The sequence below is a fragment of the Monodelphis domestica genome, chromosome 2 (assembly GCF_027887165.1).
Source record: "Monodelphis domestica isolate mMonDom1 chromosome 2, mMonDom1.pri, whole genome shotgun sequence".
NCBI lineage: Eukaryota > Metazoa > Chordata > Mammalia > Didelphimorphia > Didelphidae > Monodelphis > Monodelphis domestica.
This window is the reverse complement of record NC_077228.1, coordinates 480,997,544-481,118,569: the sequence shown is the minus strand read 5'-3', so window position 1 is coordinate 481,118,569 and position 121,026 is coordinate 480,997,544. Positions and strand designations below refer to the sequence as shown.

Sequence of the window (121,026 nt, the reverse complement as noted above, 5' to 3'; positions counted from 1 at the left end):
AAAGGAGGCTTTGGGATCTAAGGACATGGGTTCAAACCCTTCCTTAGTTACTCTGTATGACTTTGAGCAAGTTGGTTTTTGGGCTTCATTGCCCTCATCTGTAAAATGGGGGTTGGGGAGGTAGGAGATGTTGGAATGGGCAAACTCTGGTACGTTTTTAAATCTATGATACTTTGAACAGAGCTGGCTCAAGTCTGTAGGACCCAGACTTTAGTGGGGTGCTCCCCAACAATGGTGGGCTCTAGTATGGACCCCTGGGGGATGGCAAGGAAGGGACTGTTTATTTAAGATGCTTTCCCCATCATTAATGGTAGCCCAAAGTCCATGAGAATGCCAAACACTCTGCTTTGCTCTTGTGCTCAATTACCAGTTTTAATGAGATAGTGGAAGTCAGAGAAAGCTGAGGGCAAGGTACCTTAAAAAAATAACAGTGAGCATTCATGGAAAACAAGGAAATAGAAGGGAGATAAGGCCAACATTCACTTTCATTGGGTTGGGGAAGGAATAACAGTGAACATTTATGGAAAACAAGACAATAGAAGGGAGATAAGGCCAACATTCACTTTCATTGGGTTGGGGAAGGAATAACAGTGAACATTCTGGAAAAAAAGACAATAGAAGGGAGATAAGGCCAACATTCACTTTCATTGGGTTGGGGAAGGGGTAAGCTATTATCCCATTTCTCCATCAATCAGCCAACCTCCATTTTTGGACACTATCTTGGGATCAACCTGAAACAAGCCCAGTTCAACACTTATTAAATGTCTACTATGGCACTGTACCAATCACTAGTCAGGATACAAAGAAAGAGAAAAGCCAGACCCTTATTCTCAGGGAGCTCAGAATCTAAAGGAAGAATAAGTTAGAAAGAGGAGATATTAGAGATAATAAAGAGAAGGAAGGCACAAGAATTAAGAGGAACCCTCAGGCTATGCTTACTAGAGAAGGTAGGATTTTAGCAAGAATTGAAGGAAATCTAGGAAATCAGAAAGTAAAGAAGAGGAGGGACAACCTTCTAGGAAGGGAGGGCAACCAGGGAAAATGCTTGGAGTCGAGGAATGGAGATTTTTGTCCCAGGAATAGCAAGGAGTCAGTGTCACTAGATGGAAAAGGGGGAAGCAGTAAGGGATAAAAATGTCAGAAAGGCTATGAAGGTGTCTGAATGCCCAACAGAAGATTTCCTTTTTTGTTTCTGGAGGTGATAGGGAGCCACTGGACTTTATTGAGTAGGGGGAATGACAAAAGTCACACCTACACTTTAGGAAGGTCACTTAGGTGGCTGAGTGGAGGATGGACTAGAGTGAGGAGAGACTTGTGTTGATGAGGCCAACCAAAAGTCGATTTCAGCCATGAGGTCATAAGGGCCTGTACTAGGTGGGTGGTAGGTGTCAGAGGAGAGAACTAGATGTCTGTGATATGCCATGAAAACAAAATTGAAAGGCAACAGAATAGATAAAGGGGGAAAGGAATTCACAAGGACACCTAGAGGTTGTGGGCCTGGGAGAATGGAAGGAAGGTGACACTTGACAGTACTAGGGAAATTCAAATCAGTGGTTTGGGGGAAAAGATACTAGTTTTGGATATTCTGAGTTTAATATATCTAAAGGGCATCTAGTTTTGCAAAAATCTATAGAACACAGTACTGTGAAGTGGGTGAATGACAATGTCAAACAAGGATAAGGAATGAGAAAAGGTCATTGGATTTGGTGACTGAGACCATTAGTAACCTGGAGAGAGCAGCTTGGTTTGGATGTTGATATCAGAAGCCAGATTTTAGAGTGAAGAAGAGAGGAAAGAGATAGAGGCATCATTTGTAGAGTCTTCTCAAGTATAGCCACACAGGAGAAAAGAGATATGTGATGAGTTAATAGGGATGGATGGACCAAGTGAGAGTTGTTTGGTTTTTTTAAGGCTAGGGAAAACAAGGGCATGTTTGTGGTAGTCATTAGGGGAGCAGATGGTAGATAGATAGGAAAGATTGAAGTGAGAGGTTGAGATGATCTAGAGGGCCATCTGCTGGAGAGAAAGGGATGGAAGGGATCTCTAGTGCACGTAGGGGGGTTGGCTTTGGCAAAAAGAAGGGCCATCTCTTCAGGTCAAATAGGAGTGAAGGTTGGAGACAGCGACTAAAGGCATCTGGGAGAGGTGAACTGAGAAGGGGAAAAAGAAAGTTCTCAGTAAATGACCTTAATTTTTTCCCCTATGAAATGTGAAGCAAAGTTCTCAGCTGAGAATGAGGACTCAGAGAGTTAACTAAGGAAGGATTGAGGATGGATGAAAAGAGCCACTGTGATGAGAGAAAAAAAAATTGTCTTGATGCTGTGGGGTTCCAGTTAAGATTACAGAACAATTTCGTAGCGAATCCAATTAGCATGGCATTGTGATTTTTCTCTAGCTTTGTTTGGAAGCATTTGAGAGAAGCAAAGTTGGAAATAATTTGAGGCTATGGCCTGGTAGGGAAAAACATCAATGATAGGATAAGAGGGAAGGAATTCAAAAGAAGGGTGGAACTGAACTGATTCACTAAGGGGATGAAGAATAAGAGTTTGAGGTTATTAGGCAGAGGGAGAAGTAGAATGAAAGTAGATAGTGATTGGATAAAAGAATTTAAGAATTCACGAACATTTCAGAGCATTTGTGGGCAATGACAAGATCAAGGGTACAATCATCTCTGTATGTCTGTGGTGGGATGGAAAGTCATGGGAAATGAGCAAGTTGAGAACTTAGGGGGTAAAAGGGTTTTAGGGAATATCAATGTGTGTTGAAGCCCTACCATGAGGACAGGAGCTGGGGAGGAAAGACTGTGAGCCAGAGGTACAGAATAGTTCCTCTGGGCAATTGGTATGAATGGTGATATCTTCCAAAGATCTTGCTCTAGGACTCAGGAAACCTATTAAACCTTTCTGGACCTCATCTGTAAGTGGAAGCATAATAATACCTCCCACTGATATACCATTATATACCACTACTAAAGCATCTTCCTCACAACTACCCCATGAGTATTGTTCTTGTCGCTATTATATACATGAACTAACTACCCTATTTACCCCACGAGGGCTTTGAAAAGCAAATGTAACTACTGATCATCTAAGAGGATGGATAACACAGATCCCATGAACAAATGAAATTCACGGATAAGGCAAAAATTGCAGTTCAGTCAATTGTTTAAATCTTTTCTGTGAAAGGGCATTGTACTAGTCTTTCATCTCCTCCCAAAGCGGTGACAACTCTTCTCATAAGACCACTGGATCAGGGATACAATAAAGCTTCAGATTTTTAACCGTATCTTGGGTATTTAAGTAACCAGAAAAGCACGTAACCCCACTGGTTATTTATAGAGGGCTTTGGTACCTACTCAACCTTGAAACTTGAAAGGATAACAAAGATGTTTTTATAAACACACAAAAAGCTTCAATTCTCCCCTCACAACACAGCAAAATGTTTAGGGTCACAACACAGATGAGGACAACACAACTCATAGAATTTCCTTATTTATTAAAGAGCAGAAATAAATTTTGCTTAAATTTCATACAAAAAAAACAAACATTAAAACTTAGTTTTTAAAGTCTTTCCACTGGAATAAAATTGAGAAATAAGTTGGCTTTTAGGTAATATATTTATTTAAAAAAATAAAAGTAATTGACAAAAGATACCACATTATGCTTCATGCTGAGAGGCTCTGCCCCAGGCCCAGAGGCCATCATTCGTTCTTCATTAGTAACACTTGGCCTTCTTCTGTAATGTAAACACAGGAATCCCTTAAACCCAGACTACCAGTGACTGGCACTAGCTCAGCCACAGTAGCCAGTGGGATAACTCTGTGCCATGAGCTGAGCTCCTTAGTAAAGAAAATTTGAGTGAACACTAAACAAGTATTTCACTAAAAGATGATGATTTATTAAAATTATAAAGTAGCAGTCTTGTGGTCTGTAAATAGTATACATTAGACATTTTCCATTTTTGCAGCTCTGCTCCCCAGGACAAGTTTATTCAGTATTCAAAGGTAATGACAAAGACAAGGCATTATTTCCTGCATGCTTTCTTGGGCCAAAACCAGTAAGACTACATGTATGTTTTACAGGATAGGACTTGGAATTCCCCTTTCTCACAGAGGCTAGTTAAGGAGTGTTACCAAGAACGAAGAAGTTATACAACATTGATTATTATAAATTAGATTTGTTCTTATCAACACCCATTCTCCTCAATATTTTCATTTTTTTTGTGCAGAAAAATCTGCTTCCTATTTCTCATTACAACAATTAAGTCACTAATGATGATTAGAATGTGCTATGGAGGCCTTGATTCTGAAGACATGTATGCGCAGGTGGGAAGCAATCTGATTGCAGACACTGACACAGTAGCGAATCAAATCAAATAAGGAGAAGACCTGTAAGGAAAAGAACCTTTTAGTCTTACAAAGTATTTGGACCCTCTCTGATCCATATGGAAAAAACCCCAAAAACCAAAGCATCTTTCTCTTAGCCCCTGAAAAGCCAAATAAATATAATTTCTGCATATTCCATTCATTTAACTAGGCAGAGTTAGTATCTGCAAGCCATTTTATTAGTTAGGGTTAGCAGTTACTAAATGTAGGGTTCAACTATGACTATTGCATAATCATTAAACTAAGAAATAAATGAGATTTTCAAAAGCCCTAGAGGCATCATTATTTTCTGATGGCCTCAATTTAATTTACACTCATCACAAATTCAATCAACAAGAAATCCATGTGCTTCATTATCTGAATTATTAGAAACCTAATAAAACTTAGGATTCTGTAAGAAGTTATAGACTGGTCTCTCGAAATGACTAGTTTACTTAATGAGGCAAACAAGTGTATCACTTACCAGAGCAATCCAAAGTACAATATATTCATCAATAAAGCTGTTAAAGTACTGGTCCAGAAACAAAAGGGCAGGACCTATGAAGGCTGTGTCATGCAGACACATTTCACTCTTGGTCATATGCGCAACCTGTGAGCAAAAGAGAATTTGGCAGTAAATCTTCACCCTGGCTAATAGTGTGGTGCTACAGTTTGGTTTCAGAGAATATTCAGCTGCATACAAAAACCAAAACCCATTATAAAGGAAATTAGCTTCACTATTTCAATAATCGGTTATTTTCCATAGCTTCTCTATGACTTAGTGAGTCTTTGATATTTGTTGTGTACTCAAAAACTCCCCCAGGTGGATTGAGCCTCTCCAAGGCTAGACTATTTCTCAGACAACAGACCTTCACAGTCTACCTTCAAAACCTTTCACAACATGGTGCCTTGGCCATCGCCTCTTACAGCCTGCAGTCACAACCAAACTGTGATGAGACAGTGGTAGAAAGCCTCTAAGGGATGGCTATCTCAGGTGAGACAATGGATTTCCCCAATTCCCACCACCCTGAGAATCCTCAAAGAAGATTAGAAAAGCCACTTGTGAGATACTTTATAGAAGGGATTCTTCCTTAGGTGTTGGTTGGTTTGGGCCTCCAAGATCCTTTCCAACTCTGAAGTTCTTCAATTATATGTAATGATCTAATTATGTCACTCCCCTGCTCAGTGAATGCCAATGACCCCCTATTACTTCAGGATCAAAGATAAAGGTCTCTAATAGGCATTTAAAGCTCTATGTAGCTTTGACCCTTTTCCCCTTCCCAGATCTCTTACACTTCACTCTCCTCCACTAACTCCACCATCTATTAGACAGTGGTCTACTTGCTATTCCCTGAAGATGACACCCCTGCTGTGGTCCTGGCTGTCCCTTCAGGCCGGGCTCCTTCCCAGACTCAGTTCTCATCCCACTTCCTGCAGGTGGTCTTTCCTTGTCATGTCATACACATCTGCATGCACCTGGGTGCTAAATAGTGTCTTCTCCGTTAGATATATACTCCCTGGGGGCAGGGGTTGTTCTTGGCCTTTCTTTGGATCCATAGTACCTGGCACGTAGTAGGCATTTAATAAATGCTTGCTGACTGTTTTGAGACCAATTTGCAAGGAAGGCAGTAATAATAATGGCTGACACTGATTCAGTGTTTTGCAGTTTATGAGCTGTTTTTTCCCTCAACAACTTGAAGGTAGATAATTAAGTGTCACTGTCCCCATGAGACAGAGAAGTCAGATGATTTTCAAAGAGATGAAGGGATTTGCCTGAAGTCACAAATCAAATGACCAAAATGGAACTCAAATCCAGTAGAGGGTGCAAAATGAATTACTTGGGAAAATAGAGATTGTCTCTCAGTCACATACATGGAAAGAAAAACTGGCTTTTGTCCAAGGAAGTCTTCTGCCCCAGTGACAGGCAGGGGTAGCCACTGAATGAAGCTGTGATTCTTTGCTTCCTTCCTCCTGGCTTGGCCTATGGCTAATTAGTGTCATGTTGGACAGGGAGAGTCCAAGGCTTGTAGTATAAAGACAAAGGATAAGATTGCAAGCTGGCATCCTACACCAAGGGGTGGCACAGGTAGGTCACTATATGTGACAGAGGACTCTTACCTGGCTTGGGAAAGCTAATATATATGTGAAGAGGAGCAAAGGCAGGCTCCTCATTCTTCTATATGCAACTCGGCTGCCTGCAGATGGCACCCTGGAAATTCTAACTCAGGGCCCAGGTCCAGGCCCACTAGGGCTTTGAGTCTTCTCTAAGGGTGAAATGAGGTATTGTCCAAATCCATAATTCTTAAACTAGAGGACACTGTGACATTCTAGCAAATGAGAGGGAGGATAGAGAGGAGAAAATGTAGAGCTGTAACTGTAAGAAAGTGGTAAAATATTAAACTACACAACATCAAAAGTGAACTCGACTCCTCCTGGTCCTTCTTCATCAACAAGCATTTATTAAGGACCTAATTTGTCCCAGGCTTTGCTCAAGGTGCTAGAGATACAAAGAATGACAAAAGATAGACCTTGACCTCAAGGAGTTCACAGTCAAACAGGTGGAGACATGCCTTTAAGATACACTTTGATACTAATAAGATGTGGAGGAAAGGGGTAACGACCCTTCAAGGCAGACCCAGGGAATTGCAGGCTGAAAAAGCTTAAGAATTACAGACAGAAAACTGAAACAAAAATGAGATGTCGTATTTTAGTGCTTACCACAAGCTTGTTAGTGATTTTAGCAGCTACAAAACCAAATGTCAGTATATAAAGACAGGGATGTTTTTCAAAGAGTTGAACAGCTGACTTCTTATAGATCATTGCAGCTAAGGTAATCACTGATCCAATATGGAGGAAAGGAGAAAGGACACTTGTTCCCTAGATAGAATCAAGAGAAGAAAAAGAGTTAACACAGTGAACCCCCAATGATACCAAATGGATTTGCTGAGAAGTCTGAGTAGGCTGGAGATTCTCCTCTAACTCCAAATTTGTGGAATTTGTGGAAGCTGTGCCTGACAGCTGTTTCTTCAGCTGAACAAAGAACCAGCTGACCAAAGTAGTGACAGCATGGATTGATTAAGAAAAAAACAAAAACAGAGGGATTCTTCTGTGAGTTCAAATCTACTAAACATAAATTGGAATATTTTTATAAGAAGGTTAACTTTAGTTAATATAAGAAGCTGTGCGCCCTTAAAGTTACTGTATATTTGTTTTTAAGGCTAATAGGGAAAACCAAATTAATATAATTGTGGCCATTTTTTCTTAAAGAAAAAAATTTAAAAGGAAAAAAAAAAGTGTTTCTTAAGGTTCAAACTGGAACCAGAAATAGCAAGTGAGGGTACACTTACTGCTATGGTTGATCCATTTTTGCCAACACCACCTGTGAAGATTACACGGAAGTAATTTGTACAGGAGAATATGGTCCCTGCTACAGTACAAAGTGCTGGAAAAATTTTCATTTGAATATTCAGCACTGGAATCTTTAATGGGAGAAAGAGAACATAATTAAAACAGGTATAATATGAAATAAACCCATATATTTATTCAGAAAATTCAGTACTTTAAAACCATGTTCCTAAATTTGTAAGCATCCTCTCCCCTATCCCTGTGGTCCCATTTTTGGAAAACAATAATAAAGTATGCTTTCCTGTTCTCTCCTATTAGAGACAATGCTGTCACATTTAAGAGAACGAGACTTAACAGCATTAATTTTCATCTGTCTTGACATCCTACTTTGGCAAAGTAAGATAACAGTACAAGCTCTTTCAAGAGTGAGTAGCACAACATAGGTTTCCATGTGTAAGTCAAAACTACCCTGGAGTGAGGAACACAAAGAGCTCTCTTTAGACCTTTCCAATACATACCCTGTTCCTCTTGACCTCTATTCTCCGATCACTTATTGTTATTTAATAGCAGTGGAAGAAAACATTTCAAACAGGAGAGAACAAAGTCTTGGACTGGATTTAAAACATAATGGCACAAGGGAGAAGTTTCCTAACCCTACAGAATTAAAGTTGTTAGTACAAGCCAAAGGTCCCTGAGGAAGAAACTTCAAAGCAGGCAAGAAGGCCCCCAACCCAAGGGTACCTCACTTTGGTATGAGCCTACACACAAAAACATTTTTATAAAATGGGATTATTTGCTTTACTCAAGGATTCACCACATAGTTCCTTTGACCAGTGAGTTCTCTCCAATTATAGTTGTTTATTGCTTTTTAATTCTTTAATAACTACAGGAAAGACACTAATAAACCTCTAGAGGAAGATACCAAGGATGGTTCATAGAACTGGGGATTATGCCACACAAGTATCAGTTCAAGAAATTGGGGACTTTTAGCTTGGAGAAGATTTAGGATGGACCTGACAGCAGTCTTAAAATGGGAATGGCTGTCATGTAGAAGAAAGATTAGGACTGTTCTTTACCTGGGTCTCAAAAGGGAGAACTAAAGGAAATGGAGAGAAGATATAAAGTATGTTTTAGTAGCTATAAAGAAGAGCTTCCTAATAACTAGGGCTATACCAAGGTAGAATGGGTTGCCTTGTAAAGCATCAACAAAGGTCTTTATGCAGAGACTGAATGACCACTTGTCATGGACATTACAGTACAGTCTCTTGCTAAGGAGAAATAGGCTGGGTTAGATGACCCTTGAGGTGCCTTTTCAGCTCTGAGATTTTTGTGTCCCTAATATATAGCCTGTCAGACATGTAACTATCATATAAAGTGAGGTATACTTGCAGTGTGTTTTTAAAGTCCATATTTCATTAAAAATTAGTCCTCTCCACAAATAAATCTCTTCTCCCACCAAAGTTTAGCTTTTGTCCACGTATTATATATATATATATGCATATATATATACACATATATATACATATATACACACACACACACACACACACACACACACATACACACACACACACGAGTTTTGGGGGTATTATGTCCAATTTTAAAAGCACATGGTGACAGTAAAATGGAAATAGAAACATTCTAGTAGTTAATTGCATTTGCAGAAGAATATAGTTGCAAGATTAAAAGCTCACCAATGAATTAAGGTATAATGTTTTAGCCTTTTCTTATAGTATAAAGGAAGTAACTGTGAGTTTATGAAATGGAACTCTAAAGAAATCATTTCATTATAAATCTCAATTCAAAAGGGAAAATAATGTAGACAAAAGCTAAGTTGTGACTAGGGAACTGTCATTGTTTCACAAATGTATCATCTTACACTATTCCTTCAAAACACTGCAGAACTCAGTTTATTTACAGAACTCTATGACCTCTTGCAAAATTGTACTGCAAAACTGTTTTTTCAAAGCATCTGTTGATGTTTTATGTTGTTCTGTGGAAGATTTTAATTTCATGAATTCCACATACTGATCCAGATTAAAAATGAGAACATTTCCTAAAATTCTATCTGGCACATGTTGGAACACACTGAACTGCTCCCTTCACCTTCCCCGCTCCCAATTAAAAATTCATTTTCAATAAAGGAGGAACAGTACTGCAGCTTGGAGCTCCAAAAACATTCTCTGCTCCAGCTCAGAAAATCACAAAATCATCTCAATTCAGCTATACCTCGCTAAAATTCAATTTACCTCTAGTAATTTCTTTTATCACTGTGTTTTCCTACACAGGGACAAAGAAAACCTTTGGCAAAGATAAAAAAGCCATCTTCCCCCATTCTGAAATGAGCACTAAATAAAGGGAAACCCCTACACCACACTGGTGCTAACACCCATGGTATAGGCTAACCTTGATATAACAGGCTTTTACTGTACGTAGTTTTTATGTTTTGGGGGACACGATTTGACCCATGGTATACATCCAAATCTGTGTAATAAAGATCTGTGCCATAACAGAGTTCTACTGTATTTAAAATTTGATGAAATCACTTTAGGGTCATGGAAGCTCATATTGGTGCCCTATGAAAGAAGAAAAAAAAAGAATATAGAGCATTAGTACAGCCGGGCAATTAGTACATGGCCTGGGCCACAAAGCAGAGAAATGGGCAGCAGGCCTAGAGGGAAAATATAAGCTGTTTTCCTCCTTTCTCTTACCTTCTCTGTAGAAGAACCCCTATACAGGAGTCCAGGTACCCTGCCCTTGCATGAGGAAGGCAAGAAGTCAGCTTCAGGGTTGCAGGGGAAGAAGGACTAGGGTCAAGTGAATTTCCAGTGTCAGAATATCACCCTTAGAGCCTACACTGGGATATAACACTTAGGCACCACTATTTAATCCACATTCTCCCTTCCCCTTAAGACTAGGGGTTGGGGGTGGGGGGGTGTCACACTGACAGTAGTGATCACCTACAACTTTTCTTTGCCTCATTTTCTGTAACAATGTTCTTTTGCATCTCAGAAGCAATGAGCTATTGGTCTGTCATTTCAGAAAACTTGCCAACAATGAGAGCTGCACTGACCACATATTACTTCTAGCCTAGCAGAGGACCTGAGTTCCTTTTATGTGGAAAGAGGTATCCTTTTAGGCAGTTTGGATAGAGTAGGGTAGGTAGCCTACATCAAAAGAGACCTCTTGGACACATTTAGATTATAATATAGTTGAATTTATGCATCAAAATGATACCTATCACCAAGAATGAGTCAAGGGCTGTGAAAAATCATAAAATCTCTCTGGCTCATTTTAGATTACAATTATTCTTGAATCTTTGAAGAGGAAAACCAGTTTGCTAAATTTTACCAATAAGTGCGCTATAGTGGCTCAAAACTTCTACTTTAGTTAATTCAAGAATAAATAGATACTATCATCAATATTAGGCTTAGCTATCATCTCTCCCAAAGAATTTAGGAATTATAAATATTAAGTTGAATATATAATATATGTAAATTATAATTATATAAATTATTGCTGCAATGTAAATGCAACCATTAATGTTTCTTAAGGCAATACCAGACATTGTTATAGGCTGAATAACCAACATTATGTTCACATTGTTTAAGTGATTAGTATTTCTAAAACTAGTTTAATCTGTGCTCTTCACCTCATCAATATAATAAATGAATTTGAGGCACACTAGGCTCTAAGACTTGAACCTAATTTTAACTGTTAGTAGAATTTTACCCACAGAAATATTCATCTACATACATGGAGTTCTAGGACATATTATTGCAGAATTGAAGAGTTCTTTGGAAACCTTAAAATGCAACATAACTTGTCTGCTGTTATTAACTGGAAAAGCAATATGACTTAAAAAGGGGGATGGATTAGAAATCCAATAGAGGAATGACTAAATAACATTATCCCAATATAATAAAGGCCTTGATTTTTTTTTTTATCAAACTGGAATATCTGAAGATAGTTCTGAGGAGTGCTAACAAAATATGTTTTTTAGTAACAATATACTTTTCTTCAGTACTGTAAGGATCACATTTCTTCAGTTGTGGGGATTCCCTCCACTAATGCCTATACAGCAATTCCTCTACAACTTCTTAAAGGGTTTTTAAGAGTTGCTGTGCCTGAAAAATTCATAGCCAACCTGTTATAGCGAAGCTAATCCTTAGGCAAGACAGGTACAATCAATCCCTACACTCTTATTCAAATTCTTCCAGTTTGGTTGGACCTATCAGAACTGGCACTCCATTGGTGTGTGCAGCCTTCAAGAATTCTCAGGATCACCACCATGTGTTAAGGTGGCACTGGAGAAGAATTTTAGGGAAAGATAACAAATCCAGATCTTTAAAAAATATGTTTTTGTCTTCTTTTGGTCAATAATACAAAGACATCTGTGCATGAAAAATATTTTTTTTTACATTTGACAAACAAAATCCCAGAATATAAGGGCATTGTGACCATTATATTAATCTTAGTGAAACTCTATCTCTAACTAAAAAAGGAGTAAGAAATTGAGTCTTCTCAAATTCAGAAGGGCAGATATAATTAAAAACAAAACAAAACAAAACAAATTCCAGCTAATCCTCTGAAAACAGCTCATTATGCAATGGACTGCTCATCTGGGCAAATAGCTTAAGTATAGATTTCCTGTGTTTAAAGTATTAGACTACTCATTTTACCATAAACCTACTTTCTTTAATACTAGAGTAATAGGAACCACTTCAAATAACTTTAATTTCACATGGATCTAGAAAATAACATATTTTTTTTTACTCCTCAAATATTTCTTTGATTCTGAAGTAGCTAAGTAATTTGTCAGTTGTAGCTACTATCAAAAACTATAAAAAAAACATATCTCTATGTTCTATATCACCTTCTACTCCTAGCACATATAAATTTCTATATTGCCAGTACATCTTTTTCCTGAATTAGCATAGGGTCAAGTTCTGAAGTAACAGTATCTTTGCCACTATTCAGTAATAAACCACAAACCTGAAAAATCCCCAAATGACTCCTTCAATGTTAATTATAAGAACATATGCTGGGCACTGATCTACAGAGGCATCAAACATGGCCACAATGGGCCTGTAACACTGTTGAGGATTGTTCAGAACCAGATTAAAATGTAATTTGGAAATATTTAGTGAACTAATAAAAATACAATATAATCAATAATATTAATATCTTGTTTTGTAAGTCAATATGCTTCTGTAAGAGATCTTCATTTATGGTTTAGTGGTCTATTTTTATTGGAGTTTGAAAAACTGATCTACATCCTTTATGCATTTTACTTTAAAGTCTCAGCACAGAAATCCAGCCCAATATCCTAACAGTATGAAGAAACTGAGGGAAATGATTTCCAGGAATCCAGTTTCCACTTTTAAATGTAAAATTAAGTAGTAGTAGAATCTACTTAAGGACTTAAAGCAATAAAAATCAACTTCTAAGACATTATTTGGGATACTATGTACATGATGTGAAGAAATGGCTTTAGCTAGATTCTACTCAGAGAATATATTGTATTTTGTTGTAAAAATATGCTGTAGGTCTTACTGCCTTTCCTCCACCTTTTTCTGACTTTTACTTATTCTTGGTAGTAAATGCACAGAGTAGTAGTATATTAGGGGCATACGCCCTTAAGCAAATTAATCAAAATTTTATAAAAAGAAAATTTATAGCTTAAGAACTTGCTTTTAAGATACTTATCATATAACTTTGGATGAGAGAAAAAAACCACAACAATATTTACAAATCTGATGATCAGAAAGCAGAAATTACTTTGCCCAAACCTCTGTGGACTACAGGTCCACAGGTATGCAGAGGTATGCTATTCTATAGAGACTGCCTAAATTTAAGGTAAGGTGGAAGAACCAAAGTCCTCACACTTGCTACAAAAAAAAGACTCTTGGCATTGCTTTCAAGGGGAATGTTCATTACATTCTGGGCAAAAACATATTCTGTCTATTATATTGTTTGTAGTTTTAAACGATTAAAGGGAGAGTTTGATGGATTCCATTAGGATTTGGAATCCATCATGGATTATGAATTCCATTCAGAAAAGGAAATAAAAGTCTGAATCAATCTTGTCACTTTGGAAGCTGCATGATGCACCTCCTGCATCCACTGCATCTACTCCTTCATTTGTAAAGGTCATCATCATAACTCAAAATATTCTCAGAGGTCGTCAAGGTTGCCATCTCTGCAATGAGCCAAATGCCAGGGTGACATTCACCAAATACTAAAGAAACACCTTTGTCCTATATTTAATGAGATTCTTCTTAACAAAGAGGATGAAATAACTTTATATGTTTCTGTTTAATTGGATTACACAGTATTTTAAAACACAAGCAGGATACATAACATGCATTACATGGGATATACAATGTGAACAAAATTACCATAGATTGCCAAAAAGGTGGTCCTCCAATCACTGCCAGCAAATGCATGATTATTATGAAGATTTGCACTTCAGTCACATCAATTCTAATTAGGTACAAAAAGCCAAAAAAGCAGAATTACTCAAAACAATTTCAAGTTAATTATCTGCAAAGCTTAGCAGCTCTCCTCTATCATGCACAATTGAAAAGCTCCAAAATACTGGGGAAGAAAAAAATGGAGAAGATATCAATAATTTTTAAAGGAAAATGCAAGTAAAAACCCATAAAAACCTTTAATCTAATTTAATAAATTTCACAGAGCAATAAAAACCTCACCTTTTGTGAAAGGGACTTTAATTCATTTTAGTTGGTATGAAATAGGTGGAAAAAAACCCCACCAACCAAACAAAAAAAGTCCTGTCAAAGTTTAACCTTTCTCACCAAAAAAGGGAACATTTTTTGAGTGTTGATTGGGAAAAAAAAAAGGTATTCATATGCCATAAATAATGACATACTTTGAAACAACAAAAAAAGAACAATTGCAAGTTTCAATTAAATATAATAAATAAAACATTATATTAAATCCTGCAAAACTTGCTCCCTTTTAATGAATGAAATTGTCTGCTATAGTAGAAGTTGGGGGAAAAAAAAAGCAACCCATCCATCATGTTGTTACTGCATTTCTTGTTCTCACTGATCCTCTACCTAAGTAAGATGTCTTGCTTTGAAAGCAACTATGATTTAGCTTTGGGGATACTTCAAATGGTCTCGGCTAAGAAGAAATTATCAGAAAAATTAGGACAATAAAAGTTAAAGCCAGAGAAACTATAAGACACTACAGGAAAAGACTACAAGGACAAAAACTATTCAGAGAGAGAGAGAAGCAAAGTCCATGATTCACTTCCTTCTGAAAGTGTGTTATATAATATGAAAGGGAATACCATGAACCCACAGCTCTCATGAGGTTAACTGTGAAAGAAGTAACAGGTCTGAGACAAGCAAGCATCAAATAGCAGCAAAGGACCTCAAAGTTTATAATGTGGAATTAAATGACTTAAACTCGTCTTTTGTACATAACAGTTCAAGCCATCCTCCTCTACAATTCTCAGCTTAAAATCATTCCTGCTCAAAGGAGAATGATTTTTGGCAGGGACTAGCTACAGAGTAGCTCATAGTACATACATATTTAGTGAAAAATGGGTTGAATGAGGCTAAACAGAATCTGAAGAGCTGACCTGGCTCATGGTGTAGTTATGAGCAATAGACTGGAAAACTAAACAGGGGTCAAAGATGAGCTTCCCTGAGGGGAATATATATATATATATATATATATATATATATATATATATATATATATATTATATACATAATATATATATCAAGTACTACTGCATATACATACCAAGTACGCTTTTGGAAGGGGAAGGGTCAAAAAATATAGAATTATAGAATAAAAATGGAGGGAATAGCATATAATAAGCTGTATGTCCTGGTTGGACATAAAACAGTGAATGCAATATACAAAATGGTATCACCGTAAAACCCTGAAGAGAAATGCCTAAGAAAATTTCTGGATTGTCCCTTTTATAATTGCTTATATTTGAATTTTTAAAAAGTATTCAGGCTATTGTCCTGAAATTTAGATCACCAATACCTTAACATAAGGGAGTAGTAGTGGGAACCTGCATACTAGGTAGTTATAGATTGTTTTTCCGGATCTTTTATTTAAGTAAAAATCCCTCACTTGAGGTCAATTGCTCTCTTGCTGTCTCGAGAGCTGAAATCTTTGGAACAGGCCATTACTCTCTTGACCAGTAGTGAAAAGACTTTCTAATTTCCAAGGATATGAATTCAAGTTAAGAGGGATTCTACTGAAAATGTAAATGAACAAATATTTAGAGTAGTAGTCATAGTTACAAAACAGTGAATATCTCCCCCTTTCCCATGAATAAAAATCTATGAGCTGATTCATTAGAGCTGCTATTAGGAAGTAGGTCACCTTAATCTACTTCAAGCCACAAAGGAAAGGAATTGTGCTCTAGAAGGAAGAAAACAGCCAGAAGTTTAGCATGCTAGATCCTATTTCTGCTCTGGCAATCATTCAATGGGTATCTTTAAACAAGTTCTGACATTACTACTTTTTTTTTTTTATTATTAAAGAGGAATTGTAGGATGATGTGTCAACATCTTAAGGCAGTAAGCTCAGTTCCAACAAAATATACCTTTTAAAAAAGGAGGTTGCACAGCACCTAAGAACTTTTAGTTCTCTACTAAAAAGAAAAAAATGGTCCTAATACCTTCCATGTGAGACTGTCATAATTTCAATGTCTGGATAAAAACTTTCTGGGAGAAAACAAGGCACATCTTAGTTTGACTATGGCTACAATTGAATTAGGAAGAGTTCTGGAATCAGAAGGAAGCTTAACTATTTATGGCCACAGGCATTGCTCTCTGATACCTTTGAGATGTTACAGTCTGAATTCTGTCTGTGTAGCAAAGGAATAAAAGGGTGCAAGCTTCATCTAAAAGTTCTGGATGTCTTTATAATGTCGGTACAATTATGCTCACATTAAAAAGGTAATGCCACCCAAACCTTCTATTGGTTGTGAATGAAATGGAATCTCAACTTCTGTTTGAGGATGTCCACATGATACTTTGGGTCAAATCAATAAATCTTTGAATGCCTGACCTGTCCTGGGCACTGTATAGAAGCTGGGACAAGGCATTTACATTAGAACATAACATATTTACAGAGACAAAAAATATACCAAGTGATACAGAAGGGTAGAGTACTAGCTGGGAGAATTGGCACAGTCTCTTGGAGGTGGCACTTGCACTGAGCTTTGAAGGGAACTAAAGGTTCCAAGAGGTGGAGATAAAGGAAAAGAGGACTATAGGGTCTGGGTCAATCTGGGCAAAGGTAGGGGGTCAAGTGAGAAAATGTCATGTACAGGGCACAGCAAGTAGGCTACTTTGACTAAGCTCAGAGTGGAAGAGGAGTAATATGTAATTAGCCTAAAAGGACAAACTGCAGTGACAGAGTCAGATTGTAAAGGCTATAAGAACAGATATTTTAGAGCCCACCAAACTGCTATGATTGAGTCAGACTTGTACTAGGAATGTCAATCTGATAACAGGGTGTTCTCTCAACCAAATGTTGAAATAACAGCTCAAAGTCATTGTTAAATTACTTAAATTAAACTTCTTTGATAAAAGGCAAAAAAGGAAGCTTCCTAAATTACTGGGGTACTTTTACTCCTAAGGGTTAAGGTCTCTGAGATTGGTGGGAATGAGCTATGCCCTTCTATAATCAAGGGAAGAAAGTGTAGCTAAAGCTACAAATGGTAAGATAGCTACCAAATTGGAAATACAAGGAACAACTTTGAATAGGGATAAAGGAATGTAAGAATTCCACAAGATTGTGATTCAGAGGAATGATTTCATCAGACTCATCTACAGACAAATTAGCAATTTATAGCCTTAAGAGAACTGCCTGGAGCACCTGGAAATGACAAGACTAGTCAATAAAACCAGAGGTAATAAAGTACACAGAGCACAGGGTCTGGAGTCAGAAGACTCATCTTGAGTTCAAATCTGGCCTCAGACACTTACTAGCTATATGACTCTGGGAAAGTCACTAAATCTTGTTTGCTTCAGTTCTTCACAAATGAGTTAGAGAAAGAAATGTCAAAGCACTCTAGTATCTTTGCCAAGAAAATGCCAAAATGGGATTATGAAGGGTCAGATATAGGACTGTAACTACTTAATAAATAAAATGTCAGAGGCAGAATTTGAACTCATATTTTCATTTTCTAAGGACAGCCCTCTATACAGTATAGTCTTCTGCCTTCCTAACAATTCATAGGAATAAAAAATGACTGAGGGAAGATTTCTGACTGCTATAAAAGGAAATAAAAATAAAACCAAACATTAATTTTTAATGAAAGATAACTTTTGTTTCTGAGTTAAGTTGCAATTAACTAGTATATTGGATTTGAGTTCCCAACTAAGCAACTTGCAGGTATGAAAGTTAACAAGATTTAAGGTAAGCTTGTCTACTTGAATATGCTCCTAACTATTAAAGCACTTGCTAATCAAGTGATATATATGTATATACATGATATATATTTGTAAATACATGCATATATATACACATAAGATAAGTGCATATGTGAACAGATCTATCAATATTATATGCTTATTTAAAATAATTTAAAGTGACATGCAAAAACTGTCTTTTGCTTTAAAAAAAAAAACAACCCTCTTCTCTTAGCACAATACCTGGGGCACATGAATGTATACAGACTGACAAAAAGAAATATGCAAATTTGCATCCTGGTTTCTAAAAGTAAGCAAGTTTGTCCATTTGAAAATGTTGCTTTGACTATTAATGCACTAGCTAACCAAATATTAAAAGTCCTGAAGGACTAGAAAAGTAACAAAAAATTAGAAAATAGCAGTGTCCTTATTACCAACTAGAGGATGAACCCTATAAAACTCTTCATGTTATCTAATCTTTAATCTACTTTGTTTTATGAAAGCTAGAGTTGAAATTGGGCATGGTAAACTTCAGAATAATATTAGGTAGTCATATGGCTGATTGGGTAATATAGATGAATACAGGATTTCAACTCAAATGTTTTACCCATAGAAAAACCCTTAAGATATGATAAATGATTTCTAATAATTACTACCCCACATGTAACTGGAAATGAGCACCTTATTTTGAGTATCTGACGAAACAGACTTGAAATACCAAAGGTACTTCCCTAGAAGTTATTCCTGAATGCTGCTAAATATGGGAGTCTGAGGCAAATTTTAAAATCTCTCTTCACATGATGATAATACCAGCATAAATTTAAAAAACAAATTGCTGTGAGTGATCATTTAACTACAGGAAGAAATTATTGGAAAAAAGAACAGAAATTTTTGAATACTAACTGCATTAGTTGCTAGAAACACTTCAACAGACCATACTTCATAAAGAATGTACTATTATCTTTGAAAAAAGTACTCCAGTAATCATTCCTTTTTTCTCCACTCATTGCGAATAGTAATATGGAAAATAAAAAACATGGGTGCTAAAAACATACTTCTATTTCTCTTCTCCATTATTACAGGAAAATGTGGAAGGTCTAAGGCTGACGGTAATGAAAGAAACTACCAAGAAAATAGCAGAACATTTTAGATTGGAATGATAATTGGATAAAAGACATATTTATACCAGTTAACCACATGAATTCATGTGCAAAATGTTTTTTTAAACTGTAGTTAGCTGCTTTCCAAATGCTACTGGAATTTCGAATTTAGATTAAGGATGATGGCTTAGCCATTTTCCTACCCAAAGTCCATGCTTTTTAATAAGTAGATTTAAAACTCTTCAGCTGACACAAGACATCACTCTTCTTATTATGGAAACAATATCAAAAGCTATACATTCCCAATTTCATCATATTTACTGTGGGAAAACTAATGGAAGCACCTAGATAGCCAACTGACTCATCTAGCTATAGTAGACTCAGCTATCACATTGCATTCAGAACACTTTTCCCACTGTTAAATTATGGAAATGAAGCACTGCTATTCCTGTGGCAAAAAAAAGATGATGATTAAGAAACTATCACTGAAAAATGAATTTTCCTAATGAACACAGGTTTTTAAAGTTCCAGGCTATACTTAATTCTGAGCTGTGGGGCTATATGAAATATTCATTCTTTTTACTTTTATTACATCAAGGAGATTTGGTCTCTATTAAAAAAAAAAGTCCTAAAAAAAGGAGAGTGATGAAAAAATAACTAAAAAGATCTGAAAACTTGATTAACATTCAGTTGAGTTTAAAGCACTAAAGAGAAAAATGTCAACACAATTTCATCAGAGAAAAAGACAGAAGAAAATTACATTGGAACACAGTGTATAGCATGTGAAAGAGAGCTGAAAATGAAGATGTCCTTTCATTTTAAGGAAGTGCTGAAAACAAACTTCTTACTTAGAAACTTATGAAACCAACAGTGGGCTCTGAATAGAGAAGGTAAAAGAAACTGGGGGCAAAAAGCAGAATCTTCCCTGAATTACTTATCTAAGGCATATCCTGCTGGCAATTTTCCAGTCTCCCAAATAAAAACACCCAAATGATTCTATTTAATGGTGGAAAGGTTTTGTTTAAAATAGTGTTGGATACACCAAAAAACCCTAAACATTAAAACAAAGATCCAGGATATAGTGATGTATTTGCTTGTTTTACAAAAAATATGATTTTAAAAATCTGTGTTCAAAAGGTTGGATTTTTATTGCCCTATTTTGCAGTAAGACTGCTTTTCCTTTTTTGAAAAGTCAATGTGTTTGAGGCTTTAATTTGCAGGGTCACTCTGTGCATGACAAAGGGGCTGTCTTTTGCAGGGTCTATGCCATTCTCCAATGAGCAGCATTAATACTAGCAGTTACCGTGAAGTTCCAGAACCAGGGCCCCAGGGTTCCTGTGAGAAGCTGGCATGTTATAATTAAGGCCTGGGACTCTGTAACATCGAATCTATGTGTGAGGGAAAAAACATTTTGAAATAATTTTATTCAGAGCTTTCACCAAACAGCCAGTGAAGTTTCCAAAACAAGGGCCCCATGGTTCCTGTGAGAAGGTAATATGTCATAATTATGGTCTGGTACTCTGTAACATCAAATCTATGTGAGGGAAAAAAACATTTTGAAATAACTTTATTCAGAGCTTCCACCAAGCAAAGCCACTAAAACAAGTAACAGATTTTGCTTAAAAGGAACACTTTCTGTATGATGGCAGTTAGACACTAGACAATATGCTTTACATAGTAAACTTTTTATTGTCCTAGGGAATAAATGTATATTTCTTGGCTATATTAGAGGTACAGCAGTGAAATAAACAGGAATACAATTTTTAAAGTTGATTTGGAAAGAGGACTATGAAAACATCCAGATAAGATACATATTATCAGTTCTCAAGTACCTGTGAGTGAACTATACAGTTAGAAAATAACCTTGCTCTTTGTCTTCTAGCCTTTTAGATTCTGCACTGACATCTAACCTGGAATCTCTTTGGCGTATTATTTCTGGGGTAGCAACAGGACAATATATCTATATGATGCCTAAAGAATCCCTTATTATCTTATTCAAGTTCCCAAGGTTCCCAACATAGCCCACTTTTTTTTCAGATTTTACAACAGGCATCCAAAAGGGAAGGGGCAGAAATCAGACGGAAGAGCTAATGACTGTGAAACAGTGAGAAGAAATCTTAAATGTCAAAAGAACACATTCCTCTCTGGGTCTGATCACAACAAAAATCAAAGTGGCTGTGCCATGGTCCTAAGACCTGTTTCCTTTTGAATTCTAGCTCAAATTCTTTTCTTTCTTCCCTAATTAGCACTTTACTGTCTTTGTTTCAAAGTAAAACTACTTTCTTAACATAAAAGGTTAGGGGCTACATTTGTATATGTCTTTTAATCCCTTTGGTTTCATTTCTTCATCTGTAAAATGGGGAGAGTAATATTTCACTATCTGCTTCATAAGGTTTGTTGTAAGGGAAATGTTTTGTAAGCCTTAAACTGATATATAAACATGAGTAGATATGATCTTTATCAAGGAAGATAGGTGGCAGAGGAAAAAAAAAAGCACAGAACTTGAAGTCAAGTAGAAATGGGTCTGGTGTGTGATATCGGACAAATTTTTTAACCTTTTCACATTTTCTTTCCTTATCTTCAAAATAGGAATAAGGAGGGTGGGAGAACATTTTGCAAACTTTAAAGAACTATATAAATGTTACCTAGATTATTATTGTTGTTATTGTTCTAACAGATGAGGAACATGGGACTGAAAGAGGCCAAGGGTTTGGTCAAAGTTCACAAAGTAGCTTGATAGCACAGATGGGACTAGAGCCCAGATATTCTGACTCCTAACTTCTTCCCTCATGTCTCTGCTCAGTAGTTTGGGAGGTAAAGGGGGTAAAAAATTATCAGATTAGCAGAAGCTATCAACTAGAGTAAAGCACAATTACAATAAGCCGAACATGGGATTTTACTTGGGTTACTACACCCACTTTATCCCAAAAAACTCAGAGCAGGTTGTGTTTGGGGATATTACATATTGCAAATCAAATTAATTTAAGAGTATATAATGCATAGGATAACTGAGCAATGTAAAGGTTTGTTGGAATTGTTGAAGAGGAAATGTATGAATAAAATAACACCTTTAATGTACAATGATATCAAATTAGGATCATTAAATGTTTTAATACATGTAAGAACTTTATATTCATTCAATAGCAACACTTTGTCTATTTTTGGTCTAGACCTATGATTTTACAAGATATGGGGAAGCCAGGTAAGGAAAATGCTTTCTACCAAGGCAGATCAGCAACTATTCTATAATTTACTAATGAAGATATAATCATTCCTGATAGACTTAAGAAAAATTTGTACCTCCTGTCTTAGAATCAATACTGTACATTGATTCCAAGGCAGAAGAGCAGTAAAGGCTAGGCAATGGAGGTTAAGTGATTTGCCCAGGGACAAGCAGCTAGGAAGTGTCTGAAGCCAGATCTAAACCTAGGATCTCCCATCTCTAGGCTTAGCTCTCAAATCCACTAAGCTATCTAGCTACTCTGGTTAACATAATTTTTAATTAATTTCAGTCTTTAGAAATACAAACTGTACAAATCATAATAAATGTGAAAATCCTCTTCTGTAATTTGCTCTTTTGTAAGAGGCACTCATAGGAAATACAATATAACAGAACAACTTTGAATAACTTTTAACTTTTCAATCTAATTTTAAAAACAGAAATCCTGGCTTTTAGTTAGAAAGAAACTTTAAGGTCAACTAACTTCATTTTACAGCTCAGGAATGGCTGAGGTCATACAGTATATATACTGAGTCATAATTATAAGCAATAAAATTTAGAGAAAAACCAAAGCAATACTTGAGATAGGATATTGCTGGTCTGATTTCAATTTTAAAGTATAAGTATATATATATGTATATATGTGTGTGTGTGTGTGTGTGTGTGTGTGTGTGTATATAGATATTATGTATGTCTGTATGTTTTTGCTAAACAGATTTACCAAGAGCCATAAAGCCAAGAGCACCGAGCCATAAATGAAAATTGTGGATTTTTAAAGCCTGATTTTTGCATAAATCAGTGTTGTTGAGTAAATACTTTTTAGGAATGAATGCATATGCTATCATTTAAATATTTTGTCTAAAAGGTAACAATTTGTAACCCACATACAGAAAGGTTTCAGGGGAGTGGAACTAAATTTTTCTATTTAGCATATTCCATAAATGCACTTTCAAATTATTGCCACATAACATAAAAATTCTAGTCTAGAATATAGACTCTAGGTTGGTGTCTTTCTTCTCCATTATTCTATTTAGCCTCCAGTCTCTTTGGCCATTGGATGTCATATCCAGGCTTCTTTTATTCCCCCAAAGATGTGGCAGTTGAAATGGAGCTGGAACTACATGGAGTGGTCCCAGGAACTACACAGAATGAATGGTCCCACTGAACATTTGTGGCTATACAGTCTTTTTAAAAGTTCTTCCCCATAGAGCAATGCTGGGTCTGTTTATGAAAAACCAGGTACTAATGCTCTCTGATTAAGGAAGTTTTTTGTTTGAAGTAGAAAGCTGAAATTCTGACCCAAAACCTTAGGGAGATTACACATATTTGAGGCAATAGAGTAAAATGGCATGCATCCTTGGAGTAAGACTATCAGGCAGAAATCCCAACTTCACTATTTACAAGCTTTGTGATGTTTGGCAAATTACCTAACCTGATAACCTGAAGCTTAGTTTTCTCCTCTTAAAATATGTAAATGATTATTGTTGAACATCATTACTGACTCAGAATTCTAGGCTTGTGTTATAATGTAAGACTTGTAGTCAATGATAAAGTTACAATAATATAATTCTTCAGAGCTTATAGCAGGTATAACAAATTTTTAAATGCTGCTTTTATAAGGTGGTGGCTAACAGGCAGTTAGATGGCTCAGTGGATAGAAATGAGAAGATCTGGGTTCAAATCTGAACCCAGAGACATCCTGGTTGTGTGATATTGGACAAGTTACTTAACCTAAACTGCTTAGCTCTTACTACTCTTCTGTCTTGAAACCAATACTTAGTACTGATTCTAAGAGAAAAAGAAATGTTTTTGTTTTTTTTTAATGGTGGTAACAAATCTTTTATATTTTACAAAGACTGTATATTTTAAATTTCTAAATGACAAAAAATCTTCACAAATGAAAGCTATTCATAGTATGTATAAAAGGAAATGTGATTGTTAAATCACATATATGGGAAACTGCTTCATAAAACAAATTTTAAAAAAATCAAGCTTATTTAAGTACTTCCCCAAGAGGCTGCCACTCTGAGAAAAAGAGAATTTTCTAAATCCTTATTCTTTTTTTCTTAAGTAATAGACTTCACCTCATTACTGAAATTCCAGTTCAATGCTTCTTTCCCCCTACCATACAAAACAGAAATTGAACTTTCTCCTTCTCTAATGAACAATGTCAACTATTCACATGTTCTAGTTGCTATCTTTGTGAGCAATATGTGAAATAAGGGCAAGCCCTTAATGGAAATTTTTCTAGAGGAAGAGGTACTTTAAATGGCATCTCTAAGTATTATTTTATGTCCCCTTTGCAACAAAGAAACTAAAAGGAGAAAAGCTTTCAATAAGATTAAAAAGTCAGTTTCTGAATGTTCAGAGCCACTCTTGACCATGTAAATTTCTGATTAAACTTATTCATGTAGATCTACAATACGTCATATAGGACAGACCGAATGCCAGGCTGGATTCCTGTCCAAAATGATAACTACATTTTTAAAATACCTAAATCATTACACCTCTCTGAACCTAAAAATTTTACATCATCTTTACCATGAATATTATAGCTCTGTATTTTTTGATATTTCAATATCAAAAGGCAATCTTTGAAAAATTCAGGTTATTTATGGCAATAAATATTGTGGCTTATGGCTTATTTATCCTACTTAAAATAAAAGATTGTTATACCACATGAGTTCCCTTCCTTTTCACTTGATGTCGACATATCTGTTTTCTGGGGGAGGGGAAGAGAAGGGGGACAATCTTTATTTGTGAAATCCTTTCCAGAAATTCTCCTTTTTTCTACTTCATTATCTTCTTCATCTTATTCGATAGCAGGGCTCTGTGACCTAAGCACAGCAGCTTGCAACATCTTTTACACATTTCCTCCATCTCCATGATCTGTCTTCTTATTCTCAACAACTCAGCTAGAAATTGCTACCCAAAAAATGTTGAGTTAAGGCCCAAGCCAACCAGTGGAACAGGAAATTCCTATCATTGATTTCCATTACTCTATGTCTCACACCAAAAAATATTGGGTATCAATCTACAAGGGAAGTATGACACAAGACCTGAAAAATGACCTAAGAAATTAAAAACTGATAAATAGGGAACTATAGTATTAAATTCTGCTTTCAAAACACTGAGTATCTAATTGGTTCAATATTCTCTCTTTCTTCCTCTTTTCTGACTTTTCTATGAGTAGTATCTCTTCCCAAGGAAATAAAAAATAAAGAGTATTTTTGTCACGTACTTTTTTTTTTTAAAGAAACAGAGGTGATAAAAATTTGTGGAACAAAATTATCCACAAAAATGAAGGTGAGTTTCAGATAATATAACATCTAAATTGTGATATTCATAACAATTGAGTCATAATTTCCAAATACAGATATGCAAATAATGAAAAAATGGATCAAGAAAAGCATGCAGTCTCAGAGGGGTCTACTACTATGAGTTTTGATTCCCACAATTGGAAGAAATATTCAGTCTTTAATGATGTTTTTAATAATGCTGAGAATGGTTATCACAATATATAGTATGAAATACTTCAAGTTGAGTTTTTTTCCTAATTACTAGAAATCTTGAATCTTTTCTGGTTTCATACTTAGATTTTAATAATAACTAAACAAGTTATAAATTGCTTAATGAATGTGTAACATAAACTGATACCACCTTGTATCCCTTCATCTAAAAAATATCTCATATGTGAAGTCCACTTTAATAATTTCTCATTTGAAATGTTCAAGTACTATTACTGCTACTAAGTATAGCAACAAAATTTCTGTGTGAAAATTCAAGCAAACTAATGATTTTAATTTTTGCATTAGGTTTATCTAATGCCTAGCAAAAAGTGTGCTTATTTGAGATTCTAATTTAAGACCTTAAGTGAGTCTCCTTTATTGAACATTATTTGACAGACTTCCCTGTCAAATGTCATTATGAATCATTTTGAGATCTTTAATTTCTTAAAGTTTGCAAGAGCATACAAGGTTTTCTTTCAGAATCTCACAAAAGAGTATAATGATCATAAACACCTGGATCTATTTTACAGTAATAAGTACTAGTATAACAGTCTAATTGTTTTTAAAATTTAATAAAGATGCTGTTAAATACTAGTAAAACCATTTTTTTCTCATGTTTATGTCTAAAAATTCTTGCTCTCATGTTTATGATTATAATTCTTATATCGGCAGTAATAATCAATATGGTGTGCTCCCTACCAACAGGAAACTCATGGACCTGACTATTGCACATTGGTAAATATGTGTAAGAAATAAATTTCTATAAGCCCTAAGTGTTTAGAGAAATATAAGTTGCCTGCCCTTTGTTATCCATTCTTATTTAATATTTATTGAATACCAATTATTACCAGGCCCCAAACTGGAATAGATGAGGAAATTCAGCTTTGTTTAGCCCAAAGGAATGTCTTTTCTTGTAACTGAAATTTTTTTTTATGTTTACTTTTTTACAAAGGATGTGAAAGCAGAGATGACAGAAATCATCAGGTCAAAGTTAAAAGAATAATAGTCTGGGGATGCTTTTATTTGGTGAATGTAGTAATGTTACAGCTTGCTAAAAAACACACAAATCCAAACCACATACTCAATCAGAGTTTTTAAAATGTCGTTTTTGGTACTTACATTCCAAATCGCAATGTTCCAGAAACATAAGTTTGCCAGTGTGCACAGTAAAACATGAAAGTCCCAGCAAAACAACAGAAGAACATCCAGTCAGGGTTGGTTCCCAGCTGTACTGCAATGCAGGTTCCTAGAACCACAAAGACTACAAGAGAAACAGGTCACAATTAATCGAACATTTTAGAAGAACTTTTACTATACAAGAAGAAAATAAAGAAGAGAAGTTAGGAAAGTTTTATTATGACTATGTGGGCAGCTTTCAGTAATCCATGATAAAGAAAAAAGGGCTAACAGAAAAAATCCAAGGATAATCTCTACTCTGTTAGCTCACAGCTTTAATTTCCTAATACAACAAAACTCTGACCAGAATCAGTATTACAGACATGTTGAAGTTGCCTTTCTTAATATTTCTCCTATCCACTGCTATGAGTGGTATTAATAATTCATGAAAAGATGTAAATAAAAGCAGTTATTACTATGCTAAATGCTTTACTTATATTATCTCATTTGATCCTCACAACAACTCTGAGAGGTATTTTATTATCTTCATTTTATGATTAAGAAAACAGAGGCAAACAGAAGTTACGTGACTTGCTCAGGATCACATAGTTGCTTAGTGTCTGAGGCCAAATTTGAACTCAGGTCTTCTTAACTCCAAGTCCAGTGCTCTATCCACTGCACTAATTTGTACAAAGGCAAAGAGTGAGAAAGAGAATCAAATTTTCTGGATAATCCACAAACAATAATTTACTCCTAAATAACAAAGAACTAGTTGTTATCCTTTAATAGATTATATTTCAGAAATACAGACACATCAAGAGATTATCAGGAAAAGTATCAAACTATGTAACTATAGCTCAAACACTTCATCTCACTGGGGACAAAAATAGAATCACATATTAGCACACAGCAAGTTACACTGTGGTTATGTCCTAAACTTTTAGAGACATCTAATCAGTATTTTTTTTATTCAGGTTTCTCCCTTTTCTTGATTTGCTTTATACTTCTTTTTAAAGGCTCAGTAATTTCTAAGAATTTTGAACTCCTATGTAGATAAAGTCACTTAACTATGAACATATAACTACACGATACAGAGAAATAAATATACACATTTTGACTCTAAAGTGATGGGTTTTTTTTATTGTTGCAATTTGTCAAGTGATTCATTACTTTATAATGAGGTTGTACAGTCAGACAGTTTAGGTGTTCAAGTCCTCCTTCTGCCATATCCTAGTTGTGTGACCAATTGTAACTAAGTCATTTGATTTCTTAGTACCCCAAACTACTTTCTAACACTGTAAGTTCCAGAGCAGTTGCTGATCTACATTAGTAGAGGAGGGTTACCACTAAGAATGCCCCACACCAACAAAATCACAGGTTTAGCTCCCTCAAAAGATCCTGTTTCCCGAACTTTATCACTCTGAGATGATGGGAAATCTGTTTAAAATGTAGTATAGTTACAAGAAAAAGGGGGAACTGAGTACTTGTTAAAAGGCCTGATTTGATAGACTGTAGCTTCAGGTCAACTACTTAATCTTTAGAATTTTAAAAACCAATAATTAATAAAAACATTTAGAATTGTAATCATTTAAAAAACAATCAAATTTAAAATTATTTTCTATTGCATTTCAAAACTCCTTAATTCAATTAATAACCAAGAACACTAAGTCAAATATAAAACCACTTGGTTTGGCATGTAGCAAAATACTTATGCTGCAGTGTTGATTCTGAACTTTGCTTATCACATGCCTCTAATGTGTCATCCTTACAGTGTGACAGTACACTAAGAATGAATATTATACAACACCTGTAGAAAGTGAATCACAGCCATGGTCAAAAAGTTCCCCCAAAGGAGAGCTACTGTTGGTTCTTCTTGCTTGTTTTCCATCTATAGCATCCAAAGACTGATAAATGAAAAGGCCACATGCACAGGCAATATATGCCCACAGAGGTGCCTATGAGAGAAAACAAAGTAATAAAAGTTTATTAAAAATGTGAAGCAATAGTTAGATGTACTTTATTCTCACCATCCTAATTATTAACAAATAACCTAGAAAGAAGAGCATCAAGTTCTAAATATTTAAAAGCACACTTTTGAAGGAACCACTTCCTTTTTTTCCAAAGCAAAAAAATCACAGCAGCTGGTCATAACATTTTTTTTAGGATGGTTTGTATTTTCTAAACAGCGTGTGTGTGTGTGTGTGTGTGTGTGTGTGTGTGTGTGTGTGTGTGTGTGTGAGAGAGAGAGAGAGAGAGAAGAGAGTGAGAGTGAGGGGGAGGTATTTTAAAGGGATGTTGGTATTTATGGCTTTCTTTAGAGCCAATTTCTTATGCTTGAGGCTGATTTTTTAAAAAATCACAAATCAGTTCAACAAACATTTAAGTGACAAAGCAACAATACTTGATATTTTCTCAGATATTGCCAAACTAAAACATGGTGATTCTCCTGTTTATAAATAGAAATAAAACCAAAGCTACTAGAAAATAACTTTACTTCCCTAGATTAAAATCAGTTACCTTTGGAAGAGGCAACTGTGATCATATATGAAGATACTAGTCTTGACAACTGAACAAGTTGTATAACTGTGGTCCCAGTTAAACCACTCTTATGAGAAATATCAGATCAGGATGGAAATGGTGGGAGTTGCCTTTTCTATTTTTTGAAGAAAAAAAATCTATATAGTATCAGTGAAAATTCCAATTAGCAATCATTTATACCATAGATGTAGTATGTCTCTTATAAACTTTAATATTTTACCAAGCATAATATTGTCACTATCAATCTAGGCAGTTGTAGGATATGAAACTCTAGTTATGAGCATAGGAAAAAATAAGTTGATGAAATAGAATTCTCTCAAAGCTTATTTTTCCTTCTACCAATCTTCACAGTGGTACATTTGGATATATTCTCTTTTATGTCTGTTTGACATTACTCTCTCTCAAGTCACAAAGTTAATAGTTTTCTCTCAAACCATCTACCATTGAGTTGTATTTTCTAGATCTGCTATTTTTTTTTAATTCTAAAAAGAACTGATACCAATAACAATTTCTTATTGTTTTATGAACTATTTGATGGTCTAAACTTTCCTCTATAACAAAGAATGTTTGGTATTAGTTTTAAGATGGGTCTATATTACAAAATAATAGTAGAATTAGCCAAAATTAAGACTCCAGCAAGTGATCAGAAGGATCATTCACCATGATCAAGTAGGATTCATACCAGGGATGCAGGGCTGGTACAACATTAGGAAAACCATCCACATAATTGACCACATCAACAAGCAAACTAGCAAGAACCACATGATCATCTCAATAGATGCAGAAAAAGCCTTTGATAAAATACAACACCCATTCCTATTAAAAACACTAGAAAGCATAGGAATAGAAGGGTCATTCCTAAAAATAATAAACAGTATATATCTAAAACCATCAGCTAATATCATCTGCAATGGGGATAAACTAGATGCATTCCCAATAAGATCAGGAGTGAAACAAGGATGCCCATTATCACCTCTACTATTTGACATTTTGTACTAGAAACACTAGCAGTAGCAATTAGAGAAGATAAAGGAATTGAAGGCATCAAAATAGGCAAGGAGGAGACCAAGTTATCACTCTTTGCGGATGACATGATGGTCTACTTAAAGAATCCTAGAGATTCAACCAAAAAGCTAATTGAAATAATCAACAACTTTAGCAAAGTTGCAGGATACAAAATAAACCCACATAAATCATCAGCTTTTCTATATATCTCCAACACAGCTCAGCAGCAAGAACTAGAAAGAGAAATCCCATTCAAAATCACCTTAGATAAATAAAATACCTAGGAATCTACCTCCCAAGACAAACACAGGAACTATATGAACACAACTACAAAACACTCGCCACACAACTAAAACTAGACCTGAACAAATGGAAAAACATTAACTGCTCATGGATAGGACGAGCCAATATAATAAAAATGACCATCCTACCCAAACTTATTTATCTATTTAGTGCCATACCCATTGAACTACCAAAATACTTCTTCACTGATTTAGAAAAAAACATAACAAAGTTCATTTGGAAGAACAAAAGATCAAGGATATCCAGGGAAATAATGAAAAAAAACACATATGATGGGGGCCTTGCAGTCCCTGACCTAAAACTATATTACAAAGCAGCAGTCATCAAAACAATTTGGTACTGGCTAAGAAACAGAAAGGAAGATCAGTGGAATAGACTGGGGGAAAGCGACCTCAGCAAGACAGTATACGATAAACCCAAAGATCCCAGCTTTTGGGACAAAAATCCACTATTCGATAAAAACTGTTGGGAAAATTGGAAGAAAGTGTGGGAGAGACTAGGAATAGATCAACACCTCACACCCTACACCAAGATAAATTCAAAATGGGTGAGTGACTTAAACATAAAGAAGGAAACCATAAGTAAATTGGGTAAACACAGAATAGTATACATGTCAGACCTTTGGGAGGGGAAAGGCTTTAAAACCAAGCAAGACATAGAAAGAATCACAAAACGTAAAATAAATAATTTTGACTACATCAAACTAAAAAGCTTTTGTACAAACAAAACCAATGTAACTAAAATCAGAAGGGAAACAACAAATTGGGAAAAAATCTTCATAGAAACCTCTGACAAAGGTTTAATTACTCATATTTATAAAGAGCTAAATCAATTGTACAAAAAATCAAGCCATTCTCCAATTGATAAATGGGCAAGGGACATGGATAGGCAGTTCTCAGATAAAGAAATCAAAACTATTAACAAGCACATGAAGAAGTGTTCTAAATCTCTCATAATAAGAGAGATGCAAATAAAAACAACTCTGAGGTATCACCTCACACCTAGCAGATTGGCTAACATAACAGCAAAGGAAAGTAATGAATGCTGGAGGGGATGTGGCAAAGTAGGGACATTAATTCATTGCTGGTGGAGTTGTGAACTGATCCAACCATTCTGGAGGGCAATTTGGAACTATGCCCAAAGGGCGACAAAAGAATATCTACCCTTTGACCCAGCCATAGCACTGCTGGGTCTGTACCCCAAAGAGATAATGGACCAAAAGACTTGTACAAAAATATTCATAGCTGCGCTCTTTGTGGTGGCCAAAAACTGGAAAACGAGGGGATGCCCATCAATTGGGGAATGGCTGAACAAACTGTGGTATATGTTGGTGATGGAATACTATTGTGCTAAAAGGAATAATAAAGTGGAGGAGTTCCATGGAGACTGGAACAACCTCCAGGAAGTGATGCAGAGCGAGAGGAGCAGAACCAGGAGAACATTGTACACAGAGACTAATACACTGTGGTATAATCGAACGTAATGGACTTCTCCATAAATGGTGGTGTAATGTCCCTGAACAATTTGCAGGGATCCAGGAGAAAAAAACATTATTCATAAGCAAAGGATAAACTATGGGAGTGGAAACACTGAGGAAAAGCAACTGCCTGAATACAGAGGTTGAGGGGACATGACAGAGGAGAGACTCTAAATGAACACTCTAATGCAAATATTGACAACATAGCAATGGGTTCAAATCAAGAAAACATCTAATGCCCAGTGGACTTTCGGCTATGGGGGGTGGGGGGGAGGAAAAGAAAATGATCTATGTCTTTAACGAATAATGCTTGGAAATGATCAAATAAAATATATTAAAAAAAAAAGAATTAGCCAAAATTACTTTGATGCTAATTAATACTCCTTCATGCACCTAAGAATATAGTATTTCAATAGCTTTTAGTAATATTTTTTCACAAAATGTTAATTCAATGAGCACCGCATTATTAAAAGTTGGATTTGGAGTAGGACTTTGCCTCATGTTTTATATGTTATCTGATGGATTCTTTTTGTTGATAGGTATTATGTTTATAATATTTAAACATTTAATGTTAATTAACAAGTATAGCTATGTAGCTATAATGGGGGGGGGGGGGTTATTTCACCAGAATTCACATTTACTTAAAAAAATGTCTGTTGGCTATACATACACAATGAAACAATAAGATAATACTGATAACAGCACTTTAAATGGATGGGATTATCAGAGGAATTACTACCATAAATTACTACCTCTGAGCTCTGAAGACAAAATATTTGGTTCTTTGATCTTTTAAAATTTAGCCTTCAAAAGATATTCAATGCCATTATCCTCTTACTGTCACATAAAACTATATTAACAACAAATTGATGCAATTTGACATGCTAAGAAAAAAAAACAAAACAGCTTTAGGTATAATAAAGCAGGAGCTAGTGTAAGAGCATCTGGCTACTACTGATAACTTTAAGTTACAACCTCCTTAATAAGAAAAAGATGGGTAGGCAGGCATATTGAGAGGCACTGTCAGTTATCTTTGTAAGACCATTAAGAATGAGGAAACACTGGCAAAGGACAAATATGGTCTTGATTTTCACAAAAGGAAATAGTCTGTAAACTATAGCATAGTGAGTCTAATACTACTTTCTTGAAAAAATTTTAGAACTTTAATGAGTGTCTAGAAATGGAAATAGCCATTCCAAAGAACCAGTAAGGTCATAGCAAGAATAAATTATACCCAAGGACTTTAACTGCCCTTTCTGCAAAATCACTATCAGGTTTATATCCCAAAGAGATTTAAAAAAAATGGGAAAGGTTGTTTGTTCAAAAATATTTATAGCTGCACTTTTTGTGGTAGCAAAAATTGGGAAATGAGGGGATGTCCCTCAACTGGAGAATGGTTGAATAAATTGTATATGATGGTGATGATTACTGTTGTGCTATAAGTAATGATTAATCAATAGATTTCTATAAGGACTGGAAAGACCTACACAAACTGAAACATTATGGGACAATCAAATGCAATTTACTTTGCTACTAGCAGCAATGCAATGATTCAGGACAATTCTAAGGGACTTATGAGAAAGAATGTTATCTATAGCCAGAGACAGAACTGTAGGAGTAGGAATCCAGAAGAAAACATTATTTATTACTAGTTTATATGGGTATATGATTTGGGGTTTTGGTTTTAAAAGATTACTTCGTTACAAAAATGAATAATATGGAAAGAGGTTTTGAGTGATAACATATGTATAACCCAGTGAAATTGCTTGTCAACTCAAGGGGGAAGGAAGAGGGGACGGAAACAACAAGAATTATTTAACTATGGAAGAAGTTAAATTGAAAAACCAAAAAATGCCAATGCCATCATATTTCCAGTTATCCAAGTTCATTCTCAGATTTCTCCTAAACCAGTGATGGTGAACCTTTTAGAAACTAAATGCCCAAAGTGCAACCCTCATGCTGCATGTGAGCCACTCCACTCCCCCCATTCCAACCCCCACCTTACCCCAGACAGCAGAGGGAGAAAGTACTCCCCACTGGGCTTTGGGCAGAGGGAAGGGTGATGTGAGAAATGTCCCAGGGGCACATGGAGAGGGGAAGGATACAGTTCCCTCTGGCATGCATGCCATAAGTTTGCCAAAAATGGTCTGAGACTCTTTACTCTCCCTCACCTTCCATATCTAATCAACTGCCAAGTCTTTCCAATTCTACCATTCCATCTCCTAAATCCATACTGTTCCCTTTACTCTTGACAGTTATCATTCTAGTTCAGGCCCTCATAACCTACCTCCTGCCTGGACTAATTGCAAAAGTCTCCTAATTCTTTAGTCTCTCTACACTCAGTTTCTGCCCTCTCCAAAAAGTTACAAAACTGACAAACCTCCAATGCAGGTCTGACCACATTACTCTCCTGTTCAAGAAGAGTCTCTAGGCTTAACTACAAATACTTCTGTTTGGCATTTAAAGCCCTTCACAATCTGGCTCTAATCAAATCATTACCCTTCACAAACTGTTTTCTAGCCAAAGTGGCCTGCTTTCTCCTAGTGCATGCAATTCCATCTCCACCACTATACATGAAATATGTTCTTTCTTCACTTCAGTCTTGGAATCCTAAGCTCTTTTCAAGGTTCAAAAAGAGGCCTCTGGTGATCCTTCAAGATGTCAGGGCTCTTCTTGTCTCCTCAAGATTACTTTATATGCACTTTGTAAATATGTTACGCTTACTCCTCTATGTATAGGTTGTTTTTTTGTTTTCTCAGTAGAATGTAAGCTTCTCAAGACCAGGCATTCTTTCATTAATTTGGCTCTGGGCAGGTGAATCTTATTCAAAAGTAACAGTACAGATAAAAAGGCAATATGTGGCTCTGAATATCAGGAAGCTTTTTCATGCATAAGGAAATCCAGGAACTACAGAAGAATAAAAAGTAGATGGCATCTGAGTAAAGATCAAAGAAGACAGGGACAGCTAGGTGGTGCAATGCATAGAGTGCTGGGACTAGAACCAGGAAAACATTTCTTCCTGAGTTCATATCTAGCCTCAGATATCTGTTAGTTGTGTGCCCCTGGGCAAGTCACTTGCCTCAGTTTTTCATCTATAAAATGAACTGGAGCAGGAAATGGCAAACCACTCCACTATCTTTGCCAAAAAAACAAACCCCCCCCAAAAAAACACCAAAAAACCCCAAAAAAGTGATGAAGAGTCAGATGAAACCCAAATGAATGAACAACAAGGAAGGCAGATAAAGAAGTGATACTGTTATACTGTTGAGACTATTAGGACAGAAGAAATAAGAGAAGTTCAGGTAGCAGATCACAAGCCTACCACAGAAAAATTATATAATGGAGGCAGAGGACTTCTATGATATGAACATCTGCCAGGAGAAAAAGCACTTAACTATTTCTTGACCTGCCATGATGGCAATTTTCTTTCTCAAATAGTAAAAGAACTATTAGGATAAAATTCTATTGAGGATCCAATTCTCATGAACAGGATATTATGGGTAAAAAAAAGGTGGAAATCATAAGAATCTTGGTAGGAAGTGGCATCTGATCAAGTTGCTGATAAAGGGGTGGCATAAAATCAGAATGCTAATATGTACCCTAGATTTTGAGAGAAATATTTCAAAGGTACACAGAAAGGATCCCATAGCTTAAATTCTACAGGGAAAGTCAGTTAGGAGGTATAGCAAGTTCTTAAAAATAAAATTCCAAGGACAAAAAGAGAAACAATTCTGACAAAGAAAAAAGGAAAGCTGTATAAAGAGACAGATGCACAGAGAATTTGCCCACCCACTTACAGATTAAAAAAAGAACATACAGAGAAGATGAAAGCAAGGTCAATAACTGAGGATGACTATCTGTGTGACTTTAAGTAAGTCATTAAATCTCCCTTAAGTTCAGTTCTCTCCTGAGAGGGGGCTAGACTAGATAACATCTGAGGTCAATTCCAGCTCTAACTCTATGATCTTTGATAACCTACTATCTTCTAAGAAATATCAATTGTGTCATTCTTGACTCCTCAATTTTCCTCACTCCACCCAGTCTTGACATTCTTCTTTACTCATACAGCCACCATCTTTTTCTTTGCTAAGAAAACCCCAAATGGAGTTATAAAGAGTCAGATATGACCGAAACGACTCAACAACACATATCACCTCTCATCTAGACAACCAGAATAGCTTATTAATTGTCCTCCTTGCCTCAAAAGTCTTTCCCCACATTTATCCATCTTCCACAGGGCTGCCAAAATGTATTTCCTACAATCCAGGTGTGACTATGTCATCTCATAACCCAATAAATTCCAGGGGCTGACAATGTGTCTGGGAGATAGGGAGGGGGAAGAAAAGCAACAAGTATTTATAAAGTCTTTACTATGTATCAGACACTGCTAAGTGGTTATTTTTAAATAAATATTAATTTGATACTCACAAATAAAGTGCTATTATTATCCCTATTTTACAGCTGAGGAAACTGAGGCAGAGGCAAGTCACTTGCCTCGGTTTTTCACCTATAAAATGAACTAGAGCAGGAAATGGCAAACCACTTCAGTATTTCTTCTATCTGTCTTAATATTCTCAACAGTATAACATCACTTCTTTTTCTGCCTTCTTTGTTGTTCATTCATTTGGGTTTCATATGATTCTTTATCACTCTCTGATGTGATTTGCCCAGGTTCACACACCTAATGAGTATGATGAGACTGGATCTGAACTCAGGTTTTGTGATTCTGGGTTCAGTGCTCTGTGCACTATGGTATCCCCTTACTTACCCTCATGGGATCAACTCTAAGTTCGTCTAGCATATGGGTCTATCCCATCTTTATTTTCCTGGCTCACTACACATCACTTCTGCTCAAGAACTTTTTGCTTCCTTCAAGATTCAGCTGGGTGTCATCAGCTACTAGTGTCTTCTTGAAAGTCACTCTGTATTCATTTTGTATCTATCTATACAGAGTGCTCATCCCAAGGGTCATACATTACTTGAGGGCAAGGACTGTCTTACTGTTGTCTTTGTATCCTTAGCACCTAAGGATAGTCCCTGGCACAAGGGCTTAATGTTTGCTGATAATATTATTTAGGAAACCTAAAGCTGGCAAGGAAATTCAGTATCACAAAAAGGGTTTCTTGGTTTGTCTGCTTTTTAAATATTTCCTGGGAAAGACAGGATCAAAAAAGGAACAGGACTGCTGCTCTGGGAGGATGGGACAAAAATTGACCACAGAGTAGACAGAAATGCTCAATTCCCATTTTGTTCCTGAGTAGTAGGATTTTTGGACTGAAAGGACAGTAATATGCCAGACCTCCAAGATAAGTAATGAGACAGAAAAAGATCTTGAGAATTGAGCTTGATCAATACAAGTCTCTGCTGGCCCAAATGAACACCCTAACCTTGAGTATTTTAATATCTGATTGATGTGATTGCTGAGCAAGTCAGTGGTCTTTAAACAAGTATAGAGAAGAAAAAAGGGACCACAAAACTGGGAAAGGCCAAATGCTGCCATGATTATCACAGAAGGGAGGTAACGAAGTGTAATAGTCACACAGTATAATAGATCAATGAACTTGACTTTGATTCTTCACAAAATTCTAGAACATATTAAATAGGCAGTTAGAGAATATCTAGAAAAATAAGTGACATATCTAGCATAGTTTGGTCAAAAACAGGTTATATCAGCCAAACCTTATTTCTTTTTTTAAAAACATGAGCTTACTAGACTAGTAATCAGGGCAATTCTATACATAGAATTTAACTCTGTTTTAGAATAAAGTATCTCATGCTGTTCTCATGGAAAAGATGAGAGAGATGTTGGACAATTCATAGTAGTTTGATGGGTTTGGTACTGATAGTGATGATAAATTGCCAGAGCCCCAAAACAGACAGTTGACAGTTTGCTATCAACTCAGAAGGAGGTCTCTAATGAAGTGTTTGAGGAATCTGTGCTTTGTCCTATGTTGTTTAGTGTTTATATTAATGACAACAATAAAAGTAAAGAGGTTTTGCTTACCAAATCTTCAAGTGACACACTTAAAATACTGGATGATAAATTTTAAAAAGGAGTTTCACACATTAGAACATAAAACAACTGAAGATAAATCAATGCCTATTTTAAAAAGGTTTGTCATGTGCTAGGCACTATGCTAGTTACTGGGGATGCAAAGACAAAAAGAAATAGTTCTGGAATTTACATTCAATCAGAAGTGAAATTTAATAGGTATAAATGCAAAACCTTTCCTTTGAATTGAAAAAGTTAATTTCACAAATACAAGAGCAGGGAAACATATTTGGGCAGCAGCTCATCTGGTATCAATCTGGGATTTAATGACCTGCAAATTATGGAAGTCATGTGTGGCATAGCATTTCATACCAATATGTCCTTAAGGCTGCCTAGAGGACAGTTTTGAGGAATAAGAAAGCAATTGTCTTCTATCTTGCAGTATGATGCTCTGATCTGACCAGATCAGAGTGGTTCTCAGTTCAGGTGTCACATTTTAGGAAGGTCACCTACAAGCCTGAGAGTATCCAAAAGACAAGGGCAGTGAAAGGCATCAAGTTTATGCCATATATATAGGTGAATGAAGTGGTGATGTTTAGCCTAGAGAATAGAAGGCTCCAGAATGGGAGGGAAAGTGGCAGACATGAACAGCCTTGAAATACGTGAAGGTCTGTCAAATGGAAAAGTGATCAGGCTTGTTCATTCTGGACCCAAAAGGTGGAAGTTAGAGAAATGGGGGAAAAGTACAAGGCAAATTTAGGTTTGAAGAAAATCTTCCTAATGACAAGAGACCCAAAAGAGGAGCATCCTGCCTCAGGAAATAAAGGTCCCATCATACAGCCCTAAGCAAAGGCTAGAAATGAGCTTTTTGGATATACTGTAGGGGATATCATTTTTTCAGTTTAGGGTTGAACTGGATGGCCACTAAATCCCTTTCACCATTCTGAAATTCTTACTACAAAGTAGTGTGCTAGGTACTCTAAAGACAAACATAAATAGGATGTTTGTATAGGTGTAAGGACAAGGAAGAGAAGAAAAAAATCTAACAAAGAAGCCCAGGTAAGTCCAAAGCTCTCATTCTTTATATACAGGATTTGTCTCTCTGTTCTTTCCTAAAATGAAATCTTCAGGTCTTCCTGAATTTCAGAGATGCCATGAGAAAGGGGGAGGGGGGAGCAGGTATCTCCCAGGCAAGCCCTCATTCAAAACTTGGGAGTGGGCAACTATTTCGTCTAAGAATGAGGGTCAAACTGTTTCACAGAGAATAATCCTGGGAATTATTTTGGGAATAAATGATTTTATGAAAATATAGAGTGTAAATATAAAATTTCATTTCTTCTCACTGAAAAGAAGTCAGAATCTTGTCACCTTAATTATACCATGGGATTCAATAACTCTGTGTGCCAATTGAAGGCACTGCTATATACCATAGTTAGCAAGGGCTGTGCTCAGAACAATCTTTTTGCTTATGCCAAGCACAATATTATCAAATTCTTTCTTCATCTAAAGCATCCCTGGTTCCCATCAACCAGAAAACAAAATAAACTTACTATCATTAATAAAGCTATAAACCAATTAAGTTTACCTGCTCAGGCTAGCTTCTACCTTTTGCTTTTCCCCTCAAAAAGGATGTTAGTGACAATGGGACCAAGTAGGACAGAATCATTAGTGCATAGAACTAGGAGGGGGGCTACGAAGATTACTTATGTGCAGGGTGCCATGTCTGCCTTAGCAAGATCTCCACTTATTTCTTTCTACTTCCTTTGGCCTGCCAGAATCAAAGCAACAGACCAAGGGAGAGTCATCTATGGGTATAGTCAGAGCAGCAGTAAGATATACAAAGGTACCCTCACCTTCAGAGTAAAAGCAAAAGATTGGTTAACAACCATGCTACTAGAATTCATTAACTCCTATGTCCTCCAGGATAAAATACAAATTCCTCTATTTAGCTTAAAGCTTGGGATCACTTGGGTCCACCCATGCGCTGCGGTCCAGTCAAATTGACCATTTCTCTGTTTATTGTACATAACATTCCATTCCCCATTTTCTTGACTTTGCTTATAGGCTATCCCCCATGCTTGGAATTCATCTTTCCTTGCCTCTACATAATAGAATTCCTCCCTTCCCTCAAAATCCAGATTAAATACCATCTTCAAAATGTAACCTTTCCTAATTCCCCCAACTGCTAGTGCTCTCCCTCCAAACTATTTTGTATTTATTCTCTTTATATTTATGCTGTACACATTTATATATGTACTTGTTCTTTATTCTATTAGAATTCGAATTCTTTGGGAGTAGGGATTATTTCATTATTCCCAAACTTAATAATGCCCATCCCAGAGTAGACAATAAATGCTTTTGAATGATGCCACCACAAATACAGCCAAATCATTCACCTCAATACTTGTCTCTTGCAAAATATTAAATTTCTTATATATTTCTAGCAGTTTATCTTAGTAATTTATTCAGCAATCTTTATATTAGAGATAAAGGAGTCATTAGAAAATTTTTAGATTCTGTGATACAAAACTAAATTTATTTTTTGCACATTAGTTTCCTAACCAAAAAAATGTTATGTTTAACCCCAACTATACTGTTTCTTTTTCATCTGTAACAAATGTAACATCTGATGCTATTAAGACACCGCTCTTACCTGTTCTGTAGCTGTGGGACAATAGTATATTAACAAAACTGTTGTACAGATGTTTATTGATAGTCCAATGATGGTGATGAGATTTGGGGCAATCCAGGATGGAACTCTTCCAACTAGCCATTCCCAGTAACCTTGCATTAAGGGTTCAAGCAAGGATCGTCCAGCACTTTGGTATCTGTGTTCTTCTAGGCGCTTTAGCTGGTGTTTTGACAATGGTGGGGTAGGCAACTGAAGCAACTTACTTAATACACATCCTGTAGCATTCACATGCCCGAAGCCCACAGGGGACTCCGGGTGAGGGTCCCCACATCGTTTTCTTGTTGATCGATGTCCACTCATGGATCTTTAACTCCTGTCTTCTGTTATCTGCTTGTTTTTCTAATCGAAGAAAAAACCCAATTATGTATATTACTGCTCTGTATCTTAAATGCAACTTCAAGGTGTTTGCTTAAAAAAAATCAATACTGCCATAAAGGTCCCATATAGAACAAAACTTTCATAGCAAAACTCTATAGTTTAAAATAAGATGGAAACAAAATGGGTGCCTATCACTTGTGATATATGAATGAAATGTACTATGACTACTATAAGAAATTATGAGTATAATTCAGAGACACATGGGAGAACTTGTATGAATAAATGCAGCATTAAGCAAGCAGGGCCATGACAATACCTACAATGACAGTAAATGAAAACCTGAAGATAAAGGACTCAGGTTAACTGACCAATCTTGGTTCTAGAGCAAAGTTCACAGTCCACAACCATTACCCCTCCCTCCTTTCAAAAGAGATAAAGTATTCTGAGTAAGGTCATTGTTTTCACTTAGTTATACTTTGTAAATCAAGGGGTCAATGGCATGGGTGGTGGTGTTAAAAGGTATATGAAGAAATAATGTAAAATAACTACCAAAAGAATCAATAATTAAAATTTTATGGTAAATTAATCAGACAGGGAATGAAAAGACATAAGTTCCATCCCTTGTTCCACCACTAATTTGAGGTGCTATCCAAGAGAACCAACTTAACCCTATTTTTCAGGCAAAAAGACCAAACGAACAAAATTGTTAGTTTGGAGGAAAGCTTCCCAGTTAATTTCCCTCAATTTTTGTTGTTTAAAATTCTTCCCTTGGGCTTCTGTCTCATTCATTATGCCTTTAATAAACATTAATAACATTTATTATGTGCTCCAAACTGCACTGGGTGTCATGAAAGACAGGAGTAACAGTAGATGGCATAGTCTTATTCCTTAAGAAAGAATATGTAAACCACCTAGAGAATACAAGGCATTCACACAAACAAGGTTTTGCAGTAGACTGCAAATTCTCCACAAACAGAGAAGAATCCTGAGCTGAAGTTATTTAGGCAAAGACTTCTTGGAGGAGGTAGGTCTTAAAAGTAGACATGCAGGAAATACAAGATTTACAAGAGTAGAGAGGTGGGGCATAACCGTTCTAGATAGGAATGAAAGGGACAAAAAGTTTATCAGGAAGATACACAGTATGTATGAATAGATCTGAAAAATTAAATGGGAAGAAAATGATAAATAGGTGGGATCTCTGAAAGAAGGCCTTAATGCCAGGAAGAAACAGTAAAGAAAAAGCAATTATTAAAATAACACCTCAGCAACTGGGGAGCAAAATCAGAGCCAATACTTACCAGTTTAGTGTTAAGACAATCCTACATACATAATTGGCATATCACAACTCACTTTAGGCTATGTCTATGGTCCCTTTAGACCAACTGGCTAATCTAGTAATTCTGAGTTGACATATACTTTAATTCAAAAAAGAATTCTTAAGCATATGCATGCAAAGCACTCTGTGAACAGCCACTACTCCCCCCCCCCAACACCAGAACATAAAACAGTCCTCACCCACAAGAAACTTAAATTCTATAGGGAGTGGGGAGAATATACAAGGTAATTTGAGGAGGAATTTAGTACTTAAAATTAGAAAGATCAAAGGAGTAAGATGCTAGACTAATTACTTAATTTACATAGTAGATGAGGGGCATGCTAACAGCTTTTAAAGAAATTAGAGTGAAAATGTGGCTTGGTAAATTGATATCATATTTTATTATTGTTCCCTTTCTCTTACTGCTGAAAGAGGTAAAAACAGAAGCAGCTGGCCTGTTTTTTGGCCCTTACACTATTAGGAGAGCAACTGATCCGAATGGCTTTAAGTTTGTGCATTTGGCGGGACAATCTGATAAACAGATACTTTCCTTCTGTGTTTTTCTGACCTAGATTTTTATCTGTTAGAAACTGTGCTTTGAGAAACTTTTCTAGGAAAATAAATGTAAACTGTGATCACATAATTTATAATAAATTAGGTCCAATTACTTCTCAAGGCTTTCATTACCAATGTGTCCACAAAACCAATTAGCAATTGGTAAAAACAAAACTCTCCAATTTAACTTCAGGATTCACAAGTCTTTATATTAAAAGACTGAATAATTTAAAATTCAGTCCCAAATTTCATGTCACCTACAAATTTTAGGTGAATAAAACAAGTGGCAGTTGAAAATAATGGGATGTTAGATACTTACAACTAAACTTCAAGATTTTAATCTTTAGAACACTTGAAATATCTCAAATGATTACAACCAGGAAAAAAACTTTTAAGTGCTTATTAAACCATAAAGCAGGCCAGCATAGTATTCAACCTGTGGCATGTCATTTCAGTATCCCCATCCCCCTAGGCCTGGATGCCAGGGATCTGGACTCCTCCTCCTCCAAACAGGCAGACCTCCAACAACTGTATTTATGAGCTGCATTGACTTAGTTAGCACTATGCTGTAGAGAATTTACAAAGAGGGTTAGCGAATTAGTAGATCTCTAGCTTTTGAGAGATTGCTAAAAGAAGTCATTAATCACCAAAAGCTATCAGATATAATAAAAATGACAGACAAATTTTTAAAAATAGAGAAATGAAATTTAATTTTAGTATTACTTGGAAAACCCCACAAATAAAAATTAAAGGGTTTTCAACAAGCTAACATTATAAGTACCACAATTTAAATCTTGGGTTTTTAAGCATCTATCTAGTGCTTGGCACATAGTTGGTGCTTAGTAAATGTTTACTGACTCAAAATATTTAATAGTGTGCAAGATAGCATATGGAAGCAAACAAAAAAACACCACCCTTAATTGACAATCCCTAAAAAAATTTGGCAAAATCTAGCCTGATTTAATTTGGCCTGATCTAGCATAAAGAAAAGTCAGAGAATCTTTAAAGCTATAATGTATTTTAATGATTATAGAGAATCTAAAGCCTTTGTTTTTATATATGAAGAAAACTGAAGCCCAGAGAGTTATATGATTTGCCTGAGAACACATACAACTGATACAAGTGGGAGAGCTGGTATTAGATGCTCTTCTGATGTCCAGTGCTCATTCCACTTCATCACTACCTAAAAATACTTAGCTCTAACACAGGCACTTAGGTTATAAAAATCAGCTACACTTTAACTGATAATAGGAGAGCAAGAGAAGTGAATAAACTATTAATGATTAATTATTTCATAAGAACTTTAAATTTCACAAAATCTTGGGAGCTGGTAGGAAATTGAAACTAGACCTCACACCTAGCCCTGTGGTTTTCCACCAAGTCATCCTTCTTTCCTCTTTAAATGGGTCTGAAGTGAGAAAAAGAGAAATGGGTGTATGAAATTATAGTCATATCATTTGGAAGAATGCAAAGAGATTCAGCCTCGAACTAAATAGTAGACATGTATTTTAATTCATAATAATTTTAATAACATTTTATTTCAGGTGCTAAACATAAGCATTGTGTTCAAAAAAGTTCAATGTGAGTTGCAACAAATTCACAACATGGAAAGAAAATGTGGCAAAATCATTTTTGATCATTTTTGAACTTTTACAATTTTAAGTGATTTCTCTTATAATACTCTTAAAGTACTTGTTATATACCATCTGGCATTGTAACTTGTGTGCAGCCTTTTTTTTTTTTAAACAAAACTCCTAGACATTTGAGACTGTACTTTAGAATTTCTTCTAATTCTCCTATAACCCTAAGCAAAGGCTCTATGATAAAGTAATAATAGCTAATATTTGTATTTCATGTATTACCTCGTTTGATTTGTAGAACAACCCAATGAGGTAAGTGCTATTATCACTTTCATTTTACAGAGAAAGAAACTGAGGCTGAGAGGTTGAAGTGATTTGTCCAGGGTCACAAAGTTGATAAGTCTAACCTCAAGACCTCCTACTCCAAATGTAGTTCTCTAAATTCACTGCACCACTTAACTGCTTTGATAAGGCCGTCTACCAAAGCACTTTATAAACCTTAAAGCCTCTATAATATATAAGCCATTATTATAACAGTAAAGATCTGTTGAAAGAAATGTTATGAGAATGCCACAACAAAGGTGACAGCAATGTGGATTTATTCATGAGCAAGAGTTTTCAAGTAGAATCCCAGAAGACCTTAAAGTTATCAGTTAGTGGCAGAATCTGTTGGAGATTCTGTTGGAGAGAATCTGTATAAATACAAAAAGCCAAGCCTAGGTATGACACAAATTCAAAGCTCCACTTGTTCAGGGATCCCAGGAACATTAGCCAACTTTGGCAGTCAACTTTGGTCCCTTCTTTCCAAGAAGATCGGTGAAGCTGAACTCAATTGGCATGCAATCCATCAATCACAATTCCCTCAAAACTGACCGAATTTCTTTAAAAAAAAAAAAAAAGGTGGTATGGAGGGAGAGAGGAGAGAGGGAGAGGGAGAGGAAGAGGAAGAGGGAGAGGGAGAGAAAATAGAGGGAGAGGGAGAGGGAGAGAAAATAGAGGGAGAGGGAGAGGAGAAAGAAAAGAGGAAGAAAAATGCGAGGAGATAGAAGACCCAGAGACAGAGAGGAGGCAAAAGAGACGGAGACCTAAGAAACAGTGGCAGTAGAGACAGAGGAGATACACAAAAAAAAAAAGAGAAGAGACAGTGAGAAGAGACAGAGAGAGAAACGAGGCATAGAGAGGAACCAGAAAAGACAGAGAAGAGACAGTGGGCAGAGACACAGAGAGAATGGAGACAGAGATGAGGCAAAGAAAAGAGAGACAAGACAGAGAAGGGGCAGAGATAATGAAGAGAGAAGAGACCCAGAACCCTCGCCCGGCCGCCGGGGCCGCCTTTCCGCAGACGTGCAAAGGACAAGGTCGCCTCCCCACAGGCGGGCGGCTGACACGGAAGCATGGCCTGGTAGGCCCCCGCGGGGTCCCTCCTCTCCCAGGCTTGTCGGCCGCGCCTGCCCCCTCAGGCCCGGCCTGGAGTCCCCGGACCTCCCTTTATGCCCCCCCCGCCTTGCCCCGGGCCGCCCCTCGCGGCGGGGCCCCCCTCGCGCTACCTCCCCTCCCTTGGATCTTGCTACTCCGAGGAATTCCCCCGTCTCCTCCCCACCCTTCAGACCCCCTGCTCCAGAAGCAGCGACCCCTCCTCTTCGCCTCACCCCACCCTTCCCCGCGCAAGACCGCGCTCCCCTCACAGATCTGCACCTTCCACTTGGGCCGTCTGGGTGACTCTGCTCGGCGGCAGTGGCGCGTTCGCGACACTTTCGCAGTTGCCGTAAAGACCGACGCGGCTAGAGGGGGCGGCGGCGGGGGCGGCGGCGGGGGCGCGGACGCACTCGCCGCCGTGGGGGCGGTGGAGGGGGTGGGGCGGTCCCTCAGGGCGCGCTCCCGGAGGAGGAGCCTCGGCCATGCTTGCGGGCGCGTGTCCCGAGCCCCGCCCCGAACTCCGCCCCGAGATCCATTTTGCGGGCTGGAGGAGGAGAGTAGGCCCGAACTCGGGCTTAAGTGGCGTGTGCTGTGGGTGCTGCTGGGCACGGTAGGCCGGGTAGGGGGACGGGGAACCGGGGGACTGGGGACTGGGGACCAGGTACCGGGGCTTGACGGAAACAAGGGTCGTCCGGAGTCGCTGCTGCCCCGCCACTCTTCTGGGGCCGGGGGAGCCAAGAGAGGGTCCCAGGGCGGCTCGAGCCCCGCCCTTGGCCGTGACCGCTTCCCGGATTGCACCTTCCTGGAAACACTCCAGTGGGAATCATTCTCTCCTTCCTTGTTTTATTTGCGGGCGCTCGTGGTCCAATGACCTTGCTCTTGCTAAACGGAAAATTGTCGCATCTGCGGGACGCTTAGAGTCAGCCGGTAGCCGGGTGTCGGGGCTCCTGTCTGAGAAGGCAAAGGCCGGTATAAGTAAATTGCAGTCTCTATGCGGCCGGGTTAGGACGGTGGAGGGAGCCGAGAGCCTTTGGAGTAGGAGGAGTCAGAAACTGACTACACTTCAGAGAAATTAAATTGTGATACCCCTGGTCCTCATTTGTTTGTTGTGAAAGAAATACCCAGCATCATTTATCTCATTGGCATTTTGATGCCACCCCTCTTCATCTCTCTTAGCATCCGAATTCCATCCGACTTTCTTTAATATTATTTAACCTTCTAAACACATTGACTTTAGTCAGAACGAGATAGAAAATGTTACTTCTGTGTAAGGACATCTAGGCGTCCAGAACACTTTGCAAAACTATCTCTTTGTGCCTTAGCACAGCTAAGTACTTTAACAAGCTGACGGTTAATGCGATTTTCAAAAGCCAGGCCGGAAACTTTCCTTGTTTACTAGAACTGTCAAAATCTATTTCACACGAAATGGCCCTTTTTTTTTTTAACCAAAGTGAACTGTTCTACATATACCATGATCCCATTACATCCTGTAGATTCCAGCAGATTACTTATCTATCATCTTCACTCCCTCCCTAATACTCAATCTCTCCCTATCTACCTGTTGCTTCCCTGCTGCCTACAAAAATGCCCATTCCAATTCCATTCTTAAAAAGTCCTTTTATAATCTGATCATCATGGCTAGCTATCTGCTGTAATCTTGCCCATGCATTAGACTTCGAGCAACAGAGCTTAATAGCTTGGAGCAAATCTTCCCTACATTTCCTCTAGTAGGTCATGCTTGTGGGATTTGCAAAATCAAGGTCTTCCCTTTGCTCCTCTGTGGGCCAACTAGTCAGGTTGTTTTCTGACCTGGTTTTCTCAATGAATTGGTGATGCTCATGGGGACTACACAGTTCAGACAAGAGAAATTCTACATCTTGGAAATATGGATCAAAGATCCTGAAAGCACGTTTCAGTTCTTTCTGTGTTTTAAAGGGTTGATCAATAAATTTTGGAACCCGTTTTTTCAGGGAATCAAGCTCCTGGGTTGTAAACTTTTGATTGTAACACACCAGCTGTACTTGATAATTTAGTGCCATCCTTTAGTGGAAAATTTTTTTCAGGTTTACTATCAGACTTAGTGTCCTTGTCACTGTCATTTCCCTTTTGATTAACTTTTGATTTCTTTGCCTTTCTTTCTTTTTCTTTGGGTGCACTATCTGCCTGACCTTTGTTCTTGTCCTTAATCTGGTCTAGCCCTTTAGCCTTGATAAATTCCTCAAACATGTTCTTAATAACATTTTCCAAGTTAGCATCCACCACCATTAACTTGCTGCCTTTTTGGGGATTACAAATCTATAGATATTCTTCAAATAGGTCAGAGTCTGTAAAGCTGCCATAGAAATGATGTAAACTTGAATCAAAATCTGCCAGAGTATAGTTTCAGTTTGAAATGGCAACTGGAGTATAAACATGATGGTGTTGCCAAGGTAATCCAGAGAATCAAAAATCATGCTGGTCATTTTGCTATAGAGAATGTTATATATCCAATAAGCCATAATGGCTGCCTGTACAACTACAGAGTATTTGCTTAAACATTTTTTCTGCTGTTTCTTAGGGATTGTAAAGTTCAGTCTTTTGGAGGTGTCAATCTGTAATAGATGATATTTGAGGGTATATTTTGATGGATACTAGCTAACTAATGGATCAGGTAGTTATCTTCTTTTTGCCTACCCTCCTACCTCTATACCTCCCTTCCTCCCTCTTTTAGTCTCCTTTCCTTTCCTCTTCTTCCCTTCAGTTTCCCCTTCCCCCTTCTTCTTCAGCCTCCTTCTAAGTCACTCAGGATGAGCTATGATGCATTAGAGGAAATACTCTTTTCTCTTCTTTATCTCAAGTAAGGGTTTATTGGGGAAAACAAGGAAAGATGGAGGATAGGGTAAGAGGGATAAGGTTTTCCCTATTATCTACAGTGAGTCTTGGATTGGAGGATATTGAGAGAAATGGCAATTCAGTCACTAGCATGAAACAGCCAGTCAGAGAGAGATATAAGGACTATTGTCCTTTTCTTCTGCCTTCAAATCAGCTAGGTCATCTCCAATTTGATTATCTCAAGTCTCAGAGATAAACTCAGCTTCTTCCTTCACATCAGCCAGAAGCCCAAAGACCAGAAAAAGTCCAGCAGTTGGCTTGGCTCCAAACTGCTTTTCCCGGTCACATTCCAAAAGGAATCTTCATTTGACTGACAGCTGACCCATCTCCAGCTTCTGTCCTTTGCATGCATTTTCTTATAATTTCTCTCATCTTCACTAGCTATCTGCTGTATTTTTCCTCTTATGTGACTAAAAACTTCTTGAGATAGCCATCTGTAATCACTATCTTACTTTCTTCTCAGGGACTTCTAAACCCCCTCCAGGCTGGCTTTGAGTCTCATCTTTCTACTGAAATTGCTGTCTTCCTAGTTACCAATGATCTCTTAACTGCCAAACCCAGTGGCCTTTTCTTAACCCTTATCCTTTTAAACTTCTTGGTAGTCTTTAACACTGTCAGTCACCATCTTCTCCTGGATACCCAGTTCTCTGGGTTTTTATGAAACTGTTCTATCCTAGTTCTCTTCCAATCTGTCAAGAGCTAGACTACTCCTTCCTCAATCTCTTTTGCTGAATCTTCATCTAGTTCATGCCCATTAACTATGGGTGTCCCCCAAGAGTTGATCCTTAGCCCTTTTCTCTTCTATACTATCTCATTTGGGGAAATCTTAGCTCCCATCCATCTAATGATTACTTTTATACAGATGATTCTCAGATCTTTTTTATCCAACCATTCTCCTTACCTCCATTACCATGTACCTTGTTTTGGAAGTACCATAAACATCTCAAATGTAACATGTCTGAAATATAACTCGTCTTCCCCTGCCAAATGTTTCCCTCTTCTGAACTTCCTTATTTCTGTTAAGGGCACCACCATTTTTTTCTCAGTCACCAAGGCTCACAGTCCTTTTCTTCCTTGACTCCTCACCCACATTCATTCCACATCTTGAAACTATTGTCTGATCCTGTCATTTCTATTTTTAGAATATCTATTTCATATGTTCCCTTTCATTCTACTTGGCGAGCTATAACTCTCATGGCTAGATGAGTCCAGTAGCCTTCTTCTGGGTGACCTTACCTCAAGTCTGTTCCCACTCCAGTCCATCCTCTACTCAGATTCCAAAATGATCTTCTTAAAGTGCTGATCTGTTTGCATCCTACACCTACCCCATCACCAAAATGAATTGCATTTGCCTTCTTATTACACACACACATCATCAGTTATAAAATCTTCTATTTGGCTTATGCCATGATTCAGCAACACTGAAACTGTCCTTGCTGTTCTCTTCACTCTGTTTATATTTGACTTTCTCCCATGCCTAGAATATTCTTTCTTCTTACCTCCACTCCCACCCCCTTCCTAGGCTTTTACACTCAACTCAAATCCCACCTTCTTCACAAGGGAGACTTTTCCTTCTTTCTCTCTTTCACAACACTCCTACACTGGCTCTTAATGCTAGTCTTCCCTCTGAGATTACCTCCCTATTTATACATATATATATATATATGTTTTATACACTTAGTTGCTTCCTTGTTATCTCCCTTATTAGAATGTAAACTCCTTGAAGGCAGGGACCTTGTTTTTGCCTTTCATTAGGTAGTGCTTGCCCACAACGCAGTTACTAAATAATGTTAGTTGATAATGATTTTCTTAATGCTTCTTAATTTAAAAGCTTAGAAAATTGACAAGATAAAAAATTCATATTATTTTAGTTGCTTTTATGAGTATTAGAAAACATTATTGGAGTTTAGAGTTATAGAATTGTATAGTAACATAAAGAGATAGATTAACAACATGTAAACATTATTTACGTGATACATTTGCCTTGTCCCAGTTAGCTCATTCTCTTGCATCATAATAACCTTAAAATTTTTTACTTTATTTCCTTGACTGGTAATGTGTCAGCAAAATTTCCAATATACATATGTGAAAATAACTGTGTAAGAAGAGTCTTCTTTAGCCAGTGGGGCCAAATTTGCAGTCAAAAGTAACCACCTGGTAACTATAATTTGTTTTACTTTATTTATTTATTTATTTGTTTGTTTTTAAAGCCCTTACCTTCCGTCTTGGAGTCAATACTGTGTATTGGCTCCAAGGCAGAAGAGTGGTAAGGGCTAGGCAATGGGGGTCAAGTGACTTGCCCAGGTTCACACAGCTGGGAAGTGTCTGAGGCCAGATTTGAACCTAGGACCTCCCATCTCTAGGCCTGGCTCTCAATCCACTGAGCCACCCAGCTGCCCCCTCTACTTTATTTTTTAATTAAGGAAGTACTCAATGGAGTCCATTTCCCAATGCTTCATTGTAGTATGGAGGTAACTCTATTATCCTCTGAAGACTATACAAGTGGAGCATAAGTATGCCCTGAGCAAAAAGGCCAAATCTTTTCTGAGGACTGACCTAGCTAAGAATGTAGAGGTACATTATCAGCAAGCTGATAATTTGGCAATGAATTTTTGGCTGTTGTAACCTTAAGACAAAGAAAAATATAGTATGACCTTTAGTCTTTTATAGCTTGGTTCTCCTGCAGTGATAGTGGCCATGTGAGAAAGGGGGCAGAGTGCTAAGCATATGTAGTTTTGGGGTTATCTTTAAACTTACTGTTGGTGCTATATCTATGAGATCCTTGGTCAGTCCCCAAAGAGCATAGATGTTGCTAGAGGAGCCCTATCATACCAATCTTGATATTCTTGCTATAAATATAAAGAAAGACATCTCCCAGGTGCTTCTACAAGTGACCAAAATAGAAGGCAGCAGACTGTGTTTTCTTAAATACCCACAAGCAATAATAAATGTGATTTCATGGAATTCTTTGATCATTGCATATTTCAGTACCAGTGATAAGTATTTGTTCAAAGACCACTGTGAAAGAAATTGCAACTCATACTGAAGATGAGGAGAAAGAAAAATTCCCCCAAGAGCTTGATATGTGACTCTAAATTAAGTCGGCATGTACATGATATTTGGTGAAATCAATGCAAAAGTAGAAAAAGGTGAGTACAAGAAGACATATAGAAAAGCATGGTTTTGGAAGCGGAAATTGGAAAGGTAGTAGATGGTCAATTAAACTGAAGCTTTGTGACTTTTTATTATGAACACTTCCTTTAAGAAAAGAATTGTTAGGTGCTAAACATAATGACTAGCATCACATAGCAAAAAATAAAAGGACTTAGATTTTAACATCCAGGAAAAAAACTTATTACTAATAAGATTTATACCTGAATCACCTATCTATATACAACCACCCAATTTATCAGAGTTTTAACCAAAATTAGTGAAACATAGGTAGAATGAAAGAAAAAAAGTATAGTGTGTAATTGAAACAATTCAATTCTGAACTATTTATTTCTTTCTTTTTAAAAACCCTTACCTTCTGCTTTGGAATCAATGCTGTGTATTGGTTCCAAGGCAGAAGAGTGGTAAGGGCTAGGCAATGGGAGTTAAGTGACTTGCCCAAGGTCACACAGCTGGGAAGTGGCTGAGGCCAGATGTGAACCTAGGAGCTCCCATCTCTAGGTCTGGCTCTCAATCCACTGAGCCATCCAGCTGCCCCCAATTCTGAACTATTTAAACAAGTAATTGACATTTGAAAATGGACATGGACTACTTATAATCATTTTTTTCTTTTTAAATATATTTTTTTCCAATTACATTTAAAAACAATCTGTAAAACATTGAGTTCTTAATTTTCACTCTCCTTACCCACCTTCCCCCTGCCCTGACTGCACATTTTGATAAAGGTTATACACATAGGTTATACATGTGTATTCATGCAAAATATATTTCATTATTAGTCATATTGTGAAAAAAAAACAGAACAAAAAACTTCCCAGTAAAATAAAGTTTAAAATAGTGTGCTGTAATCCACTCTCAGATTTTATCCATTGTTTCTTTGGAAGTGGGTAGCATTTTTCATTATAAATCTTTTGGAAATGTCTTGAATCTTTGTATTGCTGAGAATCGTTCACAGTTGATCATATCATGCAATCATTACTGTTGCTTGAGTATACTGTTCTCCTGGTTCTGCTCACTTCATTTTTGTATCAATTCATATAATTCTTCTCAGGTTTTTCTGAAATCATCCTGCTCATCATTTTTTATAGCATAATAGTATTCCATCAATCATAAACCACAGTTTGCTCAGCCATTTCCCAATTGATGGGCATCCCCTCAATATCCAATTCTTTGCTACCACAAAAAGAGCAGCAATAAATATTTTTGCAGATGTTTTCCTTTGCCTTTTTAAAAAATTCTTTGGGATACAGACCTATCAGTGGTATTGCTGGATCAAAGGGCATATAGTTTCATAACCTTTTGAGCATATTTCCAAATTGTTCTCCAGAATTGTTGGATGAGTTCAACCAACAGTGCATTGCTGTTGAGTTTTTTCATTTGTGTTCATCTCTTCATGACCCCATTTGGAGTTTTCTTGGCAAAGATACTAGAGTTGTTTACCATTTCTATAAAATGAACTGGAGGAGGAAATGGTAAACAACTCTAGTATCTTTGCCAAGAAAACTCCAAATGGGGTCATGTAATATAATCAAAACAATCCATTTTGCATCTTTGTTATGTTCTCTAACTCTTGTTTGGCCAAAATTCTTCCATTATCCATAGATTTAATAGGTAAACTATTCCATGCTCACCCATTTTGTTTATGGTCTCACCCTTTATGTTTAAATTATGTTCCCATTTTGACTTTATATTGCTATTCAATGTAAAATATCGGTCTATGCCTAGTTTCTACCAAATTGCTTTCCAGTTTTCCTAGCAGTTTTGTCAAAAAATAAATTTTTTCCAAAAGCTGAGATCTTTGGGTTTATCAAACATTAGATTATAATGGTCATAACCAACTGCCTTATTGTATACTGTAAACCTCAAAATTTCTTAGACTTATAAATGTTGGAAATTTCACCATTGGGAAATTTCATACTTGAAAAATTCCCTATTGATAGTGGGTCTTGACTATTGGAATGTGAACCCCATTGGCATGAGAGTTTCCCCCTCCTACCTTCTTAAGATTACTTTAGGACAGAAACCTTTTGCTGAACAATGGAAAGGACTTTGACCTATGCTTAAGCATAGAACAGGAATTTCTTTGAGTCATGATTGATTTTAGAATTGATACAATGGAGATACTTGGAATCAATCTCCACCCTATTCAGTCCTAACAGGATTGAGTAAGGGCTGCAGCCTAGATCAAAATTTAATTATTCCAACCTCTACCCTACTCAGGTTAACAGGATTTAGAAAGGGCTGTAGCAAAGGATCAAAGATTTAATTATTTGAAAATATGACCTTCAACAGACATGTGCAAAAGCCAGAGACCTCTGGGCGGTCCTGGGTTTAAGCTAGAGCCTCCATTGGCACAGGGAAATTGATGGACAGGTGATTGGTAGATGTAAGGACTGAGGGGAGGGAACTTGGATGGTTTCCTTAAGGATAGGGGGGTCTGAAGACTCGAGGTGGTGGTTGAGGAGTTTGTCTGAGTGGTGGGAGTGTGCTCTGAGAAGCTTGCTCTGAAGGAAGCTGAAGGTGGGGGCCTCTGAGACTGTTTCTCCATTTTGGTCACGTGAGTAATAGGGACTGATCTCTTTTCTTTGCCCCAGCTATCTAAGGGCTTGGGCCTTTTGGCCCAGCCTAAACAGAAGGGGTATTTAAGCCCTATTCCCTTCTCTCCCTTTTTCTCTCTCTCTATCTCTAATTCCTTTCTTCCTCCTATTGTAATTAAACTCCATAAAAGATTGACTGCTGACTTGAGTTTTCATTTAGGAATTACATAGCTGAATTCCTTGGCGACCTTAAATTAATATATATCAGTCTTTTAAAGTGATTTCCTTGTCACAATACCTAATCTATTCCCCAGATCCACAGCTCTATTTCTTAGCCAATATCAGATGATTTTGATTACTGTTTTATAATACAGTTTGAGATCTTGTTCTATTTGATGACTTTCCTTCACAATTTTTTTTTCTTTAAATTTTTTACCAATTACATGTAATAACAAATTTCCACATGCATTTTCTGAAGTTATGTTATTGAACTTGCCTCCTTTCCTCCCTACCCTTCCCCCTCCTGGAGCTGGCAAGTGATTCGATCTGCGTTATAAATGTATTATCATGCAAAAATATTTCTATATCATTTATTTTTGTAAGTTAATAATCATATAAAGTTTGTAAGTTATAAATCATATAAAACCAAAATCCCAAAATATAAACCGAAAGTGAGAAATCTTATGTGTCAGTCTGCAATCTGACTCTAACAATTCTTTCTCTGGAGGTGGATAGCATTTTAGTCATAAGTCCCTCAGATTTGTACTGGATCATTGTATTACTAATAGTAGCTAAGTCTGTCACAGTTGATCATTCCACAGTATTGCTGTTACTGGGCACAGTGTTTTTCTTGTTCTGTTTATTTCAGTCTGCATCAGTTCATGAAGAACTTTACAGTTATTTCTGAAATCATCCTGTTCATCATTCCTTATAGTACAATAGTTTTCCATTACCATCATATGCCACGATTTGTTCAGCCATTCCTCAATTGATGGCATCCCTTTAATTTCCAATTCTTTGCTACTACAAAAAGAACAGCTATCAATATTTTTGTTTAAGTAGATCCTCCCCCCCCCCCTTTTAAATCTCTTCTTTCACAATTAAATTAATTCCTTTGAGATCTATATCTCAAAGGAATTTATATTTAAACCCTTGCCTTCCATCTTAAAATTAATACTGGGTATTGGTTCTAAGGCAGAAGAGTGGTAAAGGCTAGGCAATGGGGGTTAAGTAACTTGCCCAGGGTCACACAGCTAGGGAGTATCGGAGGTCAAATTTGAACTCTCAATCTACTGAGCCACCCAGTGTTAGGGATAAAAGTTAGTGTTGGACTGAATATGTTTTTAGTTGGTCCCTGGGGATTTGAATTCTAAATTCCAATGAAATACTAAAGTCAGAATGGAAATTTATGATGGTTTATTTACAATAGAAGGAATAAATTAAGAAGTGAGAGAGAGGGGGGGGGGAGAGAGGGAGAGAGGGGGAGAGAGAGAGGGAGAGAGGAAAAGGGAAGGATAGCTGCCCCAGTCTGGTCTGAACCAGGCAGGAGTTCAGAGACCTCAGCCAAGGATCTCTCCAGAGGCTAGTAACTCCAGAAAGTCAAGGGAAAGAGATGGGACTTTCCAGAGGCTGTTGCCTCCATAAAAGCCAAGGAAAGGGGAGTTAGCCTTATCACTCACCATGTGATAGTCTAAGAGAAGCAGTCTGAGATCTCACACTGGAGCTCCTCCATGATCAGTTCCATAGCCAAGTCCCTCTCACAGGAAGTGACACAAAATATAAAGGCAGTTCTTTATGTCACTTTTCCTGTGTCCTACATGTACCAATGATGGCTTAAACTTGACTTTGGATGGCCCAGAGGGTCAGCCAGTTGTTTCTGATTTGTCACTTGCTAGTACATGAGGGTCATAGACCTTCTTCCCTCACACTTAATCCTTAAGTGGGGTTGTATACATTCCTGATTGCTAAAATTCTAAAGACTAAGGAGGGTGGAATAAATCTAAAATTTACACTAGCTGCCCCTCCTTTGATAATTTTGACCTTTTGTTCTTCCAGATGAATTTTTGTTATTTTCTTCAAGATCTATAAAATAATTTTTTTGTAGTTTGATTGTATGGCACTGAATAAATAAATTGGTTTAGGTAGAACTGTCATTTTTATTATATTGGCTCAGCCTACCCATTGAACAGTTAACATTTTCACAGTTGTTTAGATCAGACTCTGTGTTGAAAAGTGTTTTATAATTGTATTCTTATAGTTCCTGAGTTTGTCTTGCCAGGTAGACTTCCAGATATTTTATATCACTTACAGTTATTTTAAATGTTTGTTAGTAATACATAGAAATATTAATTAATGATTTATGTGGATTTATTTTATATCCTGCAACTTTGCAAAAGTTAATTGTTTCAACTAGATTTTTTGAGTTAATTTTTGAGTTAATTCTCTAAGACTCTCCAAAGATGCCATGACATCGTCTGCAAAGAATTGATAGTTTAGTTTCCTCATTGCCTATTCTAATTCCTTTAATTTCTTTTTCTTCTCTTATTTCTTCTCTTATTGTTATAACTAGCATTTCTAATACAATATTGAATAATAATGATGTTAATGGATATCCTTGCTACACCCCTGATCTTATTGGTAAGTCTTCTAGCTTATCTCTGAAGACAGATGTTGTTTTTTAATTAAATTCTGTTTTTCAGCTATTTAGAAACAATTTTTGACAATTGTTTTTCTGACACTTTGTGTTTCAGATTCTCTCTCTCCTTCTCTCCCGCTCCCCAGTGCTTTCATGTAGTATATATTTCCATATTCCCCATGTCATGACTGAAGAGACTAATATTTATGTGTGTGCGTGCATATATATATATATATACATATATATATATGTATATATATATGCACACACATACAATAAAAACTTCATAAAGAAAATAACATGAAGGATGGCGTGCTTTGATCTGCAATCAGATTCCAACAGTTGCTTCTTTGACTGTGGATAGCTTTTTTTTTTTATCATTAGTCCTATGGTGTTAACTTTTATTGAACATTGTATAATAGTTCTGTTACTGTATACATTTCTCCTGGTTCTGCTCTCTTTACTTTGTATCAGTTAATATAAATCTTTCCAGGTTTTTCTGAATTCATCCTGTTCATCATTTCTTTTGGCATAGTAGTTTTCCATTACAACCATATGCCACAGCTTGTTCAGCCATTCCCCTATTGATGAACAACCCCCTTGGTTTCTAATTCTTTGCCACTAAAAAATTGCTTCTAAAAATAATTTTGTACAAGTTAAGTTCATTTCTCCAATCTGATTTTTTTGAGATACAGACCCAGTAGAGGTATTGCTGGGTTAAAGGGTATGCATAATTTCACGGACCTTTGGACATGGTTCTATATGGCTCTCCAGAATATTTGGATCAGTTCACAGTTCCATTTATAATGCATTAGTGTCCAAGTTTTCCCATATACCCTCCAACATTTATCCTTTTTTTGGTCATATTAGTCTGATAGGTATGAAGTGATATCTCAGACTTATTTTAATTTGCATTTCTCTAATCAGAAGTGATTTGGAGCATTTCCTCATATGACCATATATAGTTTTACTTTCTTCATCTGAGAACTGTCTGTTCATATTCTTTGACCATTTATCAATTGGGGAATTCTATGTAGTCTTATAAATTTGGCTTAATTCACCATATATTTGGGAAATGAGATATTTATTACAAAAATTTTTCTCCAATTTGTTGTTTCCCTTCTAATCTTGGTTGCATTGATTTTGTTTGTATACAACTTTTTAATTTAATGTAATCAATATTATCTATTTCATTTTTCATAATGTTCTCTATGCTTTGTTTAGTCATATATTCTTCCCTTGTCCATAAGTCTAACAGATAAACTTTTCCATATTCCCCTAATTTGTTTATGCTCTCCCTCTTTATTTCTAGATCAGGTATCCATTTTATCTTTATCATCATGGTGTGTGGTATGAGATGTTGGTCCATGCCTGGTTTTTGCATATTGTTATCCAGTTTTCTTAGCAGTTTTTGTCAAAAAAGTGAGTTCTCCTAATATCTTGGATCTTTGTCACTGTAGTCATTAACTATTGTGTGTTGATTTTCTGACTTACTTCCATTGATCCACTACTTCATTTCTTAGCCAATACCAGATTCTTATGATGACTACTGCTTTATAATGTAGTTTGAGATATGGTTTGGGTAGGCCTCCTTCCTTCATATTTGTTTTCCATTAATTTCCTTGATAAACATTACCTTTCGTTCTTCCAGATCAATTTTGTTATTGTTTTTTCTAGTTCTAACAAATAATTTTCAGGTAGTTTGATATGGCACTGAATAGGTAAATTAATATAGGCAGGATTGATATTTTTATTATATTGGCTTGACCTGACCATGTTGCTGATGGTTTTAGAGAGATATTACTTATTTTATGGAAGATTCCCTTTATAGGAATGGGCATTGTATATTATCTAAAGCTTTTTTCTGTATCTAATGAAATAATCAAGATTTTTATTGGTTTTGTTATTGAATATGATAAGTTATGCTAGTAGTTTTCCTAATAATTGAACCAGCCTTGCATTACTAGTATAAATCCCACCTGGTTATGATGTAGGATCTTTGTGATATATCGTTGTAATCTCTTTGATATTATTTTATTTTAAATTTTTGCATCAATATCCATTAGGGAAATTGGTTTATAGTTTTCTTTCTCTGTTTTTGCTCTTCCTGGTTTATTTTATTTATTTTGCAAAAGGAAGTTGGCAGGCCTCCTTTGCCTATTTTTCCAAATAGTTTATATAGTATTGGAATTAATTATTCTTTAAATGTTTGGTAGACAAGCTGAGAAGACTTGGTTTTGGAAAGAGTTATGTTCCTGGCAACAGATTGGGGTGCTGCCTAAGGGCCAATCTAGCATGTATGGTAATGCATGTTAACTGAGAACCAGACAGGTTAAATTGATAAAATTAAATACTGATAGGAATATAAAGAAACAGGCACAATATTACATTGCCAGAGCATCTGTGAATTGTTGGTGTTTTGTTTTGTTTTTTTTAAAGAAAACAAGATGGGAACATACATAAGAGTTTTAAAACTGTGCTCTTTGACCTAGAGATTTGATTATGAGAATTAGGCCCTAAGGACATTATTGAGAGGGTAAAAAGCTATATATGTATGAAAATATTCATGGAAGCATTGTTTATAATGAGAAAATAGCTGAAAATAACACAAATTAAATGAACAGTAGAAATGGCTGAATAGAATGTGGTATTTGAATATGATGGATTGTATTATCTTATTAGAAGTTGTTGCTGGCTGCTAATGATGTCAGCCCAAAGGGAGAAAATTGCTGGCTTCTCCGAGAACCAGTTTGGAAAAACCAAAGAGGACAGACACATACACAGGGAGAGGGGGAGGGAGAGAGAGAGAGAGAGAGAGAGAGAGAGCGAGCGAGCGAGCACAGGAGTCCCAATGACTGACTTATATGAGCAAGAGGGGATAACCAGGCCTTCAAGCAACATGTTTCAATTTTATATATGAGCATATAGGTCCAATATATATGTGATTTTACAAAAGAAGCATTACATCATTGAAAGCTAATCAGGACTCATAAGCGTTATACATCATATATACATATGTTATACATCACATATACATATACATATATACATACATATACATATATACATATACATCATAGACAAGCGTCATACATCAGAATGAACCAGTGGAGTGAGGAGAGGGGAACCACAAAGGTGCAAATTAGGTCATACACAAATACAAAGTTTTTGGTTTTTGCTTCCATGTGTCTATGAAGATACAGCTTCAAGGTCTCTTGCCTAAAATAGTGCTAAGACGCGCAGATATTGCTTGTCTGAGGAGCCTGGCCAGACAGCTGGGACCCAATTGAGGAATGACTTAACTTATTATCTTAGAGCTAACCTTGATTCCTAACCAAGGGCCTAGTTCTCATGAAACCTGGCCGTGCCAAAGGATTTCAGAGCAGAAATTCAGACTTGTCTTTTTGCTGCTTTTCCTTAGTTGGACCAAAGTGTCATTATGGCTGTGTCAAGAAATGACAGATATTGAAAATATAAAGGAAATAAGGTAACTATCTGAAGAGAAGGAAAAAAGAATAAGAATAATACATACTATGATTATTTTTTAATGTAATCACAGAATCAATGTAAAATGTAAAAGCACAAAATCAAGAGAAAAAGTGTCCAAGTAAAACAAATCCAAAGGGAATTTAAAAGCAGAGGATGCTATTAGCATACATATATAATTTACATATTTTTTAACAAATTGTAGACAATGGGAGTTTATGATTTTTTACATAATTTGTATGCACTTGTTTAGTTATTTTTTTTTGTTGGTGGTGGTGTTGGTACTTAAGTATATAATTTTAAAAACAAATAAATGTTTGGTAGAATTCACTTATGACTCTATTTGGTCCTGAGGATTTTTTTTTTCTTAAGGAGCCCATTGGTGGCTTGTGAGATTTCTTCTTCTAAGGTGGAGATATTTAAATAGTCTATTTCCTCTTCTGTTAATCTGGGCAATTTATATTTTTGTAAAAATTCAACCAACTCCATTTAGATTGTCAAATTTGTTAGCCTAAAATTGTACAAAATAATGCCTATTAATTTCTTTAATTTCCTCTTCTTTAGTGGTAAATTCACCCTTTTCATTTATGATATTGGTAATTTAATTTCCTCTTTCTTTTTTTTAAACTCTAATTAACCAATGATTCATCTATTTTATTGGTTTTTCACAATACCCGTACCTAGTTTTGTTTATTAACTTGATGGTTTTCTTATTTTCAATTTTACTAACCTCTTCATTGATTTTCAGTATTTCCAATTTGGTGTTTACTGTATTCTCTTGCTCATTTTATTAGTTGCATGCCCAATTCACTGATCTGTTCTTTCTCTATTTTATTGATTATAAGCATTTAGAGATATAAATTTTCACCTAAGTACTGCTTTAGCTATATCTAATAATTTTGTTAAGTTATCTCATTGTTGTTATTCTCTTTAATGAAATTATTGATTGCTTCTGTGATTTGTTCTTTGACCTGCTTATTCTTTGGAATGAGATTATTTAGTTTCCAATTAATTTTTTCTATGGTCTATTAGAAATTAATTTTTATTGCATTATGACCTGAAAAGGATGCACTTAATATTTCTGCTTTTCTGCATTTGGTTATGAGGTTTTTATACCCTAATGCATGATCAGTTTTTGTGTAGTTGCCATTTACTGCTAAGAAAAAGGCATATTCCTTTTTATTTTCATTCAACTTTTTCTAGAGGTCGAATATATCTAATTTTTCTAAAATATCCATTTTCTTAGCTTCTTTATTGTTCTGGGGGTTTTGGTGAGATTTATCCAGTTCTGAGAGAGGAAAGTTGAGATCTATAGTTTTACTGTCTACTTCCTGCTGTGATTTATTGAAATTATTTAAAAATTTTGATACTGTACCATATTGTGCTTATATCTTTAATATTTATATTATTAATCATCTTTTACCTTTTAGCAAGATGTAGTTTCCTTGCTTATCTCTTTTAATTCAGTCTATTTTGCTTTTGTTTTGCGATCATGATTGCTACCCCTGTTTTTTGTTGTTTTTTTTTACTTCAGCTCAAGCATAATAGATTCTGCTCCATTCCCTTGCCTTTACTCTCTGTATCTCTTTGCTTCAAGCATGTTTCTTGTAAATAACTTATTGTAGGGTTCTATTTTTTAAATCTACTCTGCTATCTGCTTCTGTTTTATTAGTTCATTCCATTCATATTCACTATTATTAATCATGTATTTCCCTCCATCCTATATTCCCTGTGTATCCTTTTCTCTCTCTTTTACTCTGTCCTCCTCACACATGTTTTGCTTCTGACTACCATATCCCAAAATTCACCCTCCCTTCTATAAGTGTCCCCCTCATACTTTCTTATAGAGTGAGATAGATTTCTATTCTCAACTGAGTGTTATTCTCTTTTTCATCCAATTCTTTTTTTTAAAAACCCTTACCTTCCATTTTAGAATTAATACTATGTATTGGTTTTAAGGCAGAAGAGTGGTAAAGGCTAGGCAATAGGGGTCAAGTGACTTGCCCAGGGTCACACAACTAGGACATATCTGAGGCCAGATTTGAACCCAGGACCTCCCGTCTCTGGGCCTAGTTCTCAATCCACTAAGCCACCCAGTTGCCCCCTTTTTGATCCAATTCTGGTAAGAATAAGATTCAAGCTGCCTGTCACCCATCCCCACCTTTTTTCCATCCACTAAAAAGCTTTTTGTACCTTTAATGGGAGTAATTTACCCCATTCTACCTCTCCCTTCTCCCAGAGCATCCCTCTTGCTTGTCCCTTATTTTTTTTGATCCTATCATATTCAACTTACACTAGCTCCCTGTGTCTACATATACTCCTTCTAACTGCCTTAATAATGTTAAAGTTTTTAAGAGTTATAAGTATCATCATCCTTTGTAGGAATGTAAACAGTTTAACCTTATTGAATCCCTTATGCTTTCTCTTTCCTGTTTCCTTTTTTATACTTCTCTTGAGTCTTATATTGAAAATCAAATTTCCTGTTCGGTCATGATCCTTTTTTATCAGGAATACTTGAAAGTCCCAGATCTCATTAAATGTCCACTTTTCTTGGAAGGATTATGTTCAGTTTCCCAGGTAGGTGCTTCTTGTTTGTAAAATCCTAGATTCTTTCTTTACCTTCCAGAATATCATACTTTAAACCTTCTGATGCTTTAATGTAGAAGCTGTTACATCCTCTTTTATCCTGACTGAGGCTCCAAGACATTCGAATTATTTTTTCTGGTTGCTTGCAATATTTTCTGCTAGATCTGGGAGTTCTGGAATTTGTCTATAATATTCCTAGGAGTTTTCATTTGAGAACTTCTTTCAGGAGGTGATAAGTGGATTCTTTATATTTCTGTTTTGCCTTTTGGTTCTAGGATATTGGGGCAATTTCCCTTGATAATTTCTTGAAAGATGGTGTCTAGACTCTTTTTTGATCATTGCTTTCAGAGTCTAATAATTCTTAAATGATCTCTTCTTGATCTGTTTTCCAGGTCATTTGTTTTCCCAATGAGATATTTCTCCTTAACTTGCATTTTTAAAATTCTTTTTTATTTTGTTTTACTATTTCTTGATGTCTCATGGAGTCATTAGCTTCCACTTGCCCAATTCCAATTTTTACAAAATTATTTTCTTCAATGAACTTTTATATCTCTTTTCCATTTGGCCAATTTAACTTTTTTTTTTTAATCCTTACCTTCTGCCTTAGAATCAGTACTAAGTATTCCTCCAAGGTGTGAATCTTAAAACTGCTCAGACTCTACTTCAGAAGATTTGATTAAGATATTCCTCATTTTTAACAATGGAGGTACTTGGTCAGGAATGTATTGAGAACTTTTAAAATTACTCCACCCTACTCAGACAGTGCCATAGGGGAAGATAAAGTTGCAAACTCCTGATTGAACAATGAAAAGTCCCTAACTCACACCTTATAGTAAAGCTAGAACCTTAAGCTAGGTGGTCTATTTTTAGATCTAATACAAAAAGGTGCTTAGTACCTATAATGGTTAAATTAATCACCAAAAGGTCAAGCAACTTGCAAAAGGCAAACTTAACAAAAGAGGTGTGAAGTACTCAGTAGATTTTATCTAACAAGAGAAGGTGAGAACAAAAGAAGATGTGAACTAAGAATGGGCACTCCTGGGGAAAAGTGTCTACTATGATTGGCAGATGTGAAAATTTAGGGGAGGTGACACAAGAGAAAATTTCTTTAAAAGGAAGGGACTTATTGAAATTGAGGGTAGTTGGAGTTTGGACTGGTTGGAGTTCGGAGTTTCTGGATTGGAAGTTAGTTGAAGTTCAGGAGTTCAGTGGAGTACTGGAGCTTGCTTGAGATGATCTTATGGTGAGTGATAAAGACTAACTCGCTCTCCCTTAGGCTCAGGCCTAGGCCATTTTGGCCTAGGTCCTTTCCTACTGCTTGGCTACTCTCTCTCTCTCCTTCCCTTAATTCCTTCATTTATATTAATTAAAATCTCCATAAAACCCAGCTGACTTGGGTATTTTCATATTTGGGGATTTTCCCATAGCGACCATTTAATTTTAGATTTTAAATCAAGACACTAAAAATTATCTTTACAGTTTTGGCAATTCACAGTCTTGGCAAACCACATTTTCATGGTTACAAAGGCAGAAGAATGGTAAGGGCTAGACAGTTTAGGTTAAGTGGCTTGCCTTGGGTCACATAGCTAGGGAGGGTATAAGGCCAGATTTGAACTCAGGATTTTTCATCCTGGCTTTCTCTCTACTGGTGTAAACCTTAAAATTTCCCAGACCCTACTTTATAAGATTGGATTAAGACCATTCCCCATTTGGGCAGTGAACTCTACTTAAAGCAGGAATGTGAGAATTCTACTTTACCTACTTGGGTCTGCCCTAGGGGAAGATAAAGTTGTAAACTCTTTTCTGAACAATGAAAAGTACTTAAACCCATACTTTTCTTAAGCTAAGTACCTATAAAGGTCAAGCAACTCGTGAATTTACAAGGAACAAAGAACTGGAAAACTTACTCAGAGCTTTCCTGGTGTGAATTACTCAAAAATCCACACCTTCTTAGGTGTGGACTAAGAATGGGTGGTCCTTTAGAAACATCTACAGTGATTGGTAGATGTAAGGACTTAGGGGAGGTGACATAGGAGATTTTGCCCTTAAAAATAAGAGCTCAGGGAAGAGCTAGAGAGTCATTCTGAAACATTCAGATTGGAGAGACTCATTCTGAGGAGACTGATTCTGAAACATTTCAGATGGAGGAGGGAGCTGGTGAAAGCAGCTGAGATGCTGCTGGCCTGGTGTCATTAGAAATCCTTACTTAGACCTTGTGGTGAGTGTTAAAAAACTGATTCTTTTCTTACTCTCTCTCTTTTTCTTTGATTACTCTTTGTATTGTTAATTAAAATCTCTATAAAACCCAATTGACTTGGGTATTTGAATAATTGGGAATATTTCCCTGGCGACCACCTTATATTTGATTTTAACCCCAAGACACTGTAGTGAAACATATTTCTGCGGTCAAATTTACTCACCCTCTCTTATATCTATCACAATTTATATCTTTCCACTATTTTAATCACTACAGTTTGAGACCTCAACCATTTTAAATCTCACACTGGGCTACCCAGCTGCCCCTCCATTTCAACTTTTTAGGAGTTCTTTTCTTCAGTAAATTTTTTATACCTCTTTTTCCATTTTTTAATGCTTCCTTTACCAAACTATTAATTCTCTTTCCTGATTCTCTGCATCACTCTCATTTCTTGTCCTAATTTTCCCCTCTACCTCTCTTATTTGACTTTTTAAATTCTTTTTGAGTTCTTCCATGCATTTATTTTGGGCCTGGGACAATTTACATTCTACTTGCCTATGGCTGTTTTTGACATTGTCTTCTTATGAAGTGTTTTATGTGTTTTAATCTTATGTGTTTTAATCTTCCCTGTCACCATAGTATTTTTCTATGGTAAAGTTATTTATTATTTTTGTTGTTCGTTTTTTTTTTTCTAGCCTATTTCATGACTTTCAACTTTATGTTAAAATTGGGCTTTTTCTTGGATGTAGAGGGCACTGTCCCAAGCTAGGTTTTTCATGATTCTGTTTTCAGAGCTAATTCTTGGGACCTCTTAATATTTATTCACTCCTCTCCTTGCCTGTGCCCTGGTCTATGAGTGGCCACTAGAGCTCTTTTACCCTGGAACTGTGACCAGGAGGATCCTTTCTCCCCTGTGATAGTACACTCTAGTAAGCTAATGTTCTTCCTCACGTTGGGACTTGGACCTGAGCCTATGATCTGAATCCTTGGATGAGCAGTGCAATACAGTCCTGCACCCAATCCCAACATGATAGCATCAATCTCCTTCTGACCAGTTGTCTGACCCCCTTACAGTTTCTGGACTGAGAGCTCCATGAGTTACCATTGCTGATTCATTTGCACTGTCACTCCACTCTCACTCCACCATTTTCTTTCTGCCTCTTCTGGATTTTATATAAAAGTTTAGCCAATGTAAATTATTTGCTAGAGCAAAGATCCCAGAAGTGTCTTTGGCTCATTAACCAAACAGTGAGAGAGAGGGAGAGGAAGAGAGGGCTATCCAAGTTAACACTGAGTTAGAATACAAACTTATTTATAAATTCTTTTAAAGAAGAATGATTAAACATTTTGAGCAGTATCATCTTATAAAGCAGAGATAAGCAATGGAAGACAAAATTGGTTTAAAGAAATTTTGGCAGAATATCCAAGTAAACAAAATCATCCCAATGACAAAAGTAGAACAAGAAACAGAAGAAAAATGGACAATATTTTAAAAATTAATTTTACAAATTATTTTCCTCATCTAGGTGAGTAGAACTACCACAGTTGGATTCTTAACACTATAGGCCTGAATGTACATATTAGGAGAAACAGAAATATCTCTACAGAGAAGAGAGATGGGGTAAGCTTGGACCAATCAGAGAGCTGTGCTGAAAGTGACATAATTGTAGGCACCTTGGGGGATAAAAATGAAATATACCTAAATTGCAAAAGTTTAGAATGTAATCCCAATTAAGATAGCAAATAATTAACCTATGTTACTTTCCCATTTATACAAAATATGAGAATTATTTATTTGCAAGTGGAGGCCATTTTTGATGAGGGTATTAGTTAAGAAACAAGCTTTTACAAGCATTATTCAACAATGGACCACATCTTTACTAATTCACAATTGAATAAAAGGTATAGAGAATATAAGATCTCATTATGCTTATTATTGGTTAATTATGCAAACACAATAGGTTTGGTAGTGCAAAATACCTTACAGGCTATTTTTCAACCAGTGTCTCTCACTGATATATTAAAATCAATCAAAGGTTTCTGAATAATACAATGATAAAAATAATCCTTCAATCACCTTGTGTTCACTGCTGCAATGGAGGAGATCATGAGCAGAGCTCAAATAGAAGAGCACTTACCTGTGAAATGTTCCATGTGCTCCTGTTAGTGGAAGAGATTGTGCTCTTGTGTCAAAGCCTGGGGCTCAGCAGAATCCATTCTGGAAAAGAACTTTAATCATTTGGAGTTTGTCTTGCCCTTGTCAAATTGAAGAAGAGTATTGGCCAGATTACAACATGCATTTGGATGGACAGCCTATAGAACTTGCCTAATAGGATATTTATCTGGGACAGGCAGTGTACATTAATAAAAATTGAGGCCCAGAACTGTACAAGAGGTACCAAGTGGTTGGATTGTGTAAACCTTAAAATTTCTTAGACTTGTGAATGTTGGAAATTTCACCATTGGAATGTGAACCCCATGGGCAAGGGAGGTTCCTCCTCCTCCCTTCTTAAGATTACTTTAGGACAGAAACCTTCTGCTGAACAATGGAAAGGGCTTTGACCTATGCTTAAGCATAGAACAGGAAGTTCTTTGAGTCATGATTGATTTTAGAATTGATACAATAGAGATACTTGGAATGACAGAACCAGGTCTTGGAAAATACAATTTCCACCCTACTCAGTCCTAACAGGATTTAGGAAGGGCTACAGCAAAGATGAAAATTTAATTATTTGAGAATATGACCTTCAACAGACATGTGCAAAGCCACAGACCTCTGGGTGGTCCTGGGTTAAGGTAGAACCACCAGTGGCACAGGGAAGACATGGACAGTGATTGGTAGATATGAGAACTGAGGGGAGGGAACTTGGATGGTTTCCTTAAAGATAGCGGGGTCTGAGGACTAGGGGGTGGTTGGTTGGAGAGGTTGTGCTCTGAGAAGCTTGCTCTGAAGGAAGCTGGAGGTGGAGGCCCCTGAGACTGTTTCTCCATTTTGGTCACGTGAGTGATAGGGACTGATCTCTTTTCTTTGCCTCTGCTATCTATGGGCTTGGGCCTTTTGGCCCAGCCTAAACAGAAGGGGTATTTAAGCCCTATTCCCTTCTTTCCTCTTTCTCTCTCCCTCTCTCTCTCTATCTCTAATACCTTTCTTCCTCCTGTTTGTAATTAAACTCCATAAAAGGTTGACGGCTGACTTGAGTTTTCATTTAGGAATTACATAGCTGAATTCCTTGGCGACCTTAAATTAATATATATCAGTCTTTTAAAGTGATTTCCTTGTCACAATTGTCTTTGGGAAATTGCACAGATCTTTTAATAACCATAAGCTTTCTAAGAGAGCAAAGGCCCACTTTACAACAGCATTCTACCACAATTGCTTTCGAATAATGAAACAATGAAATATAAGCCTCCAAAGAATTAAAATAGAATATTACACAGTGGGCAATACAAACGAGCATAGAGGATGTTTGACTGTAACATTTAATCATTGAGAACTTCAAAGAAGAACAGGAATTAGAGATGTCTTTGAGGAATTGTATGATCAGATATGACCTGGTCAACTGGAGAGAGTGAGGAATGAAATGCATACTAATGAATTCAAAGTACTCCTTTGCTATCTTTATCATGTCAAGAGAGAGTGAAAAGACTTTTAATATAGTGGATTAGTGGTGAATATATGGACACAGACAAAAGTTGCATCTGATGGTCATATGTGAATGAGTAGTGATATGTATATTGGATAATCTTCCATATCAATGAGTTCATAAATCCATTTTTGTATTCAGTAGTATGTGGGAGTTTTACTGCATAAATTTCAGTGGGATTTATGAACATATTTTATCTGACTGAGGTTCATGTCAAGATTAAGTGCCTACCTTGGACTGAATATAACTGTATTAGTTTAAAAGAATTAACTAGTTAACTCTGGATATCTCAGGGCCTAAATCTACATTTCTGTAACTTCTATATGTTGATTCTAATTTTCCATCTTGGAGCAACATGGAATAAGCATACTTCCTTTTATACATGATATTGCTCCAAATATTTGAAGATTTCTATTAGAAACTTCTCATTTTAGGTTAAATATCCCTAGTGCTTTAAATTATCTTTCATATAATATTTTTAAAATACTGTATTTTAGAACTGAATATTTTTATGAGCCACATGAGCTAAATATATTTTTATTAACAATGTTGCTGCTTTTCTCTGTTAGCTTGGAAAATGAAGTTAATTGAATTGTGTGTATTTGGTGATTTGATTTTTTTTTTTAACAGATCATCTGTCACTGCTACCTGGGGCACTTTGGCAAGTATTTTATTTCATTGTCCTCATTTTACAGAAGAAACTAAGGCTTGGAAACTTGTAACTAGGAAGAACTGTGAATTAGTAGCCAAATCCTGGCACAAGTTCACTGATCCTTTCATTTTGATTGAGTTGTTTAGCCAGTAGGCAATACAGGCAAACATATGTATGTGTGTGTATGTGCATTGGTTCTTGCGAGTGAGTACTATATTTTTATATTGTTAGATGACAAACTAAGTGGCACAGTAGATAAAGCTGTGGGCTGAATAAATTCATTTTTTAAAAAAAGATATTTTACCAATTACATGTAATAACAATTTTCCACAGAAGTTTTCTGAAGTTATAAGATCCAAATTGTATCCCTACCGTCCCTCTCCCTTCTGAGGGATAGTAAGCAATTTGATCTGGATTACACATGTTTTATCATGTAAAACATTTCCATATTGGTCATTGTTATAAGAAAAATATCCATATAAAACCAAAATTCCAAAATAAAAATATAAACTAATGTGAAAAATCATGTGCTTTGATCTGCATTCTGATTCCAACAGTTCTTTCTCTGGAGGAGAACATTCTTTGTCCTAAGTCCCTCAGAATTGTCCTAGATCATTGTATTGCAGAGAATAGCTAAGTCTTTCACAGTTGACCATTCCTCAATATTGTTGTTGCTATGTACAATGTTCTCCTGCTTAATTTTACTCTGCATCAGTTCATGTAGTTCTTTCCAGCTCTTTCCGAAATCATCCTATTCATCATTTCTTATAGCACAATAGTATTTAATCACCATCATATACCATAGTTTGTTCAGCCATTCCCCAATTGATGGGCAGTTCCTCAATTTCCAATTCTTTGACACCACAAAAAGGGATGCTATAAATATTTTTGCACAATTCAGTTCTTTACCACCACCACCACCACCCCACTTTTAAAAAATATCTCTTCAGGATACAGACCTAGTAATGATTATTACTAGATCAAAAAGTATGCATGGTTTTACAGCCCTTTAGGCATAGTTTCAAATTACCCTGAAGAATGGTTGGATCAGTTCACAACTCTACCAACAATGCATTAGTAACCCAATTTTGCCACATCCTCTCCAACATTTACTACTTTACTGTCATATTAGCTAATCTGATAGGTATGAGGGGGTAACTCAGAATTGTTTTAATTTGCAATTCTTTAATCAAGAGTGATTTAGGAAGATCACTCTATTGCAAATATGAATGATATAGAAATAGGTTTTGAACAATGCTACATGTATAACCCAGTGGAATTGCTTGTCAGCTACTGGAGGAGAAAGAAAAGAGGGGTGGAAAAGATCATGAATCATGTCACCATGGGAAAATATTCTAAATAAATAAATAAAAATTTAAAAGAGTGACTTAGAACATTTTTTCATAAGATTATTGATAGCTTTGGTTTCTTCATCTGAAAACTGCTTGTTCTTAACCTTTGACCATTTGTCAATTGGGGAATGTCTTGTATTCTTATACATCTGACTTAGTTCTCCACAGATTTGAGAAATAAGACCTTTATCAGAAAAATTTGTTATGAAATTTTTTTTCCAGTTTGTTGTTTCCCTTTTAATCCTGGCTATATTTGTTTTGTTTGTACAAAGCCTTTTAAATTTAATGTCAAAATATTTCATTTTATACCTCATAATGTTCTTTATCTCTTGCTTAGTCATAAATTCTTCCCTTCTCCATAGTCCAACAGGTAAACTATTCTATGTTCCCCTAATTTGCTTATGGTATCACCCTTTATGTCTAAATCATATATCCATTTTGGCCTTATCTTGGTATATAGGGTGAGAGATATTGGTCTCTACCTGGTTTCTACCATACTGTTTTCCAGTTTTCCCAGCATTTTTGTCAAATAGTGAGTTCTTAAACCAAAAAATAGGATCTTTGGATTTATCAAGCACTACATTGCTAAAACCATTTTTCTGTAATCTAATCCATCAATCCTGGCCCCATGTTAAATTCTGGCCTCAGACACCCAGTGGGTGACCCTGGGCAAATCACTTAACTTCAGTTTGCCTCAGTTTCCTCAAATGTGAAACAGCAGTAATAACATCTGTCTCATACATTATTGTGAAGATCAAATGAGATAATATTTGTAAAGCACTTAGCACAGTAATAGGCAGTGTATATGCTTGTTCCCTTCCCCTAAAATATTTTTAGTGTCATCAGTAGGATTAAGTACTATTGTGTGCGTAATGTGCTTAAGTATTTGGGAAAATGGGCTTTTAAAGTCAGTCCCTTTAGTAGCTAAAAGCCCTATGTAGACAATAACAATGTACACATTCATGTTCAGGATGTACTTTTATAAAATAGACAAAACATGAACTACTTAAAAAGAAGCAAATACATTTATTTAGGTGGTTAGTAAAGAGGGAGTAACAAATAATAACTGATAACTTTTCAGATTAACTTTGAAGAAATAAGATTTAAAAATTCATGTAAGAGGAAGAGAGTTTGTTGCACTATGACAATGAGAATACTCCAGATATAATAGGCTGTAACTTGCAAGAAAGGAGTAGCTGATGAGTACTAGATCAAGACTGTGGTGAGTAGATTGGATTAGAAAGAGTGGTGGAGGAAGTCCTAAAGAAAAGGTGAGAGGGGCCCTGTGGAAGTTTGTAATAGTTTTGCAAAGTCTTCCTAGCTCTAAGTCGAGTCACTCACCTCCAGAATTACTCTTAATCTATGAATTCTCATCCCTAGGCATCATCCAATTTTTTTCTACATAAAAAAGATACTTGTATTACATATTAGGAGCTTGTAATATGAACAAGTGTAGACATTAGTATTTATTAAATTCCAATACTCCATTGGTTCCTTATTGGCTACCACAAAAAATCTTATCAGCTGCTATCCTCATCTCTTCAAGGAATCCCTTTAAAATAATGGTTTTGTGTAAGAATTTCTTTTCAGATAGGTGCAACAATATGAAAGGAACATGTTCTCTCCCATGCTTACTTAAACCCACTTTTTTACACATATATTGGATATCCCCCCCTCCCCCCCCCCTTTCCTTTTTTTGCTTCAGAAGTCATCTTGAGATGTGGTGGTTTCAGCAAGGACTCAGCTTTCTACCTTCAGCCCTTGTTATTTGGACAGCTGCTGCTTTCATCTTTTCCTACATTACTGCAATAACTCTTCACCATGTGGACCCTGCATTGCCCTATATCAGGTCAGTCAAAGGGGATACAATTTTTGTGATAATAGACACTGGATGGGACTGTACTTTTTCTGCTGCCCTTTTTCATGATCATTTTTAGTTTGGAAACCAAAAGTTAAAAATATATTTGCAAGTGGAAATTTTACAATGGCAATAACAATACCCCCCCTGCACCCCCTCCCGAAAGAGTCTGTTCACTAAGTATTTATGAAGTTCTCCTTTTTTGCAGAGTTTTTGCCAGGGGCTAGGAAGATAAAGACAAAAAACCAGAGCATTCTTGCCATCACAAAGCTTAGATTCTACTGAGAGTTATAGCATGTAGACAAACAAGAGAAGGCAAGATATTTTGAGATGGAAGAGAACAATAAATAAGGGATCAGGAAAGACTTTCATAGGTATGGTTAACTCAGTTTGCTAAAGCATCTCCTGTAATACTTGGGGGCCAAGAAGGAATGAGGGAGTTTCTGGAAGAGAATGAGCTATTGAGGGACCTTTATAAAATTTTGTTGGAAAATCAGAATTTATACCTATATCATATTTCCCAGAAGCCCCAGAGCTTCCTAGCATTTTAAGTTATTTTTTCCATACTTATTTTTAATTGTGTGGTCATATTGACCACATAATAATTTCTCCCACCAAGTCCATGAAAAGAAATCTGACACACAATACTAAAACTATTCCCCCAGATTGATGCTAATTCTCATTAAAACAAATCAAGAGACCTCTAAGACTTGCCTTCAAAAGATTAACTGTAGTGGGGGCTGGATCATATAAAGTAGGTTTTATTTGATGTCCACAGCCAGTAACTAGAGGGTTATGATTGAAGATCAGTGTTCTCCAGTTCTTGGGCCACACTTCCAATGATAATGCAAACTAAGGTTGGTAAAAACAAATAGATTGTTCACATAGAGATTCTATGGCCTTCTGCATGAAATTAATAAAGGTTATACATTTGGAAAGCAAAAAGGAGTCCATCCTGTAATAATGAAATTATATCTATAAGCATTGAAAGGTTATTTAGAATTAAGGCCAGCCTTAGGAATTAATCAACAAAAAGGACAGGAAATATGTAAGACAAGTATCAGAGGACTTGAGTTGTATTCTCACCTCTGATGCTGACTCTCACTTGTATCTTGATCTCATTTACCCTGATCTCCCCCCCCCGCCCCCCCCCCCCCCCCGAACATCAGGCAAGTCACTTAACCTCCCTAAGCTGAACTTTCCTCATCTAGAAGATGAGCAGGTCAGACTGGAAGGTGATTGAGGACCCCTTTAAGTCTATGTCTGTGAACATAAGAGTCTCCTCCTGGAGACCTGGAAGAATTAAATGTTTGGGTTGTTTTCTTATTTGAACAGTTTTGTTTGTGTGGGAATCTGGTTCCTTAATTTGCCTTGTCTCATCTGCTGAGTTGGTGGGAACAATTGAAGCTACTAGTAACTTCCTTTTCAGTGTCTCCAGAAATTCTAGAGAAGAAAAGAACTAGCAGCAAGAATGATAATATAATTTCCAGCTTCCACAGCGCCATTAACTCAATTATCCAATCCAAAATTCTGTGCCAAAGCATTGTTCCAGATCCTGGAGGAGGTACCGAGTTTAGGCACTAGTCCTTCCCCACTGAAGTTTACAGACTAGAAGGGGGATGTAACTTAACACATATCCAAATAACAATATTACATAAGCACATTTAAGAGCTCCAGGAGTGCGATGTGAAGTCTAAGAGAAAAGGGTATTCCTTTTCTGATCAGATAGTATGATCTGGGGGGCATTTGGTCTTCTGTAATAAAAGGAAAGCAATAGTAGCATCAGTAGAGTAACAATTAATTTGCAAATGGCACTTCAGAGCTAGACTACTGGACTAGGAAATGCTGTTGCAACTGCTATGATATAATTGGAAAGAGAAGAAAGAGGCAGTTTCATTTTTCCAGCCGTGACAAACACCCAAACATGGGTGGAGTTTACAAGAAAAGAAACTTATCAGAATCTTTCAAAGCTCCATTCTTTATGAAACAGTGTCTTCAACATGTCACATGAATCACTGCAGAATTCTGTTCATGTGCCTTCCTTTTTCTCTATAGTAATCATTCTTTTACACTAATCATTGTCATAAAGATTTGTTCAAAATTAAAAATGGGGGAGGGGGTTAAAAAGCTTTATTTACTAAAATTCCATTATCAGATATGGTTACCTCCCTCTCTGGGCTCTAATTTGATGCAGCCTTTTCTTACCTGAGAGAATCATCTCTCATTGACATGGTTGGATAAGAAAGAAGAAAAATGGGCTCAGTTTGGGATTTTAGCATAAATGTAACTTAAAAATACAGGCTCCTCCAAGGTATCCATCATTCCTGCTTCTTTCATAATATCCCTTTTTATAAAATAATATTTAGTGTATTGGAAAGTTGAAAACATTCTCAAATTAAGAGATGATAAACTACCTAATTTAACTTTCATAACTCTTTAAAAAGTCAGTGGAAAAACTGAGCTTAATTTTTTTTAAAAAAATACTTATGACATAGGACTGGCATGACACTAAATACCAAAATAGAGTTAAGTACAGCAGACTACAAGCAGGGTGACCTGACACCTACTGTATCCTTAAGGGCTTAGGAGTTCAGCATCCCAACTGCAAGATTTTAAGTAGCTAAAAATTGCTACTTTTGCAAACTCTTGACTAAGCAAGTTGTAATTAAATTACTTGGGCACTTTCCCCTAGTGCTTGCAGTGGAAATATTCATAAGTGGATTCTATGATATTACTTTAGTGTTTTTACTTTCTTGTCTAAGGACATTGCTGGTATTGTTTTAAGCCATACACATCTTAAACTTACTCCTTGCTCCCTAAACTCCATTTAAAAAAGTATTGCTGAGGGTAGCAAGGTGGCTCTGTGGATTGAAAGCCAGGCTTAGAGATATTAATTGTTATTGTTGGCATTAAGTCTTGGTTCCAAGGCAGGAGAGTAGTAAGGTCTAGGCAATGGGGGTCAAGTGACTTGCTCATGACTACCACTGGAAAAATACCCCTGAGTACACATATTAGTTGAATTTGAAGGTTTCACTCTCATCTGTCCTTCTGCTTCTTCAGTTTTGTTCATTTTTCTCTATATTCAGTCTGACCTTGACCTTTCAATAATATCCTCTCCTTTACACTTGAGTGTTTAGCTTCTTTGACCTGGTAATTTCTATCCTGATTACTTCTAGCCCTGTTTACTTTCTACCACCTACCTACCTCCTCCACTCCTACTCCTGAGCTGTTGAAAGATGTCAGAGTAAGTAATGTAATCATGCTCAGGAGGTTTCTCTACAGATTTATGCTTCTAACCTCAACTAAGCCCTCACTGCTGAACAGTAATCCTTCCCTTACTCACTATTGATGGCACTTTCATCCCTTCCACAGTAGCTGTTTCAAACCTTTTCTCTTCTATAGGCCCCCAAATTGATCTTCCACTTGAGTTTTACCAGATGACTTGGCCTCTGCTACTTTACTGACAATACTGAGTCCATCCTTGGTGAATTCTTTCATCTCCTGTATTCTACACCATGATCCTCACCGCAAGCCATCCTTCCCTCTATTCTTCTAGGATGAATAAGTGAAAGGAAAAAAAATTTATTAAGCATCTTTGTTCTAAGGATTCAGATACAAAAAGAGATCCTTACCTTCAAGAAATTTTGAGTCTAGTGAGAGAGACAGTATAATATTTAATGATGTACATATCATTTATACAATGCTTTATAGTTGGCTAAGTGTTTTACAGAATCTTATTTTTACACCATCTCTGGCAAGCAGACTCTTTATTAACTTTGTTTTACAGATGAGAAAACTGAGACAGGTAGAAGTTAATTGGCTTGTCTAGGATTACATAACTAGGAAGTAGCTGAGATTGGATTTTGAACTCAGGTCTTCCTCAGTTTGGGGAAGTGTGAGGATTACTCTTTCTTAATTCATTGTGCCATCTATAAGGCTATCACTAGATGGTGGCTAGGGAAAGATATTTGGTCCTGTTGGCATTAATAAACACTTATTACACGCTTGTTATATGCAGGTACTATGCTAAGTGTTGGTAATACAAAGAAAGTCATGGCAGCCCCTGTCCTCAAGGAGCTTCAAGTCTAATGGAAGAGATATGCATAAAAAGAAGCTGAAAAGTAGGGGAGAGGGGAAAGTTTCCTGCCTCAGGGCATGATAAGGTCCCATGATATGTCATAAGACATGTGAGTGGCTGGGTTGATTTCATTTTGCAGAATGATCAATTTCTGGAGAGGATAAAGTCCAAGAAAGTAGCCAGGAGAGAAATGATGAAGATTTTCTGGGTGCCATTCTTAACTGGAGGAGGATCAGAGGAGTTTAGTGGACCCATTGAGCAATTAGTTGACATGCCCTTTCCAGAGTCCATGTAGTGTTGCTTTGGCCACTGTTGCCAGAATTAGAGAAGTAGAGAAACAATGCCACATGTTGGCATCTTGGGAAGATAGCTGGGCTGAGGCATTCTTGGGGATCTGGGGCTGGCTAGACATGATGTTCTCAGGAATCAGGCCCTAATGTTGAAGTCTGAGTTCTCATGATTTTGCTTTTCCAAGGCATGATCTCTGGAAGTTAATTTCTGAGAATGGTTTAGTATGTCAGGAAGAGGGCTAAGGTGAAGCATCATAGTGATCAGTGTCACAGGAAGATTCTTCCTGTGGAAGCTAATGCCCTGAGCCCCTCCATCCATCTTCATTCTTTCCCTTTCCTAGATTTCTTACCTTAGTCTACAAACACATTCCCATCTCTCCATCCTGAAAAAACAACAACAAAAAGCCTTTATTTTACTCTCACCACCTACCAAGCTTACTTTATCTTTCTGCTTCCCTTTAACTGCCAACATTCCTTACCTCCTCTTCCGTCCCACTGTTTATTTACCTCAAAGTCCTTTGCAGTCTGGCTTCTATCACTGCCTTTTGTCTCTAAGAACACTACAATACTCACCTTAATATTAAATCCAGTGTCATCTTGGGTCTTTCCTCATCTCTGGGGTTTAATGCTATAGCTTCCTTCTTTTTTGTTTCCCTCGTCTCCCTTGTGTAATGTTACACTTACAAGTTCTATCTTCTCCACCCACTTCTGCTGCTTCCTGATGTTCCTTCCAACCCTTAAATGTAAGAATTCCCTAAAGTTCTGGTATAAAGCACCCCTATCTGCAGTCTCCCTTAAAAGATTATATCTACTTCCATATCTTCAGAAATCATCTTTATACAACTGATTTCTAAATCTATATCTCTGTCTTGACCTTCTCCCTAGAGTTCCAGTTCCATATTTTTTAACTGCTGATACAGATTTCCCCTGAATGGCTCGCTGATACCGAAAACTCAGCATTTCTGAAACTGATCTCATCATCTTCCCTGCCTAAACTCACCCCTCCCTCAACTTCTTTATTTTTGTTAAAAACACATGTCCCCAGCCACTCAGCCTTGAATTTTGCAATTTTTTTCATTTCTTGCCTGTCCTGCCAAATCTGTTGATTTCTGTTTTTAACAATAGCTCTCATGGCTTGGCCTTTCTCTACAACCCTTCTACCACTATCCTAGTTTAAGGCCTCATCTATTTTCACCTAGACTATTGCAATAGCCTTCTCGACTCTATCCAGTCTCTGCATTGCTTTCTAACTCTTCCTAATATCACTATGGTCATATTACTCTTCTATTCAGAAATCCTTAGGGGCATCCTGTTTCCCACTGATAAAAACATAAACTCCACACTGGTGTTTGAGGTCTTCTACAAAATGATTCCAATTTAGCTATCAAGCTTTGCCTCATATAATGCTCCTTTATAGGGTCTACATTCAAGCCAAATCGGACTACTCTGTCTTTTCATTTTACTTGCCCTTTCCCCACTTTTGAGTTTGTACTTTTACAGGCAAGCTTATCTCCATCTGTTGAATTCTGCTTTTCTTCAATGTCCAATTCGGTTGGCACTTCCTCCTTAAATATTTCCTTCAAGGATCCCTCTGCTCAAGTGAAAATGATCTTTTCTTTCTCAAATTACTCCTGTTACTGTGTTGAAACATCTCCTTTGCAACTTATTTCATTGTCCCCCATATCATTATCTTTGTATTTGTTATTCCTCTATCTAAAAGTTCTTTCAGGGCTTAGTATTATACTGGCTACTTCAGTCAGTCAGCAAATATTTATTAAACACTTACTGTTCCAGATGCTACTAAACACTGGAGATGCAACAGTGAAATTGTCCTTGCCTTCAAGGACCTTATTGTGACTTGCTCACATTAGTTGTTTATTAAGTATTTGTCGAATAAATAATTTTTGTTGTAAAGACATACATCACTTGTTCACAGTACTTTTGCTAATTTCTATTTGCAGATAATTACTGAGATATCTTTATGGTAATGTTGAGTGATTCCTCCTGTTAACCTTTTTCAGATAAATTAAGCTATGTTGCCTAGTTTCTTGCATGCATTTTGGCTGTTTTAATTAGAGTACTCTGAACTTGTTCTTGTGAAATTCACTGATATAGATATGTTATTTATATGTCTGCCTTTTTTTTTTTTGAGACATGCTGTCCCTATTTCACCCAGAATGAAAGTATAGCTACCACTCACAAACTTAGACCCAAAATTGATCAACATGGAAATTTCAGTCCTTTCATTTTTTCTGATGTGGGATGATTTGACCCTCCTTAGAAAGTCTGTGGAATCTTTATTTCTCAGGGATTTACCACATTTATACTGGCTGTAGTGGAAACATATGAACAGTTTTTGACCTACTACAACTTCAGAACTCCCAATCTCATGCAATTTACCACCTTTAGCCTCTTCCAGTAGAAAGGATTATAAACTTGCACCTAGCTGTGTACCTGACTTAGGATGATAGAGCATCAGGTTTATCATAGTGACTGAATCTGAAAAAAATTTGGAAATTTGAGTGGATTTTTTCCCCTTGAAAGATAGAGAGAGAATTGTGGAGATCTTAATGAATTATATAAGTGAGTTGAGTGTCAGTGGTCTTTTTGCATTAGAAAGGGAGAAACCTCTGTGTAGAATCTAATACTAAATGGGCCTTTTTTGAAAAATTTAATCTCTCAACTAGTTATTAATGTTGGGTAATCAGTTTATATGCTGCCAATCATAGGGACATGGCAACTATTGTAACACACGTCATCATTTTTGGGAGCTGGACTCAACAACAATGATGAGTTAATAATATAATCTTTACTTAATAGAAAGAACATTTTTAGTTATTTGTTTTTGCTTATGTGTGTATGAATTAAATACAGTACCCTAAAGACCAGCAGTGCCACTCTCAAATAGAAACTGGAGTCACTAAACTGTACATAAGTATAATAGCAAATAATAACAACACTATCAGTCAACATTTACATAGAACTTACCTTGTACCAGATACTGTGCTAAGCATTTCACAATTGCAATTGCAAATACAAAATTCATTTTATCCTTACAATTACCCTGGGAGGGTACTGCTATTATTATCCCCATTTTACAGATGAGAAACTAAGGCAAACAGTTATTTAATGAATTGTGGAGGGTGATAGATAGTAAGTATCTGAGGCTAAATTTCAACTCAGGTCTTCCTGACTTTGGTCCTGGAACACTGTTGTATATTGACTTAGAGAAAACTATACATTAACATTATCTATGTTATATTGTATTTTTATTTATTTTGTTAAATATTTCCCAGTTACATTTTAATCTGGTTCCCAAGCTTGCGCTATATGTTTGACACCTCTGCTTGCCACAGTAAGTGCTTAGTAAATTCTGAATTAAGTGTACTTTACAAGCCTGGGATAAAAAGATTGATGATATTAGTTATTCCTTTCTCCTCTATGAAGCTTACCTTTTTGTCATTTGGGTGACAAATGATCATAAATGAAATAAACATGTCTAAAGTAAAAAGGAATATGAAAGCAATCATACTATTATATTCTCTTTAAGGAAAGTAATGAGAAGAATTATGCCAAGATGAATTTCTCTGTAGAATCAAAGATTCTGGCACAAGTACCCACATCCTAATATTTTTCTTTCAGTGACACTGGAACAATGGCTCCAGAAAAATGCTTGTTTGGGGTAATGTTAAATATCGCTGCAGTCTTATGTAAGTAATATTAATGGTCTAAACACCTCTATACTAAGTAGTAAGTTTACACTGCACAGAGTATTTTGACAGCCATTGGTTGAAATGTACAGTTAAAAATAGTAGCAGCCAAACTTACTTTTGATGTTGTAAAATGTTGCTTATTCTTTTGGTACTTCAATAATACTCAATTTCCTCAACTCCCTCCATCAACCCAGATCTGTGAGCCCCCTTAGCAGCTTTCTGAAGTATCTTCAAAAGTTGCTTTGGTTGAAAAATTCACCTTCAGCCCTAATCTCTTTCAATTTAACTAGACTAGACTTTGGCCCACAGGAATTTTGACTGTCACCAGGCTAAAGGTTACTTCATGTTTTCTACTTGGTTTTTCCATTGAATTGTAGAAATGTTTGTAAATAAGAGCATGTTGATTATTTTTCCCCTTGTATTTGTTATATTAGCTATATTGCTGGGGCTGAGCTCAGTAGTAGATGTGGCTCCCCAGGTTGCAGAATAACATAGTCTCCTGTAGTAACTAAACTGATTTTTTTTTTCCTCCAGCTCAATGATTTCTAGGCCAGAAAGAGAAGTTGTATCAGGCAGAAGCAGTGTGGCTGAATTGCTAGTCTCAGTATTGCCTCAGATATTCCTTTCAGTCTTACCCCACCAATTACATCCAATAATATAATGGCATATGTTTAACTGTGATAGATTAGGATAGAGAGGGAACCACTTGTTGTTGAAAAGATTTAGGTCAATTACAAATTAGAGAAACCTCCCATAAGTGTTTGTGCTTGCCCCCATCCCATCTCTCTCTCTCTCTCTCTCTCTCTCTCTCTCTCTCTCTCTCTCTCTCTCTCTCTCTCTCTCTCTCTCTCTCCATATATATATATGTGTGTGTGTGTTTATGTTAATGTTTATATGTATGTGTGCATTTTTAGACATATATGAAAATGCACATTATAGTAACATAGCTAAACTCTTAGACTTTAATAAATATCCAGACTACTGGCTGTCTTCTTTATAACCATGTAATATAAACAACAGAACAAGGCCATGTGTATTTATAATGTATCAACTGTGAATATGATCACAGCCAGAGTCACCATTAGCTTTCATTATGACCTTATCTCTGTTTCTGGAAACAATCTCAACATTCAGTTCTCAGGATACCAATTAAATCCTCTTTCCATTTTTTAAAATAGGGGTTAAGCTCAATTTAAACAGTCCTTTATCCACTCCCAGTTCTCCTTATGGGTTCCTCATAAAATTACCATTAAACTACATCTGAAAGAGATAGTAATTGTGTTTGTGGTCTCTGTGAAAGGCTGTTAAAATTGGTGTATATCCATGACCAATGTTTTTATCTTCCCATTCTTCTTGCATGCTAAGCCTTCCTAGTTTTTATCCTCACTGATCCCCATTCCCTTAAAACTTCATTTCTCTCTTAAGCCATCACCCCTACATTGGCTATACTCTTTCTTCCCTAACTCACCTCTCCATGAACCAACTCAACTTTACACTATTCTTCAAGCTTCAATCTCTTGCCCCTCCTTGGCTTGTCACTGATCATGCTTTTCTAAACTCTAGCCTTACTCCCACCATCGACCTCCTTTATTCCTATTCATGTGGTCCTAAACAGAAAATTATGAAACTATATTGACTAAGTATATTACAGATTCACAGAATATAATCTCAACTGGACCTTCACAGTATAAGGCAAATGTTCTGTTCCTCTCCAGTTGATTTGCTGTCCTACTCTTCAAGGCAGCTTTCCATTCTTTCTCATCTTTCCTTATCCCCTTATCCTCATACTTCACCAGAAATATTGAGGCCATTTACTGAGACCTCCCTCTTTTCCCTTCCTTTCATTCATACTTCTTTTTCTATTTCCCTGTGGTCTTAAAAGAAGAGGTAGCTCTTCTCTGCCAAAGCCAATCCCTCAACATGGAATTTGGATCCCATCCCCTCCTGACTTGTCCAGCAGATTGCCTCACTATCATCTTCTGCCTTCTCTTCAGATATTTTCTGTTATCTCCCTATCTATGAGCTTTTTCCTCATTGCCTATTAACACATCTCTGTCTCTCTTATCCTTAAAAACTCACTCTTGATCCTTTCTATCATCCTAACTGCCTGCCCCCTTGTGGCTAAATTCCTTGAGAAGACCGTTTCTTCATTAGGTGGCTCCACTTCTCTTCTCACTCTTCAAAATCTGCAACCTTGTTTTTAAGTCATATCATTCAGTTGAAACTGCCCTCTCTAGAGTTATGAGTGAGCTCTTACTTGTGTGATATGACATTTTCTCAGTTCTTATCCTCTTTGCTATCTCTGCAGCATTTAATACCATAGATCCTCTTCTCCTTCTGAATGCTACTATTGCTAAGGCATTATGCCAGTGCTCCCTCCTGGGCCTCCTTCCATCTATTCACTCAATATCTCCATTCCTCATTCCCTGAGTATAGGTTTATCCACATCCTGCTCACTATCTGTTGGTTTCTCCTGGGCTCCTGCTCAGATATCTTATCAGCTTTCATCCCTTTCTGCTCCTTCTATTGTCTTACTTGGTGATCCTGTCACCTCCCTTGGATTCGGTTATCAGCTCCACACAGATGATTCTGAGATATCTATGTCAATCCCTAGTCTCTTTCCTGAGCTATAATCCCACATTCCCAGTTGCCTTATGGACATCTTGAAGTACCTGTTCCCTGGGCATCTTAAATTCGACATACCAAAACACAACTCATTATTTTTACCCCAAACTTTTTTTCTCCAGTTCTTTTCTCCAGTCCAGGTAACTGCCATCCCCCAAGTCATCTAGAAGAGCAAGTTTAGAGTTTCCTTTGATTCCTCCTTTTCATTCACTCTGCATTTGTGTGGAGTTCATATATTAAGTCTGATACCAAATCTTGTTTCTAGTTTCACAACATTTGTTAAATATGTCCCTTTTTTTCCACTTACATAGTCATCACTTCAGGCCCTTTTTGTGTCTTTCCTGGACTACTGTAATACATTTCTAACTGGCCTCCTTGTCCCAAATGTCTCCTCCTCTCCAATCCATCCCCCACTTAGCTGCCAATGTGATCTTTCTCAAGTATAAGTTGGACCATGTGATTCCCTTTCTTTATGGGCTCCAATGGCTACTTGGTATTTCCAGGATTAAATGTAAACTACTCTAGCATTTAGAGGAAGTTAGGAATTATTCGATAGAGGAGGAAGAGCATTCCAGACATGGAGGACAGTCTATAAAAGGGCAACAGGAATGAGCAGGCCTATTTGATTAGAACATAAGAGTATGTTAGCAGTAGTAACAGTCAGTCTCTCTGGAAAGATAAATCGGAGCCAAATTGTGAAAGACTTTCCATGCCAAGCAGAATAATTTTTGTTAGAGTTTTGAGACAGGATGGAATCCCTAAAGTTTCTTGAGCAAAAGAATGACCTGGTTAGATCTGTTCTGGAGACTGTCACTGATGGCCAAGAGGCCAGTTAGGAGACTGTTTTAATGGACCTGGCAAGAGGGAATTGTAAAGATTAAAATTTAGGGGAGACGGGGAGACTGAGGCATCTGAGGCAGGTAGAAATTAGTTTCTCTCTGCAAGGAGTATTATATTTTTTAGAGGTTTATTGAAGATTAAGGATTAAAGAAAATACAAGATAAGAAACACGTGTCCAGGACATAGAGTGGCCTAGACACAACCTCACCTACATTATGAAAAAAGCCAGGCCTGCCCCAAAACGGAAGTCCAAGAGTCCCTCAAAAGCCTTTAAATCAGCTTAAATACCTTCTGGATCTCAGCCCAGGTGAGATTACAAGGCATTCTGGGGAAGTGGAGCAAAGGCTTGTGGGGATTGTAGTCCTGTATTCGAGTCTATTTTTTACAGGATGAAGGCCTGAACTAGTCTGGTGATGACAGCAGCATTCAGAGGAAGGAGAGAACAGTGTGAAAGATGTTGGATCAGATCTTGCTTACCCATTAGGTATGAGCAGGAGTAGGATGGGGGTGTTAAGTAAAAGGGAAGATTAGCAGATGATTTTGCAGTTACTAAAAAGATGGTGCTGTGCCCCTTAGATATGAAATAAGGAAATAACAAATAAGGGCAGATTGGGCGAGACTGAAAGAAAACAAGTTTAGTTTTGTTTAGGCATTCTGGTGGGGATTTCCAGCAGGCTTGAACAAAAGCTCAAAAGGGAGATTGGAGCTTGGGATGTAAATCCAAGAGTTACCTTTTAGGGATGATAGGGAGCCATGAAAGCTAAAGAAGTCACCATGAAAGAATGTAGAATCAGAAGAGAGCCCAGGACAGAGCTCTTGGGTATACTTACACATTCTCTGTTTGGCAGTCCCAGCCCTCCATGAGCTAGCCATATACCCCCTTTTCCTCCCAGCCTTTCCAGTCTTGTTATACATTGAAATACCCTGCCACCCTCCAACTCAAAAATGAAAAGGGTGATTTCACCTCAAATGAAGAAGAAATTAAGACAATCATTTTGCCCAGTTATATGACAATATATCTGGTAATCCAAGTGAAATGGATGAATATTTACAAAAATATAAATTGCCTACATTTACAAAAGAGGAAATAGAATACTTAAATAATCCCATCTCAGAAAAAAAGAAATTCAACAAGCCATCAGTGTACTCCCCAAGAAGAAATCTTCAGGGCAAAATTGATTCACAAGTGAATTCTATCAAACATTCAAAGAATAATTAATCACAATACTATACAAATTATTTGGCAAAATAAGCAAAGAAGGAACCCCACCAAGTTCTTTTATGACACAAATATGGTTGATACCTACACTAGGAGTACCAAAAACAGAAAGAAAATTACAGACCAATTTCCTTAATGAACATTAATGCCAAAATCTTAAATAAAATACTAGCAAAGAGATTACAGCAATATATCACAAAGATTATTCCCTATGACCAGGTGGGATTTATGCCAGGAATACAAAACTGGTTTAATATTAGGAAAGCTATCAGCATAATTGACCATATCAATAATCAAACTAACAAATCATGTGATTTTCTCAATAGTTGCAGAAAAGGTCTTGGGGAAAAAACCCATTCCTTTTGAAAACACTAGAAAGCATAGGAATAAAAGGATTTTTCCTTAAAACAATAAGTAGTATTTATTTAAAACCATTAGCAAGCATCATCTGCAATGGGAATAAGTTAGAAGCCTTCCCAATAAGTTCAGGAGTGAAACAAAGGTGCCGCTTATCACCTCTGTTATTTAATATTATACTAGAAATGCTAGCTTTAGCAATTAGAGGAGAAAAAGAAATCAAAAGAATTAAAGTAGGCAATAAGGAAACTAAACTATCATTCTTTGCAGATGATATGCTTAGAGAATCCTAGGAAATCAACTAAAATGGTAGTTGAAAAAATTAATAACTTTAGCAAAGTTGCAAGATGCAAAATAAACCCACATAAATCATTAGCATTTCTATATATTTCCAACAAAACTCAACAGCAAGAGTTAAAAAGAGAAACTCCACTTAAAATCAGTCTAGAAAATATAAAATACTTGGGAATCTATTTGCCAAGACAAACACAGGAATTATATAAACACATTTACAAAATACTTCATACAAATAAAGTTAGATCTAAACAATTGAAAAAACCATAAAACCTCACCTTGTACAGGAAGACTTTCCCAATCTCTTAATTACAGTGCTTTCCCTCTGTTGATTATTTACTGTTTGTCCTACCTTTATATAACTCGTTTGCACACAACTGTTTATGTTGTCTCCTACGTGGATTGTGAGCCCCTCGAGGGCAGGCAGAAGCTGTTCTTTGCTTGTGTCCCCAGTGCTTCACAAATATTGGCATTTAATAAATGCTTATTGAGTGACTGACCCACACCAAGGAGACAAAACATAAATGATGACCTACCCAAGGAAACAGAAGAAATGGTGAGACAGGTAGGAGAAGAACCAGGAAAGAACTTGGTAGTGAGAAGGGGGAAAGAGAGAGAGGATGATAGTTTGAAAGATTGACAGGGTCAACTTATTGGGTTACATATTCAGTATGTTAGTACTTTTTTTGCTTGTTCTGTTTTGTAAGAAATGGACTTTTAATCTTCCATCTCTTAGAATTCCTAGTTTCCTCAAAATACCTTTAATTACCAGGTCTTTGGTAACTACTTTTTGATGATGGTTTATATTCCATGGGTAGAAACACTGAGAAATGCCCAAAACTCTGCAGGTCTCAGAGAGTCAGCAGCTTCTTGTCCCATAGCTTCACTGCCATCCGTGTGGCAACTTGAATTTCTCAAGAAGTGTGTGGATTTGTTTTTACTAGCCAGAATGACTTTTGAGCTCCCTTCCTGCTGGCAAGCCCTACCTCCTCCTTATTTCCCTAATGCTACAGTGAGTCTTAGATTGGAGGAATTTGGAATATAGTTCAAATTGAGAGAAATGGTTGATAGGCCTGGAAGTTCAGTCACTATCATCAACAGAGCAAGTCAGATATCTGTACTATTTTTTCTCTCTTCTGTTTTACCTCTTATCTCTGACTTTTCTTTCTTAGTCTCTTTTGCTTGCTTCATCCAGACTATATCACCTGACTGAGTATTCCCTAAGGTTCTGTCCTAAGGTCCTCTTCTCTCTACTGTCTTTTTTGTAGAGGCTCATATGTAAAGGTCCTATGGGTGTAATTATCCTCTCTAAGTGATTCCCAGATTTTTGTATCCAGGCTCATTCTCTTCCAAGTTGTGCATTATCAATTTGCCTTTTTGATCTTTGTAACTAAATGTGCCAGAAACATTTAAAAAAAAAAAAAACCTTACCTTCATCTTAGAATCAACATTTTGTATTGGTTCCAAGGCAGAAGAGTGGTAAGGGCTAGGCAATGGGGATTAAGTGACTTGCCCAGGGTCACACAGCTAGGAAGTGCCCAAGGACAGATTTGAACCCAGGACCTCCTGGCTGTAGGCCTGGCTCTCAATCCATTGAGCCATCTAGTTGAACCCCCCCCCAAAAAACATTTTAAACATGTCCCAAACCTAACTTATCTTCCCCCCCCCCCCATTCTCAACTCCCCTATTTAGGCAAAAAACATCCTTCCTGTCTCCATAGTGGCAAGGCATAGAGGATGAGGCAACAAAGACTTCCCTCTCCCCTCCCCCCCAAAAAAATGCATCAAAGAAGAAGGAATGGAAGGCTTCACTTGATCTAATGGAGGTTTTTGAGATTGCATAACTAATTTATAATGGACCCCCTTGGCACAGTTTTAGATTCCTATACTTTGTTCAGTGGTACTTGGACAGAGGAAAGTTGAGTAATCCAGGTTGGTCAGATGTAAGCAGTGAGAGAACATGGATACAAGGAATTCAAAAGTAATAAATTTCATAGTTAGAATGGTTTGCCGAAATCCACAACCCTCTTACCTCCATTCTCTATCCTTTCCTGTCTTCCCCAAATAAACCCCTTACTTAAGATAAAGAAGAGAGGGAGGAAATGGGAGGAAAGGAGGGTAGGCAGAAGAAAGAAGATAACTGCCTGATCTCTTAGTTATCAATTACCAATCAATATATTCCCTTATTATTATTTATTACACTATGCCTTCTAATTGTGTATCCTCTATATAGTGGACAAATATACCATCTTTATCTAAGTCACCTTTATTTAAGTCACTAATAAAAATGTTTCAGAGCATAGGGTCAAGTGCAGATTCCTCCAGACTGACAAATAGTCTCCACATTCACCCAATTCTGACTCTATTGCAAGGTGTGATTGTCTAACCTATTTCTCCATCTTTTCCAATTTTACCAACAGTATTTATTAAGAGCTCACTGTATGCCAGGCACTTGTGCTGGGTGCTGGGATACAAGTACAAAGAATGAAACCATTCCTATTCCCAAGGAACTTATATTCTAACAAGGAAGATAAATGTGTGTATCTAACTACTTTGTAACTCTCTCTCTCCTGTCTCTCTCTCTCTCTCTCTCTCTCTCTCTCTCTCTCTCTCTCTCTCTCTCTCTCTCTCTCTCTCTCTCTCTCTCTCTCTCTCTCTCTCTCTCTCTCTCTCCCCCTCTCCCTCCCTCTCTTTCTCTCTCTTTCTCTTTTTCTCTTTCTCTCTCTCTTTATGTCTCTCTCATGTTGTTATACAGAGAGAGAGTGAACATAACTACACACACACATATATAGCATAAATAGGAAGTGAATGCAAATATTTACAAAGGAATTAAATACAAAATAAATGTGTTTGGACAAGAGGCCAAGATGGGTGTAGCCAGAGGTGTTGGACTATCGTAAAGTTGATGGCCACTGGACTAGAGGGATGGTGAGACCCCTTCAAGCTCTGCTGGTCTTTGACTCTTGTCTCTTCATCAAGATTATATTTAAAGGGGCCATTTGTATTGCCAGACAATAATGAACCTTGTGACTTTTTCCTTTTTTGTTCAAAGCTTTATTACTTCTGAATTCTCTTTCTAGGTATTGCCACCATATATGTTCGTTATAAGCAAGTTCATGCTCTCAGTCCCGAGGAGCCTCAGATCATCAAATTAAACAAGGCTGGCCTTGCACTTGGATTACTTAGTTGCTTAGGACTTTCTATCGTGGCAAACTTCCAGGTTTGTGAATGGTTCACAATTTTCTAGGAATCCTAATGGAATTCACTACTGGACTCCTGGCATAGATGTTTCCCTAAAGAATGTATAAGGTTAACCCTATTTAGCCTGACTTTTTCTTTGGTCAAAAAAGAGTCTAGCTTGAGAGGGTTGGACTTAGGGAAATGAAAAACTGGCCTTGAATCCTGGCTTTGAAACTGGCTTTAACCACATGACCATGGGCAAGTCACTTAGTCTTTAAGATTTATTTTCCTTGTCTGCAAAATGAAGGTCAATAATTCCTATAGTATCTAGATACTTCACAGAGTTATTGTGAGGAAAAAGTGAAAGACTATACTGAAAACACTGCACAAACCTTTAAAGTACTATACCATATAAATTTCACCTATTATTATTATAAAACATTTAGCATTCCTAGAAACTAAATTCTATTTGTGTTTCTAAACTCCCTCCTCCCAATCTATGTCTCATAAATTGTACTTCAGAATACTTGAGTGAACTGGATTTATGTTTTCATTGTTATAGTTATTCATTGTAGCCATTAAATATAGTATACAGGTTGGAACCCATCTAGTCCTATTCTGGGCAGTTCTTGTTCTTATCTTTCTACAAATCCTACATGGAGAATATATCCAATGTGTTAAAGGTCTTTCTGTGTTTACTTAAATATTTAATGGATGCCTGTACCTCTACTAAATTCCTTCTTTCATCCTTCATCATGACATTAATTCTGGGTTCTTGAAGCTTACACTTATACTCTTTAAGTTAGGAATAGCTTTTGTCTAGTAGATCTTATTAAGGTCCATCAGTGATGTGCATAAGCACTGAAGCAATATCAAGAATATTGTCTAGCCATCCCTCATTCTTGCTTCAAAAATGACTTACCTCCTTCTCAGGCATTTATGTCCCTAAAGATGTGTTTTATGCCATTTCTTTCCTGTAAATCATCTTCAATGAAGCATTGCAACCTGTTTACACCTTTTCATTGCCTTTCGGTCACCTGTGAAGAGCGGACAATCCATTTCACTAATGGAAACTAAATATATACTGTCTTTTTCCAGTACCAAATTGTAGTACTTTACTATAGTGATCTCCTGCCTTTCTGAGTATTATTATAATACTCATGAAGGAGATTAATTATGCAAATCCCAATTTGATTCCTGTTCACATGATAAGAATCAAGGACTCAAATAATTCTTGAACTTGCCTGTCGATAACAAGAGGTTTTTGGATAGTGGGGGAAAAGAAGATAAAGAGACCAAGCAAATTGGAATACTTTTCCTCTGTAATATTTAGAACTCTGACATATTTAGAACTAGAAATTATTTTGGAGATCATCTATCTGGTTTCAACCTTTCTTTTATAGATGAGGAATCTGAGGCCCAAAGCTGTAAAGAGACTTGGGTAAATCCCTTATAAGTTGAGAAAACACAACTGTCATCTAAAAGTTTTTTGACTTCAGAAAATTGACACTGAATTTACCTGATTAACAAGTGAACATGAAATTTCTAGAAAAATCATGTAATACATACTCAATGGGAGATGGATGCATTTCTGCCTTCCAAAAAAAATTCATAACCAAATAGATCTTGGAAGGAAAAAATAAAAGTTTATATTAATAAATGGAAGATATGTTCCTATATTTTATCATCATCATCCGTTAGTATTTGTTAAATACATGTGTATACATATATATGTGTATATATATATATGTGCTTCTAAATTCTTTTGTTTTGAATCATTTAAAATGGCAAAGCGAAATGTAATGTTTTGAAACATCGCTTGTTAAAGGTACTGTTTTGTGCTTTTATGTTTCTGTTAAATGGAGAATTTAAATGGCCTTTACTTGGTGTTCTTTCTCAGGGGCAAACATTTTAGTTATTTCTTACAGTGTAACCACAAGAGGGCACAATCATTTCTGTAGCCTGAATCCTAAGAACTTAAGTTGTTTTTTCTCTTTTCCTTGTTACTGAATCTTTGCGAACTTCTTTTGCTGAGAGTGATTCATAACCATAATATATGCCTAACATTGCCTTAGACTAGCAGTATTATTAAGTGGTTTTACTGCTCAATTCCAGGCATTCTCCCTCAATTCCAGACATTTCCCTCACCTGCTATGACAATATTTGCTAAAACCATAAATGTGCCCAGAACTTAGCTTCCAGGTTAAAGTTAATAAGACTCTTCAAGACTTCAAATGAATAAAATTTGATTGTGGCATGGAAGCCTTTTTTAAAAATGGATTTTTAATAATACCTTTTGTTTTGACATTGACTAAGTTCCCTCTCTCCCTTCCCCCATCTAAAAAGTAGAGCAAGAAGGACCTAAGAGAAATTTAAATGAAGCAAACACTTCACTTTGTAAAAAACACAATCTCAAGTATACCACTGTGTTGAACAGGGAGAGTGAAATCTCAATAATTTAACAATGTAGTAAAAATGATGACTTGACTCTGTGAGAAGCCTAAAATATAGAATATTTCTAAAGAAAAGATGTCATGTTAACTATCATAAACTAAGGTATATGTAAATACTGATAAGTAAAATGAGTTGCTCTTTTTGAAAATGACAATTCATTGTAAAATTTTCATTATATAAAATATGCCTCAAATACCAAAAGTAGCTTCTAACATGCAATAATCAATTATGGGACTAAGGTCTAGTCCTGGGTCTGCTATTATATGAGTTTATACTTTTATCAATATAGACTCTTTTACTGGAAAAGGAAGGAGTTAGACTAGATCATTCCCAAGGTTCTTTCTAGCCCCTAAATTTTTTAAGTGAGTTTAAATTGAAGGAGAAAGATAGGGATCTTAATTTTTTGAGGCCTGTAAAAGCTATTGGTTTTTAGGCCAGACACCTCTTCTGGATGAAGTAAGCCTTGAAAAAATCATGGGAAGAAATTATTTCAAACTTTTTTTCTCAGTTAAATAAAGTTTCCAATGTTTGAATTATCACGAATTCAAAAATTTTAATGAGGTTTAATTGTAATTAAGCATATTCAAAATTCTCTTATGAGAAAGTTTGTTTCCAATGCCTTTTGAAACAATGAAAATTAATTGATAATTAATTGAAAATCTGTCATCAGTATCTTCAAAATTGTTTTGAATTGTACTCTAAGACATCTATCTTCCTTTTACATCCCTCAGAAAACATCAATCTTTGTTGCACACGTATGTGGAGCTGTGCTTACCTTTGGCCTCGGTTCCTTTTATATGTTTGTTCAGACAATCCTTTCCTACAAAATGCAGCCAAAAATTCACAGCAAACAAGTCTTCTGGATCCGGCTGGTAGCGGTGATTTGGTGTGGAATAAGTGCATTTATCAGTATCCTTTGCAGAGAAGCATGACTAGTAGTGGAAATAAACCAAGCAATAAAATTGAAGTGATGCATACATGAGGAAAAACTGCATTCTGTTAAGGAGAAGGATAAAAGGTAGGTGAAGGAAGGATCATAATTGGATATGGCATACGGGATATAAAGTTTGAAATGTAAGTTTTATAACTGGAACAGAAACAAAGACATCAACTCCTGACTGAGAGGACTAGGAATCAGAAGTGGACAGGGAAAAAAGGAAGGCTAAAGGAGGTGGAAACAACTACCCTGGCTGTGTTACATTAAAAAAATAGAGGAAAAAAGCAATATTTTCATCCAGAAGATGTCAAGCAGAAGTGGGGTTATTTGATGCCTCCTCTTATTTCAATAGACCAAGAATCAGAGCCATCTTCTTTTGTTCTTCTAGGCACACACATAATTTGATTTAAGATTTTACTAACTGACTGGTGCCATGAATCAAAATCCAAAACCTAACTCCCTGGTCTTTATAAGGATAATATTCAATTTGGACTTTGCTCTAATTGATCAACCACAATCTTTGGAACCTATACAGTGATCTATCTTGGAACCCAATTCATTTGTATGCAGTTTTTCCTTGACTTATTTCTTTATAGTGATGACTTGCTCCTCCCTTTTGTACAGTGGCCATTTTGGCTCTGATATAGTCCAGAAGCTCCACTGGAACCCTGAAGACAAAGTAAGTGGCTGAAATTACTAAAGATGCCAGGAATGAATGGAGCCATCACTGTTAACTTTGGATACACGTGGAAATTCATACAATGCAAGAAAAATGATTTGTTGGCTCTAATGGGCTAAAATCATGCTACCTGGCTATCACTATTAGCCCAGAGCTATTTTTCTGGAACAGTGACAGGTTGTTCTTAGCTATCCCTCCTTTTGCCTGACCTTCCTCACATTTATATGGCACTTCAAAATTCACAAGGCACTTTATAGACATTCTCTTCTTTCCTTTGAGGCAGATTCTCTTTTATCATGTCCATTTTATAATTGGGAATACAAAGCTCAGAGAGGTGAGAGAACTTGCCCGTAGTCGGGCCGCTAATATAGTTTAGTGGTAGGATTTGAACTTGGATCTCTCCCGTCTCCAAGTTCAGCACCCTTTCCAGTACCCCAGGCTGATCAGTGCCATGCATTTTCAAAACAGATGACCACATTTAAAGTTTCATTCTATGATCACAGGAAGTTTTTTCTGCCTCTTAAAAGCCTGAATATGAATCATACTCTTGACTTTGGTCTTGATGGCTTTTAAGTACCAGGTGCTTTAAAAAAATTCTCTTATTTATAGAATGACCATTTTTAGTTTTGAAGTAAGGTTAATTTTCACTGTTAGCAACCTTGAAGAATTAATAATTTTGCAATTTGATCTTTAAGAAATACCTCTGGTATGGGAGGGAAAGGGGGGAAGGCACAGGGTATTTGGAGCTCCTTAGTTCTGTTGGGTCTTACAGAAGGAAGATACACATAAAAGCAAAAAATGATTCTTCTTTGCTAAGCATTGAAAAGAATTGATTCTATTTTCAACCATCTTCTAAGAATAAGCTCTGAACACTTGTCTTTACATTTGAACTAGACATGCTTATAGAGATGAATAAAATAGTAAGACTGAAGTTTTCCATGATTATTTTGTAAAACTATGAGCTTCATGGAATAAAATCTTTGCCATATCCACCATGGAGGAATTTTCCAGATATTAAATTGCAACCTAATTGCCCAACTAGAACCTTCGTTTGGTTCCTTGTGTAGGATTTAAATTAATGTCCAACACTCCAAGGATTTTATTTTATAAAGTTTATTAATAATCACTTGAAGTAAAGAAATGAAAAGTTAATTATCTAACAAAATATAAGGCCACATGAATAGATTCTCTTGCTACTCACTTCATACCACCTCCACCAAACTGTTGAGATCAAGAGAGAGTGAGAGGTGGGGTACACAAAATTTATGTCCTGCCTACATCAGCACCTAACATGAGAAGGAGAGCAGGGTGCTGGGAATCGTAGTTATTAGGGTAACAGATTCTAATCACACAATCCTCCCTATGATTCCCATGGAAAATGAGCACATAGAAATCTCCCAGATTTACGTGCTTAGTTTTCCCATAAAATCAGTAGACATAATCAGCTGATATCTATAAACATCTATACAACTAGAGGTACATACAATATTGTACTTTCTAAGGGGGAATTACAATAATTTGGGGGTAAGAAATAATAAAGAAAGAGAACAAAACCAATGATTGCTAGGCACATTGACAAAAAGCCAACTGGGGGCAGTCCCCTTTGGCATAGAAGTGTACATTCAAAATATGTTCAATCCCCCCACAGTTCAATTTCACTACATCCCAAAGTTCATGCTGGATCCTTTGGCTGTGAGGTTTCTGCAGACATCTCCATGGCACTTTCTCCAAATAGTTCACTTTCTGAATTCAGGGAGGTAGCAAATTTCTTATCCTAATATTACTCTTGCACAAGAAAAGTTTTTATAAAATTAGAATTTTATGACAATTATACAATCCCCCTGAGGAGGTTGTTGACAAACACACAGATCACTCAGGGATACATGGCTGAGTTATGAAGTATGTGAATTGATTGTAAAAAGGAAGTCAAAAACAAACAAATAAAAAAACAAAAAGAAGAAAAGGAAAAAAAACCAAAATTTAAAAGTATACACAAATTCTGAATAAACAAGAGAGAATAAGCCCATAACATGTCCTAGAATCAGGGCCCAATAAAGTAATTTATGTCCCACAAGCCTGTAGGACCATTGCAGCAATATGCACTTGCCCACTCAGCAGCTAGGACTACAGAAAATTGCCACACTATGAAAGACAGTGAAGTCTGAAAGGCTAAAAATTCACCTCTAGATTCTTGAAGGTTCCTTCCCCTTCCTAGTAGCATCATCCATCTAGATTCCTTGGTCACACCTCTGGGGATTCCAATACCCATACACTGGGCATAGTGTGGTCAAACCCCATATTGGGTATGTTGCAGAGACTGGGCAGGCCAAAACGGCAAGGGAGGTGAATTTCCCCCTGAATCTCAGGATTACTCAAGCTAATTGCAAGGACAAGTGCACCCAAGAATGGTAGTAAGAAAAGACACCCTAAAATTTTTAGCTGTGCGAGCTCTGTAATGCTCTCCTGGAATGGGAGCTGTTTGAGATAGGCAAGAAACTGGGCCATGCTTGCAATTCTACTTACTAAATTGGTTGCAAATCTACTTCCGTTTAGTAGGTGACACTAGCCCACTATGTATTGGCTAGAAGTAAAGACCTTACAAGCCTAGTAGATAGAGACAAGTCCCAATCAGCCTTTGAATGGAGGGTGGCCAAAAGGCTTTAGCCCAAGGCTAAGTTAGTGAGGGAAAACAAAAGCTTCCTATTTTAGGCACAGTGAAGGTAAAAACTCCTCAGAGCCCCTTAGCTGAGCTGGTCTGGAGAGCAAAAAGGGTTTAAGCAGCTACCACACTTGAGACCCACACATGGGGGTTTAGGAAAGGCCTTAAAGAGAGAGCAAACTTCTAGGCATAAGATAAGGCTAAACTTTCTCAATTTAATCAATACTTAATACCTTCTAATAATAAAAAAAAAAAACTGAGCTGAAATTATTAACTTCCTCCAACACTCTGGGATTCTGGGCTCAAGATGGTAGCTTTCCCCAGGCGAAAAGAGTCAGGAGGGTTAGAGGCTAATTATTGCACGTTCATGTGCGCAGGCACGCGCGTGTGCACACACACACACACAGACAGAGCTTACTAAGGTCAGCAAGCACTCACACTCAGCTGTTAGCAATGTAAGGGAAAGGGAGTTTTTATGCTTTACCATCCCCGATGAAAGGACCCCCAGGCACTGTTTGGTCAAAGGAGGGAAACGGTAGCGGTAGCAATAGCATCTTGAGTTCCCGGGGTTGGGGGGGGGGGGGATGTTGAAAAAAGCTGTAGCAGGAGAGAAACATGGTTTTTTTTGGGGGGGGAGGGTGTTTTTTTTTTTTTCAAACTAATCTACTCACGTAGTAAGGGTCCTAAAGTACAGACTTCATAAATGGAGGATTTAAATTAATATCTAACACTCCAAGTGTTATGTTTTATAAAGTTTATTAATAATCACTTGAAGTAAAGGAATAAAAAAGTAATTATCTAACAAAATATAAGGTCACATGAGTAGATTCTCCTGCCACTCACCTCATGCCACCTCCACCAAACCAATCAGATCAAGAGAGAGAGAGAGAGGCAGGGCTACACAAAATTTATATCCTGCCTATGTCTTCCCTTAAGGTGAGAAGGAGAGTGGGATGCTGGGAATCATAGTTTTTAGGGTAACAGATGCCAATTACACACTTGTAATCCTAAGAATGAGTCTAGAGAAGCTTTTGGATGTCTTCCTCATTCCACCCCTCTTCCCCCCATTTAATAGTATTAGTTATGGCTTATGTATAAAGATTTTCTTTCAGAAAGAAGAAATGGTAACTAAGAATTTTAAATCATTCTTTGAAAGACAAAGTCTTTTGAAATCTAAACATATTAATCCATTTTTTTTCCCCTTAATTCAAGGGCTATGTACTTCATATGATCACCACTGCAGCAGAATGGTCCATGTCTTTTTCTTTCTTTGGTTTTTTTCTGACTTATATTCGTGATTTTCAGGTAAGAATTCCTCTGACATAAAACATAATAGAATCAGATTTTTGTAGAAGTATATCTCTCAGTTTGAAGTAGAGGTAACTTACATTATTGACTTAATTCATTCAAAATGCATACAGCAAAGAATATTTCCTAGCATCTCAGAAAACTTTAATTCCTATTTTCATGGAAGTAATAAGGCCAACCATCAAAAATAAGCGGCCTTGTTCCATTGCATTTGCATCAGCCCCAACAAAACTTACAAAGTATATGTATCCATATTTTTTTTTACTGGATATCAGTTTAAAAAAGCAACTTGCAATATCTGAGAAATTCATAGTTCCCATTTTTTGCTAAAAGATGATATCTAGAATTAGAACAGCTATTTCATTCACATTGTCCATTTGTATTTTTTATGGTTCCTTAATGTTCAAGACTATATCAGAGACATAGTCAGTTCAGACTTAACAGTTATTTATAATTCTCTTCTGTATTACAGAAAATTTCCTTACGGGTAGAAGCTAATATACAAGGATTGACTCTTTATGACACTTCTCCCTGCCTTATTAACAGTGAAAGAACCCACCTGCTTTCAAAGGATTCATGACAAAAGGAGAAGATATATCTGTGATGATTATGATTCTCAGGGATTAGTAGATTGTTCCTGAAAAATATTTAACTATGCTTTCAAATTTCTAACCAATTAATCAAGGCCATCAGTGACACTGCTTAATAATGCTATACAAATGATGTGTAGTAAGCCATGTGATGAGTGATTTTAAAGAATATTATCAAGAGAAGCATTTTAAGCATATTCATTTTTTTTAATTTTGGAAAATAAAACCAAAGGACTATAATATTGCAATTTTTCTTCTTAAACGGAAGCAACTGGAAGCACCTAGAACATTCTTCAGAAACCAATTTTTGGCAACTTAAAGATCATGACCCGTACATGTTTTGTTTGGAACTCCATGTATCTGGTACAGGTGAGAGCCTTGAATTCTAGGACCAATAATACTCAAAGAACCTTGTCCTAGAGTTTGGTCAGCATCTCCTCTAGAACCAAAAAGTTAGATGTTGTACCAACTTGGTACCATGTTGTACCAAGTTATGCTTCCTTTGCATCATAGACTAATTATTCATGGCCTTAGGAAAGCCTGTAATATAAAGATAAATAAGCCAGATTCTTTAAGCTTCTGATATCCATTCCAACAGAGACTTTTTTCACTGTGTAACCAGCTTGGCTCCAGATAAAAGACAACAGCTCCACAGGCTCAAAGTTCCCAGTATCTAAACATTGCATGAAGATGGGTACTGCCTTGATTTTGCTATGAAATATTAGATATTTTCTCAAGATAAATACTGCCTCCTTTGCATATTTACAGCAGCTTCAGAGAATTTTATCTTAACCTGAGGTGCATACTATAGCAAAAAGAAGTAATAGGTTTATATAGATAGAGTTTTGCTATATTTTCTTCACTGGAATATGCTGTGTCTACCACAAAAAAGCTCAGAAGTTTTAAGTAATCAATAATTAACCTTCTAAAGAGGTTTCTTTAAACAATCATGTTTCAAATCTGTGTTATGAGACAGGACAGCTAGGTGGCTTGGTGGATTGAGAGCCAGGTCTAGAGACCAGAGATCCTAGGTTCAAATCTGGCCTCAAAACACTTTTATTAGCTGTGTGACCCTGGGCAAGTCACTTAACCCCCATTGCCTACCCCTTAACATTCTTATGCCTTGGAACAAATACTCAATATTGATTTTATGACAGAAGATAAGGATTTAAAAACAAACAGAAACCACTTATGACTTCCAAAGAGCTAAGCACAAAAGAAAAGAAAACTAGATGGAGAATAGTTGATATACCAATTTCCTCGTCTACATTTCACTTCATACCTGAATTTCCAAGACTTCTAGGCAAATCATCTATTATTAAGATCCTTAATCATTCTCAAGAGATGAAAATTAGCTCTGCTGAGAATTGCCTTGGGGTAGACTATTGCAAGAGAAATGACTGAACCCTTTGGCACAGAAACATAGAAATTATTTTGCAAAGCCAGTGAAATTATGGAGACAAAGTTGCCTTTTACCTCATGTATACACATTGCAAGTCTTCGAATGAAACCAGCATTCATAACAGAAAGGAATTCAAGTTATATATGTTCTAAGCCTAATTATACTTCTGCTTTCAAAAGACATCTCCTTACAGTGATAGAATCTGCTCAGAGTAAGACCATCAGTGATCATCAATGTAGAATCATAAAATTTTCAAGGTGGAAAGAACTTAAGAAGTTTACTCAGTGTCAGAATCCCTCTGAAGCTTCATGACAGATAGCTATCCAATTAAGCTTGAATGATTCCACTGACAAGCTGTCCCATAAAGTAATGACCACTTTATTCCATATTTTGAACAGCTGTATTTATTAGAAAGTTCTTCCTTACGTTAAACTAATAATATCTGTTCCTCACATCACTTTGAGTAAATAAAGATGTGTTTGAATTTCACATCAAGTACCCAGTCACCCAACATTTTCTTCTAGGGACCCAGGCTCAAAAAGCCTTGGCTGAGGTTTCATTTTTTAATATCAGTTAGATATAGATTTATTTATTTACTTAAAAGTTTACTAGGGAATTAGAGTGGATTTGTTACTGAAAAGAAACTAGTTTGAAAGTAGAAAACAACGGGAGGTCCTGTATTCAAATGTGGCCTCAGACACTTCCTAGCCGTGTGACTGAGCAAGTGCCTTAAACCCCATTGCCTAACCATTACCACTCCTCTGCTTTGGGATCCATACACAGTATTAATTCTAAGACAGAAGGTAAGGATTTGTTGTTTTGTTTTGTTTTGTTATGCAGAAAAAGGACAAGAAATTTTTTATCAAAAATTTTCATGGTAGAGTTTGTTCATCCCTTGCTACTTAACATTTGAGTAAATTTTTAGAAGTTAACACAGAAATTTCCCAGCCTTACATGATATCAAACTTTTCTGGGCACTAAAATACCAAACAGATCAGAAAAAAAACTACAAAAATAGCTTGCAGACCTCCTCGAGTGATCCCAAAGGTGGCTTAGCAGGGGCAAACATATAAAGTAAGCATATGAGAAGGATATTCCATGCTCTAACCCCAAGATGTGAGCTTTCATTAAGATCTACAGAGAGGTCTGAGGAGTCAACTAAAGACTATTGCCTAAAGATGTTTCCAGTATTATGTCCCTTCAAGGAAGGTCAGTAAAGGCCTTATATCATAAGGAAAACAGTCTACCCCAAGTAAGTAAAAACCCAAGTCTACACCTGGAATTCACAATATGGTTCTGATTGGTGCCTCCTCAACAAAGGGGCAAGTGAGCTAGAGAAGTCCCAGAGAAAAGCAGCTGGGATGATCCAAGGAGGGAAGGGCTTCTATGTGAAGAAAGCCTTTAAAAAAAATAGGCCTATAGTCTGGAAATAATGAAGGCTGAGGGGAAAAGTATAGTCAGTTTAGGAAAATCTGAATGCTCTGGGCATATAGACAGCAATGTGTTCTCATGAATTATTGAAGCTCTACTTCTAAAGGAAAAAGGTAGGTATAGGACCAATTTTTAAAAAATGGATTCTTTGAAGAACATGCAATAAATTTATGGAACTTACTATTCCTAGGAATGATAAAGGCTAAAAATAAGAATGTATTCAAAAAGAAGTTTAAATAAGTGGTATATAATGAGTTATTGAAGAATGTTAGTCAAGTTTGGGAATAGATCCCTAACCTTTTGAGATGAGTGTGGCAAAGGATAATTATGCTTTCTCTCTAAGCATCTCTTCATGCACAGTTGAGAAAAACAATAGTAGTCTGGAATGGACTTGGTGGATTAATTCACTAGAGCTTCACTTACCTCACCAATACTTATTATAATATTATTTTCATGAACTGCAGAAGAGCAAGGACTTAATTTAAATTAATGAAGATGGTAACAGATACATAATACTAGTTAATTCCCTGACTTAACCATTTATGGAGATTAACCATATTTGTTCCTTAACACTTGCTTCAAGGCCTGAGATATATGTGTGAGATATGAAATAAAAATTACTGGGTTAAGTTTGAGGTCAAGAAAGAAAGAGGGTAATCTCCTAGTTGTCTCATCAACTCAGCAACAGGTATTAAGACCAAATGGAGAGAAATAGCAACTATGGGTAAAAATAGCTTGTGAGTCCTAAGGGATGAAACATAAACATTGCTGATAGCCGCAACCACTCCAAACCTGTTTCCTGTGTGATTGATCTTTGTGTCTAATTCCTTGCTTCCATTTCTCCAGTTTCTTCCTAAATTATCCTTGTTGGAAAGGCATTGCGTTTTCTTGGGTAGATCTCTGAATGTGACTTAAGCTTCACTGAGACACTGTACTCATGGCTGTAAACTGCCTCCCTGAGACTCCATAAATACTTTTCCACTGACCCACAATCATATGTGAATAACATTTCCAATCCAAGAAAAGATAACAAGTTTCCCAGAAAATTTTGCTGATTGTTGAAAGGTTGTCTGTAAGCAATTTGATGATGATGTACTTTTTCCTGTATTTTACTAGATGGTCTTAAAAGATGACAACAGGAAAGGAAGAATTAGATTACAGTGCCATGTAGGCAAGAGATCTCCCTGTGCAAGAGTGTTCACCTGATGATCCTGGACACTTAACACAGGCTATTTAGAGATAAGCTTCTGTATCAAGAGAACTCTAGGATGAATATACTGACTTGTTAGTCTGTAAAAGTGTAAGAGTGATCTCTGGCCTAAGAAAACTGATCTTATAATAGCTGTCTTTAGGGACCCTAGGTTCCATCCTTGTGTGTAAATTATTTGTGATTCTATGCAACACTTCTTGGCATAAGAAGGTATTTGGAGAGAAATATGTCATGCGTATGCCTTAACTTGTTTGCTAAAGCTGTGGAGGAAATACAAAAGGTTAAACCAGAAACAACATTAATTAAGAACTTATTATGTGCTGGTAATCATACTGCCTGGAATGGGGAGTGTCAATTGAGCAGAACTAAATGTTTACTATGTGCCAGACACTTTGTGCTGGGGGTCAGGGTAGGGAAGAGAGTTTTTGTGCCCTCAAGAATGTGCATTATGCCAGCAGGAGATAACTAGGTACATAAAAGATAGTAGTTCCTAGGAGATAATCTGAGCAAGGGAGATACTAGTGCTGAGAGGACTGAAAGGCCTCCTGCAGACAGAAGATGAGATATGAGCTGAGTCTTGCTGGAAGCTAGGGATACTAAAGTAGTGGTGGTGGTGGGGGGGGGGGGGCATAGTATTCCATCCATAACCTGGAATTAGTGAGTAGGATCAGATAAAGAGGCAGTAAAGGAACCTTAAGTAGTAGTTGGGCAGATAAAAGGTTACAAGAGTGAGTGAACAGAAGAAAATGAAAATACATCAATGCTACAAAAGATGCCAGGAAAAAAGATGAGGGCTAAGAAAAGGCCAGTAGTAGGTTTGATAATTAATAACCTCTCTAGAGAGGGTAGCTTCAATTGAATGATGAAGGTGGGAGCCAGCTTGCAGAGGGTTTCAGAAGAGCATGATAGAAGTGGAGGTCCTCATTAGAAACAGTTTCCACAAGAAGTTTAGCCCCAAAATGGAGGAGAGATAGAGGACAATAGCAGGTATGGTAGCATCAATGAGAATTTTTTTTTTAAGGATGTGGAAGATAAGAAATGAGGGATTTAGAGTTTAAGAAAGCTTAGAATCTCAGGAACTAAGAAAAACTGGTTGTTGGGTCAACACTGCTAGTGCAGATCTCAGCTGGGGCCTCCCACTAGAGTTGAAAGTAGGCTTCCCCCCAGCACTGTCTAGAAGGAGGAACTATTTCAGTGAGATTTAGGTTGCATCTGAACCCCCACCACTCTATAGAAAAGTGGGATATGTTCAGCAAAGCACTTAACAAAAAAAAATATCACACTATCATTGTGGATAAGATGTCAGGTAGACAGTAGTCAGTGCTCCAAGAAGTTATATGTTACAGTTTCACTGTTTTGACATTTCTCCTAAACCCTTTGTTTTCTTTGAACTTGTCTGCTAACGCTTAGGGGATATAAATACTAACAACAACAATAATAGCATTTAAATATCAATTTAAGATTTTTAGGGTGCTTTGCCTTAACTCGCTTGATTGTAAGTGAAATGTTTGTCACCCCCAGCATGCCTGTTTGTTCTAATTTAGTCCTATGCTGCTAGAATTAGACATAACGAGGTAGTGTAATGAACAGAGTACTAGACTTCAAGTCAAGAAGACCCAAGTTAAAATCCTATTTTACAAATTTAATCCTATCTTACAAGCTTAATTGCTCTGGGATTTGATCCCAGGGCAAGTCTCAACCTTTTCAACCAAAGTTTTCCCAGCTACAATATAAGGGAATTAGATTCCATGCTCTTTAAAGAAAGGAAATATGTAGCCATTCAGTAAGAATGTGTTTATTAATAACAATCTAACCTCATTTCCTTTCCCAACAGGATTTCTAGATTGCTATATCAGGGGAATACCATGGACATAATTTACTTTTCAAGAATGTTAAAATATTTTGATGAGTTTTATTGATGTCTTTTATTTTTACTTTACAGTAGTTTCTAAACTGCCTTCTCTCATAACAAAGCAGAACAATCCAGCAACACCAGTCAAAACAGTAATCATATTTGAATATGGCAACATCCTCCACTGGTAAACCCCCACCACTCTATAGAAAAGTGGGATATGTTCAGCAAAGCACTTAACAAAAAAAATATCACACTATCATTGTGGATAAGATGTCAGGTAGACAGTAGTACATATCTGGTTGAACAAGAATGTCATTAATAAAATAATAGCTTGAAAAAAGATATCTAGTTGAAGAAATAAGTAACTCATGAACAGGGATGTACCACTAGTGAGTATCTGAAGAGGTTTTAGAAAATAGGTCTTACCCCCAAGTTGAGCATCATAACCACTGTTATTGCTACTCTTGATTCTGCCCTTCTCATTTGTAGTGTAGTACTCCATTCAGGGAAGGACTTTGGCAAGCTAGGAAGCACCTAAAATAGTGAAATGCTTTTGAGACCATGCCATTTGAAAATCTTTCCAAAGTTCATGTTGATCCTGGAGAAGACCGGAGAGGCATGATAGCTATTTTCATATATTTAAAGAACTGTCATTGAAAAGGAATTTGACTTGATCTATTTAGCTCCACAGGGAGGAATTAGGAACAACTTGTGGATGTAACCAAAAGGCTGATTTGGGCCCAAGGTAAGAAAAACCTCCAAATAATTAGTTATTCATGTAGAATAGGTTGCCCTAGGAAGTCATTTGTTCTCCTTTCCCAGAGTTCTTCAATCAAAGGCTAAATGACCACTGAAGAGGAGATTCATTACAGGTATGGGTTGGACTAGATGGTATCAAAGGTCTCTTCCAACATGGTAAAGATTCTCTGGCTCCTTTGTATAGCCAACTAGTCTTTGATAGATAAAGAAAACTTTCATGTCTATCAAATGAGAGTTTATAAATAAATAAAAGGTTAAATGCCTTCCAGCCTTAGACCATGGATTTAGTGTGAAGTCTTTGAAAGACATTTAACAAAGTGAAAGGAATTCAGACAAGAATTTTGAACAGATTTTTTTTCAATGCCCTCCGAGTTACATATGAAAAGCATTGAGTTAGCTGAAACTGGAAAGACAGCAACAGCAAGTGCACTCCTGAAGAGCAAAGGTAGGAATGAGCTGTGACAGAGAAAAGAGATAATGGAGAAGATATCTGACTACAGAACAAAAGACCTCGGCCAAGAGGACTCCCAAGAAAATTTCCCTGCAGGTTGCTGTACTATCCACAGATACATAATCTGTTTCATTACACAAATGGTTAGAGCAAACTGAATTTTGATGCAACAATGAAGAAGGCAGGAATTAATAAGAGATTTAGGTGTAGATTTAGGCAGAGTACCCAGTCTTTACCTAAATTAGAAGTAATTGTGATCAAACTCCTAATTGTTCATAAAAAGCAATTCCCTAAAACCAAAGAGGAGAGAACCTCAGGGACTTTTGGGACCATTGTATTCTCCCTAGTTCTAAAGTGAGTTATTGTAATAGAATATTACACTTATCTACAAAAATACACAGGTTTTTACTCTCTTCAACCAACATTCCTTGATTAAGATAGCTTAATCACCAAATTTTGCCTGGTGGAAGGGAAAACTACTTAGTTTATGCTATCTCCATTTTATCTGTTGAGTGCTATGGAATCTGGCTTTGTTTTCCATACTTTGCACTCTTAGAACTCATTCCTGTTCTTTTGAGAACCAGCTTCTATGGCCTTTTCATAATTTATTCATTTGAATTTCTTTGAAACATTTGACCCTGTTGACCAGCCTATTTTTGCAAGAAACTCCTCTTTGCTTCAGTGATGCTGCACTATTCTGATCTTCCTACTGTTCAGAATACTCCATCTAATCCCTATAATAAATCAATATTCTCCCATATCTCAGTCCCATCTCTTCCTCATTCTGTCTTTTCCCCTACAAAATTCCTAGCATCTTTTATAGTAGGATCTCATAAAACAATTTAAATGAATCAATGAACCAAGCCTTTGCCTATGTCTATGTAGTTAATGCCCTCTTTTGAGTTTCAGTTTCACATCTTCCAATTTATGTTATTCATATCTTCCTTGATAGCTTGTCATTTCAAATTTTTCTACAACTGGACTTTTCATCTTATTCCTAGATTGTCTAGGCTTTAGAATTTGCTTTTTCCTCCTACTCACCCTGTTATAGTGATTCTGAACCCCTTAGAGGCATATGTACCGTTCTCCAACCCTTGCTACAAACTCCCTTACTCTCATCCATTTAAACCTTAACTCCCATCCCCCAGAGTACCACTTACAGTTCTGCCTGTCCCTTCCACTGCTCTCTTGAATATCAACTCTACAATGAGCAAATATTCTTTCATCCTAAACCTTTTCTCTATTTTTGGAATTCACTGAGAAAACTTTTCTCTTCCTCACTTTGCTATTACTGTCAAGAGTGCCACTACTGGCAGTGAGGCTTACAACACAAGTGAGGATTACCTCAACTCTCTACTCCACCTTCCATATCCAATCTGTTGCCAAATTTGGTCAATTCAATCATTGCAGTCTCTCATCCATGTACTCTTCTCATCAATGGCACTGTCACCTCATCACATCATGCCTGGACAACTGAAGTAGCCTACTGGTTTGTCTTATCTCACATCTCTCCCCACTCCAGTCCATCCTCTACTCAGCTGTCAAAATGATCTTCCTAAAGCACGTCTGTATCGCCCTCTTCATGCATTCAGTAAATTCCAGGGTTCCATGTAACCCTCAGGATCAAATGCATTTCGTTATTGAAGCCTTTCACATCCTGGCTCTTTCCTACTTTTCCAGTCTCCTTATATCTTATTCCTCACACACCCCACATACTCTTTGATCCCATGACACTTGCCTCCTTGCTATTCCTTGTACAAAACATTCCATCTCCCCACTCCAAGCAAATTCATTGACTGTCTCCCACTTCGGTAATTCTCTCCTAAAGCTGCACTGGCTTCTTCGAGTCCCAGTTAAAATCTCATCATCTACAAGCATCTTTTCCTGGTCCCTCCTAATACTAGTGCCCTCTCTCTGAAATTATCTCCAATTTTTCCTGTCCTGTATCTTTAAATATAGTCTCCCCATTAGATTGTGAGCTTCTTGAGGGCAGAGACTTTTTTAGCCCTTTCTATCTCCAGCACTTAGCAGAGTTGCTTAACCTGGCAGTGCTTTTTGACTTTAATTCATACCTTATGACTCAGTATTCTCATGGTAGGGAAGGCAGACTATTTCCTGCTCCCCATTGCCACATCAGACTCCTCCTGTCACCATTTCTCAGCATCATTGCCAACTTCATTGCTGTATAAAGTTAGCATCCAATTCTCTGTTGACCCCCAAGATACGTCCTTTTCATTACTTTCAATTCTTGGCACATGGACCTTTCTCAACTCCTGCCCTCATATTAGAAGACCGCAGTGTACATACGTATTTACATATTTATATATGTTATGTTTATATACACACATGCACCATCAAGTACCCTAGCTTCCTAATTTCTTAATCTATGTAGTTTCCATGGCCTACTTTTCCAGTCTACCTCAGTAATATGCAGAGGTGTATATATACTTGATCTTGCCATCAACCACTACTATTCTATTGATCAGAATCTTTTTTTTTTATTCTTCCTTATGATCACTAACCCTGTTTTTTGTATTCACCGTGATCTCCATTCCCTTATTTTTCAATTCTTTCCCAGGCTATCACTCTGGCATTGGCTACCATTTATCCCTTTTCTGTCTTGACCTTGGTAAATTAGTTCAGTTCAGCACAATACTCAAAAATCCCTTGCCAAGTTGTCCTACTGCTGTTGACCATGACTTGACAAACTCTAGCCATGTACCTCTTTTGTATCTTTCCATGTACTACTGAATGCAGTTGGAAAATCATAAAATCACATTGGGTCCACTACAATTATGATCCTCAAATTTATGCAACATAATCTTAACTGAGATTCCACTGTTACAAGGTAATCTACCTACCTAATTTACTATTCCACTAACCATAGTGAGTATTATCAATCTTTTTACCCCTCCTCAAGACTCACCAAGCAAGTCAAGAAAGACTTCTGGCCAAGATAGCTGCCTGAACTAAAGACAGACCACCCAACCCAGCTTTAACATACCTACTCTGGAAAAAGGGAACCTAGGTGGCTCAGTGGACAGAGTGCTAAGCCTGAATTCAGGAAGACTTAGAAACTTACTACCTATGTGACACTGGGCAAGTCACTTCACACTTTTATCCTCGGTTACTTCATCTTTAAGATGAGCTAGAGAAAGAAATGGCAAACCACTCCAGTATCTTTGCCAAGAAATCCTTAAATGGGGTCATGAAGAGTCAAATGACTGAAAAACAACACTAGAAAAGCCCCCCAACATTCAGACCAAACTGAAGATTGGTCAAGAAATCCAGTGAGAAACTAGAGTGACTTCTGCCAACCCATAACTGCACAAAACATTTATCCAGAAATTCCCCCTCTGAAATGAGGCTTCCAGCAAAACCAGCACCAGCATAAAATAATTTTCAAGTGTAACCAAAGATGTAACCAGGAATGTTTACAAGGCTATGTGCCTGGAGGCAGCAAGAAAAGAAGGCTCTCCTGAAAATCACAGAGTGATCAGATCTGGGACTAGATCTTGGGAATTCTAGGCACTCGCTAGCAAAGCACAAATAGAAATCAGGCATTATATTCCAAGTGCAGAGTCCCTTAATACTTTATGCTAAGATTTAAGAAATGACCCTGATGAGTCAACTTTTTGAACTTCAAAGATCTAATAGATGCCTAACCTCAAGAGTTTGAGGTCCCCTCAGGAATACAGGGAACCCAGGGCTAGACCAAGAAAGGTTAATGAACCATTCCACTGAAAAACCTGGTTGGGGTGGGGAGAGTGAAACCTGTTCTCAGCATAAAGCCCCAGTTCAGGAACAGCCTGGAAAGGTGAGCAAATCAAAGAAAACCCTGACTAATATGAAAACTAACACAGAGATAGAGATTTCCCAAAAAGAAATTAAAAACTCATTACAATTGCAAGCAGGAAGTTAAAGGAAAAATAGATTTTTGCCAAAGAATTTCATGAATGCTTAAAATGGTTTAAAAAAAAGAAAAAAGCAATGGAAGAAAGATTTGAAGTAGAATTAAGTGGCTCAAAAGAGAAAATGTTAAACTTTACCCAAGAAATGTGCTTTCTATAAACCAAAATATACCCAATAGAAATTAATCACTTGTTATTCAGTCATTCAGTTGTGTCCAACTTTTGTGATTCCTATGGGCTATATAATATGCCAGATCTTTCTGTTCTCCATTATCTCTCAAAGTTTGTTTATATTCATGTTCATTATTTTCATGGTACTATCTATTCCTCTCATCCTCTTATGTTCTCATTCTCTTTGCCATCAATCTTTTCCAATGAGTACTACTGTCTCATTTTGTGGCCACAGTATTTAAACTTCAAGTTTAGTATTTGACATGCCAGTGAAGAGTCTGAATTAATCTAAGTATTTACTAATTTGATCTCCTTGCTGTCCAAGGAAGTTTCAAAAATTTTCTCCAGAACCACAATTTGAAAACATGGATTCTGTAGCACTCAGCTTTCTTTATAGTTCTATTCTCACATCTCTGAATTGCTATTGAAAAAAATATAACTTTGACTATACAGACCTTTGTTGGCAAGGGTGATGTTTCAGCATTTTAGTATGCTGTCTAGATTTGCCATACTTTACTTCCAAGGAGCAAGCATCTTAATTTCATGGTTGTAGTCACTGTCTGCAGTGATCTTTCAGTCTAATAACACAAAATCTGAATATTTCTATTTCTTCTTCCTCTGATTGCCAGGAATGGAACCAGTTGCTGAGATCTTAATGTATTTTTTTATGTTAAACCTCAAACCAACTTTTACACTCTTCTTTTTCATCCTTATCAAGATGCTTCTTAATTCATCACTTCCTGCCATCAATAGTATCATCTGATACCACTGAATACCATATGAATATCTGATTTCCCCTGGAAATCTTAATTCTGACTTTTGACTCATCCAGCCTGGCATTTCTCATGATGTATTCTACATATAAGTTAGATAAAGCAACAATTTTGAGCCTGATCATATTCCTTTTCCAATATTAAACCAATTGGTTGTTCCATGTTCCCTTCTAACTCTTGCTTCTTGGCCTGCATACAAGTTCTTAGAAAACAAGTAATATTATCTAATACTCCCCTTTCTTTGAGAATAGGGTATAGCTTTCCTGGCCAAGACAGGTTAGAAGGAAAGGTCTATCTCACTGGGATAAAAAATGAGCACAGTCCAGCACAATAGATATACTTGGCACAGTACCCCCTCCACCCTAAGAGCAGAGTTCAACTTTAACATAAAGTTAAAAGTTATGAAATAGGCTGGGGGAAATGAGCAAAACAAACAAAAAAAGAATGTTACCATAGAAAGTTACTGTGGTGAGACAGGAAAGATCAAGACACAAAGGAGGAAAGCAATGTCAAAATGGTTAACTACAAAGTTTCAAAGAAAAATATAAGTGATATCAGGCCCAAAAAAGACACTGGAGTAACTCAAAAAAGATTTTAAAAATCAAGAGAAGTAGAAAAAAAGGTCGGGAAAAGAAATGAGAGTGATGCAAGAGAATTGTGAAAGTGAAGTTAGTAGCTTGGTAAAGGAAGCTCAAAAATGCATGTACAAAAAAGATATACAGAAATTCACTGAAGAAAACAACTCATTAAAAGATAGAATTGACCAAGTGTAAAAAGAGGTACAAAATATGGAATATTGAAATATATGTTGCATGACAGCAGTGGTATAACCTATATTGGACTATTCATCATCTTGGAGAAGTGAAGAAAATAATTCCTTCAAAATTAGAATTAGGCAAGTGGAATCTAACTCCATGTGACATCAAGAAACAAAACAAAAAAGTATGAATAGACAAAAGAAAATGTAGGATGTTGGCAAAGTATTTGACTTAGAAAACTGATCTAAGAGTTAATTTAAGAATTACTGGACTACCTGGAAGACATACTCAAAAAAAGAGCCTGAACATCATATTCTGAGAAATTATCAAGGAAAACTGCCCTGATATTCTTGAATGAGAAGGTAAAATGGAAACTGAAAGAGTCCACTTATCACCCCCTGAGGGAGATTCCAAAATGAAAACTTCCAGGAATAATTCTAGAGGTTCCAGATCAAGGAGAAAATACTGAAAGCAGCCAGAAAGAAACAAATCAAATATCATGGAATCATGTCAAAATTATATAAGGTTTAGCACTTTCTACATTAAATGATCAGGGGACTTAGAATATGATTTTTCAAAAGGCAATGGATATAGGATTACAACCAAGAATCACCTACCTGGTGAAATTAAGTATAATTCTTCAGGGGGGAAATTGATATTTAATGAAATAAAGAACTTTCAAGCATTCCCAATGAAAAGATCAGTGCTGAACAGAAAATTCTGTTTTTAAATAAAATACTGAAGAGAAGCATGTAAAGGTAAACAGGAAAGAAACCATAAGAGATTCAATAAGGTTAAACTGCTTACATAAGAAGATGATACTTTTAACTCTTAAGAATTTTGTCACTATTGGGGCAAATAGAAGGAGTTTACATCGACAGAAGATGCAGGAGTAAGTTGACTGTGATGGGATAATATTAAAAAAAAATTAAGGGATAATAAATAGTATTGCACCAAGAGAAGCAAGAAAGGGAGATGTAGAATCAGTTAAATTATCTCACACAAAAAGGTGAGAAATCTATACAGTGGGGGGGCAAGGCTTGAACTTTTATCTTACATTAAAGTAGAGGGGAGGGGGATAAGAAAAGGGGGAAAATGGATGGAAGGGTGAATTGGAGAAGGCAGTGTACAGAAGCAAACACTTTTTGAAAATTCTTATTTAATTTAGAATTGTTTTCCGTGGTTACAAGATTCATGTTCTTTTCTTTCCCTCCTCCCTCCCCCCTCCTGGAACTGATGAGCAATTCCACTGGGTTTTACATGTGTCATTTATAAAAATTGATTTCCATATTATCAATATTTGCAATAGAGTGATCATTTAAAGTCAACATCCCCAATCATATCCCCATCAAAACATGTGATCAATCATGTTTCCCTTCATTGTTTCTACTCCCACAGTTCTGTCTCTGAATGTGGATAGCTTTCTTTCTCATAAGTCCCTCAGAAATGTCCTGGATCCTTGCATTGCTGCTAGTAAAGAAGTCCATTACATTTCATTGTGCCACAGTGTATCAGTCTCTGTGTATAAGCTTTTTTCGTACTGACTGCTTATAGGATTTCTTCTTTGATATGGAAACTGTGGAATTTGGTTTTAAAGTACATAGGAATTTTCATTTTGGAATTTCAGGGAGTGGCCAGTGAAATCTTTCTATTTTCATATTTTCTCTGGTTCAAAGAAATCTGAAGTTTTCTTTTAAGATTTCTTGAAGTATGTTTTCTAGAATTTTTTTTTTGCCATGGATTTAATGAAATCCAATGATTCTTAATTTTTTCCTTTATCTGTTTTCCTGTCAGTTTGTTTTTTGGCATAAAATGCTTTATACTTTGTTCCATTTTTTTTAGTGTTTTGAATTTGTGTTATTGTCTCATGGAGTCATTATCTTCTATTTGGACCATTTGGATTTTTAGAGAGTTTGATGCTTAAGGACAGTTGTATTCCTCTAGTGTCAAGTTGTCAATTTCCTATTTAATTCATCATAGCTCTCATAACTTTCCCAACATTTTCCTCTCATGCTTGTGCTTCATTTACTTTAAATTCTTTTTTTAAAGGTTTGCTTCATCTCTTCCAGAAATTCTAGTTGAACTTGAAGTCAAAATGTGTCCTGTATTTCTAAGACATTGCTTGTAGCTGTATTGTAGGCATTCATTTTTGTATTTTTATCTTGTGTCCTTGTCACAATTATAGCTTTCTCCCTCTTCTCCTCCTTCCTCCTCCTCTCTTCCCCTCTTTCCCTTCTCTGTCCCTTTCCCCCCTTCCTTCCTTTTTTGCAGATTTCATGTTAGGGATAGGCTCTGTACACTTCAGGAAGAACTGTCTGGGCTGGTTCTGCTACTGATTTATTGGGGGTAGTGTGTTATATTATTCTAGACTTTCAGTGACCAGCTTAGGCTGGGGAGCTGCAAACATCCAGTGCTCACAAAGTGGTTTTTTTGGAGAGAAAAGTTTGAGTTCTGTCCCCCTGTCCAGGACTGTGACATTTCCTGACCTGAATTTGGATCTGAGCAACATGCCAATGGGTTTTTTTCTGCTCTGAACACCAACAGCTGTACTCTGGACAAGTTTAGATGTCTCTGTGTTGGATCTGGAACCTTTTCTTGCCTTAATGCACATATTTTTACCCACACTAGAATGCTCTATCAACTCCTGGATAGCCCCTATCTCTAATGTCCATTGACTTCTCTCAACCCCTATATTGACCTAACTATAAAAATTACTCACCGTTATTTTTTTCCTTGAATTTCCCAATCACGACTCAATGTGGGGCATTTTATCAATGTAAAAAAGTTTTGGAGTAAAGCTTGGCTGAATTTCTTTCTATTTTGACATCTTGGTTTTGCTTCCTGGCTAGTGAAATCCTGACTGTATAATTTACATTTTAAGAGGTATCATCTTGCATTACTCAAAGCATAAGAAGCAATTTTAGATAAAAAGTGACATATGACCCTGAGTTATCCTATCCATTTGATACCAACAATGATCTAGTTAGAGGCAAGCAATTGTGATACCATCAGGTCATAAATAGCCAAGACAACAAATTCCTAAGAGGCTGACTTTAGGTCTTCCAAAATTTGGCCTATTTTGTACTCTCTTGAAATACAGGTAAACTTGTGAAGGATTTGGTAAATGTGTGCTATGAGAATATCCAATTGGGGAATGTGAGTTCTCAAAAAAAAAAATTAGTCCAATAAGCTTTTGGGCTTCCTTTTCATAATATGAAGTAAATGTCAGTGGCTTGTTCTGGACTTTGCCTAAATCATCTGAATTCTTCCCATTTACTTTGTTCTCTAAGATTTGAACTAGTGAGCTAGACTCGTTTTTCTTACAATTAATCTCTCATCACTTGGCTTCTTTTCAATTTATTCCCAACAGACAATGGCACTATCAAAGAGAGGTAAGATGACCCTGGAGAAGGACAGTAAAAGTGTGCTAGGCTTATTCTCAGGTGAAAATAAACTGCTTCCAGTTAGTTTCCATCACAAGAAAAACATAAAAGAGAAGCTCTGCAACCTACTATTGTTCATATGAGATTGATTTGAATAAACTACATGAGGCTTGTGTAGTTTCTATTTGTCCCCACTCTGTAAATTTCCATTAAGGCCCCTATGAGACTGGGTCCCAAGAACTTATAATGTCCATTCCCATAATTCACTCTCACTGAATGAGTTGGAAAATCCATCTTCCACTCACCTTCACCTAATCAAGGATATGCCTTTTCTCTCTGGTTTATCTCCAAATTCCTCAATAAAATTTGGGAGCTCTTTTTAGATCCTATAATGGTTTGCTGATGTAGCTGGCTACTGGTGTTCAGAAACCCTTTAAATACTTGCTACCACTCCCTCGGTTTTTACACTACAGTAACTTGGGTCATATGGCTTCCAATCATATAGCTAGGATGACCTGAGGCTCAGAGGAACCTTAAAATCTCAAAGTCACTCAAGTATAGATATAGTAACTTAAGTAGCTTCTAACTGCTAAGGGGAATAGAGATTTTGGATAAAGAGTGATAGTATAACCCTGGGCATGACCTTGAACCATCCATTCAGTAGCAATTAAAGTCTAGTAACAAGCAAGTAACTTTTTCAAAATCAGTATCTTGAGTGGCTACTTTGGGAATATGGAGACTCCAGAAACTTCATGGTTATTTGGTCCAGCCACTCGTAGGGTCCTACCAAAGTTTCCAGATAATTTGGTCTAGTATGGCAGGAGTCCTTACTTTAGTCCATTATTATCCTTAACTGTGAAATGTGGATAATAATGGAACCTACCCCCTAGGGTTGTTGTGAGAATCAAATGAGATAATATTTGTAAAATACCACAGTGCCTGGCATATAGTAGACATGTAAGCTGGAAATCTTTTTATGAAGCCCAAACCTCTTCCTGGGCTTCTAATTGCCTGGTTTCTCTAAATCATTCCTTTCATAATTTCTTACAGTTCAATAACATGTCATTACATCCATATACTGCATTATATGTCTAACCATTTTACAACTGATGGTTTTCTTAGTTTCCATTTCTTTTCTTCTTTTCTATGATAAAAAGAGCTGTCATAAACCTGCTTGGACACGTGAATCCCATTCTTCTTTTCCATATCCTTAGAGTATAAACCTAGTTGTAATACTGCTGTCTCAGAGGGTATCAATAGTTGAGTAATTTTCTCAGCCTATTTCCAATTTACCTTCCGAAATAGATGGAATAATGTTCAGCACTCCCAACTGTTCATAAGTGTGTCTACTTTCTCACAATCCTTTAAATAATTTTATTTCCTTTCCTATAATCCTTTCCAATTTATAGGTGTGATATAGAATTTTGAGTTGTTTTACTCAAAAGTTGTTTTGATTTGCATTTTTTCTCTATTAGTAATTAGAGCTTTAGCTTATAGCTTTCAATAGCTAGTATTTCTTCCTTTGAGACAAACCTATTAATATTCTTTGGCATTTATTTGAACATTTTTCTCCCTATAAGATTATACCCAGTTTTGCAAAGTTATTTTTGGTTTTTATTTTTTGCCTATTAGAATATTGAATTCTGATTGTTTTTACTCATTATTGTAGTTGCTCCCAAGTATTACAGGACCCTGACAGTGGTTCCATGGTACTTGAAATCTTTCTAACTACCTACATCCTCCTCGTTTTATTGAGAGGACCTGAATTTGACTATGATATTAACTGGAATTTTCATTTTGAGGTTTCTTTTAGCAGGTGACTAAAAATAGAATAATTATAGCAATTCATGTCAGAGAAAGGTATCTATATATAATATCTGACCCTGAAATTTTTAAAAATAATCCACTGTAGCTTAGGGTTAGGATCATAAACAAAATTAGGGTTAGAAATTAAGTTAGGTCCATAGACCATGCCATCACTACATGTCTTTGGTTAGTCTATGCTTTATTTCTCACCCCTTTGCCACTAGGTACTCTGCTTTTATTTTATAAAAAAAAAAAGTTTAAGTTATTTAGGGAATGAAATTTACTGCCTCCCGGAATCCAGATGGAAATGCCCATAGAGACTGCATTCTACTCCAGGAGATCCTGAGAAAAAACCCCAGATGCACAAAAATTTAACTTTTCGGATTAAAAATTCATTTGTTTTGTCAAAAAATTCATTTGTTTTGTTTAAATTCATTTGTTTTATTTATGTGTGTGTGTGTGTGTGTGTATTGTATACATATAAAGCTGTGAAGAAGGGGACTGCCCCCTGATTTCTTTGTAAAAAAAGACCAAGTATTTGGGGTTTTTTTGTTGTAAAAATTGTTGCCATTCCCCCCTTGCATTGATGTATATACCCTTTATTTTTATTGTGATTGTAAGTTTATTTGTATTGGTTATGATCCATTGGGGAGACTGGTCTCCCAAAGGATCACAGGGAGAAATGTGCATTTTGGAATGTTCTGAACCTTGGGAGACTACATCATCCAGGACTTTCTACCTCAACTTCCTCAGACACATCCCACTTCCTTTGTGGGAAGTTTCTGAGAAAGTATAAAAGAAGAGAGAAGCACGAGTTTTTATGCCCTTTCCCCAGAATGAGAGGAGCACCTTTTGCCCCAGAGAGCTTTGGTCCCTACATAACTGCTAGAGATCAGATTTTCTCTAGCTTTCCCAAACCTTTCTTTTCCTAGCCCAAATAAACCTATCTAACTATTCCTAGAGTCTGGCTTGATTTAACTTAATTCCCTAGCCTAGTTATAATTAAGAAAAAAAGCCTGGTCAATTTCCCTATGGGGGGAGGGGGAACCCCCAACTACCTTCCTTCTTTTTTTCCCTACTTTTCCCCAATCAGCAGTACACAGTTTTAGGATACAGATTTTACTGGATTTCTCCTGATTTGCATTATGGAAAGAAATTAAAATGAAAACAACTGCTATATAGAAGAGAAGTAAAAAGCAATAATGTTAACAGAACACATTTCTATAGGAGTAAAATACATTGCTCTCAAAGAAAGAATGAGTAAAGGCAACTTAAGGATAACAGTTTCTCAAAAGAAAATATTAAAGCAAAAAACTTGAACATCATAAAGAAAACTATCTGGAACATAAAAAACAGCATCAATCTAAAAACATACAGATTGCCTCTAGAAGAAAAAAAATTTATGCCACAAACTCCAAATGTAGAGTGGGTTCATTTAATAATTTCAATGACAAATAACAAATTCTGCAAGCAAACAGAAGAAAGACTATCAAATTTAAAAGAAATAAAATTTAAATAATATAAAATTCTTCTGTATCATCCAGGAGCCACAGAAGGAAGTAATGTGTTCCAAAGTGTAGAGGATGAAACTCAAAGTGGCATACCTTGCAAACCTGATTTTATCATTAATAAAAAAGATGGATGTTCAATAAAAGGTATTTGAAGCACTCCTATCCCGCCCCCCTCCTAAATGTGAGCAGATTATTTGCTTTTCCCATATATATTAGACCACCATAGAAATATAAGAAAGACAAATAGATACATCAGTAGAGGAAGGCACATATAACAAAATAAATTACCCCAGAAAAAGGAGGGAAATGCTTAGAAAGAGAAAGATAACAAAATAATGAGAGGAACATTAAAAGATTTTTCTATAAAAGTACTCAAGCAGGCAGATGTGAAAGTGGAACTTAGAAGAAATGGAGGAGGAATAGAATTGGAATACTTTTAGTATTAGTAGTAGTCCAATAGAATTGGACTAAACTTTACAGCATACTTTTAAATGGAAATCAAGTTTTTTTTTGGGGGGGGGGATTAAACTGATAAATGAGAATGTGTATAAAAGTAGCCAGTGGAAGAAGATAGAGGAAAATGTGTGGTGTACATTAATCAAGACAATGATAAGTACTGAAGGGTGTGTGGGAACCCTATATTCTTTCAGGAAAGAGTTAGGAGAGAATGAGTGATGAAGCAAAAGGAGGAAATTATAAGAGAAAAAAGAAGGAAAATATCATTATTGGTGTGGATTGTGGAAATATATAATAAGTAATGAGAAATGGGATCCCCACAATAGGTATAATTTGCAGAAAGACTACTACTTCCAATGTTGTCCCTCCATTGACAGCATTCTTCCACAAAAGGCAAATTAGGTTTTCTAGGAACAACTAATATCAAGAAGAGTGTGAGGGCATGGATCCATAGAGTTTTCACAATTAAAGGAAAAAAATTTATAGATAAAGAAAGGAATAGATATGGACTGCATGTTCAGGGGCACAAGAAAATTTATACTATAGGACAATATTTCTATGCTCTCTATCTCTCCTAGGACTTGGTACTTCCAAGAGTGAGGCACAATAGAAAAATGAGGGAATGGGAAATGTTAATGAAGTAACAACATAGAAATTATTTAGACGAGGGAATTTAAAATAAGTAATTTAGAATCTTTAATTCCATGAAGAATTAATGGGGACTAAGCAAGGAAAATATAGGTATAGAGCAATGAATTTTTAAAAAGCTAATAATGGACAGAAAGGGAAGAGAATTAATGAAGAAAATGACAGAAATAAATCCTTTTTTTTTTTTAAAGATGGAGAACTTGGGGATAGTGCTTAAAAGAGAGAGAGGAAAAGAACTTATAGGAATAGGACTGCCTTTAAATAGGTTAGTCAAATATAACTGAAGAGATAATACAATGCCTTTATAGAAGAAAAATGCTTTAAAAATCCAGATTGAGAAGAAAAGCAATATTAGAAACTAATAGAGGAAAAATAATTTAAGCACCATATCTTTAAATGTGAATAGATTAAATGAGCCAATTAATAAAAGAGGGACATAATGGATGTTTCAAGTTACTAACATTGTCTCAAATGCAAGGAAATACACAAGATGAAAATGAGCTGGAAGAAAATTCACTATGCATCATTTAAATAAAAAAGGACAGGAACTGCCATCATACTATAACATAAGATAGAAACAAAAATTCACATCATAACTAGAAATAAACAGGGATAAATCATGCTGAAAGGAACCACAAAATAACAAACCAACATCATGAAAATTATATATGCCAAATGCCTTAGTATCGAAATTAATTGTGGAAAGCTTAACTTAATTACAAGAAGACATAGATACAACAAAGATACAGCAATATAGGACATATTGATATCTTGTATTCTTTGGATAAATGTAACAGGAAGAGAAACAAAAGAGAAAATATTGAATTGAACAAATTTCTGAAGAAACTAAAGCTAAATGATGTATGGCTTCTTCTAAAGGGAAGTGCCAAAGAATATATATACATACATACACACAGACACATATATGCATGGAACTTCTACAAATCTTGATCATATATTAAGATACAGAGATATTGCAAATAAATGTTTAAAAGGGCAGATAGAAAGAACGTATCGATTATAAACCATGATGCAATAAAAAATAAAAATTCACGGAGATAACAAGATACAAGAAGAAAAGAAACTTAACAATGAAATCCTAAATAATGAGGTTAAAGAATTAAACTAAAGAAATGTTAATTACATGAAAGAAAATTATGATGATGAAATTACTTAACAAAATTTCTAGGATTCAATTAAAGCAACTCTAAGGTAGAAACTACTCTTAAAAACATACATGAATAAAATACAAAAAGAGAAGATTAATTATCTTAATATTCATTTTAAATATTGAAAGCCAACAAATAATCTATAGTGGAAATGCTATGTGATTCTTTGATGGTTTCTTAGACTCCATTTTGTGATCTGAAGGTCCAACTAATAACTGACCTATGATATAGTTTACTTTCCTCTGGAAACTTACTTGCTGGCCACCTCCTACCTGTTTCTTGGCATAAAGTAGGTTTTATCTTGTTTCTTGTCAAAAGGCTATGATCTCCTGAGATATCTAAGGTAAAAATATTGGACGAATTTTTACTTACCTTATATACCTGAGAGACAGGCTGCCTGCCCATGAGGACCAAGGTCAGATTGTTGGGTGGGCTTTCATTTATCTTGTATATGATGGGAGCCCTGCCCCCTATGCCCTCTGTCTAGCAAATGTGTTAGAGAATATCCTAGAAGATCCCTATAAAAACCTTACTCAGAACCCTAGTCAGTGAACAATCACTGTACATCCCTTTACAGTATGCTTTTCTCCCATTCTCACCTGATGCTCAGGTATCAATTCTTCCTTCCAACAGGTTATTATTTAATTCCCTGAGTAGGACCCGCCAGCTCTAGTGTTTCTCTTCTCTTCCCTTTCCAATTCCTTCCTATAGGTTTTGTTGCTTTAGCTACTGACCCCTGGATCTTGATCACCTCCACCACCAGCCTCTGGAAGTGAGACGTGTTAATGTACCACTAATAAAGCCATCTACAATAACTGTTAATCATCCTTTCCTGTTAGAATCCAACCAATCAGTAATA

General features: G+C 36.5%; 2 protein-coding genes across 9 annotated transcripts; one reads left to right on the top strand and one right to left on the bottom strand.

Moving 5' to 3' along the window:
• Nucleotides 1-3,475: 3,475 nt before the first annotated feature.
• Nucleotides 3,476-46,659, bottom strand: CEPT1 (choline/ethanolamine phosphotransferase 1). 2 transcript variants are annotated; one of them, XM_007485122.2, is made up of 9 exons: nt 46,542-46,659; nt 41,040-41,417; nt 28,879-29,026; nt 27,075-27,216; nt 20,530-20,614; nt 7,711-7,842; nt 7,082-7,240; nt 4,848-4,973; nt 3,476-4,387 (listed from the first exon to the last, which is right to left on the bottom strand). In XM_007485122.2, exons 2-9 carry the CDS (start codon nt 41,376-41,378, stop codon nt 4,268-4,270), a joined length of 1,251 nt encoding a protein of 416 aa, XP_007485184.1. In that variant the 5' UTR covers nt 41,379-41,417; nt 46,542-46,659; the 3' UTR covers nt 3,476-4,267. The 2 variants fall into 2 exon arrangements, with proteins under 2 accessions (XP_007485184.1, XP_001372821.1); XM_001372784.4 differs by lacking the exon at nt 20,530-20,614 and adding an exon at nt 14,110-14,194.
• Nucleotides 46,660-46,741: 82 nt separating this feature from the next.
• On the top strand, nt 46,742-100,370 carry DRAM2 (DNA damage regulated autophagy modulator 2). 7 transcript variants are annotated; one of them, XM_007485123.3, is made up of 9 exons: nt 46,742-46,872; nt 70,020-70,050; nt 73,099-73,242; nt 81,262-81,329; nt 89,747-89,886; nt 93,032-93,209; nt 93,834-93,916; nt 97,788-97,880; nt 98,356-100,370. In XM_007485123.3, the coding sequence occupies exons 3-9, from the start codon at nt 73,112-73,114 to the stop codon at nt 98,461-98,463; spliced, it is 801 nt and encodes a 266-aa protein (XP_007485185.1). In that variant the 5' UTR covers nt 46,742-46,872; nt 70,020-70,050; nt 73,099-73,111; the 3' UTR covers nt 98,464-100,370. The 7 variants fall into 7 exon arrangements, with proteins under 7 accessions (XP_007485185.1, XP_001372798.3, XP_056675176.1 ...); XM_056819195.1 differs by lacking the exon at nt 46,742-46,872 and adding an exon at nt 51,686-52,282; XM_056819194.1 differs by lacking the exon at nt 46,742-46,872 and adding an exon at nt 65,743-65,766.
• The last annotated feature ends 20,656 nt before the right edge of the window (nt 100,371-121,026 follow it).

Coding starts and splice junctions, on each gene's coding strand:
- CEPT1 (XM_007485122.2), bottom strand. CDS start 41,378: ATGAGTGGACATCGATCAACAAGAAAACGATGTGGGGACCCTCACCCG. Junction 20,615..27,074: donor GGAACATTGCGATTTGGAAT/GTAAGTACCAAA, acceptor CCTCACACATAG/ATTCGATGTTACAGAGTCCC. Junction 7,241..7,710: donor AAAATGGATCAACCATAGCA/GTAAGTGTACCC, acceptor GATTCTATCTAG/GGAACAAGTGTCCTTTCTCC.
- DRAM2 (XM_007485123.3), top strand. CDS start 73,112: ATGTGGTGGTTTCAGCAAGGACTCAGCTTTCTACCTTCAGCCCTTGTT. Junction 81,330..89,746: donor AAATATCGCTGCAGTCTTAT/GTAAGTAATATT, acceptor TTCTCTTTCTAG/GTATTGCCACCATATATGTT. Junction 97,881..98,355: donor CTTATATTCGTGATTTTCAG/GTAAGAATTCCT, acceptor TCTGTATTACAG/AAAATTTCCTTACGGGTAGA.